The 112,219-nt window shown below is 37.0% G+C and overlaps 5 protein-coding genes across 7 annotated transcripts; 4 read left to right on the top strand and 1 right to left on the bottom strand.

Annotated features, from left to right (window-relative positions):
• The first annotated feature begins 16,873 nt into the window (after nucleotides 1–16,873).
• On the top strand, nucleotides 16,874–77,131 carry zgc:110158 (uncharacterized protein LOC553590 homolog). Of its 2 annotated transcripts, XM_052548436.1 has the most exons (18): nucleotides 16,874–17,098; nucleotides 25,288–25,360; nucleotides 27,469–27,530; nucleotides 31,928–32,012; nucleotides 59,020–59,109; nucleotides 65,114–65,197; nucleotides 66,847–66,906; nucleotides 67,776–67,842; nucleotides 67,928–67,995; nucleotides 69,248–69,312; nucleotides 69,439–69,484; nucleotides 69,693–69,728; nucleotides 70,429–70,483; nucleotides 70,999–71,069; nucleotides 71,882–71,960; nucleotides 72,062–72,090; nucleotides 72,466–72,567; nucleotides 73,443–77,131. In XM_052548436.1, the coding sequence occupies exons 1-18, from the start codon at nucleotides 17,043–17,045 to the stop codon at nucleotides 73,470–73,472; spliced, it is 1,158 nt and encodes a 385-aa protein (XP_052404396.1). In that variant the 5' UTR covers nucleotides 16,874–17,042; the 3' UTR covers nucleotides 73,473–77,131. The 2 variants fall into 2 exon arrangements, with proteins under 2 accessions (XP_052404396.1, XP_052404397.1); XM_052548437.1 differs by lacking the exon at nucleotides 65,114–65,197.
• Nucleotides 77,132–79,660: 2,529 nt separating this feature from the next.
• Nucleotides 79,661–84,172, top strand: znf622 (zinc finger protein 622). 2 transcript variants are annotated; one of them, XM_052547943.1, is made up of 7 exons: nucleotides 79,661–79,772; nucleotides 81,132–81,692; nucleotides 82,365–82,613; nucleotides 82,702–82,864; nucleotides 83,114–83,229; nucleotides 83,481–83,624; nucleotides 83,717–84,172. In XM_052547943.1, the coding sequence occupies exons 2-7, from the start codon at nucleotides 81,134–81,136 to the stop codon at nucleotides 83,848–83,850; spliced, it is 1,365 nt and encodes a 454-aa protein (XP_052403903.1). In that variant the 5' UTR covers nucleotides 79,661–79,772; nucleotides 81,132–81,133; the 3' UTR covers nucleotides 83,851–84,172. The 2 variants fall into 2 exon arrangements, with proteins under 2 accessions (XP_052403903.1, XP_052403902.1); XM_052547942.1 differs by having other exon boundaries at nucleotides 79,701–79,720.
• A 347-nt stretch (nucleotides 84,173–84,519) lies between these two features.
• On the top strand, nucleotides 84,520–90,407 carry d2hgdh (D-2-hydroxyglutarate dehydrogenase). Its single transcript, XM_052547940.1, has 10 exons — nucleotides 84,520–84,678; nucleotides 85,295–85,618; nucleotides 87,018–87,075; nucleotides 87,154–87,293; nucleotides 87,446–87,639; nucleotides 87,891–88,059; nucleotides 88,439–88,582; nucleotides 89,009–89,151; nucleotides 89,233–89,398; nucleotides 89,770–90,407. The coding sequence occupies exons 2-10, from the start codon at nucleotides 85,297–85,299 to the stop codon at nucleotides 90,030–90,032; spliced, it is 1,599 nt and encodes a 532-aa protein (XP_052403900.1). The 5' UTR covers nucleotides 84,520–84,678; nucleotides 85,295–85,296; the 3' UTR covers nucleotides 90,033–90,407.
• A 139-nt stretch (nucleotides 90,408–90,546) lies between these two features.
• LOC127950726 (activin receptor type-1) lies at nucleotides 90,547–100,736 on the bottom strand. The gene is made up of 11 exons (XM_052547941.1): nucleotides 100,588–100,736; nucleotides 98,912–98,987; nucleotides 98,290–98,369; nucleotides 97,126–97,377; nucleotides 96,624–96,832; nucleotides 95,222–95,321; nucleotides 94,926–95,072; nucleotides 94,533–94,808; nucleotides 94,231–94,428; nucleotides 93,975–94,105; nucleotides 90,547–93,039 (listed from the first exon to the last, which is right to left on the bottom strand). The coding sequence occupies exons 3-11, from the start codon at nucleotides 98,354–98,356 to the stop codon at nucleotides 92,905–92,907; spliced, it is 1,515 nt and encodes a 504-aa protein (XP_052403901.1). The 5' UTR covers nucleotides 98,357–98,369; nucleotides 98,912–98,987; nucleotides 100,588–100,736; the 3' UTR covers nucleotides 90,547–92,904.
• Nucleotides 100,737–100,909: 173 nt separating this feature from the next.
• On the top strand, nucleotides 100,910–109,176 carry LOC127951479 (otolith matrix protein 1). Its single transcript, XM_052549359.1, has 9 exons — nucleotides 100,910–102,875; nucleotides 103,569–103,705; nucleotides 103,943–104,045; nucleotides 104,149–104,334; nucleotides 104,542–104,716; nucleotides 105,353–105,420; nucleotides 105,863–106,047; nucleotides 107,365–107,536; nucleotides 108,675–109,176. Exons 1-9 carry the CDS (start codon nucleotides 102,572–102,574, stop codon nucleotides 108,683–108,685), a joined length of 1,341 nt encoding a protein of 446 aa, XP_052405319.1. The 5' UTR covers nucleotides 100,910–102,571; the 3' UTR covers nucleotides 108,686–109,176.
• Nucleotides 109,177–112,219: the final 3,043 nt, after the last annotated feature.

Here is a 112,219-nt window from a genome sequence, read left to right as displayed (position 1 = left end):
TGCCTCTTTCTCTGCATGAGAACAGCTGCAGATGCCCACTCTGCTTAAGTGGATAAAAACTATAATGCAATCCCTAGAGACATTAGGACATTGGTCAATTGGAGTTAGTTTAGATAAAGATTTAACCTGGATAATCGCTGCTTATAATCACGTCTTTTCTCCTGCACACCTTCTCTTTGCTGTTTACTTAATAAACAGAGTTATATCAGAAAAGAGAAAGCATGTTGGTTTTAAACCAGGTTGTGGTGTGACATCATCTAACATATATAACATGTTTCCAACATGTAGAAAAACTGCTAAAGATAAATTGTTTTTAATAGATCTTAACCTCATCTTCTTTAATCTTTCATTCTTAAAAAAATGTAAAAATATAGTAGAGTCAATTATAACAATAATGTCACAGAGCAATGTTATCGTTGAAATAAACCCGTGTTGAGCGTATTTCAGTGCACAAGTCAGAAAACCAAGATGGATGCATCAATTGTTAGCAATGTCAGTCGATAAAAACAGAAAATACTGCCAAAATAATAATGCTGAAGTATCCCTGAAGTAGATAGAAGTTGGATACTGCACTGCAGAGTTTATGCTAATAAACAATATATTTCTACTTTTTCCCTACTATTTATATGGTGAGCTGCCATTTTGGATTCTAAAGTCAGGGTTGTTGTGGGTTTTACTTGAGGTGTCGTTCCCGTTAAAAGCTCCTACTGGGAACTCAAAATTTGAATTGAATGCATATGGAATGGTTCACAAAACCCTCTGCAAAACACACTTAATTCTTCAGATGCTGGTCATCAACAATACTGATTGAATTTGACATATAAATCAAAGCACATTAGAGATGACCTTGACTAATTTATACCCACCTTGGTCATTTCCAAGATAGATATGTGTGCGTCTAAACACTGCCGCCAGAGCGGTACCTGTTAACACTTACATTGCCCTCAGTCTGTGCAAACCTGCTCTGTTAGACAGTGAGGGGCGCGGGGTCCCGCAAGGCCCTAATAGGGATCATATGTAGTCAGCATGTAGACAGAATCCAAGACCTCTGGCTGTGCAGAAAAACCCTGTCAGCAGCGGATCCTGGCCAGCCGAATGGCTAAAAGGCTGAGATTTGATTTGATGACTTTGCACCTCTACCTCCTCTTTGCACTTAATCTTTTTTTCTCCTCTGTTGTCTAACCTGTGGTGCCGAGGTGGTCGAAGATGAGCTGTCTGCTGCAGGGTCCTAATCTAATATAATTATGGCTTCTCACCAAATCATCCCAGTGGAATCATCCACAGTCTTTGGTTTCTCTGTGTAACGGCCAGTGAGGTACGGTAATGGTGAGTGCTCGGACGAGGAGGCTACTAAGAAGAGACAGAAATGGTTTTGAATGTCCACATTAAGTATCCAAGCTCTTTGCAGTAGAGACAACACACTAAAGGTGTGTGTGACAAAAAGTCCGGCCTCAGATATTGTTTTAAACCTGCTTTACTAACTTGATACCTTTCCTGCTTTTGATTGGCTGCTCTTTTCTAAAGTATCATGACAGCATTATGTGTTGTTATCTAGTAGACGTTTCAAAGGCTATTTTTGAGATTCATAATACATAAATCAATACATACAGACATGCTGTGTTCACGTACAGCATCGTTGTTGTGTTTTGCTCTGCACAGCCTGTTTCTCACATATGTGACCCTGGACAACAAAACCAGTCATAATGGTCAATTTTTTCGAAATTTAGATTTCTACATCATCTGAAAGCTGAATAAATACGCAAAATGTTGAGAATATCACCTTTAAATGTGTCCAAATGTAGCACATAGCAATGCATATTACAAATAAAAGTGTTAAAATGTTTACAGTAGGAAATATACAAAATATCTGTAATATGTTCCATGCTACAAACTCCTTTTTTTGAGAAACTCGCCGCTTGAATCCAAAATGTTGTTTATGTGATTCAATGAGGCGTAGCTGGACTCTAAAACATTAGATGTTTAGAAAACTTCAGTTGTAAACAAGTAGAGATTAGGTATTTATTGCAAATGTTAATGTAGGCTATATATAAAAATATATTTTATGCATACATGCATGCATTTATATATATGTGTGTTTGTGTGCACCTCTGACTGAGTACACCTTTAATTAGACCTGTTGTTCATCAAATCTTCTCAAACGCATGCCATTGAGATGATGGGTGCCTCTACCAGGGTAGAACGTTTACAGAAAGGATAAACAGTTGCTGAGGCTATAATCTAGTGTCGAAAGAGTAGGACATGTGTGGATTACTGTCTCTCTATCCCTCTCTGTATCTCTCCTCTGCTCTCTCGGCACCTCATGACATTTCTAATTGAGTTAAATCTCATTATTCACGGCAGGCTTTGGGTCTGACACCGCATGCATCCATATGTCTCAAAACAGATCACCCTTACTTGCCACTGTGGTTAGCGCTCTGCTTGTCGGCTGAAAGAAGAGAGGGATTGGTTACTCCGCTGAGAGTGCTTCCTTTACTTTTCCCAGACTTCTCTCCCCTCAGCATTCCATTGAGAATATGTCCTCAAGTGAGTTTTAAGACACACTAGAAACACTATGAATATGTGAATTTCTTCCAGAGAAATCTATGAATGAAATGCACCCCCCCACCCACCCAATTCAGATTCAAAATTCCATAATGAAAAAAAAAACGTTTACTACAGAGGGTGCTTTGTAAAAATTATCTTTTAAATATAATTTAAATGAACCCTTAGAAGAAGAAAACAGATGAGAATGACATCTGGTACAAATAAAATTATTGTGCATCTTGAACAAATAAATTCAGAGAATTGTTTCATCAAAAGTTCATATTAAAATCTGGTACTTTTTTGATTCTTGACTTTACGTCTTGTAATTGTCTCAAGTTTGTGACTTTTTATTCCTCATAATTAGGATCTTATATTTTGTAATTGCGACTTTATATCAAATAAAAAAAATAACTATAGCTTTTTATCTTACAATGATGAGAAAACAATTAAAATGGCGAGATATTAATCTGTTTTCTGAGTTTACATCTTGTTTTTTGTTTCTGCCATAGAATAAAAAATAAAAAGGGCAATTGCAACTTTTTCTCACAATAGATTTGAAGTTTATTTTATTTTATTTTTAAGTCAATTAAAAGACAGAATTGTGAGAAAAAAGATAGAATTAATTAGTAAATCTTGTGTTGGAGATGGGCTTGCATAACATTTGCATCTTTGTATCGCACAAGTGGAACTTTCTTTTTCGTAATTGGACTCACACTAACTTTCTCCCAACTGCAATGTCATTTCTCATAACTCCGACTAAATATCCAATAATGACTTTTTTTCTAATTTAATGTTCATACAAATTCTTTCTTTATTATTTACTCTGAGGCTGAAACAGGCTTCCGTAGAGATTTCTTATTCTGAGATTTGAGAAGGGAGAGATTTATGCAGACTCCTTTTAATCTCATTGCTGTTTTAGGGAAGCAATTGAGAAATTAAAGAGATCTCCTTTGTATTCTTCATTCCTATGAGATTCTTGTGTGTTTGTGAGTTTAAACCACTCAGGCAAACAGACACTATTTCTCTCATTAGGGTTATGAGGCTGTTTGTTTTAAAATACGTCTTTATTTGTGAACGATGAAGACTCCTGTTTGTGAGGAAAGAGTGTATTGTAGGGTTTTTGTGAAGTGCTGTCAGGAGTACTCCAGTGTTAACGGCTGAAGAGACGAGACCTGGCCCTTTGTACCTCTCGCTGTCTGTAGTTTGTACACATGCTGTGTGTGTAAGGGAATGGGGGCGGGGGACCACGGAGGCCCTGAAAAGGGTGGATAAGAAACTCTACAGCACTGGCTCAGGGCAAGACTGTCAACAATGTGTATTTCACCCCATTGAGACAAAACAGACAGGCCTACTGCAGGGAACTTCATTCAAATCACTTCAGAGACATCTGCTTGTAATGTTTGTCAGTGTGTGAACATGTCACACCAAGAACTGGTGGAAAATAGTTTAATGTTTCCTTAACCGCTAGAACGTCAAAAGTTCCCTAGCGCAGCTTTAAGATAGCATGAAAGTTCGTTTGAATTTATTTTACTATTGTGTTTCTGACAATAAGGTATTTTGTTTTGCAGTTAATATTTTATGTTCATGTAAAAGGTATTCAACTGAAAATAATGAGTGATTTAAATGTACGGTATATATTTGGTTTTAAATGTAAGTCATCACTTTTTCATGCAGGAAAAAAAGTATGATAATATCACAATATAGTACAGTAAAATGTCTTGATTTATTCAACCCAGGGTTGTTATTGTTAACTAAAACTAAAACCATAAAGACACTTTTTATGCAATAAACTGTAAAAGCCACGACAACATTTCTCATTATCATTTAGTTTAAGCTGATGTACTGAAATAATTAAAATGGAAATAAAATTTAAAGAAACAACATATATTAGACAAGAATGGTGGCAAAAACACAACAAAATAACTAATATTAATAACTAATATTAAAATAAAAATAGAAAATAAAACATAATTAAAAAAAAGAAAACGTCCTGCAGAGTTTTGCTCCAACCTTGATAAAAACTCACCTTCCTCTAGCTTTCTAAGCCTTAGACCTTGATTAGATTGTTCAAGTGTTTGATTAGAGCTGGAGCTGAAGCCTGCACGACAGTGGCTCTCCTGGACCACCATTGGCTGCCCCTGGTGTAGGCAGCATCCAGCACATTGCACCACAGCATCATGGGCCACTTCCATATTTTAGGGTCAAGATCCATATCCATACTTCAAACGTAATAAACACTTACATATTCACGCAACACTGACATACTACGACATTCCGTGTGTGACCGATAACAGAAGTGAGAAAAAAAGTATTTATTACAATTGAAATAGGGATATTTTTCTTACAAAAACGCATGCATTCAATGCAGAAGGCCATAATTTACCCCCTGGAGACGTGTGAGACATGTTTTATTATGAATTATGCATGCGCTTTATTTGACGACTTTTAGACTGCAACACCCACTGACCGCAATGATAGAGCTTGGAATAGCCAGGACAATTTTTAATGTAACTCCGACTGGATTCGTCTGAAAGAAGAAAGTCATATACACATAGGATGACTCGAGAGTGAGTAAAACACACAATCTGATTTTCATTTTTGGGTGAACTAACCTTTTAATTGAGGAATTCCAGGAATTCTGAATGATGAAATTAATTTCTCACATATTTGTGCATTTTGCAGAGCTGAAATGTAGGTTTATAAAATGACTACTGTCATCTCCTTTGAAAAGCAGTGACTCTCTTAAATCTGTCATTTCTAGGTCTGTGTGGAGAGAAGGCTGTAGTCAGAAATAGGCCAGGTTAGGTCAGGCTTTGTTTTATAATCTCAAACTGACCTCTTTACTCTGTACTCTCTCTCTCTCTCTCTCTCTCTCTCTCTCTCTCTCTCTCTCAATCTTTCCTTCCAAGCCCCAACTCTCTCTTTCCCTCTAATTCTCTTTTCCTCTTCCACCATCTCCCCCTCTCTGTTCACTCCACCACTTCTAAAGGCTGTTTGTTTCAATCATAGTTTGCATGAAACTGTTTTTATCTCAGCCACCTCATGTCCCTCCACCGACGACTCCTGGTACTGATAGCTAAAGATGCAAGGCATTTTCTGGCCAGCTAGTCGCCATACAAATTCACTGGTATCATGGAGAGGTAGTATAGTAGATGCATGAAATTGTGAGTTGGATTGTCCATTGTTACACAGCCCATAACCTCTGAGAAAAAAAGTTATATTTGCTTTTTTATAGGTCTAGTCCGACAAGGGCCATTTTATTGATGTCAGCATCCAAATTTTGTCTGTTGAAGGCTTACAGTTTTTATGAGGTCCTCAGAATTGGCAAGCTTGGAGGACAAGACGAGCCAACAGGAAAGACCGGCAGTGCAAACATGTTCATGTGGTATAGAGGAAAGGAGAAAAATATCTGTAAACATAAAAACAACACACACTCACGCACTAGTTTGTTTTTGTATTTTTGTAGGGACTTTCCATTTACTGTTTTATTCTGCTGTTCTTTTTACTCTAGCCAATTATTTTCATATATATATATATATATGACAGTATGCCAGCAGTGTGCAGATTGTTATATTATGTGGGGTAAGTTGAGAGCCATGGAAGCAACTGTAGCAATGGAAGTCATGCTAATTAAATAGCCCTTTTTAGCTATTTCAGCTAAGTTTGAGCATTAAATAGACAAATAAATAAATCTTTTAAGTATCTATAATCATAGCTAAAATATAAGAAATTATTTATCTTTTTAATATATGCATATTATTATAAAGGATTGTGTAAGTTCTTTCACTAGCCCTGTTCTGAAGGTCAGCAGCAATGCACTGATTCTCTGTGTAACTGTGATAGCATCCTCTGGAAATTCATTCATGCAAATACACAGAACTCACAAATAAACTGATTGACATGCAAATAAGTCTATTCAATTAGCATTAAATCTGAATAAAAGCACTTTGAAAGTGCAGTATTGGGGCTGTAATTGAGCATGACCTATGAGGAAGTGCTGAAGAGGGTCTTGCCCTAATGCTGCTGGATGGCTTATTTCTTTTTTTCTCTCACTCTCCTTGTATCTGGGCAGGAGCAATTACAGCTTTTCCATTTAAATAAATCAGTATAAAGATAGCAACAGATCAACCTCCATTTAATGCCTAATTACCTAAGCTCCTCCTCCAAAATACAGGCACCAGTTAACTATGCAAATGAACCGGCTAAAAATGCCAACCTAAAAATGGTAACATCAAAACCTCAAAACTGGTTCTATCCAAGTCAAAAATAATGATATATATATATATATATATATACTGATCTATCACTGAACTAACCTATTTGCATTAAATTATAATAACAAAACAAACTGTTATTGGTTAAATCTGGTAGAAATAGCTCTTTAAGTAGCGATTTCTTATCATTCAGAGTTATGCAGACCATGCAATTTATATTTATTATATTTTTGGACTCTTATTTTTTATTAACACTATATTCAATGTGTATACTATAGTTAACTGTGTGTATTTTATTATTATTATTTTTTTTTATAAAAATGACATTTAAAAATCATGTCCAATTTAATGTATATATATATATATATATATATATATATATATATTAATTAAAATTATTTTTTCTTTTTGTACATAAAATGTTATTTGTGTTATATATTAAATGTATAGCTACAAACAAAAAACTACATTACGAATATATTTGAATTATATATTTGTTATTATAGTTTCCATTTCTTTATAATGATAATCTGTATTGCATACTCTGATAAAAATGTGACTAACTCAGTCCATCCTCATTACTGTTGCATCTCTGTCACTTAAGCATTAGAATGTTGCTTTTCTATTGCTTTTCCTTTTTCTCCCCATTTTTGAGCGTTAATTTCAATATTTCCATGGCTGATGATACATGGCCAGTATGATTGTCTGTTTATCTCACAGGCCATAAGTAGAAACTGCTGGATGTGTAAGGGTCATAAACTCTCCCTGATCTCTGTCATTGCTGCTGTTACACCCAGCCTCCACCAGCCCCTGCCCCCACCGGTAATTGGATGCAAACAGTGCTTTCGCTCGGAAAGGGTGTTATTATTCTACTAGGTGCCTGGGACCACATTCAATTAAAATGAGCCTGAGAGATGGGGGTGATTGCAGCTTCTGTCTGCTGTGTTGAGTTCAACCTAACAGAAGTTTCAGAGTGTTTTATATATATATATATATATGCATATATGAGTGCACTGGTGATGGTGTGTGTGTGTTGCATGAAGGTCTGAATATCTGAAGTTAAAAGTCATAGACTCCTTGATGAATAGATCCGTCCCTTGAAATAATAATAATAAAAAAATCAAACATAGCTGATTGTGTTGCAATCGATTCCATCAAGTTACACATCCTCATAAAGCATCAGCGTGTATTCGCATGTAATCATGACTGGATGACGTTCTGATTACAAAGCTATGAATTTCACATATATTTAGGAATATACTACTGATTTTCAAGGGCAGTTCACTAGTTGTTTTTGTTTGGTGAAAACTGTGGTAAAGTACATGACTTTACTTAGTTTCTAAATATACAGCATATTATGGTCTCATAAAATCCATTAGAATTGGTTTATTGTTTGTTTTATCTTTTTTTTATGTCCGTGCCATTATTTATTATTCCAGTTATAACTTTTTTCAGTGTCTTTCAGTGGTAATGGATACACAACTTGATCAGTTGTCATATAGGCCTATACAGAAGTGTGGATCAATTTACATAAATTTGCAGAATGATTCTCCTGCAAATAATTTGTTTAATGTAATTATATCAAATATAGCTGCATCAGGGAAATACTAAATGAAAAATGCCTTTTTAAAATTCAGCACCACACTGATTCAACTACTGGCCATATTTACATATATTTTAAACAAATGATTTTTTAATGAATCGTTCTTTTCAATGAATTGGTTGATCAGTTCATAAAAACAGTTTCAATGATTCATTCACAAAATGAACTAATCAATTTCTCAAAATCGCCGAATCAGAGTTTCAACCGCTATATTAATTTGTTTTGTGGGATGTATTTAAATATCTGTTTTGACAGGACAGTTCTTAGACAGAAACACAATTTTATCTTTTCTCTTTCTTTTCTTTTCTTTTCTATTTTTTTTTTTTTTTTTTAAGAAAGCTAAATACGTAGACTCTGCAGAGTGGGTTATGAGAATGTGTTGGTTGTCTGTGTGCTTTAGATGTTTCCTGCAAAGCAGTGTATTATTGTGGCGTGTATGTGTGTGCACAGGTAAAAACGGGAGAGAGATAAAATGTTTGTGTGTCCTCCTTGAGCCAGCACAGCAGGTTATTTCTGCATGCACGGTGCATCCACTTATTCTATGAAGAACATCTATCATTTTATCCTGTGATTAATGGCTGTCCTGAGCCCGGCTGCTACTAACGCAAATGCACTGAGAGGGAAATGACGGAGAGAAATACCACCAGCTGCATAACACACACACACACACACACACACACACATTCACTCAAACCGTTCTCTTTGAGACCACATTCTGGGAACTCACTTTTCTGTAGACTTCAGTACAGTAATAATTCATCAGAACCATGAAATTCTGCATATTTTAATCAGGTTTTCCAGACAGCGAAAACTCTGCCATGGAATAAAAAGCAGAGAGATGTAGTTAAGGCATCATTATATATCCTTCGAGATGCTTAACAATTGGCTTCTGTAACGTTAAGCTAGTTTCCCGGGTTCTGTTACCTGCTCATAGCACCATCAGTGAGAAAAAACCACACGAGCGGCCCCTCTGCTCTTGGCCCCTGAGAGCGGCACAAGAGGCCCACCCATCTCAGTTTAATTAAATATTTCCCTCCCGAGTCGGCGAGGTGATGCCGTGAGCATTATAAATCAAGAAAAGGGCATCTGCTGATAGGCAAATGAAAACAGACTCGCTGAATAGGCAGCAAGGGATGAGTGCAGCAGATTAAAATAAACAAAGAGGGTGACGTAAATAGCTCTCCATCCTCTCCCCGTCTCAAGTCACTGCCGCTTATTTGTCGTATACACATATGTGTGAGTTATGTTAATGAGATACTGGGAGTGTGTGTCTGTGTGTTTGTGTAAGGGGTATGTAGGTCACGTTTCCCTGTTATACCCCCCACCTCTCCTCAACCTCAGCTGGGGTTGTTGTGATCTGGATTGCCCTCACCAGACATACACGAACGATACTTATTGGACCGCTAGTACACTCGTTAAAATGCAGAAGTATGTACACATGCAAATAAGCACACATTTGCATGCATACATGCACACACGTAAACTATCTGGTGTCATTTATCAAAATCTTTATATAGCACATATATACACGCATGCTGCAATATGGTATTCCCAGATCACAATATGTAAGCGTCCTTGTGTAGTTCTTTTCAGGTTTATTATAGTTAACTAAACTAAACAAACAAACAAACAAAAATTAAATACATTTATAAAAAATTCAGCTAGCTGCCAAGGCAACATTTCTCTCTTTTTTTAATGTTGAAAACTAATAAAAACTATAAGCATATAAAAATAAAAAAACATAAATAAATACATAACAAAATCACAATAAAATTAAAAGTTTGACTAAAATGAAAATAGAAAATCTAAAAATAATAATTCAAATCTAAAAAAAATAATACATATTACTTATACTCATTAGTCATCTTCCTACTGAAGCAGCATTTTAAAGGGATTGTTCATATTAAAAATAAAAAAATGTAATAAAATGTTATGATCATTTACTCACCCTTATGTTGTTCCAAACTAGTCTGACTATCGTTATTTTTTTAATCACAGTTATTTTGAAGGGTGTTTGTAGCAAAGACAGTGGGCTCCAAAACAAAAGTAACAGCAGCAAAAATTTGAATCCTAAAAATATTGTTAGTGATCCATAAAATAAATTAATTCATATCTGTTTGGAATGGAATGAATGTGAGTAACTGATACACGCAGGTTATCAGTTTTTTTAGTTAAACAGTGTATTTAATTGTGCTGCTGCCTACTATGATATCTTATTTTGGCCACTCTTATTTAATATCCACATTGAGCACATAAAAAAAAAAAAAAAAGTAGATGTGGTGAGAAATATGAGAATGGTCTCATGAAAAAATAGCATGATTAGCATGATTTTCGGTTTTCACTGTGCATATAATATGCAATGTCTTGGCGTGCATATGAAATACAGTTTTGGTGTACAAATATGCACCTACCCCACATCCCTAATCCAAACCATTGTGTATCCTATGCATGCCAAAGTCAAGTTCTGCATATAAATAGTATGCCAAATAAAAATAGAAACTCATGGTATATGCACTTTCATAATATCAGCTTGGAAATATTGGCTAAATACAGAATAACATAGCCTACTAGCATACTACTCCTTTTAAACATCTTTTTAAAGTTTAAATAGTTCACCCTAAAGTGCAGGGTCAGAAAGCTCTCTGATTTCATAAAAAATACCTTCATTTGCGTTCTGAAGATGAACATAGGTCTTATGGGTTTGGAACGACGTGAAGGTGAGTGATGAATGACAGAACTTGTATGTCAGAAATAGTAACGTGCTATTTCAAATTCAGTTCTTGTTTACTTCATTCAGTACTGAAAAGTAATGTTTCAAATACTCTAACAAAAAATGCATTACTGGTGCAATGTATTTTTATACTTATTGTATTGCATTCATAACTTGGCAACATGCTAGCATCCAACCCTGTTGTCAAGTGTGTCCATGTGTTGTTTTGAATTGCATTTTATATGTAGTGCTCCAAATAATTCACTTATGAGGCTCTAAGATGGTTAGTAGCTATGCTGCATTAGAAGCTGCCTAAGTAGGCAGTACACAGTGTGGCAGTTCACTAAAGTTTTTGAATCTGAGCTACTGTCTCTAGTATCATCTATCACAACACTGTATGCTACAGTACTGCATCCCTAGTTCACAATGTGTTAGCTTTCTTGTCTAGCTCTGTTAAACTCTCTTTCTCCCCTTTTCTCTTTTTCAAGCGCACACACGGACACACACGCACACACTCACACACAAATATTCAATTCATCCCCCTCCTACTCCTCCAACACCCACAACACGCAACAGAGAGCAAGGAAGATTTCTCACTGGCACTAATAATGAGATCCTTTTCTCGAAGGCTACCCCTACCAAACCAATTCAATATGGAAACCACAAACACATTATGCACAACTGTCGTGACGGGAATCTGGCTACAGTGCCCACACTGCGGATGTCAGAAATGAGGCACATTTCACAGAGCACTGAAACCACTTTGTGCAGCTTAGCATTATATCTTCAGGGTACATTTAGTTTTAATTCTTAATTTTCTTCATTACAGTGCTTTCAAGGCAAAGAATTGATAATTCTCCAACTTTCTGGTCTGGGGTTATTCTAAATCTTTAACCTTAAGTGAACTTGAATGAATACCTCTTCCTGGACTCCATAATATTACACACTCATAATTGTAGTGATAGTTCATATTTTTTATTTTCCACAGAAGAAAGAAAGTTATGTATAAGTTTGGAAGGTGAGTAAATGATGACAGGATTTTTTATTTTATTTTATTTTATTTATTGGCTTAGTTTTTTATTTTTGCAATAGACATTTGTTTTCAGAACAGCTTTACAGAAAATCATGGTGTTATTGTTTATTAAATCCTAAAATCATGCCTGGCACAAAATAAAATAAAATAAATACATTAAAAAACATAGTTTTTAGTTTAGTTTTTAGTTTTCATTGGAGTATGTTTTTTAATGAAAAATACTATTTTAGTATTTCTTCTTCAAAATTTCATGTTTAATTTAATGTGAGACATGCTGGCTCTTTGTAAATGTTTGTGAAATTTACTAGCAATTTGGGCCTTTTTTTATTGTGCTTACAGTCAAATTTTGAAGATTAGAGCTGCTAGCTATTTACATAATCAAATTTGTTGGTTATTTTCAACTACTTGAATATGTCTTTAAGTTTCATTCACACTGCCAGTGACTATTTGTTACTAGCATGGGTCCATATGCACATATTATTAATGCTCATACATGCAACACATTATCTCACATACATTTTCCATATTACATAGTTCGACTTGTAACACTATGTACTTCAAGCAATACCATTCTAGTTTAATCGTTTTTGTACATTGTAGAGATTTTAGAAGGACTGTTTATAATAATAATTGGGATGGAAACTGTAGCATTTATGTAACAGTCATCACTTATTAAACACATCAGGAAGACAGTTAGACTGACCAAAATAATATTTACATACATAAACCACTCTGAGCTCATCCAGATCTCTGGAGATGTAGCATTTAACTCAGTGAACACTTACAGGATTCAGTTGTTGATTACATTGTGAAGTATATGTGGCCTGCCCACCTCACTTCCATGTGACTTGTGGAAGGGATGTTTACACGGGAAAGGGGGAAATCATGTTCCTGCTTATTGACTGCAAAAGTGCATTACAGCAGACTCATAAGCAAATGACGTATTCCCAAAAATGGTGTTAACATTGATCATTAGATTCATATTGAGTAATTTTTCACTTTAATAGAGAGACAATATGTCTGTGCTGGAGGGAGGATTGTGTGGATTGGGTGATGAGACAGAAATCAGGTCTGTGTATTTGTGTGGGATTATCTTCTTTACTTATGAGTATGAACAAATCCCTATGAAGGCTGCAGAAAGCCATTAGCATTCATATTAATCTCAGTGGCAGTTGCTCACTTGTGCATCACAATCTTTGCTGGGCATTTAGTTATGGACTCATTACAACGTCATCTGAACCATAAATGCCATGTGACTAATTACTCTGGAGCTTTTGATTGGCGGAAGGTGTCAAAAGAATGCACAGTCCCCCAATCGTTTCATTTGTAACTATCATGACCGGTGATGATATCGTTTAAAAGTTTGGGGTCAGTATTTTTTTTTAAAGAATTAATAACATAGGGGTTAATTTAATCAAAAGTGACAGTAAAGACATTCATAATGTTACAAAGATTTCATTCAAATAAATGCTGTTAAATTAACTTTCTGTTAATTAAAGTATCATGAGTCTATTTAAATATTAATCCACACAACTGTTTTAACACTGATAATAAGAGTTGTTACTTGAGCAGCAAATCTGCATATTAGAATGATTTCTGAACAATCATGTGACACTGAACATGGGAATTTTCTATTGTAATAATGTTTCCATTTTTAATGTGTTTTTAATCAAATAAATTCAGCCTTGGTGAGCATAAGTGACTTCTTTCAAAAACCTTTTTGGCGCTAGTGTGTTCCTTAAATAACATACAAATACATATATTTGTGACGAACAAAACATTTAGTTAGAATAGGCTCCATCAGTGGATAAATACACATTTTCCTAGCAGAACGGTGTAGTTTTAGCATCTACCAGCAGGCTTACTTGCCCATGCTAACCAGTTAGACACAATCCACTTGGTACATACATAAAAAGCAAGAGTACTATCAAGCATTTTTAACTCTAATTCCCAGTGACTTTGCCCACGGTTTAGCATACTGCAATCCTGAGCTTCTGAGGTTTGGTGTATTTCCATGCAGTGATGCCATTCACCACACTTGTTCACAGTGCAGCGTTTTTCCACAGTCACTTCTGCACGATCTGCCTTTACTCCCCAGGCAATTCATAAACAGAGGCACTTTCTCAGTGGTCAACAGTGAATGTTGCATCAAAAATGCAATTGCACACTGATTGCCATTTAACTGGGTGTGTCTTTTTATTGCATACCATGATTAGGAATAGAACTCCATTTTGCATGCTATTTCTGGCTAGATGAAGATAACATTTAGTTGAATGTTTAAATGTTGGATGTTTTGGGTCTGGTTGTTGTGGCAGTGCTGCAGAGGTGGAGAACGCAGGTATTTGCTATTCTCAGAGTGTCTCACCAAGTCCCTCTCACTATTTCCCTCGCCCTCCATCTTTTGCGTTCTCTCTATCTTCACCTTACCCTCCATCTCTCTCTCTTTATATCTTTTCTTTTCTCTTTCTTTCACCCTCCATCTCTCTCCCTTGCCCTCTTTCTCTCTCTCACTCTCTCTCGTCGGGAGACGCCTGTGGAATATAGTCATCAACATGATTTTTTCCCCTGCTCTCTGGAAGAGGCAAACCCTAACAAACATGTAGTCAGCTGTGCAGTGGCTCTGCCTTTCCCACAATAAAAAATAGCATGAAAACATCACCTCGGCTTCGGCATCCCGCTCTTAACTCTTAAAGAGACACTTAACAATCAGTTGCGACTCTACTTAGATTCAGATGAAGCGAGTGACTCATTTGTAACAGGTAAGGTGTACATTATCCAACATGTTGCCTGACTTACATGTATTGGTATTTACAAGATGTTGCCGGAGCTATTGCCATAAACATGACTCAGCCATGCCTCGTGAACCACAGGAGGAGGCCGGAGAGTGTGGAGGAACATTCTGGGTAAACACCACTTGTGTAATGGAGGCGATGTGGTCAGGCCTCCACTGGTGTCCTTGTTGACCTAGTATCATAATGTGCCTTATACATGCTGTAAATCAGAGCCTGACAAATGCATTTCAAAACGAACATCACTTTTTCAACATTGATTTGTTCTGAATAAAGGTACAGCACTTGGAATAAATGTATGAATAAAAATAAGTGTGAAATTTTGCCAGTATGAATATGAAGCCTATACTTCATTAGTTTAAGTTATTTGTTTGTACATTTTTATCCTGATATTAAATCAGCATGACCTACTTTTACTTGAATGGACAAAATTAGAGAAAATAAAATGGATTAAAAATCTTTATGAATCAAATGGTTGTGTAAAGCCTGGAAATGAGCTCTGTCGAGTAATGTTTAACAATCTAAATACAGCACATTTTTCCTGTGCTAATGTATTTCCTATTGAAACAGGAAGTTTGGGCCTTTAAAATGACACACAGCAGTCAATTGTAAATGAGGGATTCAAGCTAAATGATTGGAGAAGTTTGGCATTTGTCACCAGATAGAAGTGTCTTTTCACCAGATCAAATTATAATATGACAATATGAGGTAAAAAAAAATAAAAAATAAACACAGTAAGACCTATAAAATGCATTTACAAACTAGATATTTATTTTTATGCAGACTTTAAGGGCTTGTGTTCTCTTTTTTTAAAGAGCCGATAGACTTTACATTTACATTTACATTTAATCATTTAGCAGACGCTTTTATCCAAAGCGACTTACAAATGAGAACAATAGAAGCAATCAGACCAACAAAAGAACAACAACAGTATCCAAGTGCCATGCCAAGTCTCAGTTAGTCTAGTACAGAACATGTAGCTATGTTTTTTTTCTCCAAGAATAGGATAGACAAGAAAAGGTAAGTGCTAGTATAAGTTGGTCATGTGTTAGTGAAAAAGATGAGTCTTTAGATTTTTTTTAAAACTTAGTAAAGAATCGGCTGTTCGAATTGAGATTGGGAGGTCGTTTCACCAGCTGGGCACAGTCCAGGAAAAGGTCCGTGAGAGTGATTTTCAACTTCTTTGGGATGGCACCACAAGGCGTCGTTCACTTGCAGAGTGCAAACTTCTGGAGGGCACATAAGTTTGAACTAGTGAGTTTAGGTATATTGGTGCCGTGCCAGTGGTCATCTTGTAGGCAAGCATCAGTACCTTGAATTTGATAATCACGCAACGCTGAGGTCCTACATCATCTACGGAACGGCTTCCATCTATCACAGATATCACAGCCAAGAACTAGGATTTGCTACTTTCAAGACAGCTGCAGAGAGTTTTGGGGTGCGGGAAATGTTGATTTTAGAAACCATTTAATTAGACATAAATCTGCAGTAAAATAATTAAAAATAAAACTTTAAATGTGGATGTGTTAAATGTTTAAAATTTAATTACAATAACAAGCAAAAAAAAAAAAATTAAAAAATAAAGGAAACATGGTCATAACCTTGCTTCTTCAAACATTACAAATAAATATTGAAAAACAAATCATATGCACATCAGTTTCAAGCCAAACATGAGAAAGCGGGTACTCTAGTCTGTAACCTTGGTCTGCCCTCTTCTTTTGATAAACAAATAAATTTTTTTGCTGAAACAATTTCACAATTATATATTTTTTATTTTACTGAGAGTCTAAAAATTAATATTCAGCAACTAATTTTAAGTTAAGTTTGTTACTTGATTTACACAGGTCTAGACACAAGTACAACACTCCAACGATTAGAGCGTGTCTTGCCCTTTAAGGAGCCCCCCCCTTCTCTCCACAGCAGGGGGAGGCTGAGCATAATCCTGGAACAGCGATTGAAAAAAAAAAAATCCACCAGTAGACTGTTTCAAGTTCCCCTAGCAGAAACTGTGCCTGATTTGTGACCAATGCTGGAGATGTACGAAAAGGGAGGAAAACACTAAGCGGGTAGCTATGGAGATAGATCGTCTTCCTGGCCGCTTCCTTTGACAGGTGTTGAGTAGGTTAAAAGTCTTCAAACAGAGTCCACCATGTACGCCAAAGGGAAAGGAGCTGTCGTTCCATCCGATAATCAAGCCAGAGAGAAGTAAGTGAATTTGTGCATTGTCACATATAGAGCAAAAACCATGCATGTTCTCTGATGCACGAGACGGCTATCGGCGACTCGAACACTCTACTAAGTAGTTTCTTTGCAGATTCTGTGCGGTGCAGCGTTCATCTTATTCTGTTGCACAGCTGTTTTAATGTGTTTTTCCTAATGCATGCTACTTGTGCTTGCTTTGGAGCAACTCTCTCATGCATTCGGCTAGTAGATGTTACATGAAGGATTGTACGGTGCAGATGCAGAGAGTTTGTGGAAGGCTTGGATCAATGCATCATGTAGATGCTCAGATGCTTCTTGTACATGAAACATAACGTTCCAGGAGTCTCGAGATCTCATTTTTGATGCACATAATCATGTTAGAGCAGCTGTACAAACTAATGTAATCAAATAGTTTGGTTTGATGGATGAGTTTGTGACTTAGAAGATAGTATTTGGTTTAAAGCGCCCAGACTTGCTCATTGCTGTTGGTATAAATTCTCAATTTCTTACCTTTTGTTTTAGTGACTTTTTTTATCTTTTAGGTTTGTTGTTATAAATACATATGCAGGTTTGTATTTTGTGTATAAACCGGAGGGTTGCAAGACATGCAAGTTTAGATGCTTTAGCATAGTATGTGGGCAGTGTAGTTTAAACAATGGAGATGTTCAAGCCACCAGACTTTATGGAGTAAAACATTTGTATACTAATAAGTTAAATTGTTTGCATAATTAATTCCAAAGCTTGTTGCCTGTTAATGCAAATTTATTACTGAAATATCTATGATATATATTTTAAAAGCCTTACTTGGTGATTATGAATGGCTGGAAAGGTAATTGAAAAGTCAAAAAATACAGAAACCATTTAAATAAAATGTATATCTAATCTGGTTGTTGTGCAGATAGTGACCACTCAACATGATGAGGATCAGAGTTAGACAACAATGTTTAAGGGGCTTAAATGGAATGTAAGAGATGCTTAGTTTAAGATAATGAACTGAAACCTCATCCACAGTTTTATGCTGCTCATTCATATTTGTATTTTACTGAATGTTCAAGACCTTTTTTATGCTCAGAAATGGCTGGAATGAATGAACGTAGTTCTAGCTGAGCTCACATTTACGTTCAGTTTGTGTTCTCAGTAGTTAGGAGTTTCTACACCTGATAGAAACTTTCAATTACAACTTGTGGCAGAGCATTTAAGCACTTTAAAATCCAGTTTATGAAAAACGGATCCATTGGAAGCACGCTGTCTCTGGCCAAAGGAGCAGATGGAGTCTCTGTTTGGCAGTGTTGATGCGAGGATGCAGCGCTTTCGGTTTTTATCAGAGAACTTTTTAGGAACTTGTCATTTTCACCCTTTTCCCTTGTCTTGTGCGTCTGTGCTGGGTGAATAATTGATAGGAGAGTTGAAAACATGATTTTCTAACGGTGCCTTTGTAGGACGGTTATGTGTGATTCCTTCATGTTTAAAGATGGTTTTATCAGAGAGCCTCGGGCGAGATGTCAGGTGTGCTCAAGGCATACATTTGGCAGATTTCTTTGATGTGAGGACTCCATGTGGGTTCTGTTGTGATGAGAGCGGAATGGGAGACCCGTTTATCTCTGGTGATACTTTTTAGAGATTTTCTTTTGGAGCTGTCATAAACTGTCATCTGATTTGTTCTCACCTTGGTTCATGTGTAATGAAAAATGTCACATCCCTGAGCGAACTCTTCTAAAGGGAGGATTCATCCAAAATGTACTTATTTACCCTTATGTCATTTTAAGCCATTATGCTGTTAATATTTGCAAGGAACACACAGTGGGACATTTGGAATAATTTCCAATCCCTGTTTTCCATAGAGAGTGGCATAGTGGCATAGTGATTAGTATGTCAGGCTTAGAAAAGGTTCTAAATGCACCATAAAAGTAGTGCATATGTCTCATCCAGGATTATTATTATTTTTTATATTATTAAATTTGTATTATAATATTTTTTTTAAGTCTTCAAGATGAACAATTGGTTAAACTAATTTTATTTTTATATTTAGTTAATGGAAAGTTTTCATTTAGTTTTTATTTGCAATTCTAACAGTGTTTCCGAAGACATACGATAACCTTTTGTGAGTTCATTTTTCAAATCAAATAATGCATGAAATTATGCATCTCAAATATGCCACAGTTCTCACTCCCATCCTGATGTCAGATGACAAGACATGAAACCACTGCCACTTGATGTTTTTGACATCCAGCCTGTGGCATATTTTATTTGAGATAAACATTACATTTTTGGGTGAACTATTCTTTTAATGGCCCTTTTCCTTTTCTGAGAGTAAGGGGGGAAATAGCTATGACAACAGTGTTTCGCAATTCGCACCTGGCATTATATTGTAGGCCAAGCAATCTGACCTGTGTTTAATGTTCCCTGTGCGCATGAGACTTCCCACAGTGCTACAAGGAGTCATGGTGAAGCTATTTTGCAGTAAGACCTTATGTTCCATCAGTACCGTAACATCAGCTCTTTTTACCCAACTCACCTCAAAACAAACCCACCTATACTGAAGTACTGGAACATCACTAGACTCTGGACTAGCTCTTCTGAATGGCTCCGATTGGCAGGGCTTTCTCCCAAAGGGACATTGTAGCTGTGAAAACAACTGAGGGGGAAGGGGCTGAGAGACTCGGGGGTCGTCCCCCTGGGCATTCCCTCCAGCAGACCTCTTTTTGGGGCTTTTGAAGAGGGAGGCTGAGATTTAAGACGGCATGCCGCAGGCTCCTGAGGCCCAAGCCAGTGACACGGTCTCCACCACCCCCTCTCCATCTCCATAATATAGCTCTTTATATGTCCTGTGCTCCTCTGAGAGAGCGCACCGTTTAGATTTAGCTGATCAGGTTTGCATACATTAACGCCTGCCCTCAGTCATTTGAATATGAGAGAGACTGGCATATAAAGACAGATGGATTTGAATGGTGTGCTTAAAAAAAAAAAAAGAAAAAGAAAAAATAGAATGTATTGGTTTTTTTTTTATAGCAGTACCTGATTGGACAGGTATCACTATTACTATTGCTTGTATGTTTTCCATTCAGCTTGTAGCCAAATTTCTCACACTGTTTGTGCTACAAACATGACCAGTATGTCAAATTATGTGGCTAAATGAACAAAGGTAGGCTTTGTTTATCTAACTGACCTAATGTTTATAATTAATATTTTCACCTGGTTGATCATGTGACATAACGGCAACAGTGAAACTTCTATCTTCGTTTATTGATCCCCAAATCTGTATGACATTCTTCCCTGGAACCAAAAGAAGATATTTTAAAAAGATCTGTTCTTTTTCGTTCCATACAATGAAAGTCAATAGGGTCTATTAAAGGGATGGTTCACCTAAGAATGAAAATTCTATCTTCAAATACTCACCCTCATGTCATTCCAAACCCGTAAGATCTTTGTAGATTTTCGGAACATAAATAAAGATATTTTTGATGAAATCCAGGTGCTTTCTTATCCTGCATAGACAGCATCGCAACTACCACGTTTAAGACCCAGAAAGGAGATATTAAAAATGGTCTATAGCCCCACTGCGATTCCGGCAGATACACAGGTAATGTGTCCCGGCAATTGTTCCCAGGTCGCTAGATTTTGCCCCTTTCACGCTGCCAGTGATTACCTGGAATATGTGAATGCGTTCACACACAATCCGTAAAGGTCCCGTAAAGACATGTGACATCACAATGTTACGTGTAATGTACGAGTCAAAAACGCTATGCATGTTAACTCTCTCTTAAGCTGGAGAACAATCTCAGCATCAGCGTGGAAAGTGAGGAACTTACCGGTCTCTGCTTCATTACATTTTGCACGTATTTTTTTTCCGTTGCGAACGTTGATCTGCCTTCAAAACACCTGGTAAAAGAATCATGCGATAATGTGCGTCATCACGACACACCCTTCCCAGAATTAGTTCTGACTTTTGTTCACACAGTGCTCATTCCGGGACTGAACCCGGCAATGTTACTAGGTCCGCGACCCAGGATCAATCCCGGAACCATTCCTGTGTTTGCGTTCACACACAGGGCGACTCAGCAATGTTCCGGCAATTCTCCAGGTCCAACGTGCAGTGTGAAAGGGGCTTATGTGACATCAGCAGTTGAAGCTTAATGTTATGAAACTATGAGAATGCTTTTTGTGTAAAGAAAACAAAAATAACGACTTTATTCAACAATTTCTTCTCTTCCGTGTCAGTCTTCAGCGCATGATCTCAAGAGTACTTCGTTTATTTTCTCTGTCTGCTTTCTTACACTTTAATGTGTTCGTTGCATTGCAGTCTATGCAGGGCCAGAAAGCTCTTGGAGTTCATCAAAAATATCTTAATTTGTGTTCTGGAGATGAACAAAGGTCTTACGGGTCATGAGGGTGAGTAATTAATGACAGAATTGTAATTTTTAGGTGCATTATCCTTTTAAGGGTCTATTAAAAATCTATTATAATGTTCTAATACTTTGGTCTCAGTTCTCGCGATATTTACATGCTTATGTATTGAGGTTGATGTTAGTTCTGTACTTGTTGTTATCCAGCTGAAATAGCTGTGATTAACTTGTCTAATGAACTTGATCTAATTCATTTTGGCCGTGTTCCAGCATTGCTTGTAGTGTCTGCTCTCGTAGCCAGGCCAGACGTTTCTTCTTGCCCGCACCTCACCTCACCTTTTCCATCAGCTGTCGTTCCCTGTTCCCGTTCCTCTGTGATGTCTTTAAGTGTTTGGGCTTCCAAACGGGACCTTCAGAATCCAGAGGTCCTGTTCTTGGCTCTCCCACTCAATGTTCCTGACAACTCTACACAAGGTGCTCCTTGAAGGCAGAATTGAATGAACAGTGTTCAATAATGCATCAGGACAAGGCGCACAGTACCCCCCTCCACCCAGATCACATGGGCCTCCCTGCCATGACATTTTTATCAGCCCACTCCTGGGAATCCACAGTTTGATCCAGATTGTCTCGTGGCTACCTCATATTTAAGCAGATGGCAGCTGCTAGATGTTTTCTTCAAGCCAGAGGTCGAGCTCCATTGGTGTTCCAAAACCTTGTTTATGGTGAGACAGGTAGTGAGATAAGTGACTAGCAAATTGCAAAGTGGTGCAGTTGTCTTTACTAAAAAGTCGGTCAGAGACTTGCAACTCCGGTTTTTACTTCTTTGGAACACAAAATAATTTCAGTGTTTTGTCCCAAATGACAGGTCTCTAGTAGTTTTATTTTGTGTGCTTCTACAGACAAAATGCCATGGTAGAATGTATCTGATATGTTCTTGTTTATGCTTTCAGAGAGTATAGGAGCTATGGACTTTAGAGTTTTTCATATGAATTAATGTGTTAAAAAATGGCTGTGAGGGACAGATGTACTGTATGTTGAGTTACTCATGCTGTTGTGTACTTTTTCAGAAAATTTATAGGGGAAAAAAGATGTGATTATTGAATGGACAGTACATCTGAACTAGGACTAGGCCTCATTTTCATTCATGTACAATTAAATATGGCATTTTTCCTGACTAAGCTTCTTAACAGAGCTTGTATGAGTGTCATGGGTACTGTTCAAATGCAAGGCTTTGAAATGTATAGTGATATTCACTGAAATGGCTTTTGCTAAATAAATAATTATGCTGCAATTTCGAAAACTAACACATTAGGGCCAGTTATTCTTTAAAGCAGTTGAATACTATCTCCCTCTAGTTTCTGTAACTAAACCTAGACTTTCTGACCTGTTATTATGGATGTTCATGTTCTGCCAATCTTTTTTTTTTTTTTTACTGTTTATTTTTTAAGGGAATTTGGTTAGTCTTAAAGGAATAGTTCATTCAAAAATTAAAATTCTGTCATTGTTAACTCATTTTCATGTGGTTACAAAACCATTAATCCTCAAAACACTAATTTAGATATTTTTTATGAAACCTGCAAGGTTTCTTGCCCTCCAACTAAAGTCCAGGTAACCAAAACATGGAGGAGCCAAAAAGGTTATAAATGTGTCATAAAGTGAATCAGTTTAATGCAAGTCTTGTGAAGAGATGTGGTTATTTACATCTAAACATTGAAAGGTTGACAGGAGGGTGAGTAAACAATGAGAGAAAGGCAATCCAAAAAGGAACAATCCCTTTAATAACCAAAAGAAAAAAAAAATTGTGATAAGATCCCGATTCTGCCTTTTTTTGCCATATCACCAACTTTTGCTTCTGTTTGTCATGGTGTCAACAGGTGAACTGAAATGCTGCTTAAGTTTAAAACCTTACAAGTAGATATTGCTGACTAGCTTAAGTTCCGTAGATCCTTTGTGGTAATAGTATCTTTTGATGGACTTTGTTTGAACCTCTCATCCACGGTTTATGGTCGTCGTTGACTTCCTTTCCTTCACTGTGTCTCGGTGGGAGGCATTGTCATTCTGGTCACTCTCCCGCGCCAGCGCGTCAGTGTTTGTGCAGTGATGGAGTGCTGGATCTCCTCCCTGTCTTTCATATCCAACTTTATCACAGTCATTGACTGGCTGATCAGAGGGAGCTCTCCTCTGCTATTTATGAGCCTGCCACCCTGGGCGCCTCCTTCCACTGACTCATTTACCTCCTCGCTGATGCCTGGGAAAGCTTCCTGCTCCCACACAAATAGACGATTCTGCCCACTTGTATGTGCGTTGGACTGAAGGTTCCATCAAAACAGTGTTATCTTAGTTTTATTGATGTACTGTAACAGTGTAGTTTTTATGAATATTTTGAATTTGCTTTTATTTTTGTATTTTCAGTTTTCATTTTTAGATATTTTAATATGTGCTTTTGTCCTTTTTTTAATTACTACTTAGTTTTTTTTTTTTAACCAGTATGACTTGTGTAAAATAGAAAATTGATATCAAAATAACAAGGGCTCTGACAAAAACTTTCCTTAAATGCTTATAAATTATTTTATTGGCAAATCAGTTATGAAAATGACCAATACGATAACAATAAAAATGCTTTAGCCTAAATCAACACCAATAATTGCCCAGGCCGATAATCTGTCAACCTCTTACCTTTAAGTCTTTTTTTGGAATGTAAAAGAAGATATTTTGAAGAATGTTGTCTTTATTCGCTGAAATTACTCTGAAATACATTACACACTGAAAGTTTCTGAAATATAATTGGAAGATAAGGATGAGTAAATTGGTTAGGAACTATCACTTTAAGTCATCTTTGTTGTGTTATGGGTGTTTAGTTTTACATAAAATGATCTCTTTGTTGAGACATTGTTTTGGATGTCAACTCATGTCATAATGGAAGAGCCACTCTTGTGAATGCCATTATTGCCTTTCCCATGGTGGAAATAAATGTTCTTGCCCCAAATACACTACAGCCATGTTTCTACCAAATTGTGCCTGTCTCTGACTGTAATTTTGCCAGGAGAGCTTTGTGGAGCTATTTTCTTTCATGGCTGATGGAAGAGAAAAGAAAAGGACAGGAGTAGAGGGATGGTGCAGTTTCAGCCCCGTGGTACACTGGGAGCTGGGTAATCGCTAGCCCAAGTGGCTAAACAACAGACATAATGGATACAGTAAATGACAAAAACACAAGAACCTCAATGATGCCGTCAGATTCCCTTGACAACCCCAGCTATGCATGCTTTGGCTGATCTTTCTGTTCTTTTCACGGAGCAAAAGGGCTGTGGAGATCGGACATGCGGTCGCTGCTGTTGATGGGTGTTTTGTGTGTTCATGTGTACTTGTGTAATCAACAATCTGTAGTGAGTTGTCTCTAGCCACTGATTTTTTTTCGGAAACTTTTGAACAACATCCAAACTAGAGTGACGGCACACAACTGGGAATAAAAGTCTATATCTCTGTTCTGAAGCCTCACTAGCTGTCTCCATAAGCAGTTACCTTCTTAGACAGCATTATAAACTTATAAGTGACTGATTTTGACACTCTACATAGGCAGCAACATACATAGCGATCTGCAGACGGATCTTGACTTGCAGTTGATTTTCATGAAGTTTGATGTTGGTGTGTTTCAAGGATAATGATGCAATAATAAAAAAAAAAAAACATAGCACACAGCATAAACTCGTTTTTTTATTATTGAATGAAAATGTTTATAGTTTATATTAAAATGTCTTCTTGTCATCTTGGAGTTATTATTTTTGCTTACTTGCAGAGGTTTCCTTTTCATGACCTGAATCTAATGCCTGTTCCTCTCTTGTTCTCTTCTAGATTAGCTTTATACGTGTACGAGTACTTGTTGCATGTTGGGGCCCAGAAATCAGCACAGACCTTCCTTTCCGAGGTAAGTCTCTGCTTACACACACACACACACACACACACACACACACACACACACACACACACACACACACACACACACACACACACACACACACACACACACACACACACTTTAGTCTCTTTAATATGACTTTAGCACATATTTTTGTTAGAAAGCACATCTAAATCATCATCCACCAAGTTGCATTTTTATAAACATAATACTGTCTATAATGAACATTTTACATAATATATTAAGTAATACACTATAATATATTTTGTGCAGTGTGCCAAGCATTGAAATAAAAAAAAATTTTCTAATGTGGTGATATGGCATCACTTACCAAAGCAAGTTTCCTATCAAGCTTGTTCTTGTTCTCGATTTTTCTTGTGCCACATTTAAATGAGAACAATATAATCCATTTGATTTGGCTGTTTGGGTCAGGAAATATCTTAAAACACACCAGATATTCACATCGACACTTCTGCATTAGTTTAGTGATCTGTTGTTCATTTGAACTATACTGAATTGTTTGTTTTCCCCCATATTTAAACAGTTTCAGAATCTGTGGGCCAGTATGTGTGCACCAACCATGTGCAAAAATATTAATTACCCATCATTAATTTCAATTAATAGCTGTTTATGATACACTGACTGGCAGGACTTTTATTTGCCGTTTGTTTGTGAGTGGTCATTTCCATCAATCGCTCTGTTACCCCAGGGTGTTTTTTCTCCCTGTTGGCTTGGCGGCATCTCTGCTGCGTTGCTGACTTTCTGCAGCACTTCTCAAAAGCACCGCAAGTTGGTCAGATCTTTATCATACCGTTTGGCAGGCCGACGAGGTGAAATTGACTGATAATGTGTTCTTAACCTTCAGACCTGCTTCAATGATCCACTTTTCAGCTGCAGTGAACAAACCTTTCCTCTTAGATTTTCTTTTTTTCTCACTACATTTTCCTGTTTAATCATCCATATATAATTGTTATAATAGGCTAATTCTTTGCCCGCACTTTCCACCAGCAGTTCAGGTCCTTCTACTCGCCTGTTACAAAGGAGAACATTTCTTAAATACACTGAGATTATGGCCTTAATGAGAGTCGCCCTGGTCATTTCCACACAAGCAGGAGGGATGGAGGGTGAAAGTGAGCCCCGAGGCCTGAATGAAGTGTAGGAAAAACAGAAGCCATGATTCATTTTGAGGGTCATGGCTCTGGATCACCAAAGCCTGCTGTAGGTCTCCACACTAGTGGATTGACCAGGCTGAGAAGTTAAGTAATGACTGCCAAGAATATGCACCACCTTCAGGTTTTGTTGCAGTAGTCCTATTTACCAACGGTGTAACTAACAATTGCACTGTGGATGTTGACTTTTGCAAAACACAAAAAAGAAAGGCTATTTTGAAGATCGTTTCAACCGTTTTTATCCATATAATGTAAGTCATTGGGGCCAATTAACTTAATTAGCTATACGGACAAATTTTTACTTTAATGCACTTCACAGCCAAATTATGACTTCCGTATTCATGCGTAGGGGCTTCCCAGAAGGACTCGCTCCTCTTTGCCTATGACATTTTAAGCTCCAGTGTCATAGAAGGATTTGACGAAAACAAGTCGTTTGTTGTGGTGGAGAAAGCAGGATGATATATGGGATCTGGATTGGGTCAGAGAGCAGACTGCGCAATGTCTGACAGAAGAATGTTACATTATAGGGATGCACGATAATATCGGCACAACATCGGTATCGGCCGATAAAAGCTTAAAATGACCATTATCGGTATCGGCCGATATGAATATTTCTGCCGATGAGCCAAACCGATATTCTCCAAGTGAAATAATTGACCTGTTTTTCAGATGTGAATGTCTGTCTACATTTGTAAAATAATAAATTTATGGTATAATCAGTACAGAAGACATACATGGATTTCTCTTCAGTAAAATTAAAGTTTAAATATATCAGTATATATTTGTATATATATCGATATCGGTATCGGCATCGGCCAAAATTATTTAGAAAATATCGGCATATCGATATCGGCCAAAATCCAATATCGTGCATCCCTATTACATTATGTACAGTCTCACAACCTCTGTTTCTTTTTCTCGTTTCTTCCTGCTCACTGCCTGTTGTAGATCCGATGGGAGAAGAACATTACGCTAGGAGAGCCTCCTGGATTCCTCCATTCATGGTGGTGGTAGGTCTCATGTGTTTTCTTTATATTTTATACATGCTGTCTTTCTGTCTGTGTGTAAGCTAGTACTAATAAGTGTGTAATTCAAAGTGGACAAATAATGTAGTTTTATTATTGATGCTCTGACATCTTGTCCAATCCGGGCACATTGCCAGTGATATCTCAGTTCAAATGTTGCGTGAAGTTACAAAATGTACAGCTCATCTGCACATACTTAAAAGTGCTTACTAAGACAAGCATCTCTATTACTGTTTTCCAGAGTTAGTTTGAGCAAACCTCAAATGTCTCATCATCATGCGGTGCTCGTTATGGCTGGTTTAAGCAAAAGCTCAGAGTTAGGATTAGGGCTGTGCGATTAATCGAAATCAAAATAAAATCGCGATTTCTAAAACGCTTTATAGCACGATTTTCCATGGCCCCGGCCTCCCGCAGTATGTTAACTGAACCAATCAGGATGCAGCGTGCTTAAGTGGAGCGCGAGAACAGAGCAGACTGGGCATATGCCTAACTCCAGGTTCACACACTGTCTGTGATGTGTAGCATTTTTTTTTTCTCTAGCCTATGTTAACGGATCAGAACGTTCACACTGCACGCAGTAAAAAGATGAGAACAGAAAAGGTTCTAAATAGAAAGGTGCGAAAAGATTTAATATGATCTGAGCATGCGCATCTGGTTTTGTTAACAGAGCAAAGAAAATATGCGTGCAAGCGGATAGATTCGCATTCGCGCATGGTTTTAATGTGCTTTCGTGTTACAATAATGCGCTCTTGTTGTTTCTTCTGAACCGCGTACACATAACTTACTGTATACGCACTGCAGATGGAGTACGTGTGAACCTTGGGCAATAAATATATTGGGCAAAACATATAACACCTAAGGCACCGCTACAATGAGCTCTATGACCAATGCATGGCAAAAAATAAATAAATAAATTCCTGAACACGGGTTTTATTTTATTTTTTGATTATTATTTTTTGCCATATGTCTAGACATTTTGTTTGACATCTTTACTTGATGATTATTTTGACTTATGTCTGTTCTAGAGACATGTTACAACTTTTTGATAAAGCTCTCATTTGAGTTTTCTTTTGTAAATATGTTTCAAATTTATACTGAATGCATTTATGACTGTAAAGCAAAATTGCTTTTATATGCATAAAAAAATAATTATAATAATAAATTCTAGCTTTAAAAATAATTGTAAAAATATGTATTTTTTTTTTTAAAGTTAATTAAACATTTTAAAGTTGTTTTTTTGTTTTTTGTGTGTGTGTTAATATGTTGTGTTACTGTGTTGTGTGAACAACTGTATGTCCAAACTGAGCAAGCAGAAAAAAAACAATTGGTGTTGAACCCTGACCTGGTTAACCAACGGTGTGAATGATAACGTTAAACTGAAAATATCCTCACCGTTAACTTAAAAGTGACTCCACCACAAAGAGAGAGTTTATCTATTACAGCCTACAAGATTGTTTGTATTAACTTTCACTGTATTGATTTATACAAATCCAGACTTAAGTTTGGCTGTGACACCAGCCGTCAAACTGTATGTTTAACCTGCTGCGGTTTGACCCGTGGCAGTGGGTGTATTATTGGGTCAGGCAGCCTTTACAGAGGGCACGTCTGCCCGGGCCTGGTCCTCCCACCCCACTCCTTCAGACAAAAGGCCCAGATGGTGGGGCAAAGACATGGCCCATCCCTTTTCTAAACCTCTTCCATCAACCTTTGTCTCTGCTGCTGTCCTTTGTTCCTGTTAAAGACCCCAAACACAGATTAACTCTTTGCATACCGTTCCCCCTTTGTGGCAAGTGTCTGAATCCCCCGCAGGCCCAATTCGGTTATATTCTCCTCCATTGGGGGTGGCCCAATGACAAACTGAGGGCCAGCGGGAGGCCAGGGGGTCAAGACAGCTCACCACTTGGTAGGAGTCATATAGGTTAAAGGGGGATGAGTGCAGACTTGAGGAAAGAACTTCGTTAAGAGTCATTAAACCTCACCTCCTGTGTGTTAGCGCCTTGTGACACTTTGTGGCGGCATGAATCCTCTCAAATGCATTGGGTTTTGACTCCCCAATAATATATTATTATTATAGTAATATATTTATTCAGCAAGGATTTTCTATTAGTCATTATTCTGTTATTAGCCATAAACTGTGCCAGTGTTCCAGTACCTGAGGTCAGCGGCAGCCTGAGGGTCAGGATTATCTCGTTTCAAATGCAAATGACAATCCACTGTATTCCTAATAATACACATGAAAAAGAGGTCCTCACTGTAAAGTCTATATACGTATGGATTTGGCTGTATTACCCCTGCTTTTGTCTCGTAGTGTCTTCACATTTAGGATTTGCTTAATTGCCCCCAGAGAAGAGTTTAGTGTTTAAGAGAATCTATTAACATAAGAATATAGTTAACTCCAATTAGCATCAGAGGCGCGCGTAAAACCTGACTCAAAGTAATTGCATTGTTTGTTTCGCAAGGAAGTGCCATGACGTAATTCGGGAAAACCCGCAGGTGGTGTTTTGAGGTTAGGCCATGTGTACGAGTCAACCGTAAATCTTTGCTCCACCGTTTATTTGGTTTTAGAAGGGCCATCCCTTTTCCCTATAGAACATTACAGTACTGTAAATCAATAAAACTGCAAGGATGCATTAAAACTATCAAAACAAGTGATAGTAAAGACATTTATAATAGTAGAAAAAATTCATTAAAGAATTCTGAAAAATTGTCATGGTTTGCACAGAATTATTAGGCAGTACATTTATTTCGAATACTGATAATAATTAGAAATGTTTCTTGTATTAGAATAGTTTGTGACATTGAAGATTGAAGTAATGGCGGCTGAAAATTCAGCTTTGCCATCACAGGAATACATTATTTTTTCAAACCGCACCACCCAAGTTGTCTAAAGCATGGGCGCATTTAATATGAAATACTTCAAAGACGATCATAAGCGTATTGTTTCATGTGGCCAGTTTGCTGTTTAAAATGTGCAGAATGCTTTAGCTTTTAAAAGCGGCAAAGATATCCCAAATGAATGCTAAAACAAATTTACCTGTAAATGATATAAATACAGAGTCAAATAAACATTAAACTTTGTTTTGCAGAAATGTCTTTTAAGAGAAAGTGAGCCACCCTCAAATAATTCAGAAAGTGGACGTGCACATATGCATGTTTAATAATTCAGCTTTTTTTATTTTTTTATAGCTTTAGCATAATATGTAGCATACATTAACATTTATTTGTGCATTATTGTTCAAATCAAAGTAAATTACTTTGTAATCTCCTGTAGACAATATAAAAGGCTTTCAGAATTTGTGATATAAACCGTGGTAATACAATCCATGGTAAGATGAAATTATCCTGTACAGTAGTTACAATAACTTAGAACTATGGTGTTTTAGGGGTATTTAGTGTTTATAGTTTAACATTAAAGCATCTGTGCATTTAGAAGTTTGCCATTTTTTTTCAATTTTATAATGTAAAAATACATAAAAATGTAAGTCTGTGGTTTTTTTTATCTAGCCATTTATCTGAACTTTTAGTTGTTTCTCCCTCACTTCCTATCCCCCTCTTTCTCTCCCTCCATTTTCCCCCTCTCTCTTTCCATGTCTGTTTCTAGTTTCCTCTTCCCATTAATGTTCCCTTCCCCCTCATATTTATCCTCTCTTTCTCTCCTTTTCCTGTGTAACTCTTTCACTTACTGAACAAGTGTTCAGGAATGTTCTTTATCCTGGTAAATATTTGCAGGGAAAAAAGGAGAGTTTCCCTTGCATTGCCACAAAGTCTTATCAACAAGTTTTTTTTAACGCAGGACTATAATATCACCAAATAGTTTTGTCTGATATAAATATATCTTGATAACCAAGGTTTATTTTCCACTTCTTGGTGAGAGGAACAGCAGGCGCGTGTCGTGTGCCGGTGGTTAGTCTTTAGCCTTTCCCCCGCCGGCCCTTTTTTTCAGGAGATTTTATAGGTTATCCATTAAATCGATATCTGAAGACCTGGAGCGATCTAATTTGGGCCATTTAAACAGGTACTTAGTTTCAGTGCAGTAATTAAAATACCATTTGGACACAAACCTTGTTCCCCCTCCAAACATCCCTGCAGGATCCAAAGACTCTTAATTGAGGAAATCCCTGACTTAATTGATCTGTAACCTGCTGTTTGTGCCAAGCGGGTAGGAGTGTGTGCAAGTCTCAAGTTTGACTGGACTTCATTTTTTACAGTGCTGGCTTTGCTTGTTGTAACTTTTCTAAAGAGTAATCAAACAAAGATGAAGTAAAATCAAATTATTGACTGCTTTTTTTGTGGTTGGATACTTATAGTATGTGTATTTCAAAAGGTTTGACTTCATATATGTTGTATTGAAAGGTCCCATTCTCTCCTGTTTCCTGTTGCAGTGTATTCTGGGATTTGTACTGTGCCGCTCCAGACCGCCGGGAGACCTGCGAGCACTCCAGCGAGGCCAAGGCCTTCCACGACTATGTGAGTTCATACAGACTTGACAGTCTTTTAGCTGATCTTCAACTTCTCGTCCAATGACGATGTGTGTTGGGGGCGGGGCTTACCCTCTATCTTTTGTCCAGGTTTATTGATGTGAGTGTTTAGTGAACGACACGAGGCAGATTTGCTTACCAAAGTGTAACAGGATACATTAAGTGAGCTGAATAGAGGTTTTTCGCGTGAATTAGTGTCTGTTAGATGCGTTATGTGTGTACATGAGTGTTTTGTTCTATATCATGTTTCTTCCTGGTTGTCATTTTTAAAAATTCTAACGGTATGTTATTGTGTGCATTAGGAAGACAAGTATGGGATGTTTATTTCCGTTTAATTTTCCGGCAGTGGCTTTCATAAAGCAGCTTCACGGTGTCTCGTGAACACAGATTTGCGCAGATTCTTTAATTTGCACAGACAGACATGTAATCTTATTAACATACTGAATGCTGTGCATTCACAGATGTAATATTTCAGTAACAGTGAAAGGCATAATGAAATGTCAGTTGTTGTTGCCGGGATGCCCGCAGGGTTGAGTCAGAGTGGGAAGGATAGACGGATGGCTAAAAACAGGTTGATTTTAAACGTCTGGTTATGCGTATGTTTGTTAAAATGAAGGTCATATAAGGGTTGTTGACTTTTGTGTTACATTTTAAATATAAGTATTTATTTTCTTAGTCTTAAAAAATTACAAACTAAGCTAAAGGAATTTATCTAGTTAAAATGTATGAATTATAGATAATATGGATAGTACACATGAATGCAATTTAATGATGCAAGTTAACACTTAGGCCTATTTTACACAGTATATGCTCAAAATGCATGAAAAATAATATAATAATAAAAAAAAAAATTATTGTTCACCAATGGATCCTCTGCAATGAATGGATGCCGTCTGAATGAGAGTCCAAACAGCTGATAAAAACATCACAATAATCCACAAGTAATCCAGAAAACTTCAGTCCATCTATTAACAGCTTGTGAAGCAAACAGCAGCATATTTGTAACAAACAAATTCATCAACTGTTGTTTCAGCTTTATTGGCCAATATTTGTCAGTATCACTAAAATGATACAGTTACTTGTAAATAACTAGTGATATTCTTTTCATTTGTTATGTGTGCTTGTAGAGGTCTGTTCTACAAACTATGTTCTATCTGGTGAAGATGCTTCAGAAATCTAATGGAAACAAGCAAAAACAGAATTTGAGGGATAAAAGAAAATGTAATTTAGTGGATAATGGGATCAGGATTAGTTCAGAGGGCCCGACCTCTAGTCTGTCTGCTGAACTTGACTGGTGACATTTATGGAGACGACAACCCAGAATGGGTCTGCTTCGTGTCAGGAGTTAAGTCAACATCTGGAAGCAAACAGAACCAGTTTCATTCCACTGACTTGTATAAAAAACAAATATTTGACTAAAATATTTCCAGAGGAAATGTACACCCCCCCCAACACCCCCAGGATGTGATTTGCAGTATTTTACTAATAGGCAGTCACACACACCTCATGCATATCGTCGCACATTGATCTTAAATGTATTACTTGTTTAAATGACTTGGTTAAATATGATTAAATATGCACAGCCTTTTCATGCAAATATGTAGTGCAAATATTCAATTTTCCCAAACCGCGGCGCCAGATAATGTTCTGATCAGAATGTATTTTTTTTTTCATTCTGCATTTCCAAAACTTTTCCTTAATCTTCTTAAAAGAGCAGTTCACCCAAAAATGTAAATCCTTATATTCTCCCATCCCCATATACTGTTGTTTTCAGTAGAACCCTGTTATTTATACACTATTATTTATTCATATTTTGAAAAAGCTTTTATTTTTACATTTAACATTTTTTATTTAAAAGTTTTAAGTCTTAGTCATTTTGTTATATGCTCTTTAATTTTTTTTAGGTTTTTTTATTAATTCTTTTTTTTTTTTTTTTACTTATTTTTCAGTTTTTAGTATTTTTCGTAAAACTTCAGTTAGTTGCCAAGCCAACATTGCTTATTGTCAAAAAAGCAACAACAACAACAAAAACACTGTAATGCAACATTGTATAATTTATATACTTGTCACATTTATTCACATATAACTAAATATTATGATATAGATAAAAATAAATATCTAAAAATGATTACATCAAACCTGCTCCATAGGCTTCATATTCATTCTGAAAGCTTTATGTACAAGTTATTGATTTCAGAAAATATAGCATACGAGTCGAGAACTATTTTTGGAATTTGATGTTGCTATAAACTATAGGTTTTCAAGTATTCCTTTGTAAAAAGTATTTTGTTGGAATGAATGTGTGTGTGTGTGTGTATGTGTGTATGTGTGTGTGTGTGTGTGTGTGTGTGTGTGTGAATGTGCCCATGTGTGTTGTGGAGCTGCAGTATCATGTGTGCGTGTCTTGGCAAGGTCTTTGCTGCTACTAGGGTGTCCTTGAGTTCAGTGATTTATCATGTTCTTATTCTGATCCTTTTGCTCCCTTGTTGGGTCACAGCTCTGCAGAGGCCCATGCTCTCTCTCTCTGTGTGTGTGTGTGTGTATGTTTGTCTTCAGGCCTGCATTGCCCACACCTTCCTGGCTGCTTCTGCGCTGAAATCAAGACAGTCAGGAATCCTCTCGGTGTAAGATAATGGAATATAACGGTCTAATCCTCTAATCCTAGGAATGGTTGAGGGCTAATCCAGGGATTTTGTGGGATTGGCGTCTTGGCAATAGGGATGGAATTTTGGGACGCAACACCTCTAAATGCCAGAGTCGGGCTTGAGTCGTAAAGCTTCGTAATGAGCATTGATTAAAAACACCGCAGACATCTCGGAACAAGCTTACACCTCGGATCTGGTTGACGATCCAAGTATACGACATGTTAGCCCTGCTTGTTAAATATTTTACATAATATAATGTAGTATTATTATTAAATACAATAAAAGTTATAGTAGTAGAATAATAGTAGAAAAAAAACCCAATTTTTGATTTACTTGATTTGAAGGCAAAAATGTTTAAAATCATCTTGCTAATTATTTTAGAAAGTGACTGCCATATGAAATCACATGACCATCTGTGTCTTGAAATTCAGTTGCGTCGTTAAACAAACTTCAGACAAATTTACATCAGAAGTATTTTTCAGAAAACGGCAACCACAAATGCGATAACAGACAGTTATCATCTGGACAGTTTCTCTCTATATTTCTTCATATTTCCTTTTCCATTTTATAATACTTGGTTTACGACATGTTGCTAGTCCTTGTTATCTTTCATATTTAAAATGTTCTCTTTAATATTGGCAGCAACTTGGATTTTTTTTCTTCTCAGATTAATGCTTCTTAAAGGGATAGTTCACCTTCACTTTGTCCCCATTGACTTGCATAGTGTTTTTTTCCAATACTATGGAAATCTGTTGGGACCAGCAACTGAAAGTGAACTTTCCTGGTAACATTGAGGTTCAAGTCCTGCTTGCAACATATCCTGATCATAATCGCGCGCTTTCTCCCCACTGTAGATATATATATTTATTTAGTCATAGTGGTAGAGTATTAGGATTCCAATAAATCATTCTTAGGTTTGGCGGCTGCTATGATTTCATCAGGAAGTTTACTGTAGTAAAATATGGAAACTGCATGCTGTATGTAGATATTGTGTATGTGCGTCTGTGTTTCTCCTTCCCCTCCCCCTCATTCCCTTTCGTTCTCTCTGGGGAAGATTGATTGGGTAATCTTGCTGTTTCCCCCATGATGCCGTTCGCTTGCTAGCTTGGGGGAAGGAGAGGCAGTGCGGGCAGTATGACGACACACAGGAATAATGATGAAAAAGGAACGCGCGCACACATGCACGGTTACACTGGAGGAGAAGCGAGGCTGTTTGTTAAGAGAATCCGTAGTTAAAAACATACGCATGTCCTCCAAGTTATTTTCTCTCTTATAAACTCTTTTATTTTTGTATGGATATTGGAGGCAAAACAGAAGAGAGCTTTCTTCGTTATAGGAGAATTTTGTCAGCAAACATGAAACGCAAACACAGGTTTTTTTATTGTTTGCTTGAACATGACGCGCTGCTGTGAGTAAAAAGTTAAAGCCACTGGCTGTTTATGATTGCTATCCAGTGAGGCGCACAGGGCTCCAGTGAGCATGCTCAGTAGTTAATATTTGATCCAGATTCACTGGAGGAGAACTGGAGTGGAGTATCAAGAAGGTAAGAGAGGGTGACGAGGAGTATTTGTAAGGGTACGTATTCTTATAAGTGAAGAGATTTTTCCTGTTCATAATCCAAATCCATGTCTTTTAACTATTCACAATCCAGTTCACCCCTTCAGTTTTTCTAAACCAGAACACGTTTATTATAGCGCTTTAATTAGCTGGTCCAATCAGCATTGACTGTGGGCGGAGCTAGGTGGTTTAAATGACCTTTTTTGGCACAGTTGCAGCAGGGACATAAGCACAAATTAACATGGCAGAGATGTTATGCTTGATGCTTTGTGTCAAGATTTTTTTTATTATTTTTGCCTGTGGTGAACAGGCCCAACAGGTCAGCAGTTATTGGACGAGACAGCACATCCGCAGATTTCTTCCCCGCACACACTTATGAGCAGCACTGCGTCAGCTTATTACTGCTGTGTGTGTCATGTCCAAACAATGATGAGAATGACCCTCACACAGTTTACAAGTTCTGCCTCACTGTGTTGATCGCATCCTTATGGTTGAGCCTTAAAGGTGAATTGTCTATTTTTTTTGATGATGAAATACATTTACATTTAGTCATTTAGCAGACAAAAAGCAATCAGCAATCAGACTAGCATAAGAGCAAACATATGTAAGTGCTGTGACAAGTCCTGATTAGCCTAATGAAGTAATCATATATAATTTTTTTATATATAATAAATAATAATACAAAAGTATATAAAATAGAAAAAAATAGAGTATGCTAGTGTTAGAAGGTCCATTTTTTTATACATAAAAAGAATGGGGTTGATCCTCAAATAAAAAAAAAAAAAAAAAAAAAAAAAAAAAATATATATATATATATATATATATATATATATATATATATATATATATATATATATATATATATATATATATATATATATATATATATATATATAAATAAAACAAATTAACTACATTACACTTTCCCAGTGCATTTTATTTTATTTAACTTTTTTGTCATTGATTTATTTTATTTTAGTTTTTTTTTTCTAGTTATGGAATTTATATTTTTTATTTCTTTTAATAATGCTTTCAGTTAATTTTGTCTAGAATGCATTCGATTTGAAAAAATCTGTGCAGTGCGAGTCATCAACCTTTTTGCTCTGCTTTCATGGAATAAATGTTTAAAGACTTTAAAAAATTTGTACATCTGCTTTACTTTAGTCAACTTTTCTTAGTACTTGGGATGTTGCTAGACAGCAAAATTGTCACAGCTGACAAAGGTTCAAACCTACAACCTTTCACTTACCAGCCCAGATCTGCCACGCCAGACTTCTTTTTCCGGTCTCTCTCTCCTGGTCTTCCTCAATCACTCTGAATCCCATTGCTCCTCTACGCTCCTTCCCGTTAGGCTCTCTCGTTCTTCACACGAATGTTCTCTCTCTCTGGTAGGGTTGGCAGGCGGTGCTGGCAGGATGCTCTTGGCGCGGCGTGTGTCTGGTGCTGTTGTAGTGTGTTGGCTGGTAGCAGCTTGTGAGGGTGGCGCCAGTACACCATACTCAAGTACCAGCTGGGCATCCAAACCCATCCCTGAACCAAAAGAGGCTTCCTTGGATTGCTTTTCTTTTCTTTGTGTGTTTGTGTTGGTACGAGCGCCTGTACATGTACACACTCAGACATGTTTGCATATGCTGCATGTTTATGTGTGTTTGGACACACGGCCTACGGCAGGCTGTTTTCTCAAGAGGGGCGCAATACTCTACATCTGTGTACAATGCAATCTATGCTTATTCAGACGGCACACATGTGTTTTACGTACCTCCTTTCATCTGAGAACCTCTGCTCCGCCTCGACTAATGGCAACAAACGAGAGTATCAACACAACAGATTACTCGCTTTCCAGTTACGCTGTTACATTATAGCTGTTGACACAAGTTGTGTTCGTTAGCTCTCAACGAGGCACTAATTAATGGGACACACAGTGAGAGGAAATGATCATGATTGAGAGTGAGAAGCTCAGCTGGTATGACTAGTTTCTGTTTTTTTTTATTTTTTATTCCAGCCACATGATTGCAATCAAACCACCAGGGTTCAAATGAATGGTCACCCGATACGTGTCGGTTGCTAATGATGTTAGCAGAATGACCAGTGGGCAGTATAATGCTGATATTTTAATAATTACATTTTTTGAAGATATTCATATTCATATTGCTTTAATAATAATAATAATAATAATACATTTTAAATAGTAAAATGTAATTTTCTTAAGTTAAGCAATATTGTTGTTAGATATTATTATTATTATTATACAAATATCTACCTTAAACACTTTTTATTATTTTGTTATTATAAAATTATTAACAATAACAATAACAACAGCAACAATATAATGTATAATGTTCTTATTTTAATTTAAGCAGTTTTTTGCCATATTGTTATTATGTAAATATCAATTACTTAAGCATTTTTTCTGAAATTATTAATTTTATTATAGTAATTACATAATTATAGTAATTAATAATTGTATAATTATAGTAGTTATATGATTAATAATAGTAATAATGATTCATTTTACGAATAGTAAAAAAATATATAAATTAATTGAAGCAATTTTGCGGAGCCTGCAGAGCTTCCTCCCCTCGGGACTTACATTTCTCGTTTATCGATAAAAAAAATCCAGACTCTAAAGGCACTATTACACCTTAAAATATTTCAAAACACTCCAAGCTCAATTTGCAGTAATGCTCCCGTGCCGCTTGTTGATATAGGGTTGGAATAGGGCTGAAGCATGGTGGTGGTTTGTCACAGCTGCGGTAGTTAGACCTCAGGCAGAGGCCTGCAGCAAGTCTCCCTACACACCTCATTTACATTCTATACCACACTGAAACCCCAGCACACCGCTCGCTCTTTCCCTGACCTGCTGTCCTTCTTGCAGTGTGAGAAAAGCGAAGAGAGTGAGAGAAATGGAAAAAGAAATAAGAGAGAAAGGGAAGGAAAGAAATAAGGAAAAACAAAGATCTCCGATTTTTAGCATCATTACTCTAGTCTTCGGTGTCACATGATCCTTCAGAAATTATTCTAATATGCTGATTTGGTGCTTAACAAATGCTTCTTATTTTAATTTCATTTAAATGTTATTATTATTGTTTTAATTTTTTTTATCCTACAATATTATTCATTTATATTTCACTAACTTATTTTATGTTCATAGTTGTTTACTTGGAGAATGTTTACACAGCTTGGTTTGTCACATTGCCGATCTGCTTACACTTTTATGCAGATTGTGCTTCCTCTGAGTCCAGTCCATTGGAGCTCTCTGCCAATTTTAAATCGATAAAGTGAATTTGCCGTAATGTAGAGCAGTACGCCACGGACAATTAGATGCATGTGATGCTGCGAGCTGCTCTGGTTCTGAACGCTGTGTGACGGTTGCACACACACTCACGGTGTTGACCCACTAATTAGTTAGATCACATGTCTAAATTCTTATGGATTTTGCATTAGCACAAATGAAGTGTTTGACTGTAATTTCATTCGTTTAGTTGTTAATAAAGACGCTGGAAAGTTGCAGTGATCAGACGAGTGACCTGACAGGATCAGTCACTCACTGAAGGCTCATGTCTCTGCCTGTTTGTGCACGCCAAAATATTTTACAGTCAGTCAGTGCTGCGTTCATGATTTGGATATTTACGTTGGATATTGAGTTGAGTTGAACCAGCTTTTCCTTTGTTTTTGTTTTTCTTCCCTTTTGCCCTCATCTTTTTTTATTTTCTTGCTTTTATTTTTATCTTTTTTTTACTTTTTCTCCATTTCTGTTTTAAAGTTGAGATGTGGTACTCATGTGTTTCTTTCCTATCTTTCTTTCTTTCTTTTTTTTTTCTTTCTTAATTTTCTCCTTTGATTAGTTTCAGTGTCGTGTTGCTCATTTATTTCTTTTAATTTCCTTTTTGTTTGTTTTTTCTTTTCTTATTTTCTTGTGTTTTCCTTTACTCAGTTTTTTCTATGCATTTTGCTTTCTATTTTCATTTAATTCTTTCTTCCTTAATTTTCTCCTTTATTAATTTCAGTTTGAAGTGTGGCGTGTTTCTTTGAATTCTTTTAAGAATTTTTTTTCTTCTTTTTTTGTGTTTTCCTTTACTCTCTTTTCCATTTTGCCTTCTGTTTTCCTTCTATTCTTTCTTTCTGTCAGGTTAAGTTTTGTGGTGGTCACATATTTCTTATTATTTATTTTTTTTTTTACCTTTTTTTCTTACCTTTTCTTTTCATCTCCTTTATACCCCCCACCCCACTTTTCCCATATTTTGTCTTTCTTTTAAAAATTCTTTTTTACGTTTACTGCTTTTTTTCCACTTTAGATTGAGCTATGATGCTCATGTGGCTGTTACAAGTTTGAGTGCAGCTTGCAACAGTTCGAGAATCTTTTCTTCTTTTCTCTCTCACTTTTCACTGTCTGTGAATGTTTAAAATCACCAAAGAAAAGAAAACATAGAAGGCTTTTAAATCTGTTCTGTATCTAGTTCCTCATGACTTCATCAGCATTGAAACTTGCTGTAATGACTTGAGTATTTTAATGTTTGTAAAAGCTGCAAGATTAGCATTTTATTCAACAAATAGATTTATTTCCTTTTTTTTAAATCCAAGTCATTCTCGTTACGGAGGAATGCATTTCTGCTCTGCTCACTGATGTCTGTGAGCTTCTCCCCCATGAATTAATGAGGGTCTTCTTGATGGAGACGGAGAGGAAGGAATCTGCTCTTTTAGATGCATTCTCAGCCATTCTTCAACCTCTGGAGTTGTTTTTAATGTGGTCTTTGGTAGAAACCGATCTAGTGCACACAGACAGACTCAAATTGGCCGTGTCCGCATGTACAGCATGCACACGTTTGGCATGGTGTCCATGGCAACATTAATGTGCAACATATTGCTGTTCTTAGTGCTCTAGACCATCCTTGGCTCTTTGTCGTCCTCTGTCATCTGAATACATTGTCATGTCACAACGTTTGAACATCTTCTTCCATATTTCATTCTCTATTTTTGTTACCATTGTAATTCAAGGGATGGTCATGGTGGACAACTGGCTGACTAATTAAAAAACACCAATTGTAGTCTTCTGGTTTACTATAAGAATCCCTTTTTGCACAACTCATGGGATTGTAATGCTGATTAGTGGAGTTAATTAAGAAGCGACCTAAAGAGGACTGAGTTGACTGACCAGTCTAACCATTGCTCTTCATTGTAGGGTTAATGACTCAAGGTTCACAGGATCACCGCAGGGCCAGTGTGAATGTCATGACTAACATGATGAACAGGCATTTAACCTGACACAAACATGCTTAAACACTGCTCCCAGTCAAAGCTAGTTTCATTCATAAAGTTACAAATTGACAAAGTTACAAAATATATACATATTTTCCCAATAATATATAAATATTTTGAGGTCTTGGTTTTAGTGTGTTTTGGTAAGCTAGGGTATTCTATATCCTATAAGCTAGGGTATTCTATAAACATATAGATATGTTTTCAATATCATATTATTGTAATTATATGCTATACTTGTTGAACTATGTTTGCAAACAGTAATTGTTTAACAATGTTGCTGTTGTAGTTTATTAAATCGAAAGTGTTCTCAGACACTGTTGGTATAAATGTTTGCGCACATTCATCATATTGTCATAAGTATTAGTTTTTGCAAACAGAGATTGTTTAATCAACTTTTTTTTTTTTGCCTGCCACTGTTGTAGAAGTTTTCCCAGACAGCTTCTCTATTTGTGGCTTACATTTTTCAGTCACCATATGGGACTTTTTCCATGATGGTCAACTTATTGACTTTTCCAAAAACCCACCAGTCGTTCAGTGAGGTCAGCTTATAAAGAACAATTACATTTTTCTCTTATTTTTTCTTTCTGACTTCATTTTCGAATTCTTAATTTCTTTCGTTCTTTCCTCTCATTGTTATGGTAGTTTCTTTTTGAATTGCTTCTTTTTTTTTCAATTTCTTACTAAATATAATTTTTCCAAACTTCAAAAAAAAAAAATGACATTCATCCGTTTTCATTCACTTAACAGCCACACACACGCAGACAGATCTCTTCGGGAATTGCGTTGTCTGTCTAGTTTAAAATAGACCACAAAATGTTTCTCAAGAACTCTGTGTTCTCTCAGTTTGACAAACTTTAACTAACTCTAATAGTTGTTTGGACTATACTGTGCCACGAAAGTAGACCCACATGAAATACAGACACGCTGGTGATACTAGTAACAAACGGTTTGATGCTTCATTCTTGTCCTCTCCAAATCAGAGAGCGCAGATTAATACAAATCCATCATGGACCAGTAGTGACACACACACACGTGTTACAGTCGTACGTTTGCATGTTTGGTCTTCCTCACCAGCGAGTGTGGTTTAGTGAGGGCTGATCATATACACACACTCTTCCTCCCACTAGCTGTGTGTTGTGACGTGTTCTTCTCTCTTTATCTGGCAGCAGTGTGAAGCAGTCACCCCCTGGCATCTTCCGTTCGGTCCTTCTGTCATCAACACCATCAAACTAACAGCGAGAGAGCGTGTGTGCAAACAGCGTTATCCCGCCTCGTTCCTGTTACGATAGGAGCCCACACACTCGCACTGTTTTTTTCACTGCTTCCCTTGCTCCCTACCCAGCTTTCTCGCTCTCTCTCGCTCTCTCTCTCTCTCACACACACACATACACACACACAATCTCTTGCACCTCCTTTTTTATCTTTTCCTCATTTATATTTATGTTGGAGTGTCTGGAACACGTGCGGTTTGTTTATAACGGAAATCTCACTCCCCCCTTTCCCCCACTGACTTATGCTGTGTGTTTTTCCCTATCTTCTCCATGCGCGCACATACACATACGGATCTGAGGACGAGGGGGTGAAAACCAAGCGGATTACAAAACCAGTTTAATCTGGCTAAGGCACAGAGGGAATTTTCCCTCCCTTTTGCTCCCCCCCACTCTCCATCGCTCTCTTTCTCCTCTGATGGTGACAGAGAAGGTGACTGAGGAGCAGAGGCTCTGATTGGTTAAATTATGGCACAGATGAGCCGGCCAGACGCAGGCAAAAGTCATCAGTTATCTCGCACAAGACCTCCCAGCTCCTGCATTATCAGCCCTTAATGTGCTCACTTCATATTCACGCAGGAGTTATTGCTTCAGACTCGCAGAAGGGAGATGGAGTGTCTTCGCCGAGCTGTTTTTACCTCAGCACTGAACACCTGAGGGGCTCAAATGACTGTTTGAGGTATCACGGTTTATGTAATGGAAGTCTAAATGATAGTCTGAAGTCAGCGGACAAAGACATCTGTTATTTTTCCTCAGGCCAGACCGCCTCCTCTTTGTGTGTTTCAGAGTTTAAAGTGACATCTCTCATGTCCTGTTATGACATATCGCCCCCTTAAGCCAGAGCAGGAAACCCCCTTTTGTTCTCGCAACTGACTTCTATTAGCTACTGGAAACAGTCGCATTGAACTTCTGGAGTGAGAGCCAACAAGTTTGCAGAGTTCAAGCCAATCAAGCTATGCCCTTTTTGACAGCGTTTGATATGTGATCTGGCTGGATTGGATTTTCTTACTAATGGTTGATGCTAATTGACCAGCCGAAGTAGCTGTGCAACTCTGTTGTATCTCTACACAGTCTTTTTATTGTTGCATAATAAAAGCTCAAGTTAATATTTAATATCCATCTACTTATTTATTTGATAAGTTAGCAGGATAATGTTAAGTCAGCAGATCATTATCTTAAAATAAACATCATAATGGTAATAATGATCATCCTGTTGAGTTTATTGCATTTAGAAATGTATCAAAGCAAACTATATATATTTATATATACACACTCACCTAAAGGATTATTAGGAACACCATACTAATACTGTGTTTGACCCCCTTTCGCCTTCGGAACTTCCTTAATTCTATGTGGCATTGATTCAACAAGGTGCTGAAAGCATTCTTTAGAAATGTTGGCCCATATTGATAGGATAGCATCTTGCAGTTGATGGAGATTTGTGGGATGCACATCCAGGGCACGAAGCTCCCGTTCCACCACATCCCAAATATGCTCTATTGGGTTGAGATCTGGTGACTGTGGGGGCCATTTTAGTACAGAGAACTCATTGTCATGTTCAAGAAACCAATTTGAATTGATTCAAGCTTTGAGACATGGTGCATTATCCTGCTGGAAGTAGCCATCAGAGGATAGGTACATGGTGGTCATAAAGGGATGGACATGGTCAGAAACAATACTCCGGTAGGCCCTGGCATTTAAACGATGCCACCACCAGCAGCCTGCACAGTGGTAACAAGGCATGATGGATCCATGTTCTCATTCTGTTTACGCCAAATTCTAACTCTACCATCTGAATGTCTCAACAGAAATCGAGATTCATCCGTATTTTCCGGACTATAAGTCGCACTTTTTTTCATAGTTTGGCTGGTCCTGCGACTTACAGTCAGGTGCGACTTTTTTATCAAAATTAATTTGACATAAACCAAGAGAAATTAACCAAGAGAAAACATTACCATCTCCAGCCACAAGAGGGCGCTCTATACTGTTCAGTGCTCCTGTAGCCTACACTGAGCAGCATAGATCGCTCTCTTGCGGCTGTAGACGGTAATGTTTTCTCTTGGTGCTTGGTTCTAAATAAATGCGACTTATAGTCCAGTGCGACTTATATGTTTTTTTCCTCGTCATGACGTATTTTTGGACTGATGCGACTTATACTTAGGAGCGACTTATATTCCGAAAAATACGGTATATATATATATATATATATATATATATATATATATATATATATATATATATATATATATATATATATATATATATATAATTTACTCAGTATTTACTCTAGTTTTCTAAAATATTAGAAGAAAAGGTGCATTATGCATTGACAAAGTCAGGAATAGCACTTGTTTTAATCTGTAAACCCAAATTAGCCAAATATTGGCCATACCTATAGAATTATTTTCTCAGCTGAGTTCTCTCTCTTGCACAGTTTCTTCTTTGCTTCTTACTTTCTGTTTTTCACACACTCGTTCTGTCTTTTCTCCCTCTTTTATCTCTTTCTTTCCCCCCACTGTCTTCTTGATCTGGGATGCCTGGGGGATGGAGTGCAGACAGGACCCGTCTCCATGGCAACAGCTTCGGCAAGCTGCTGACACCCATCCCCTGTTGGTAAAGGGTGGGTGGGGGGTGTTCGACAGGGGGGAGGGAGGAAGAGGCAAGCGACACTATTCTCTCTCTTGAGACTCGGCGGCCTGTGCATTCACTCACAGATTTAGCATAGAGCAGGAAGGGGGACGGGTGTGTGTGTGTGTGTGTGTGTGTGCGTGTGTGTGTGTGTGTGTAAGAGAGTGTGTTGGGGGTACGACTCTCTCCAGGGTCTTAAAGTCTCTGGTTCTAGGTCAGTCTGTTGCCTGGAGGTTTGCACTGTCATTGTTTGTATTATATTGTGTTATTGTGTTATTTTTATCTTTTTAAGAATATAACATGGTAACCATTATTTTTGACGTTATTTATTTTTGATGTTATTTTTAGAGTTATTATAAAGTCATTTTAGGAGAGATAGACTGTTATTATTCCTTATTGACAAATATATGACACCGTTCAAGGTTTTGGGTTGGTAAGTTTTTTTTTAATGTTTAAAGGAAGTCTCTTATGTTCACCAGGGATGCATTTATTTGATCAAAATTTGCAGTAAAAAACAGTAATTTTGTGAAAATATTATTACAGTTTAAACGCAATCCTTGAAATAAAATGAAATCATTTAAATATGCTGAATGGTGCTAAATATGTTATTGTTTTATGCAAAATATTCATAACGCATGTCAAAAAGTAGAAAACAACTTTATTTCATGAGATCTCAAAATCTTAAGTGTATAAATATTAAGCCATCAAGAACCACTGAATAGTCACCACTGAAATATAATATAATAAAAAACAGATCTCCAAAAAATTCATGAAGCTTCTTGTACTGAGATTCCATACACATTTATCATGGTTACCCGAGTGAAATTAATGTAATATTGGTGTTGTGGCTGTAACCATGGTTTTTATGGTAAAAATGAGTAAAGGCAAAGTTTCCTGGTATACTTTGATGCTTACTGGTTTTCCATGATGATTCTTAAGAACATGCTTTTATAATGACATTAGATGTTTCGCATAATTGAAAATACGCTGCTAAAGGATTTGTAGCTTTGTGCATCTAGCAACCGTACCCTGTAATGACAGTATGTCAGCGTAGACATGATTACAAATGACATGGAAGTTTCTTTAAATATTCACAGTGTGCGTGCATGAGATATACCTCAAATCAGATCCAGAAGTTGGATGGAAAAGGAGCGTCGACGGTAGGGGAGGGGTTAAACATCTAAAGGAAAACAGAGATCACTGTAAATGTATAGTTAATGCCTAACACACCCTACAACACACTCAAACACGCACACTCTTTTGCCTCTTGTTGCGTAACGCTGTCTCACATGCACCAACATAGCGGAGGAGAGCGAGAGAGAGAGAGGGATGAAATTCCATGACATTGAGGGATTGATAAAGCTGTATGTGCTGTGGTGTGTGGCATGTCCTGCAGGGATATTTTGAGGTGTGTTGTTATTTATTCATTGAGACGCTGGTGCTGGTTGCCCCAATGACATGCAAGTGCCTGTTTGCAAGCTGCCAGCTGCCGAGAGGAAGCCCTGACAACTTTATTCGACTCCACGCTCTTTATCTGCAGCATCTGATCAGGGCCAAAGCAGATTTAAACACCACACGGTTGTTCTCAAATTATTTTTGTTCAGAAATGATGGGATTTCTCACTCAAAAATATAAGTTCTGTCTTCATTTACTAAACCTCATGTCATTCTTACTTCTATAGAAAACAAAAGGATATACTGTATTTTTCGGACTATAAGTCGCACCTGAGTATAAGTCGCATCAGTCCAAAAATATGTCATGACGAGGAAAAAATGTTTGTATCTTTTAAAAAAAAAATTTATTTATGTGTGTATGTATATATACAGTGTTTCACAAAAAAATAACATAAGGGTTAGGGATGGGAGAAAAAAATCTATTCTCCGATGCATCACGATTTTCTCTTCAATGATTCTGTATTGATTCTTAACATTTGAGAATCGATTCTGAGCTTTGTTTATCTTTCCCGAATATCCCGAATATTAGATATGAAATCTAATCTAATTTTTTTTTACAAACAAAAATTAGGTGAGCACACTTACATTCTCATTTTAAATGATTTAAACATCGACACCATGACGTGTGTGCGCTAAAGACGCGGATGTTTTAAATGCATAGAATTTGCGCTGTGAGACACGTGCGCATTGCTTGACAATCTGTGCTTCCACCCGCCGTGTTTTATTTTAGATATGCTCTCATTTATGCCATTAGGAATGCAGTACTATTAAATGCACGAGACTCGCGCACTGACAGTCTTTCACGTGTGCTTTGTGTTTGTTGTCCTGAAGCTCAATTGAGGCTGTGGTTAAATGCACTTTAATTTTTTTTATACTTTTATATGAAATTGACAGTTATGTTTTCAGAGCAGGACAAAACATCTGATATCGAAATAGATCTGTGCGTGAATGCAGCCTGTTAAAGCTGCCACTTTCTATGATCTCATTAGTAATAATCAAACGGCAATAATGCTGAGGAAAAAAAGAAAAATCCTCAACTATTGTCTGTACACTTTCGGACACTTGAACACTTATTTTAAATAAGTTATTGTAAAAAAATAGCCTGCTGTGCTTGCATAATAATAATTATAATAATAATAAAGTTAATTTTGCACAAAATAAATTTGATATAAAATGCATATGAAAATGTAGCCCTGTGCAGTAATATTGAAAACTGAGAATGTGAAGCAAAGTGATATTGAGTTAATAATGATAATCGTAATTGAACTGAATTGTGAAACCAGTAAAGATTCAGACCCTTTATTTTTAAGATGGCAGTACTGACATACAGAGATTCCAACTAGAAAAAAAGCATATAACTGCAGTTTTGTTTAAGATGTAAAGTTGTAAAGATTTATTTGCAGAGCAGAAGAATTAATTGGGTCAAAAATGTAGATCAAGAATAGTTTTGGAATTGGATCGTGACTACCAGAATCGGATCGGATCATGAAGTGCCTGGAGATTCCCACCCCTAATAGATGTACAGGTGGTATGACAACATTGTGTTGCATCATTAATCGTTATCGAATCGAATCGTGAGATACCCATAGATTCCCAACCCTAATGAGGGTGAGTAAATGATGACAGAAGTTTGATTTTTGGATGAACTGTCTCTTTAAATGAATCTTGTTGATTAATTCTTTTATTTAGCAATATAATTCCATTATGTCAAGTAATGAGGTCATTTAATTTATTTACAGGCAGGTCATACTACATGAAGTTAAAAGGCAGGGAAGTGCTATATAACAGGCAGGCAGTTTCATAGACCACCAGTAGCTTCTGTAAATCTTGAGATGTTTGTGTCTGGTGTCCTGTCACCCCATCCTCTGAGCTCTTGCCCTCTTTATGGGTTGAGATCAGGCTTTACACTGGATTAAGAGATGTTGTGGCCAGTTGTTTATCTGACCTGTGTGTGTGCGCCCTGGTGAGGACATTAGTGGAAAGCTTTCTCAGAGCACGCAGGAGGTTCTGCACCAAAGCTGGGCACTCGAAACGTGTGCCCATCCAAATTATTTTGGGCATGGAGAGCTCATCGAAGTTCAAGCAAGGCTGAAGTGAGGAAGTGTATAGGAAATCTCTAGTTGACCACCTGTGTCAGCCAACTGTGCCAATAGTGAGTGAATGTGTGAAGAATATCTCATTGCAAAAAAAGTGATTTATTTTTGTTTGTTTATTGTCTTTGCAATATTGTGAACCTATTAAAGACGCCTTCCTCTTCTACAACTTGTTTTGCCTACCTGCTTAGTTTCTTGAAATGCCATATTGTTTTGTATAATTTTAGTTAACTGTGTGTTATGTATGTTATTGGTCATAACTTTGCCACTAACAAAATTGTTTCATTAAGAAGCAAAGTAGTGAGAAGACAGAATTTTAAATCTGCTCCCATATATAATCTCATCCCAAAGGCCCACAGTGTTCATCCATACTCTTTGTGTCACTTTAAAAGTGTGAGAAGGACTTGTTACACGTTTGAGCCCAGGTCAGTGTGCCAGCCAAAGTCTTATGGGTGACAAAATTGATTAAATTGGCTCATCCTAACATGTTTCAGTTTTATGAGCTTCACGTTTCTTACTTTTCTCTACCTCTTAGTGACACAGTCAAACCTTGGTTCAGTATGGCATAGAGTATCACTATACCAACATTTTTATAGTAAATTGACATACTTCATAAATGAAACAATACTGCGATAATGATGCAATTGTTGAACATGCTCATTTATTTCATTATGAAAGTTAAATGTTGAACACAAAAGAAGATATGTATTTTGTCCCTACAGTGAAAGTCAATGGGGTCAAAAAGAAAATGTGACATGTCCCACTATAGTAACAAATGTATTTTAAGTTTAAATTAAAAACAGGTATTTTTTTATTATTTCATTTCATATTATTATCAGATTTAAAATGCATCTTTGGTGTACAAAGAAAAAAAAATAGTCTAACCTTAAACCTTGCAATGAAACCTTTGAAGTGTATATTTATTATTAAATTATTAAAAAATATATTAATATAATAACTTTTATTACAATTATTTAAAAAATTTGAAACTGTATTATATTTGAGTCTTAACTCCATTCATATCGATGTGTCAGTTGGTGGTGTTCACATTACAACCACAGTTCATCAAATTCATCATCTGTTGCCTGTGGATTAAGGGAGCAAGTTCCAGTGTTACTGTACATAATATCCTTTCTTTCAGTCCTGCCTTGTTTCTTTTAGCCGGCGCATTGCCTGTAACTCTCCCCGAAGCTACGAGTTTAAAAGTGCACTGCCTCATTTTGCATTGCGAATTTTCTGTGGGCCAAAAGGTGCGCTCCAAGGTGTCGTTGACCCCCTCTTACCCGGGTCACAGAGGAATCGGACACTGTGAACGCACACCAGAAACTCCTCGGTGCTCTCCCTGTACTGTTCTCCATCCCTCTCCTGTTTCTCTTCTGCATAACTGCTTCTCTCCCCAGCCCTCCCTTCCTCTCAGTGCCTAATTAATGGCATTAATTATCTCCAATTAGCAGTGTGGTCTTGGCAGCCGTTTCTGTCCCCTCATTTCTTTTGTTTCACAGAGGTCTGTGACACAGTATTCTCCCTGTGGGGCTGTCACCGGCCTAATGAAAGGCTACAAGGCCTGGCTTTCACCTCTCTCTCTCTTTCTCTCGTTCTGTTAGAGTACTTCAGCACGTTAGCCTCATTAGCAGTAATTCACACAGCGTCGGAGTTAAGTTTGCCGAGGCAGATCTGCTGTGTGTTTTCCCACACAGGTGTTTATCTCTGTCACTCTGTGTCTTATCTGTGGGGTGGGTCAGCGCTCACCGGTATGTGTGGCTCATGTGACCGGACATGCTGAAATATTTAAAGAGTTTTTGTTTATATTCTGATGGTTATGATTTACTGCAAAATGAAATCAGCATCTCCATGAAGCTTGTCATCAGATGGAAGCATAAAGTGCTCCAAAATCTCCTGGTAGATGGCTGCGTTGATTTTAGAGTTGATAAAACACAATGGACCAACACCAGCATATGTCACAGCACCCAAATCATCTTTGACTTCAGTAACTTCACACTGGACTTTGGATTTTGTGCCCCTCCAGTCATCCTCCAGACTCCAGACCTTGGTTTCCAAATGAAATACCCAATTTATTTTAATCTGTAAATAGGACTGGGGACCACCACTGAGCAACAGTCCAGTTCTTTTTATTCTTACCCCAGGTGAAATGTTTCTGATGTTTTTTTTTTTCTGGTTCAGGAGTGTCTTGGTTCTAGGAATGTGACAGCTGTAGCCCTTTTCCTAAAGTTGTCTGAGTGTGGTGACTCTTGATGCACTGAGTCCACTCCTTGTGAAGCTCTCACAAGTTCTTGAATCAGCTTTTCCTGACAATCTTCCCAAGGATGTGATCATCCCTGTTGCTTGTACGTCTTTTCCTACCACACTTTTTCCTTACAGTTAACTTTCTATGAATATATTTTGATACAGCACTCTGTGAACAGCCACCCCTTTTAGCAATGACCTTCTGTGGCTTACCCTCCTTGTGGAGGGTGTTGATGGTCAGTAATCAAACTAAACAAGCTCAAAATGGAATATTCACATTTTTGAGATACTGAATTTTTAGTTTTCCTAAGCTATAAGTTGGTAACCATCAGAATTAAAACAAAAAAACTCAAATATTTAAGTTTTTGTGCAATTAATCTAGAATATAAGAAAGTTTTTTTCTTTTCCATTATATTTTTTGAGATGCACCTGTAATAACACAGAAACATTTATAAATACTGTAACACATGTATTGCTTATTGTTATTTAATCTTAGTTTAGTCCCCCCCCCCCCACCCAGTGTTGCCAAGTCTGCAGTTTTCCCATGGAATTGTTATTCGATTTCATTGTGATTATGATTACTCTTTCCCTAAGAATGAGACTGGGTTAGTTTTGGCAATGATTGCAATTGGGGTGGTTTTACCACCCTCCTCATTCTACCACAAATTTGTCTGTAGTGCACTATTGTTCTTATTGCTGTAGTGCTATAAAGTGTGACTTCTATCCATAAACAAACATTTTAAACGAACTAAAGATGGAACATTACACAGATACATTTTTAGCACAGACTACCTGTACAAAATGGTTTTAGGCCCACATAGTTCACATACATAGGAAGGATTTAAGTTCTGGTTGATCTGTGCTTGAATAAGCTTTAGTTAGTGGACTATCTTCACCTCACGACTGACTTTCACTTAACTTTCCTTCACACCTTCTTACACACGCACATCTCCCATTCAGTTAACGACACATCTGTCTGCAGCTTGATTATGCATGCAGGTCTCTCCAGCTAATCTTTATAGACTCAACTACAGCTACAAAGGAGAGTACGAGAGAGATGGGAACAGAATGAAAGGCAAGAGAGATGCACGGGACTGAGAAAAGCAGGGATATGAATGACATCAGGAGTGATTTGGAGAGGAGGAGATGTGGAAAGGTTAAGGACACTGGACCGAGTTGAAGGGTCCAATCCTTGCCTCCCGCTTTGCACTCTGCCCGCTGAATCATTTTTAATAACCTGCACAGCCGCTTAGAGGTCTGTCCTCAAAGAAGAGTGTATTTACAGGAGCGAGTCATTCAGGGATGCCACAGGTCCTGCTACTCGGCCCAATAACATTTAGATATGTGAAGTTTTAATTGACTGAACTTCATCTTGAAATGTAAATGAATGAGAGAGGCAGCCTTGGTGGTGTTTTTATCAAGCTTAGTTTCTTAAGAGCTGTTTGTTTGTTTGTGAGTGGGAGTGTGGTGTGTAGGAACTGGTTTGCAAAGAAACCGGAGGACACAAAAAAAAAAGCCATAATGTGTCATGATATTAAAAAAACAGACCGTTCCTTGATGTTTTTGGACATGATGCCATAGCAACATTTTTGGATGCTACTATGATGTCAACACCATGATAATCTTTGGAAGCAAATAATTTGTTATTATAATTTAATATAATTTTTATTAAAGTTTTTCCCTCTTTTAAATTTAGTATTTACAGGAAACTTCAAAATATTGCTGTATTTTACCTCAAAATACTGGATTGAACTTCTTGGGCCCTATAATACACCCGGCGAAATGTGACGCAAGGTGTAGCGCAAGTGCATTTCCTAGTTTCAGTCTGGCTCTGTTCGCATTTTCCCGTCCAGCGCCATGTCGTCTAATTAATAAATGCATTTGTGCCCATTTGTGTGTCCACGAGAATGCTGGTCCAAAAAAGAGGTGTGTTCAGGCACATTGCTGGCGTAATGCTATTTTAAGAAGCTGAAAATAGACAGCGCCATAGACCAACTCAAACCTGGACTAAAGTCTGCCGTATATATATAAATGCCTACATGTCATAATCAGAATTAGGCTATCTATTTGCTCGCACACAAGCAGCTCCGTTTTATCTCGGAGACGCGTTCTGTCTTTGCGCTTTCCATATTCCGCCATGTAAATAGCAAATCCATCATGGCACGAGCGCAACTGACTCTTAAAGAGCATGGAAGATGAGACTCTGACTGGTTTATTGCATGTTACGCCCAAAAAACACCCATTACTCATTAAGAGAATAGGGACAACCCGTTTAGACCATGCCGCGGACATGCCAACTGTTTTTCAGTCATTAAAATAGCAAAAGTGGATTTGGACATGCCCTGAGTGCAACTGCGCCGTACGCTTTACACTTTGTGTTTAGATCGTTAAAATAGGGCCCCTTAAGTCAAAAAAACAAAAACATTTTATATATATATATATATATATATATATATATATATATATATATATATATATATATATATATATATATATATATATATATATATATAATATACAGTACACACATGTAAACAACTTTTTTTATTTTGGATACGATTAATCGTTGACGGCACTATATATATATTTGTATTTATATCAATATATATATATATATCTTTATTTAATCTATTTAATATATATTTTGTAGTTATTTTACTATACCATGCTATTTCCATATGATACTCTTACCATGGTAATTTTTTTTTTTTTTTATCGGAGACCTGTGTCTCTTTTGTCAAGTACTGGTTGGCGAATATTAGTTTTGCAACTGGTGTTGAGATGTAAACCCCAAGCGTTTCTGCAAACATGCTGGAGTGTTTGTTTACTTGTGCAGTGGGTATTGAGTACCGTGCTGAAGCGTAATACCCGAGAGAGCTTGTTGTGTGTGTATGTTTATGTTTACATGAGTACTGTTATTTAGTGGCTGGTGTAGAGGTGTGTATACTGAAATGAGCTGCTGTTTAATGGCTTGATGAGATGATGGCAGTAATCAGTGAGAAACGAGACGAGCGCTGAAAAGCTTAGTCCCTCCCTTCTCACATGCATGCACACACACACACACACACACACACACACACACACACATGCACATGCTCTCCCTACTGGCAGATGATTGACGGCCTGAGGGTTTTAATGGCACTGTAGAGGGAGTGCTGAGGTCGGAGTTGTCATGGCAACAAGGCGAAGGAGGCCTCTTTCTCCCCCTCTTCCTCACTCTCTCTTTATGCACCTGAACAGAGCCGCATCTTACTCGCAGGACTGGGTTTACTCACACACACACACACACACATACACACACAAACACGTGCACACATACTGCAGTTCTGGTGTCGCTCCCCTCTGTCCGCAGTATACACAGCTCTTTGTGTGTTTAAGCATGTGTGTGTTTGAAGCCATATCTAGCCACCGCAGTCTCTCTCTTTCTCTCCTCGTAAAAAAAGAGCTGGAGCCTGAGCACTAATACTCTCTGGTCGCCCCGGGTTACGGTTCACCACACGCCCCCTGTGCTCCTGTGTTAGCTGGGATTGGTTGGGCTGCCGAGGGGGGACCAAGTGTGTGTGTGTGTGTGTGTGTGTGTGTGTGGCACAGAGGGTGATGCTGTATAACAGCTCTATAAGAGCCACAGATCTCATGGTGAAACAGGGAACCAGACCCTGTTCACAGACGCTCACCTCCCCTGAGTACTGAATCAGTACCAGCCGCCAATATCACAATGTGTGTCTTCAAGTGCAAACTCTACCTTAGTCTTCCTTCGTGTCTGCCGTTTAAGTGTGTTTTTGTGTATAACAGCCAGACAAAATAAGCTGAGAAGATTATATCTTCATGTTTTTCAACCTTTTGTCAATGTTTTTTTTTTTGAGTTCTTTATGATTGCTATATATTTTCAGAAATGTGTACTTTATAGGTAAAATACAGCTAAAAAAAGTCAACTCTCCTTACTCACAATAATTTTTTTTTTATTTAAAATGTGTAATTTTATTTAATTGTATGTATGCTTGTGTATAATAATATATATATATATTATGTTTTATTTATTTTTTTTAATAACATTTTATTATACGGAAAGTGTAATAAAATGTTGACATTTGAGTGATGATGCAAACAAATCATAGTTTAGAATTAAAAAGAACAGTTTGAACAGATTTACAGATACAATTTTAAATTGTCAAATCTAATTTTGCTTTTTGCAATTGAATTTAAAAGTCAGAATTTGATGAAAGTAGCAACTGGTGTTTTTTTTTTCTTTTTTCTTTTTTTGTGATGTACATCCAGTTATATAGAGTTATTAGTGGGCCTTGGTTTAGTTCATTGGTTATTCTTGGATGGAGGGAGACCTGAATGTGAGCTTGTAGTCGTTTGTAAGAAAGGAATGGAGTTTAAGTGAACTAAATAATAGGAGATGTCTGACATAATTTACCAAAGAAAAGTCTGTCATTTCACCAGAAGCTGGAGTGAATTTTCATTTCATTCAACTTAACGTTAATTGAAACGTTATTGAAAGATGCAAACAAATCATAGTGAATCATAGTGTTTAATTAATTTAAAATGCCAGGTTGAAGTAATTCACAGAAATGAATTTAACTTGCCAAATATAATAAGCTAGCATTTTTTTTTCAATTTCAATTGAATTACTGTCTTAGCACTGTCATGTTTTTGAGAAACAAGGCAAAGAGTAATTGTGAAACTAGTCTAACAGCACATTAAAATCATTACAATGGAAGTAAAATCGTTTTCAATATTTAATGTATTGCAGGGACTTCTGTTAACATCTGAGTCGTGATGCAATTTAATCACTGAATCATAGTTTTGAATCAATTCAGTTTGATCCATTAAAATGGCCAGTTTAATTAGAATTATTTGAACTGCTTCATAGAAATGAATCAAACTTATCAACTTTCAAAGCTGTTTTGCCACTTAAAGTTATTATCTGACAACATCATATTTGCGTGATGCACAACAAATGAGGGATTGTAAAAGTGTGGTAGGAAACGTAATTGCCAGATAAAAAGCATGTTAAAATGTTGCTTCCTTTAATATCAGCATCAAAATCTTTGAGTATTCCATATATAAGCCTTCCCCAGTGTTTGTGTTTCAGGAGTGAATGGGAGGAGTAGTTCTCTATAGGCTCCGCCCACTGACCCCAAGGGTCATGCGTGTGTGAGAGAGACTTTGTGAGTTTGTGTATGTATGTTTGTGTTTGAGGTCAGAGGTAGCTGTTTGTACAGTGGCTGTAGAGAGGTTTGAGTTTCAGCAGGGGGAGGGAGTGTGTGAGCCGACTGCCAGCTCTTGCTCTTTAATCTTCCCTCTCTTTCTCTTAGTTTTTCTTTATCTTCCCCCCATTCCCTCCTTGTTAGGTCTCTTTTTCTCTCATTTTCACTCACACATACACCGACGCGCACAATGCACCTCGTCTCCTTCCATCTTCTCTCTCTCTGGTAGAACAGGGCAGACTGGCAAGCGCACACAAGCCCCCAGCAGCAGCAGACTGTTAAAGAGGTTTGAAAGAGGGAACGGGGCCAACGGAGGAAAGGGGCCCCAGTCTCTAAGTGTTCCACTAGCTCAGGAGATTCCACTTGAGGCTCCTCTCGCTCTGTTTGCTTGTTGTATGCCCCTTTTACCAGGGCAAGTATGTACACAGATACACAAGAGCCGAGCTGTAGTGCAGGCGTTTTTCTGATGCAAATAAACGTCTCGTGTTAACACTCTTTGAGCTGAATGTGCGGGTTTACCGAGAGTGATTTCACTTGTGTAAATGCACACTGATACTTGGTATTCTGCTCTGTTTTAGAGCCGTGTAGCGAAGTTGTACAGCTTAAAAGCTTTGTTTGCTGTGATTACACAAACTGCAATAGCAAATTCTGCTGTTCTCTTTCTTTATAGTTTGAGTTGTATTGTGTCTGCTCGACTGTTGTTAAAGCATGTATCTCTTGAGACCGTTGATTTATTTCTTCTCCTGCCATATTCGGTTGTTTTATTAGTGTCATGGGTCAATAACATTGTCCTAAAAGCATTTACTTGATTGACAAATCCAGTAAATATTATTACAATTTGAAACAACGTTTCTGTTTTCTGTTCTGTAAGCTTTTAATAAATATATTTTAAAATCGCATGTATTGCTATGATGGGAAAACAGAATTTTAAGCTTTGTGCAAATTTTCTTTGATAGGATTTTTTGATGAATTGACAATTTAAATAGCTGAATATATTTGAAATATAACTTTTCTATATTCCATAAAACATGTATATATTCCATATAAAATCTATAAAGTAATCTATATGTATTAGTGCGTTCATATTTTTCGTAACTATATACATTAATGTATATATAGATATACATATTCATTATCAGTGTTTGGAATAACCCCGTTTAAAAGAACGGCGTTATGTAACGACGTTATTTTTTCAGTAACGGGGTAATCTAATCAATTACTTTTCCTGTCGTTATAACGCCGTTAACATTACTGGGCGTTAAATGCGGTGCGTTCCTATGCATTAATTGAATAAACTGTACAATCCGAACGCACCCCCGGCTCAAAGGAGGTGGGTTAATAACGAGATAAGCGATTATGATTGGCTAAGGCAGAGTCATGTGTTTCATGGTAGCCAATCAGAGCCAGTGTTTTTACGCACATGCCAGCACACGCACCAGCGGCGCCTCACACACGCAACGGCTAAACAGATTCGCAGCAGCAGCAGAGATGGCGAGTTAGGAGCAATCTGATGAAAAGTTGGCATTTTCAAGGTGGAGATATAAGCACTACTTCAAATTCATTGTGGTCAAAGGCAAGAACGTGCATGTAATGTGTATATTATGTCCATGAGCGAAGACTTTGTCGACATCCGTTGTAAGCAACTCTAATTTAATGAAGCATCTCACAACGACACATGCATCTACAAAGCTAGTGGCCAAAAAACACTTATCTTACAAAGATAATACTTGAAGTGCAGGATAAAACTCTTGCTGTCTGTTGACGTGCAATAAATATTGAAAGTTATGTACGAACACCTGTCTTTTCTACTCATTTCAACTGACTTGTGAAACTTGCAAAAAAAAAATACAAATTCTTTGACATATAGCAACTTTTTTTTTTAAACAGTAACGCAAATAGTTACTTTCCCTGGTAACGAGTTACTTCTATTATGGAGTAATTCAGTTACTAACTCAGTTACTTTTTGGAACAAGTAGTGAGTAACTATAACCAATTACTTTTTTTAAAGTAACGTTCCCAACAGTGTTCATAATAAATATACACCGTTAACACACATTATCTAAACAAAACCCTTTTTTTGGATGTGATTAATCAAGATTAATTGTTTGACAGCAATACTGTATATTAGTATTGAGAATAATTCATTTTTAATGAATTAAACTACAAGTATTATTATATCAAATCAAAATCGCTTTAATTTCATTTACAAATTAAAACAAAATTCTCGTTCCATGTTTTTGTTTAAAAAATTTGGAACAGAAAATAAAAAATAAAATAATATAAATGGCAGTTTTTAATGTTGTATGGAATATAAAAATATGTAAAAAAATTGAGATTTTTTTTTATAAAAAATTAACTAATATGATTTTTATCATTACAAATTTGGCTTTTAAAATTTTTCAACAATATATGAGGACATGATGGAGACAAGTAAATGTACTGCATAACACTCATGATAACCCAAAAATCAGCATCAGGTTTTGAAAAACCTGTGTTTTGATGCCATATTGCTATTGAACCAAACAATGCACTTTAACTATAAATCATGTCACATCGAAATCAAAGTAGCATTGGTGTAATATTAGTATTGTATCAGGGTTGTCTAATATCTGTACTTGTTCTGTCTGTTTCCCAGAGTGCAGCAGCAGCCCCCAGCCCCGTGATGGGCAACATGCCCCCCAACGATGGCATGCCAGGTGGACCCATGCCCCCTGGTTTCTTTCAGGTAAGCACAGCTGGTTTCATTCTTTTCCTTACCTTCTTTTCCATTCATCACCATGTCACACCTGCTCCACATTCGTTCATTCATTCATTCATTCACTCTCTCTCTTGTTCTGTGTGCGCGTGGGCTGCTGGTGGGTCTGTCTGTGGCTGTGGGCAGCTTGACAGCAGCCTGGAGCTCTGCTGTCGGTGTAAGATCATTCTGAACTTCTGTCTTTTCCAAACAGTATTATTCCTCACCAGTAAGATGGAGGCTCAGAGCATTGAGTGATAGTGGAAAGTAGCTGTATCACACTTCCCATCTCAAGTTATTGAGATCCCAATAGTTACCAAACAGCTAATATCTGGAGTTTTGATGTTTGGGTTATTCGGCTCCCATAATGAATCAATGGAAACAGTTGCTGCTGATTACCAATTAACTGTTACAAAACATTTAACTGTTGCTCTAAGAGAGAGAAAAAAATGAATGAATGGGATTTTCACTCTTCATGTGCTTCTGAATGACTTTGTGCCTCTTTAAAATCTATTGTTGTATTTCTTTCTTCCTTGCTAAGCTTTCTCCTCTTTCTTTCTCATACCTCTATCCATCTGCTTGCAGCTTTCTTCATTCCATAATGCAGGCCGTGTTGTGTTCATGAAGGTGTTTATACTTGTGAAATGCGATGTGGACATTTACAATTTTCTCTCTCTGATCAGTTTCTTTAGCCATTTTAAGTGGAAACGGATCGGTCTTCTTTATCAGGAATGTCTATACAGCAACGTTGAAGTTAAACTACATTTCATTTGTTCAGATGAAAATGAGAGTGATGCTCTCCTGTGGAAATATTGCTGCCGTTAAGCTATGGCGTTGCTTTGCAGTTGCTAAGGAGTTCTGAGTGTTTTTATTGGTTGCTAGGTGGTTACTTGTTGGCACATGTCAAAATAAGCCAAGTCTTTATGATATTCTGTTACATATGGTCCCTCCCTTCATTCTCATTTATCTGCTCGTTTCATTGTCCGCCAGATTAAATATACTTCTCAAGCCACTTGAGTTTTCTTTTTTTTCTTTTTATATATATATATATATATTATTTAATGGGTTGGGCTGATTTTGACTCATACATCAATGGTGAATGGTGATTTATCTTATTGTTATGTTAAGTTTTCCTTTGCTGTCATCTTCTAACCTAAAGTTTATCTTTAAAAACATTAATAATAATCTTTAGCAAATCTCAAAATGAAAATGAATTTTCACACTGTACATTACAATGTTTTGTTGCTTAAAAAGAACAAACATTAGCATTTATTTATGCTTTTATTAAGACATGTTTTTATTTATAGCTTATTTGACAAAATATTGTATATATTTGTATAGAATTTTTGTAGAATTTTAATATTAGCCATTCATATGCTATCGGCCTTAAGATGAAAATAATGAACAACTTATTGGTGACAGCCAGTGTTTGAATATTGGTGCATGGCTAATTATTAGTGGCTCTCTAATCTTCATTATGAGCACTGGTAATGGTGATATTAATTATAAAGTGCCCAGACATCAGTTTTTCATCAAAATTTCCTCTACTTGTCAAGAGCTTTTTTTATTTCCAGTTCTGTGTGTTTACATGAAACCTCACCACCGCTTGCATACATGCACAGACACACGTAGCCTCATAATTAAACATGCTTGTACACATCCACAGCCCTTCCCATGATGCAGCGGTGGTGGAGTGTTTTCTCAGTGATGGACAGGTCTGGCATTTGGCAGTGTTAGTGATAAGGCAGAGCCGAGGGAGGAGACGCTGTCTGGAATCTCCGCTGTATGGGAAGGGATTGGTTGGGAGAGAAATAATGGGGTAAAGGTTTGAGGAGAAGGAGGGAGAGATGCGGAGGAGATCTTTTGGAGAAGCAGAGGAGTGCTATTTATATCAGCTCGGCGCTGAGGGAGAGAGAGAGAAGAGGTGTGAGGTGTTCTGGCGTGTTTGAGTGTGTGTGTGTGTGTGTGTGTGTGATTGCTGCACCTGAGATTAGTTTCTACCACATCATTGAGAGACCAAGACTGTGTGGGTTTTGGTTCATTCATCTGTTTAAGAGAGATGAACAATGTAGAAATGTTAGTTCATACTGCTGATAAATTTTTAACCATATTTTTTAGTTATTTACCATTTTTAAAGTAAAATGGTGTGTACAATGTAAATTTGAAGTCTATAAGTATTAAAAATGCTTTCAAGCTTTTTTGATTTATTGAACATTCAGTCAAAATCTTTGTTTTCAAAGAACTGTATACTTTTACTTAGCAGGAATTAAATTCAGCTGAAGACATTTTATAATGTTAGAAACTATTTTTTCAAATAAATGCTTTCAACTGGAAAAAAAGCAGCTGTTTTTAACATTGATAAAAATAAATGTTTCTTGAGCACCTAATCCGCATATTAGCATGATTTCTGAAGGATCATGTGATACTGAAATCTTTAGTAATTGTGGCTGAAAATTCAGCTTTGAAATTGCTTTTTTTTTCTGTTTCAAAAACATTAAACTCTTTCTTTTTTTCAAGAACAACTTGTGGTATCGTCTGCTTCCAATATCTTTCTAATCACACCAGTCAGGATAATAGAAAAATTTTGATATTTGCCAATATGGTCAACAAACCCCTGCTTTTACTGTATATGAAGTCAGATGTAGTGGAAGTGAATGGGTGTTAGTGAAGGACCAAGATTATTTAGCAGAGAAAGGCAGACGGCAAGCAGCAGAGTGAGCGCTACCAATGCTGTGTGTGATGAGGTGTAATGAACAGTCATGACCTCGCTGCTACTGTGAGTTAAAGAGGCCTTGAGCATCCCTAGACCCTCTAATCCTTCCCTCGACCCACTCTGAGCCAGGGAAAACACACACTCTCTCTCTTTCTCATACACACACACACACATGCTCAGGTATTCCTGTTGTTTCAGAGCATGGTTTCTGGGACAGTCAGTGAAGCAGCTCTGATGCCAGACCCCGCAGTGATCCTCTCTCACAGGGAGGTCAGAGACAGGTCATGGCTGAATCTGAAAGAAAAATCTCCCAAAAACCAGCTCATAAAGTCTTTACCTAATCTGTAAGTGTTTATCGGTGCACATAATTCATGCATGTGTTTATAAACAGGCTGCTAGTATCACTAAATATTGTCCCATGCATTTAAATCGACCTAGCAATGCTTAAGGGGTTAGTCCACCCCAAAATTAAAAAAATAATAATAAATATTTACTCACCCGAATGTCATTCCAAACCTGTACGACTTACTTTTCTTCTGAGGAACAGAAGTTTTCATTCATGTTGACTTCCGTAAAAGATATTTTGAAGAATGTTGCAAACCAAACAGTTTGAAGTTTCATTGACATCTACAAGAAGATATTTTGAAGAATGTTGGTAACCAACCTTTTCAGTTTCTATTAACTTCTATAAGTAGAGATTTTGAAGAATGTTGGTAACCAAACAGTTTCAAGTCCTATTGACTTCTATAAGAAGATATTTTGAAAAATGTTGATAACCAACATTGACTTTGTTAGGAAGATATTTGAAAGAATGTTGCTAGCCAAACATTTTCAGGTCCCATTGACATCTATAAAAAGATATTCTGAAGAATGTTGATGACTTTTATACAGAGATTTTTTAAGATTAGATATTTTAAAGAACGTTGGTAACCAAACAATTTTGGTTCCCATTGACTTCTATAAGAAGATAAATTGAGGAATGTTAGTAATTAACACTTTCTCTTCCCATTAACTTCTATAAGTAGATATTGTAAATAATTTTGGTAACCAAATGGTTTTGGTACACATTGACCTTAAGAAGATACTTTGAAGATAAGAATACATTTTGAAGAATGTTGGTAACCAAATAGTTTCAGGTTCCCAGTGACCTCCATTGTGTGGACAAAAATGAGAAAGGAAGTCAATGGGGCCCGAAGAAGTTTAGTTACCAACATTCCTCAAAATATCTTCTTTTGTATTCTGCAAAAGAAGGTAAGTCGTAAAGATTTGTATCGACATGAAGATAAGTAAATGATGACAGAATTTTCAATTTTGAAAGCATTATTCCTTTTAATTATTTAGCATATTGTGTGCCCTTTGGCCACTTTTATTCATACAGACAGTAGAGAAAAAATACATCTTTACTGAAAAAAGTGGCCAGCTGCATTTGTGTATCAGAGGATCTTTACTAACTGCTGTAGGCCACTTGTCAGACTCTGACTGTGCTGTATCTCTTTCAGTTGTGTTATTTTTGTTGGCGTGGGTGGGTCAGTGTTGCACCCTGGGCAGATGTGTTGTTCTGCAGCTGCGGTCTGTGTGGCAGTTCTCATCATCAGCGAGGAGATTTCCGGTCGTGCTGGATGGATGGTTTCCTCAGCTGCTCTGGAACCAGCGGGAGAGCTTGTCTGGGGTCTGAGCTCTGGCCAAAGGTCAAGAGGCGTTAATAAGTGCGGGTCACGGCCACATACACCGACTCGACGGGGGCGCTGAAAAAACTACTGGAACAGCCTCTTCTGCTGCCTCCCTCACAAGATTTTCTTCTTCTTTTGTTTAGTCACTGAACTTCAGAGACGATCAATATGTTTAGCATGGAAATGTATGCATGTGTTTACTATATAGTCAAACAGTGAAGACGTTCACAATTAAATATTGTTGCACTTCTGTTGCTTTGTTACCACTGCCTCCGAGTGGTCGAGAAGAACTATTGCAGCTGTCTTGCGGCGGTCATTCAGTGTGTATGAATACTGTCAAACTAACTGCCCCTTTAGGATCTGAGAATGGAGATTGAAGGGCTCTCTATTGATAGCCATGCCAGTAAGTGGCAGGTTATTATCTTCTCAAAGGTGTTGGAAGTGATTTTTATATATCGCTGTTTTGAGATCTTTCCCCAATGAGGCAGAAACTGCAGTGTGACCGTGATTGGATGAACACTTCTGTAGGGACACTAATATAGATGCACAGGATCCATAATCCTGTATGTTTCGCATTCAAGCTTGTTGTGCAGGGAGGGAGAGGAGCAAAGATCCTTTGTTTGTTAGTTATTAGTCATATAGTCTCATGTTCCTTACAGAACCATTTAGGACTCAAGCTCAATGGCCTGTTGATCATTAATGAACACTAATGGAAGCTCTGTGCAGAAGTTATATGGAGTAAAGGGTTTAATGGGTTTAATGTGACACATTTCGTGGAAATATTTCTGCAGCACGTAATGTACACGATCAGCGATGCCTTCTAAACTAATTTGACTTGTTTTGAAGAAAATGTGTGTGGCGTTTGCTCACGCAAAATTTGTCATCATAGTACAAGGGCGTTTGCTAAAAAGATATGAGTGGGTGCATTTTTTGTTTTTCTTTATAAAAACTTCTGTACATTTTTTTTTGTAAACCTAATGCAGTCTTTTATTTGATTTAGTAGTATTGTTCAATATTGAATTTTGCATTCTCATTCTCCTTAATTTTATATTTTACACATTTTTATCTAATAAATAAACACCTTAAATGTAACCTCTAGCAAGTCTCAAAATGAATATACATTTTTCAAAATATTTTTTTACCATCTATATTAAAACATTTAGAGTAAAATATATCAGAAAATAATGATCTAGTTATCAGTGTTTAGAAATTAGTACATCCATATTTGTAGTGGTTCGGATTTTCGGTTATGATTGTTCAATGTCCCTCGGTGCTGTTGAGCTTGTATGGTCGGTATTATAACTTTTTTAGCCTAAAATATGAATTTGCAAACTCACTTTTTAATCTTAAACACTGAAGTTAATCTGTGGAATTTTGCCATGGTTTGTGGAGAACTTTCTGCTTGCATTAACAGTTATTTGATTCTCATAAAACTATTCGATTATTCATTGAACTCCACACACTAGCTTTGGATTTCCTCAGCAGTATTTAGTACCTAGCGAATGAGAGTGAGTGAGTTTTTGTCGTGTGTGTTTGTGCAAGGGCTTCGGCAGCAGCAGGCCTCACTGGAAGGCCGTCTGTGCTTCTCTCATCTCCCTCTTCTCTCTTAAAGGGGCCTCCCGGCTCGCAGCCGTCACCACACGCACAGCCACCCCCACACAATACCAGCAACCCCATGATGGGACCACACGGCCAGGTAAGACACACAGCAACCCTCACACACACATACACACCGTGTCCTTGCTCGCACACTCCGTACACATACAGTCACACTTGCACACATGAAAACTGTTTGTGACACTGGCTGCAACTCATTTGAACAAGAAGAACGATGTGAAGAATGACATGGTTATTTATAATTCCTCTTTCTTTACACAGACATAGAAACAGATCCCTAGAACTAGTTGCAGAGTTTTACCTGACCATCCTATGGACTTTAATCATGGATGATTCCATATTTAGAGGGATATTTCAGTCCAAAATTAAAGTTTTGTAACATTATTGCCTTTACTGTTATTATTAATTATTAATATGCATTCATGTCTTTACTCTCGCCCTTTTTTGAGCTTGAAAGCTTGGTTCCCCATTCATTAAAATTGTATGGAAAGGAGCAGCCAGCACAGTATTAAGAATATCTCCTTTTGTGAAGCACAGAAAAAGAAAGTCATAGAGGTTTGTAATGTTAATGATGATGAAAGAAAAATTATTTATATATATAATTTATAATTCAATAGGTTGTACTCTTGTGTCTCTCATTTAGCCAAATCTGGAAAACATATGGTAGTGAAAATTACATTAAGACTGATGGCCTTGTGTTCTTTGGGCGTACGCCCTAAGGTCCATCCCTCCTTTGTCTTCTCTTTCTTTTTTCTTTCTTCCTCCCTCTGTTTTCTCTATCCTGGGAGTGTGAAGTATCCTGTATACGTCGACTCCCTGCGAATAGGATAAATAATTCAGTCTCCTCCTTGTTCTTGGAGATGGCCCTCACCCCACCCCCCATCAATAGCACATTAATATTGTAGAGCCTCCCGCCACACAGCGCCCTCACAAACACACACTGACTGTGCAGAAACCAAAACGATGTGCGTTCACAAAACACAGCGAAGCCTACACATATCAACTCGCAAAGGCACTTCCGCTTCCTTTCCCCAGGAAAAAGCACACATGCTGCATATTAGAGTGCTATGGTTGTACAACATCTTCCTACAATGGTAAAAACACTACAATTAGCTGTAAAAACACATGCACACACACACACACACACACACACACCCATATGGTCTATCCCTCATCCGTTCATTGCCAACATGTTGCAACAGAGCCCTAAAAGTTGGCGAGAGTCTCTCGGGGAGCTTCCCACAGGCCTTGACCACAGAAGTGGCATCGGGTTTCGTCTCTAGACACGCAGCCACACGGCTCTAATGGTTTGTATGTCAGGACGCAGGCACGGTACTGCCCTCGTTTGGGATGTTGTGGTCACTTTCCTTCCTGACCAGACTTTCACTTGAGAAGCGTCTAAGTGCAGCCGCTCGAGGTCTGACTTTCCTGATGCTCTCCTGTGTGTTCGTCGAAACACCACAAGAGTAGTGTATGTGTGTGCATTTTTAAAAGGCGGAATGGGAGCAGTCTGTGTTGACGGACAGATAGGAGAGATGTCAAATGTATATATTTGATCTCGTTTTGCTTTGGCTTCTGCTCTCCGTGCATCTGTCTGTCCATTCCATCTGCTATAGCCTGGCCTGCTGCACTCATTCATTCTGGTCTTTACAATGCTCTCGCTTTCTTCTTAAATTGGGCAACATGTTGCTAATGAAGTCTTTTTTTCTCTTCTTCTTCTTATTTTAGCCTTTTATGTCTCCACGGTACCCTGGTGGACCCCGGCCATCTCTTCGCATGCCAAATCAGGTAGAGGGAACATCATACTGTCATGTTGAAATTGCATACAAATAGTTCTTCCATTTTTACACACTCTTAAAGGGATAGTACACCCCAAAATTTACATTTTGTCACCATTTGCTCACATTATGTTGTTTCAAACTTGTATGAGTTTCTTTCTTATATTGAATGTAAAAGAAGATATTTAGCATTCCCCATTGACTTCTATAGTATTACTTCCTATTTCATTCTGCTATGGATGTTTTGTTCTTCAAAATTCTTTAAAATATCTTCTGTTTTCAACATTAGAAAGAAACGTACACAGGTTTGGAACGAATTTTAATAAAGTTCAAAGAATTTCATTTCTGATAAATTTTTTGTTGTTGTTGTTGTTATGCATGGCTCTAAAATATTTTATTTGCTAGAAACTGAGATTTGAGTGACGTTCATACATGCCTATGATGCCTCAAAATGCTAATCTAAAATAATTTTATTTGCAAATCATGTGTTGTATGTGTGTAAACAGATTTTCTTTTGCATTCTATTTACATTTATTGTATTCATTATAAATGTAAATCATTTCTGACTGTTACATCAAAGCCAGCTTGTGATATTTCTTGTCTCTGGTGTTCTAATATAATTGCGTTGTTATCACCAAAGTAATAAAGCAATACTTGATATTATTTGTAAAGATTTTCAAGGCATGTTGTGTAAAAGGTTATGGAATTAATATTTTCATACCAATGGACTTCCACTGAAAATAAAGGACAAAAGGAATTTGTTCCATTGCTCCGTTTGTTTCCATTTGTTCCTCATCTCCATTGTAAACATGATGCGCATTTTCAATAAAACACATCCCATGTATTTCTCTGACCTTCTTTCATTTATGTCTTCCTCAGCCTCCTGTAGGAGTTCCAGGATCACAACCGCTCCTGCCAAACAGTTTGGACCCAACCAGACCACAAGGTAACATCTCGGTCCAAAACTTCATAACAAATGATGAATGACGCAGTATCGGCTGTGTAATAACTCTTATCTAATATTTTTATAGGACATCCTAATATGGGCGGTCCGATGAGAATGAATCCTCCCAGGGGGATGGGAGGCATGGGCCCTCAGGTAGACACATATTCTTGCCCGTTTTCTACTTGTTTATCCTCTGGTGGTCACCCCAAGTCACGTGTCACAGGACTGGAACCCTGTTACTCCTCTTAAGTCACCTGTGCTGAAAGCAGAGTTCTCCCTGCTTCTCTATCTCTCTCTCTGTCCTTCTCGTTCTTGGCAAGCGAGGTGCAGCACAAATCGGCAGCTGGTGCAGCATCTGTTCGACAAATTGGGTAGATCGCAGAACAAAAGCTCGGGTTAGAAAGAAGCAGCCTCAGGCCTGAAAGCCTCTGTCACACTTTGCCCTCCACCCACAGGCAGCCAGACAGGTGGCCCGCCGTCTGCCTGAGCAGAACTTCGTTAGCATAGTGTCAACCGCATCCCAACCTGTTTGGTTGGATCCCCACCGCTGCGGACAACAGTGGATGAAGGGCAGGGATTCCTGCAGTGTGTAGTTGCTGCATTTTCAGCCCCACAGCAGAACAAAAAAAACTTGAAGGAATAATTCACCCCAAAATTAAATATATTTTGAAGAAAAAAAAACAAGAAAAAAAAACAGTTGTTGGTCCCCATCGACTTACTATGGAAATATTGTGGAAGTCAATGGGAACCACCAACTGTTTGATTACCACCATTTTTCTAAATATCTTCTTTTATGTTCAACATAAGAAAGCAACTCATAAAGGTTTGGAATGACATGAGGGTGAGTAAATGATAACAGAATTTCCATTTTTGGGTGCACTATCCCTAGCACAAAATAATGCCAAGACGACACATCTTTTCAATTCAATGTGCAATTATTTATTTGTTTATTTTAATACATTTATTATTATTATATATTTGTAAAAAATTTTTACGTTTATATATTTAATACATATATATATATATATATATATATATATATATATATATATATATATATATATATATATATATATATATATATATATATATATAATAGTTTGCATATATATCTGTGTGTGTGTGTTTTAATAATTGTAATAAATTGATTTGTATATAATTATTACATATACCATTATAATATTTTGAAAAGGTTAGGTTCATTTTAATTTAAAAAAAATTGTTGTAATCCATATATTAGTAAATAATAGAATTATTATATATGCAATTGTAATTAGAATTTTATCAAATTAAGTAATTGATTTATTTATAAGCACAGTGATAAAGGTTTATACTGGATTCCAGATTTGAATGGTCCCATTAAAAACAATTGTTGAAATGTTTGTGTTTTCTTTGTCTGTTGTAGAACTATGGTGGTATGAGGCCTCCTCCCAACTCTCTAGGTGGTCCAGGCATGCCCGGAATGAACATGTGAGTCCTTCAACATGAAAACACTCCCTTTCCCCATGTGTTTAATCCTGTTAAATCATGTTTGGTAACTTCCTTCTGTCTCTTTTCTGTATTTCTATCTTTTCTGGCTCTCCCTTCACCTTACAGGGGTCCTGGAGGACGTGGCCCGTGGCCAAACCCAAATGCTAACTCGGTACGTTCATACACACACTGTTTTCTGCATGTAGCTTTGTGGCTGCAGACAAAATTGGTAGACCATACAAACTTATGATACAGTTGCACCATGATACAGAAATAGTTTCAGATTATATATGAAAGATTATCATATTCATAGTATTATTAAGTGGTGTAGTTTCACTGTCATCCAAGTAAACGTATTATTCTTTTGTTTGGGTCGACAGATAGCATACTCCTCCTCGTCTCCAGGCAACTACGTGGTGAGTACCAAACTTTAGTTTGCTTTCTGCAGTATATATTAATTGTCTTAATGCATGAAAAACAGAAACAATTTCAAAACTATCTGCATAATATTTCATCAACTTGCCCTAAAACCACTTTCATTTTTGATGATGGGTCATGCAGTGTATTGGTTAATGTTAACAAATAGCTATTTCAGCATTATTTTAAGCTACTCTTAAAGGAAATAAAGTCCTTTCCAAAATATTGACTGTAGTTTAACGCTGTAATGTTATTTCATTCATGGATCAGAGGTTATGGTAACATGCTCTCAAGGGTGGACTTGACTTTCAGCATCAGTGTCCCAATCAAAAACCTCCTCAAAAGTGTGTGCCAGGCATGTTTTTTTTTAGCTTTTTGCCTCGTCGTCTTTAGCTCAGAGTAAAACTGCAAAATTTAGTCTTTCCTTTTAGAAACTAAAAGCATAACTAAGCAGATATTAAAGTTTCTAAATGTATTGATTTTACTTGAGCAATTACTATCCTGCTTAGTTTTGCCGCTAGCATTGCCTCTCTTAAAAGTAAAATATCTGCACATTAGTCAAAGCAGCTTAATGGCTCCCCTGAGCCTGGTGTGTCTTTGTTTAAAAACTGCTCCTCTGGTAGTTCTCTGATAGTACGGCAGGTACTCTTACACACTGAGAAGCTAAGCACGGGTTTGTGTGCGTGTTTCCTCCCTCAGGGTCCTCCAGGAGGAGGCGGTCCACCAGGAACTCCCATAATGCCAAGCCCAGGAGGTATGGTAGATCTGTTCTGTCACTTCCCCTTTTGCATAGCATTCACACACTCGCTCTCACCTCGCCTCTATAATCGGCACAGCCGGAAACAGTTCGTGTCTCTCCAGGAAAGAAAGATGCTCAGCACTTCACAAACACCCTATTTAACACCCTCCTCCCTCCTTCCCTACCCAGCAGCCAATATCACTGCAAGGTTACCTGCATTTCCTCTGGCAGGAAAACAAAACATGTGATCAGCTCCACCCCTCCCACTTTGTTAATGTAATTCCAGTCGGCATGCATGTGTTTGTGATTATAGGTGTGAGAGGTGTCTCCCTCTCTCTCGCTCTCACGCTCACACAAGCCATAAATCATTAAAGAAACACATTCATTATGGTGATTAATCTCGTCCAGCCGTGTTCTGTATTGATCCAGTGTGCTGCTAAAGCATTGGTCATCCATATATGCCTGGTCTCTTATTTTTGGTGAAGTTGTACTGGTCTTAGAAGCAAACTTTCTGCTCTCTTGTCATCTAGACTCTACAAACTCCAGTGAAAATATCTACACGATGATGAACCCTATTGGACCAGGAGGAAACAGACCCAATGTATGTATTACCCCCATCTAGATATACATTTACTAGAGCAGTTATACTACCATTCAAAAGTTTAGGGACGGTAAGAATTTTTTTTTTTTTTTTTTTACTGTTGCTAATTTGGTGCTCAAGAAACATTTCTTGTTAATCTCAATGGTTGGTTGTTAGTTGTGGTGGTTCATTTTTTTTTTTCTGTGGAAACATCATTCATTGATTAATACAAAATAACAGCATTTTGTGTAAAATGTAAACCTTATGTAACATTACATTTGCTTTTACCTTCCATACTTGATTCTTATTCTCATTTAGCAGCTAAATATTTGTGCATCATGATTCCTAAACCGTAGAATTGATCGTTGTTTGATTGCCTTCATACTGTAGCTATGCTAGTTTCTTGTGTGCTAGTGCTCACATCACTCAATGGTTACTTTCTTCTTACATAATACTACAGTTTGAACTCAAATCAATATTTAATGTCCATTTATTTATTTATTTGCTTGAGTAGTAATGTAATAAGCTTTATAATGTACAGTCATTCAGTCATTATCGCAAAATAAACCCCTTCAGTGTGATTAAAGACCTGTCTGGATTTATTTGTAATAATAATCGCCTTCCTGTTCATTGCGCTTTATTTATAATAATCCTAAATGTCATATTATGATCATTGTTTTCATAAAAATGCAGACATGCTTTTAGTGAAAACAAAGGGGACATGCTCATCCTATTCAAATGAATGTTTATATCTTAGAAGAAACCTTATGTTACTCAGGGCACTGGATGTGGGATGGTTGGTTGAATTGGGCTTGTTTCTCTGTGTTTCTCAGTTCCCCATGGGTCCCGGTCCAGATGGGCCAATGGGCGGCATGGGTGGCATGGAACCCCATCATATGAACGGATCGTTAGGTAAGCTTGAAGACTGCACTGTTATTCAAAATAATACAGATATCTCAAAAGGTGTTTATTTAATAATATTAATCTATACCTTATTTATGTATTTATTTCAGGCTCGGGTGACATGGATGGGCTGCCAAAGGTAAAGAAGGTTTTTAGGGCCGTGTTGCATTAGTGCAGTCATATCTGACTATAATGTCATATAGTCTATAACACGCTCACGTCCATTATTTGAACATTTTGGTAGGAGTAAAATTTACAAAATGCATTTACACGTGTCCAGTTTCGTCTGTAATGCAGCCCAGACCAACTCCTGAAGTGGTTTGAGTGAATGGATTTATAGCTGTCTCCAATGCATTTGGAGGGTTTTTACACCTGGTCTTTTCACGATCGAATAGCTATCCGATCAGACAAAATGCATGAGGTGACCAGGTGTAAACAGCCCCTTAGATTGCGAATTGTGTTTTTTTTCCTATGCTGTTTTCACATCTCAACCTGAACTGTTCTTTTGCTTCAGAACTCCCCCAACAACATGGCAGGGATGAACAACCAACCGGGCACACCGCGGGATGATGGAGAAATGGGAGGGAACTTCCTTAACCCATTCCAAAGTGAAAGTGTGAGTAGATTCTGACCCAAACCCAGAGACCTGCCACTTTCCTCACCTGCCAGTCATATACAGTACGGTCCAAAAGTTTGGAGTCGGTCAAGATTTAAAAAAATTATTAAAAAAAGTTAAATTAGTACTTTTATTCAGCAAATATATTTCTCAAAAGTAACAGTAAAAACATAGTTAGAATTTTTTTTCTCCACAGCATCACAACAGTTTTTAACATTTAGAATGTCCACCAAATCTGCATATTAGAATGGTTTCTAAAGGATCACATGACACTACTCATGAAGACTGGAGTAATTGCTGTTTTAAAGTCAGATATGCCATTACAGGAATTAATTACATTTTAAAATACATCAAATATAGAAGTTATTTTAAATTGCTACAAAACTAAATAATATTTATATTTGTATTGTTTTATTGTAAGATCAAATAAACAGCCTTAGTGAGCAGGAAAAAGAACAAGAAACATAGAATCAAAGACATTTTAAAATCTTACCGACCCCAAACTTTTGACCATTAGTGTAGCTCCGCCCAGCAGGCACTCAGAAGGCCACACCCACTGACCATGTTACTTACAGAACAGAAATTCAAATAAAAAAAAATAAAAATAATAATAATAATTAAAATGATTTGATTTGTAAGTGTTATTGATTCAGTCCAGGAGTGAGTGCTGGTAATGGCTTTTGTTATAAAAGACCAGCAGTTTCCTGGACAGACACTTTCCAAGTTTTCTGTCCTTTGGTTACTGCTTTGTCGACAAAATCATGCATTTTCTTGCTGTATTTTGGGACGGTGATGACATTTTGTATTTGCTCTGTGTAGAGTTCTCATGATCTCACCGCCGCTATATATCCCCCCTCTCCTTTGTCTCTTTCCAGTATTCACCCAACATGACGATGAGTGTGTGATTTCTTCTCGTTTTGTTTTATTTGGGCTTTTATTTTTGGTTTTGTTTTCAAACCCCCTATGACCGTCCCCATTCCTTTTTTAAAACCCCGTCCCCTCTTCACGTCGATCAACCCCTGGCACCCTCTGCCCACGGAACTCTGGCTTTTTCTGCACAGCCTTCTGGGATGCCCCATGAGAACAGGACTCACATGAAAGTGGCCCATCCCAGCTTGTGCAAAATGGCCACCGGCAACAGGAAACAGTCCCAGAGCCACAGGAAGAGCTTGTTGACTGACTCTCCCTGCCTCCCGGACTTCCTCTCTGGTTCTGGACACTAACGGGGTTGAACACACACAGGAAGGCAGGTGTGTGTTTGAGAAGACACACACTTCACCAGGCTACTTTATGAACACACTCCACTTTTTTGATTCATTTTTTTTTTTTTTCTCGAATGGATGCAGTCATTTTTACAGTAGAAAATATCTGCACCTTTTTCCTCCATTTCATTGTGTGACTGCAAGAGGAAACTCTTCACGATGGATTCGGCAGTGAACGTTTTCATTATTCTGTGTATGTATTGTATTATTCTCAATTGTTGATTTTATTTTTATTAATATTGTAATGATGGTTACTGCTTAGGTTTGAATCTTTTTTTGAAAGGGGCACATTATATTTAAACCACAAATTTCGACAGAAAAAAGCACACCTCCATTATGCACAATAACGGTGTCGTGACTTTTGCAGGAAGTCTACACTACGTTTTGTGTTTGCTGTGAAAACTTACCTCCCGCAGATTAAAAGGGTAGCCGTACCTTTTCTTCTAGTACACATCTATATACAGGAAATGTAGTATAGTTGTCCCTGTTGAGTGAACATCTGAGGCCATGAGGCTCGAGGCCCAAACCAGCAGCGACTTTAACCTCCTCAGACCAGCCTGTGCATCCAACAACACTTTTTGGAGTCTCAATCCATCTGTAGAGAGGATGTGATGTCATACCAGAGCCGGAAACATCCGGTTATACAACTTAACTTGACTCAAACACATGACAGATGTCTGCTCACCTTGATTCACAACTTATTTATTTGTTGTTTTCGTTCATGAATTGGTTTATCGTGCACACGTTTCGCATGCGACCCGTCAGGACTTATGTACACATGTAAATATTCCAGTCTAAGATACCTCCTGAAGATTCGTATCATTCTGTCCCTCACCAGAGACCCTCATGCTTTCCTTCTGCATGAATCTGAACAGGGTGTCTCTAGTCACGTGACATTACAGATGAGGATCCTGTTGGCTCGGTGCTCATCATGCTGGAGATTTTTTGGGGTGCAGGAATAGAGCCCTCCTCCTCAAACAACTTTTGTTAAGTATGTGTTCTGTATAATGTCTCATCATCTTCAAAACCGTGAGATGTCAGCCACATCCAAGGCTTATTTTTCTGAGCTTATGAGATGAGGGGATAGTAATAGGACTTCCAGGGACTACTGAATGAGGGATACATGAACTAAATGTGCTCACCGCCTGTCTGTTTCATAATATTAACATGCATTTTCTCATTTCGAATTTTCTCTCTGTCTTTTAAAGGGATAGTCCATCCAAAAAAATGCATTTACTTGCATTTTTCTCATTCCAAAACTGTGGCTTTCTAACTAAAGAGTTTTGATTTGCCATTGACTTGCATTGTCATTTTTGTTTATATAATGAAAGCCAATGGGACATTTTTGGTTACCAACATTTTTCAAAATATTTTTTTTAAGAAGGTGCTTTAATATATCTTGTTAGAGAAGAATTTTGAAGAATGTTAGTAAATAAATTGGTTTGGGTGTCATTGATTTCAATTATAATTTTTGGCCATACTGTCTAAGTGAATGAAAACTGTTTAGGTACAAGTTCTTCAAAATATTCTTATTTTTTTTGATGTTTTAATCTATCTTGTTACAGAAGGTAGTTTGAAGAATGTTGGTAACAAAACTGTTTCAGTTCCTATAATTTTTGTTCATTCACTCAATGGAAAGTGAAACTTTTTTTTTTTTTGGAAGAACAATGTTGAGAACTACACTTTTTCATTCTACATTGACTTCAATTTTATAAAATTCACACAATGGAAGTGAATAGGAACTAAAATTTTCAAAACATCTTTTTGAAGTTAATTTCAATCCGTCTTTTTAAAGATTTTTTGAAGAATGTTGATAACTAAAAAGTTTTGGCCTCCATTAACTCATTTTTGACCATGCAATGGAAGTCAATGGGACTATTTGGTTATCCTAAAGTATCTTCTTTTATTTTCCGCTGAAAGTCACACAGGTTTGGAATGACGTGAGTGATTTTTGGGTGGCCCTATCCCTTGAAACAAAATGTGTTTTTGGAAGTAGGTCTCTCAGTGAAATAGATATTAGGGATCAGAAGGAACCAGTAAATATCAGATGCTAAAATCCTCCTGCTGATTACATCCACACACATTAATCACACAGCACCTGTTTTTAAGTTCTCCACAGCTTGATGACACGATGTACACAGAGAAACACACATTTATACAGCGTCTATCTTATATTATTACTTTGTTTGTTTGTAAATACTGTAAAATGCATTTTGATATCATTGACATCTTTTGATATTTCCGTCACTACCAATGAACACTGAGATCTTGGGGGTAAAAAAAAAAAAATTGTAAAGGAAGAACCCATGTTTGTAGTTAAAGAGTCGCCATCCTCTGTCTTTGACTCTGTACAGATGTACTAAATCATGCAAATGTAAAGTTTTGTCAGCCTCTACTTAGTAAACAACATCTGAGCGCTCATGTTTTAGGAGAAGAGGAAGGTAAGAGGTGTCTGAAGCGGTACCGTTCGCTCCTTGTAGACTAGACACTCACAGGAGGGAGGTATGTGGAGGGTGAAAGCCTCACGATCTGTTCTCTCTCGGGCTTGTCCTCACTTTGCACTTTCCATTCAGCAGCCCACCTTTTAACACATTGTGTGGACATACATGAACACAGGACTTGTCTCTTTATGTGCAAAAGGGACCACAAACATCGCTAACTTTACTATGAAGGATTTTTATCTGTTTAAATTAAAAAAAACAGAAAAAAAAAAAACTTGTTCGGAGTAGGGATTAAAAAAAAAAAGGTTATCAAATGAAGGGAAGTGTCCTTTGAGATAGTGTTTTATAGGCTGCGCTCTCTTCCTCTCAGCCAGTCCTCTGTATGTAAACCACTCACGTCGTTGGCCATCTCTGTAATTCTATTGTGACGCTGTACGATACTGCAACATTAGCGAGGAGACGAGTTGCTGAGGGGCTTCAGATGTGGAAAAGAAAAAAAAAAAATCCTCCACCGTTGTTCTTTCTGATAATTGAGAAGCAGTATTGTGTATAAAGCAGTCTGTCTCCGGGGTTTGCTTTGTATTTTTATGTTTAGGGTAGTTCGGATCCTTGTCTTAGGGACTCTTTCTGTCTTGTGTAGTACCTAAATTAAGATGTTCTTTGTATGTTTCTTTATATTGTAAAGTTTCTTTTAGATTTAAAAGTTGCTTATTAAAAAAGGATGGAAAAAGTGTTTCAATAATGTATTTTTTTCTCTCTGGTTTCTTTTTTTCATGGAGTTGTTGCTTATTTTTTTGCTTGTCCCTTCGTTGTAGATACAAATTTAAGACTAATAAAATAACATAACCCCTTTTACCAAGACTTTCTGCTCTCCCAGCTCTTAATTTATTATTAAAACAGTTTATTTTGAAATGTGTGTGTTTTTTTATGTGTCCTGTTCACTTCACCTGCTTTTGTAAACTACCATTTATTAGTTTATTAAAGTCTCTTATGCTCACGTTTCACTGCATTTAGTTGATCATTAAAACATTTATATTGAGAAGTATTATTAAAATGGCTAACAGCTATATAATCTAATGTATTTTAAAAAGTCATTTATCCTAATGATGGCAAAGTTGTCAGCAACATTTCTGCAGTATTCAGTGTCACATGATCCTTTAGAAATCATTTCAATAGGCTTATTTATTTATTTATTGCTCAAGTTCATATTGTTATCAATGTTGAAAACTGGTGCTGCTTAATATTTTTGTGGAAATATAGATTTTTGTCATGATCATTTGAAGAATAGTAATTTCAAAAGAATGTTTGTTTGATAAAATAAATACTTTAAATGTCTTTGCCGTCAGTTTTTATCAATTTAATGCATCTTTTTTGGAAAAAAAATAAATAAAAATACCCCTTTCGAACAGTTCTGTACATCTGCAGTTAATGGGACTTTTTTTTTTTTTGTTCTCAGTCAACTTACAGGTATGTACATGCTCAACTTACACGGATTATAACCATTTTAAACTAAAATGTTTTTTTTTTTTTTTTTCTCGGTTCCAGTTAGCATTTTATTACTGAAAATATCTGTGAATTAATTCATTCAGACTTTAACATTGTTACAAATGTAAACATTGTTAAAAACTTAATTCAAATAAATTGACCTTTCGCTCATGGTTTCTTCAAAAATAATTACACCGCAAAGCCATTTTTCAACATAATAAAAATAAATTATTCTTGAGCAGCAAATCAGCTTTGTATCACATGAATACATTTTCAAATAAATTTCAAAAAGCTATTTTAAATTATACAAAAAAAAAAAATCTTTATTACATTTTGATCAAATAAATGCAGTAAAGGAGTAAAAGAAGCTTGTTTTTAGAAATCATGATTCAATCATAAATCATATTCAAAGATTTTGACCAGGATCCTTGTGCGTTTATGGCAAACAGTGTGATGGTGTGCATGTTCTGAGGATATTTAACCGGCTGTGCTGGTGAGGTCTCCTCTGTCAGAGGTTTCTAGTTTCATCCTCTCTCTTGTCCCTTGAGAACTCAGTGTACGGCACCAACATCAATCTCTCTGGCAGGAAGTGCCCCTCTCGTGTTGCTGGAGAGCAGAGTACGGCTGTTATAAATCGCCACTGCTGTTCTCCTAGGAAAGAGTGTGAATATTAATTAATGCGGTGAAACAGTGACCCTTGGGCTGCAATTAATTTCAATTGAGGGGTTCCAGCAAGAACTCATACAAACAGCATTAATGCTATCAATTCTCCAAGGTTGTGATGTCCCTGAGGTATAGAAATATTCCAACTGCCAGATTATACATGATCCTCGTGATGAAAAAGAAAGTGCTGATTGAAATGTTCCCTTCATGAAGATTTGCCAGTGTCAGGTGTATACTGTAAAACACACTGCAGTGGCTCACAATTAATTATTAAAAAGCGCTTTGAATTCATCCCTCAGATGTCCATGAGCATCATGTTTAAAGTGGACTACACAAGGGCACAATATTTGTTCACAGCCATTTTACAGGAATGTTCATTATCTCCTAAATGACCTTTTGTAATTTAGGGGAGAATAAAAGCTTCAGCCTTCAGGAAGCAGACATGCGGTTTGAAAGAGGCTGTGACACTTCGCACTGTTAACTAAAAAGACATTATTTCAAACAGTTTGTTTGTTTAGATTTTTTATTCATATGGCTCACCCACATTAATTAATAGGCCTACAGGATATTGATATTATGGACCATGTCTTTAATCTTTTTATTGCATATCTTTTGGTGGCATTGGCTCATTCACAGGCAACAGTGACATTAGTGAATGAAATTTTCAAGGTTTTTATATTTTATTTTTTCTCAAATGTAATTATATCTGGTTAAGGCTGAAGTCTAATTTATTACCATGGGGGCTTTACCAATTTTAAAGGACACAATTTTAAATATTCCCTCTGATATTCAGAATAGTGGTCAACAAATACAGGGTTTTTCTTTGGTCAATATTAAATTAGCCTACTACATCCAATCTTAAACCTGCACTTATGGTTTACTGTCACAGAAGGTAAGGATTTTGTATATCTGTACATTAATTGGTAAGTAAGTATTTGTGAAGCGTTTCCGAGTTGCATTGTAAAACACACAATATAATTTAAATAAATAGATAAATAAATAAAAAAAACAAAGAAATTAAGCATCTCATTAAAAACGTAGCCTCCATAGTGAAAACATAGCAAACTGTTTTTTTTTTTTTTTAATGAAGTACAAATTAATGTCAGTTTCGAGTGGTTTATTTTAAGTAACTTAACTTTTTCCCTGATATCTCAATTTTTACCGAAGCAGAAAACCATCTAACTTCTAATCAAAGAGTTTTGACATTTACACGAAAGATGATGTCACCCAGAAGACGTGGTTTATCCTCCGTACCGCGGGGAGGCGCAGTGTGCAAGAGCGTACTTCTGTTCGGGGTCAAAGGTTAGTTCACCATCCTCGTGTTGTCAGTGCTGTGAGGCTGTGAATAAACCAAGTAAGATTATACTTTCTCATATAATAACATTAATTTTAGTGAATTAATTCTCGACAGATTTACCACATATTACTCTTGTTGTGGGTATACGCAAATGTTAACGTCATTTAATGGTGTTGTTGGTAACATGCGGTGTAACAGACATCAGTAACATAGTTACAGTAAATACAGATTTTTCAGTTAAACGGTACAATTATACAAATCTTTGTTTTCGGTGTAAGAGGTTTGCTATAGTTTTGACAAGTGTGTATGCATTTTATCCTTTATTTTTGCTGTAGATTTTAGTTAAACAACTATAAAGCTTTTCTGTGCTGTTATTTCACTGTTTATTAATTACATAATTTTGGACAAACAGTATTTCGATGTATTTTTTTTCATGACGTTTCCATGTACGTTACCAAAATAAATTCACATCAGACATGGATAATCCCATTCAAACACACAATAGTGCAGACAAACATATGAACTAGTGTGAATGGTACAGAGCAATTTTTTTTTTTTGCTAAATAATATAAAATTACACAGACAAACCCTAAACTTTCACAACAGTATGTTAAATGTCTTAATAATTATCCAATGCAGAAATAAGTAATTACAAATAACGTTTTTTATTCTCACAACCTTGTATGTGGGTTTATACAGCCATCTGTTGTCTATACAACATAGGTCATATGTGACCCTGGATCACAAAACCAGTCGTAAGAGTACATTTTTGGAATCTGAATTATAAAATAAGCTTTCCATTGATGTATGGTTTGTTAGGATAGGACAGTATTTGTCTGAGATACACCTATTTGAAAATCAAATCTGGAATCTGGAATATAAAAAATTAAATATTGAGAAAATCGCCTTTAAAGCTGCCCAAATGAAGTTCTTAGCAGTGTGTATTACTAATCAAAAATCCCTTTTTTATATATTTACAGTAGGAAATTTACAAAGTATCTTCATGGAACATGATCTTTACTTAATTTCCTAATATTTTTGGCATAAAAGATTAATCAATAATTTTGACCCATACAGTGTATTGTTGGCTATTGCTACAAATATACCCTTGTGACACAAGAATGGTTTTGTGGTTCAGGGTCATATAGGATTTGCCCCCAATTATTTGATATAAAATTTGTTTTCTCTAATATTTGCATTATTTTTTAATAGAAATGGCCAGTGCTAAATTGAATCATGAAATAAACAAATAGAAAATATGAAATTAAAAATATTATTAAACTAACACATAATAAATTAAATTCACTCAAATTTGGTCTTTGTGCAGCTTAGACTGTCAGAATCACACATGTAACCCAAATGAAAAAAATACCCTGAAAATAATTTGATCGATAATCACTGTATATTTTTCTGCAGTCATGTCGTACACGTGCATCAGCTGCCGTGTGCAGTTCTCTGATGGGGAGGTCCAACGGGCACATTATAGAACAGACTGGCACCGCTATAATCTGAAGAGAAAGGTTGCAGACATGCCTCCGGTCACTGCAGAAAACTTCGAGGAGCGAGTGCTGGCACAGCGGGCAGCGGCCGAGCAGCAGAGTCAGAGCGGCGGACACGGCTCGGCCTACTGCGCCACCTGCAACAAAAAGTTCTCCACTGACAATGCTTACAACAATCACATCCAATCCAGTAAGCACCTGGCCGCTGAGAGGAAAGCCTTGGCTGCCGCCCAGGAGACTGTCCAGAGAATGAACGAGAAGAATTTGGAGAAAGGGGCGGGGCTAGATAAAGACGCACAGAACGAAGCGCTCCAGAAAGCACTCAGGGAGCAGCAGAGACACACCCCCTCTAAAGCCACACCCTCAGAAAAACGGGTCAGAGCGCGGCCGGACAAACCGCCTCGACTGCAGTGGTTCGAGCAGCAGGCCAAGAAGATCACAGCAGAGGAGGGTGAAGAAGAAGAAGAAGAGGAGGAGGGTAAGAATGATCTACAATAAAATACAGTTTTCATTTCATTTCTTGAATTTAAAGTGACGGTTTTGGCATGATTGTGTTTACATTCAATATTGCCAATGCAACATTACAGTAAAAGTAAGAAATAACAGTAACAAAAATAGTATTAAAGTAAGTTGCTAGGTAATTAGTAAAATTAAGAATAAAAATAAAAGTACAATATAAATCATAACCAAAGATCTTTTTCTTAAAATAAATACAATAAAATACAAAGAATAAAATAGAATAAATCACTGTTGCCTTGCAGCTGCCGCTTGTGGCTTGCTCCATTTAAAAGACAGTTAATATGTATTTAGTAAAATATATTGATTTAAATAAAAACAAAATTTGAACTGAATTGAGCTGGATAATTACAATTGTCTTTTGTAGTCCTAAATGAACGTATCATCTTTGACAGGTATTGAATCAGCATTGACCTGAATTGAACTATTATCTTCTGTCGAGCTGCTTTACAGCTGAAAGTCAATTAGTTTCATAATTGATGAATTTTACAACATGTACACTGTAGTTGTCATGTTTAATAACAGGAAGTTGCTGTGAAACAGTCTGTGTTGTAAACCAATCCCATGTAAATAATTCTGAATTGAATGATTTGCTCAGAAACCGCTAATTAAGAATCTTGTTTTTTCTTTGAAGAGTGGGAGGATGTTGATGAGGATATGGATGATGATGATGATGAAGATGAGGAGGAGGAGGAGATGGAGGAGGACTCCACATCTGGGGCAGCTGCGGCCCCCGGGGTCATCCCAGTGACAGACTGTCTGTTTTGTGGACATCATTCACGCTCACTCGCCCGAAACATGACGCACATGACCAAAACACACAGCTTCTTCCTCCCTGATATTGAGTATCTGGTGGACCTGAGAGGATTTATATCATACCTAGGTAAGCCAGAGAGAGAACTGAAGTTGTCTTTCAAAGTATTAGTTATGAATTAGCTTCAATCAGTGTTTCTCTGTCTATGTCTCTGTAGGAGAGAAGGTTGGGGTTGGTAAGGTGTGCTTATGGTGTAATGAAAAAGGGAAGTCATTCTACACTACAGAAGCAGTTCAGGCACACATGACCGACAAGAGTCACTGCAAACTGTTCACAGACGGAGACGCCGCTCTGGAGTTCGCAGACTTCTATGACTTCAGGTACACAGACATTTGCTGAACCTGGTGTTTTTTTGTTGTTGTTTTTTTTAGATCACATGATTTGTAATTAAATAATGACTGCGAGCAATGCTCACAAAGATCTAATAACATTAGGTAATCATTTGAACAAACTTAAAAAAGGTAAAAATAAATCAACATTTACCTACATTATTAAATTAAAAGGTTCTGGTCTTATAATTCTTATTTTAAATATGCACAATAATAACCATTGTCCTTCTAAACATACAGGAGCAGTTATCCTGATGCTAAAGATGGAGATGATGTGGAGATGAAGGATGGTGAACTGCCTGATGAAAAGACTGTAGCGTTTGATGATGAGACGCTGGAGCTCACTTTGCCCTCAGGTACTGATGAACAGCTGTATTTACAACACATTTCTGTACAAGCATTATGTTATGTTATGATGACATTTAATTATGACATTGGCTTGATGTTTAGATTAAATATTAAGCATGCCAGGAAATATTTCCTTTTGAAGAATAATTACACTTAACTGATTCCAGCTAGGCTTTTACTCTTTACTCTCTGATTTGAGCATTTAATTCAAAATTAAAATGAATGTAAAACTAAACTTTGTTTTTGCTTTTTATTACAGGTGCAAAGATTGGCCATCGCTCCCTGATGAGGTACTATAAGCAGAGGTTTGGTGTTCAGAGGGCATTGGTTCCAGCTTATAACCAGAAGGCTGTTGGTCGAGTCCTTAAACAGTACAAAGCACTTGGATGGGCAGGAGACTTTGGTAAGTTAGATTTGTCAACCGTTATCTTTGTCTAGTGACAGTTAACTGTATTTCAGCACCATTGACTGTTTAACCCATGTCTTCTCTTGCAGGTAAAGGCTTTGTGAGCCAGCAGCAGAAGGACATGCAGTATGTGCGAAGGATGAAGTCCAAGTGGATGCTAAAGATGGGCATGAGCAATAACACCACCAAACAGACCCATTTCAGAGCACAAGTCATGTTCTAAACTAACTTGTAGCATCAGTAGATATTCAACTTTTGAGTTATTAACAGTCATCTAAAAATAATGATAGTCTTTATGTTGATTCAGCTGATTTTAGAACTGCTGTTAATGTCATGAAAAAAAGGTGGAAATTCATACATGAATGTAAAAGGAAACATTTTGCTTTAGATATCCAAATGATGTGCTTTTGCAGCTTCAAAATGAGATTGCTACATAAGGGTTTCGAAAATTGTTCATAATGACCTTGTAAGACAAAACGTATTATAATTACCTACTTCAGATTTGTAATACTTTATAAATTATCAATAAAATAAGCAATGCCTGACTCTGTTTTTCTTTCTTTCAGAAAGTAAAGATTAAAACATGTAACCCTCTCTGTGAAATCCAGAATAAAGTCTCAAAATCTTAGATAACAAACATCAAAGTTTGATTTCAACCATTAATGTTCTTTACCTTATGAAGGATGATTGTATATAGAAAACTAAATGACTTTAGCTGAGTTTTCACTGCCAGGACCACATATTGTCTGTTAAAACGTACAAACGTACACGATGCTATTGTTTTTATAATATGTGTGGTAGAAATACTAAAAAACATACAATAATAATACAGGAACCAAACGCCTACCCTCTGGATAAATGAGCGCCATTATACTCCTCGCCAGTAGACGGCGCTGTCAGTTTGTAATCCTGTTGAAAAAACTCAAAAGATCATGAGGAAGTTAATCGTAACATTTAAACACAGTCCTGTGTTGTAAGAAAAATGGTAGAAGATTAAGTGCCTTTGTTATATAATGTGAAACCAGCTGAAACTCTCTACACCTCTGATAAAGTAGGTATCGTACCTGATATGTTTTGAAGCAGGATTTTGAATAAATGTATCGAATGTTAATGAACTTCGGGTCAAAGCACCAACATGTTTATGTCAGGTGTATTAAAGCTGTTAACCCTTTAATGTAACAAATACAGACGAACGGGAAATGTTTTTATTTAAATGGCATTTTGTAGTTTCTTGGGTCAATAGTATTTGTCATTATAAGCCTAGTTTACCAAACTGTTCACTGACAGCCAGTGTTACGTTAAATAAACATAACAATTTATATAATACAATAATAATATGTCACAATATAATATATAATATCATGTTTATATTCTGATATACATTATTTAATAGGTTTATATTCTGATACACCATTATGGAATACACTGCAACATGTAACGTTAAACGGATTACCATAACCAGATTCAAGATAATATATTTTGTTCTAGAAATATAATTTCTGTGTACTGTGGTGACTGTAATAGATTTGCTGGCGCACTGTATCAGCCATTTATTCCTAAGCGATAAGACTGAAGTTAATGTACATATAATTATATGAGTGGTAAACTTGAGTACTGTTTTGCAATTGGAAATGAAAGTAATCAGTGTCATCTTCTCTCCACTATAGAAATGGGGATCTTTCAGAGGTTTGCAAGGCTTCCTCTGAAGTCCAGATATATTTGGTGTCTGAGCTCGCAGTACAGCACTGATCTCACTGCAGTCGACAGAGCTCTAATAGTGCGCTCCAGCCAGCTGATTCAGCATCGCTGTGTGCACAGCAGAGGGTTGGGAGCCAGTCCAGGCAACCCAGGTGCTGCCCCACCACGTTTACCCTTCTCCAGGGTCACACACGAAGACCTTGCCTTCTTTAGAACACTGCTGCCTGGAAGAACCATCACTGATCCAGACCTGCTGAAGTCCAGCAATGTAGACTGGCTTAAGACAGTGGAAGGTGGACTCAATTTGCATTTTCTAAAATAGTAGTTTTCAAGTTTTATGTATGCTTTATCTATATAGCCCCTTTCACACTGCCATTCCGGCAAATACAGGGGTAAAGTTTTCCTGCAATTGGTCCCTGGTCGCTAGATTTGGCACTTTCACACTGCCAGTGATGACCCGGGATATGTGCATGCTTTCACACACAACCCTTGAAGATCCCGTAACGACACGTGACATCAGCGCGTGACGTGTAATGTACGAGTCGACAACGCTAGGCACGTTATACTTTCACTGAAGCAAGCAAACGATCTCTGAGTCAGCGCGGAAAGTGAGGAACTAACTGATCTCTGCTTCATTACAGTTTGCACATATGTTTTCATCGCGAATGTTGATCTTCCTTCAAAACAGCCGGTAAAAGAGTTGCGCGGTAACCCGCGTCATCACTTCGACACGGCATTAGATCTGGCTTTTGTTCACACAGCGCTCGTCCCGGGTCGAACCCCGCAATGTTACTAGGTCCCCGACCCGGGTTCAATTCGGTAATCAATTCCGGGACGTGGTTGCTTTCACACAGAAGGCGACCCGGCAATGTTCCGGAAATATTGCGGGTCTGATGTGCAGTGTGAAAGTGGCTTAAGTGAGCCTTTGTCACATTTTCAGTTTAAAAGTTTGGGGTCAGGAATATTTTAACCTGTTAACTGTCACCCTCCACTCGGTGGGCCTCCTACGTTTACTTCACTATATTACAATTAAATCCTAATCTAATCATGACAAACTATATATTTTTGGAAAGGTCTATGACTCCTAAATAGATATTGTACCAATCTTTTTTGTTAAAAATGATGTAGAAAAGTAATAGATTAATTTATGACAAGAGTGCACCTCAAAAAACTACATCAAAACAGGAGTTCTGAATTTTGTCAAAAAAAAAGAAAAACTTTAGAAATCATCAGAAATTATATATCACTTGAAAATTTATAATCTCAAAATTTTTCCTTTAAAACCGCACTTTCACACTTTCACACATAATATTGAAAACAGTTGTCCTGATTTGTTTCTCGTGGTTCTTTGATAAATAGGTTCATAAAAAAAGTTCAAAAGAACAATATTTGTAAAAAAAAAAAAAAAAAAAAGTATTTTGTAAAATTCTAAATGTCTGTACTGTCGCTTTTGATCAATTAAATTTGTCCTTGCAGAATAAAATCATTCTTTCTTTCAGACAACAACACAAAAAAATTTTGAAATGGTTATTTGTTTATATGTGGCATAATGTGATGCAAACAAATAAGATGAAAACAATTTAAAGATTCAGCAGATTCTAAATGCAATCTAAATATTTGATTTAGGTGTTTAGGAATTTATAGCAATATTTATAGCAATATTTGAATTAATGGGTGTTTTTTTTCTCGAAGGTAACAGTGAAGTACTTCTGAGGCCCAAAACAACAGAAGAGGTCTCTCAGATTCTTAGGTCAGTTTTCCACGATCACATTGAGTTTTACAGCTGGTAACAGAAAATGTGCTATAATATTTTCCATGTTTTTCACAGGTACTGTAATGAGCGGAATCTGGCAGTGTGTCCGCAGGGAGGAAACACCGGTCTGGTGGGAGGAAGTGTCCCTGTTTTTGATGAGATCATCCTTTCCACTTCTTTAATGAACCAAGTCATCACATTCGACAACATCTCGGGTGTGTTTGCCATGTTTTTATGAAGCATCGGTCATCAGTGATAAATTTAAATATGAAATAAAAACAGTCAAAATCATTATACCTTTATACCATTATACCTTTATACCATTATACCTTACCTTATCTTAAAAGGATACTGGTTTGGCTTCCAGGTATCCTCACTTGTCAGGCAGGCTGTGTGTTGGAGAACCTGTCGAATTATCTAGAGGAAAAGGACTTCATCATGCCGCTGGATCTAGGGGCGAAGGGAAGCTGTCATATCGGAGGGAATGTGTCCACTAATGCAGGTGGTCTCAGACTGCTGCGCTACGGGTCGCTTCGAGGGACAGTTCTGGGCCTGGAAGTGGTGAGGTTTTCCTCTTTAGCAGAAGTGAACACCCCAGACATTCTGATAGATGATGTTCCATTAAAAAAAAAAAACACATAGAACTGACTCGGCATAGACAATGAAGGTGTCAAATGAGTATTTATTTCTTGCTCATTTGATTATTCCAGATACAGTTTGATAATAATACATTCAGAAATCTGCCTCTTTTTGTATGATGAAAAAGATCTAGATGGCTTTAAGTTGTATTCTTGTATGTCTCACATGTGTAGGTTTTGGCAGATGGGCGGATTTTGAACTGCTTGGCCACACTTCGCAAGGACAACACTGGTTATGACCTCAAACAGCTTTTCATTGGCTCAGAAGGGACATTAGGAGTCATTACAGCAGTTTCCATCCTGTGCCCCCGCAAGCCTAAAGCTGTCAATGTAGCTTTTTTAGGTAAAATGACACAACAGATATAAAGCACATTTTAAACTTGATAAATATAACTATAAAGTTTTAATAATCATTCTTAATTCTATGAGAATAGGGAACTCTAGACCATAGTTGTAGTGATAACAACACAAAAGAATTTTGTTGTTTCAGAATGGTTCTTTTTGAATGATTAAAATATTGACAACTTCTCAGAATCCACAAGACTTTAAAGAGCTTGATTGGACAACATAACTGCAGTGTGTACTTATATGTAATAAACAGAAGGTTATTATCTTTTGGTGTGGATGCTAATATAGTAATCGTTTCAGTGAACTCTCAGGTCTCTTTTTATGTAAAATGAGTGGTTACATCCACTTATTGCAGCTCCTCGTGTGTCCTGCAGGGTGCTCCAGCTTCCAGCAACTGCTGGAAACATTTCAGTGTTGTAGAGGGATGCTGGGAGAAATCCTGTCTGCTTTTGAGTTTTTAGATGCCTCCTGTATGAGCCTTCTGGAGAAGCATCTGAAACTCACCAACCCCATCACAGGTAAACACTTCACTGTTTCAAAGACAACCTTGGGTTTCTGTGTTCTTCAAGTGGAGATGGAAGTAGTAACAGATTTTTTTCTTTGTGACATACATCCAAGTGAGGTGGACTATCGGAAAGTAGAATTGGGGACATGGTTCTGTTCTGCGGTTATTCATTAGATAGAAGCAGATTTGAATGTGAGCTTTAAGGTCAAGTGTAAGAAAGTTGCAAGGTTTATGATTGCAGAAGTACAGCATATATCACCAGAGAGAAGTTTATCAATTGACCAGAAGACTGAAGTCAAGATCAGTAATAATGCATTAAGAAAATATATATGGTGTGAATTTTCATTTCATGCCAACTTTGGGTAGGTAGATGTTTTAAAAACGTTGGATAACATTCATTTGTTTTTTTGTTTTTTTATTGGACTGATATGTGTTGCAGAAAGTCCCTTTTACATTGTTATTGAGACCGCTGGATCCAATGCAGCCCACGATGAAGAAAAACTACACAAATTCCTTGAGGAAGTCATGACATCATCTCTAGTAACTGATGGGACAGTTGCAACAGAGGCCACAAAAATAAAGGCACTTAATAAAAAAAAAAAAAAAAATTTTTGAATGTGACATTTGCTCTGTCTTGTACTGAAAGTTTTGTGTCATTCACAGGCATTGTGGTCTTTGAGGGAGAGAGTCACAGAAGCTTTGACACATGAAGGCTACACCTACAAATATGACATTTCCCTCCCAGTGGAAAAGATCTATGATTTAGTCCAAGACATGAGGGGGCACCTTGGAGACAGGGCCAAGAATGTTGTGGGCTATGGACATGTTGGTATGGCTACCCTTTTTGTCTTACAATAATCGCTGGACTGTTTTCAGTCGGAAGCTGGAATACACCACACAACTTTTGCCCCGATTTGAAGTCTGGATGAGTTGATGTTAGTTACTGAAAGTTAAAGCCAGTCTGCAGATTTTGGGCAGTCAAGAGTTGACAGGTGTCTCAGAAATGTAATGAATGTAATTCTGCAACGATTCAGATTTTTTTGCTTCAGTCCATCCAGTCACTGTTTTAAGACAACTTTCAAAATCATACATTTTTTTTACCAACACTTAACTTCTGAACAGCAGTGTACTTGTGTGCACAAACCCTTACACAGTAAGACCCTCTCAAACCTTGCCCAAAATGTTTTTGATTTGTTTCAGGTGATGGAAATCTTCATCTGAACATCACTTCTCCCTCTAAAGACCCCGCTCTACTGGCTGCCATTGAGCCGTATGTGTACGAGTGGACATCCAAATGGAAAGGCAGCATCAGTGCAGAGCATGGCCTCGGTCTGAAGAAGAGAAACTACATTTACTACAGTAAACCCTCAGAGGCTGTCGCCCTCATGGGCAGCATTAAAGCCATGCTGGATCCTAAGGGCATCCTCAACCCTTACAAAACACTGCCAGACAATATACACTAATAGTTTCTTGGTGTTCGTGATTTCTATGAAAAATAAGGCTGCTTATATATTGCCAAAGTGTTATTGTAAAACTGTCATTGTATTGAGTTAGACTGTAGTAGATCAAACTCTTCAGTATTTAATTTGTTCAGTTTTAGAAGTCATGCTTTAAACTAAGCTATACTATGTATTTTTATTAAAGCATAAAACTGCAAGTAACTTGCATAGGAACACTGTTTTGGTAAATTAAATTACCCATATTATACAGACACTTAATATTTAGTGGTATTCCTTTATTTATGGATATAACAAACACACATTATTATTATAGGCTTACCACCATAGTGATTTAGGTTTTAAATGTGTGAATTTTGAATAAAACCACAATGAATTGCAGCCTCTTTGAGCACTCATAAATTAGCCAATGGTGTCTGGGAAAGAATTACCTGTTTAAAGGTATTGACGCTATTGAGCCACATCAAACAAAGAGCATCTAAAAAATGTTGGTTGAGACAAGAATGACATCAGCACTGAATTCTTCAAATAAAAGCCCAGCATGAGATTTATTTTATTTTTCAGCATGTAAATACACCAGATTTTGCCTAATGTTCCTCACTAACAAAAGTTGTTAAATCCATTGAGACAATAAAGTAACAGTTTGGTTAACAACGGCTGAAGCCTTTTTAATGGCATAAAAACCGATTTTCTCCCCCATTACATACAAATGAATTCATAAAGGATCTTTCCATCATGCTAAATGGAAAACAAATGTCGTTCCTTTCTATAGGAAAACTTCATCTGGAAGAAAGCAGTGGAACTACACCTAAGCTTATTTCAGAGCTAATTTTTAAAGAGTTATTAAAGCGGTCTACAACTGATCTTGCGTCTGCAGATCGGTTGGCATTCACGTTCTCCTTAGCTTCAGCTGGTGTACTACCAGCTATGAAAGCACTGGTTATCAGAGAGAGGCTGGAGACCTCCTGTAAACATCACCACAGATAAGGTCATTTCCCAGCAGACTCGGACAATGGGGAACCTTTTCATAAGGCTTCATTTAACTCATCTCTGTACAGGAAAACGCAAGACAGATGCATGATAATCCACAACAAGATTCTTGAAATTTACGGCTAAAAAGAAAGCATGATCACAGCATAAGCAACCTTTTGTTAAGCACAAGGACGTGACGGAAAACCATTCCACTGTTGTAACAAATAAAGCAAATTTTTTTTTAATTCATAAATGTGTCTTGCATTTAAATTCCAGTAACATCATACATATGGTTTCTTCATTATAACATATTCACAGTTCATAATGCAACAATTCCTGTAGTCTAATCCCTATCATAATTCCCCTGTAGAACACAAATATGTAAACGTTCGTCCGTTTTTGGGAGAGCAAAAGTGACCAGTGTTGAGCGGCACGGAGCCACCTCATATAGTGTCATGAAAGCATCAACAGATTCTTAATAAAACGCCACACAACTCAACCCCAAACCAAAGGCAACATACACAAACCATTTCGACTTGGGACATAACAATAGTGTTTTCCTTTATAAACCTCATAAATCCTATATTAGAGTGACGTCGCACTTTTAAATAGTCAAAAACGTTTCAAATTTAAAAATCATCAGCATTCTCATGGTTTATGGCGTATGTGATACAAAAGTGTCAAAAAGAGTAAGGTTAAACATATGCAAATTAAAATAAAAAACAGAGTGTTTATGACTAGCTCTGTCACCTTGAACACTCATAAGTAGGGTTTTGTACCCTATGCGACTTATGCGATTTTGTACATTGCATTAATAGCAAATAATTCAGGCCCTACTGGACAGCGGCTGATTGTCAGTGAAGAAACATCAAGTATGCATGCCATTGAGGGCAAAGAGAAAGACAAACAGCTACAAAAAAGCACTACGATGTGCTACAATGGCTTTTGTCAGGCAGGCATAGAGGCAACAGGTCAGAAAGGCCTTGTGTCAAAGGAAGCTCTCTTGGGCTGCTAGGAGCTGGACTAGACTAGGACCAAGAAAGAACGTTCCCACACAAAAAATGAATTCTGTCATTTGTCATCACTCATGTCATTCCATAACCCATTTTAAAATGTTTCCTATGTTTCGAAACACTAAATGCACTCATTGTATGGAAAAAGAGCAGCTTGAACATTCTTTAAAACATCTTTTTTTATGTTCCACAGTGATTAAGTTTCGGAATGACATGAGTGATGACAGGTTTTTCATTTTTGGGTGAACTATCTTTTTAACCACTGTATTCTGATCACTAAACAGGCCTAATTAAAGACACTAGTCTGTAGTTCTCTACTGTACACAGTGGCATTTTGTAACCAAAGAGCTTTATAAGTCCACTATAGCAAATTCAGAAACGGTGACTTACATTTGATCTATTCATCTACAAGAATCTTTGAAAAGCTCAAAAACATCTGATTTCTAAAAGCATGTGACATTACAGCTATAAAGTTTTTCTGGTTGTATTAAGAATCATGCGCACACATACACACACATTGGGTACTGATTGCATTTTGGCGTGTGTATCTGTCCTCTTCGTTTTTCCGAAAGGTACAAGTCTTAAAAGTTCGCCAATGGTTAAATAGACAATGTGATGGTGCTAAAAAAAAATTCCATGATGGAGGGTCAGTCAGGCCATGTCCGTATTTTTCTCCTTTACACTGTTTCTGGAGTGGAAATGGGAGTCCCACCGGGTTCAGTGGGAAAAACGATCCATAAAAGAGAGCGTAATTCTCTATAAAAAGTTTTCAGGCCGATGGACAGGAAGAACAAAAGGAATAAACAGCATGTTAGAGTTGGGACAGATGGCAGATGTGTGGTTACACAGTGTCTGTATAATGAGCGGTCAAGCAGTTCTGCGGCTCTCTCTCCTCAGCAGTCGGTTTTGCCCTTCTCCAGTGAGCTGTGGATTTTATCCAAAGTCTTTTTGATGCGCAGGGCAGTGAGTCTAGCCGAGGGGTTCTGGTACCAGCACTCTTTCATCAGCTTCACCAGAGCAGACAGGGTCTGTGACCACACAAAAACACACAGACATTTGTTTTCAGATCACCGTGAGGATCTGTCAACTACAATTGTTAACATTTATACATTGAAAATAAGAGATTTAGTTCAATTTTTTAGTCTAAAGACCATCTGCTATAGAGTGCTGCAGGTATAATGCATTTTTATAGGCCAATCTGGAAATCTGCATCACCCTGGTTCCCTTAACAATAACCCAATAGGATTTTTCCATTAGCTTTAGTGTCACTGTAGAAAATAAACTCTGTGACCAAGAAAAATGTATTGTTTTGACACGTTTTGTTCACAGATTAATAGCTTTTATGGATTCTGAAGCCTAAATACGAATTGCCTGAAGTAAAAAGCTAAAGTTAGGCTAGAAACATACTACATCCCCCTCACATCACTTCGACATCCCCACCAGCCCTCAACAACTCTATTAGTATTTACTTAAATTCTAACAGTTGTAAGGTTTTAGTTAGCACGGTTTGCAAGATTGTGACTGGAAACACAATAAGGCTGTGAAAGCTGACTAGTGAGTAGACAAGTTGTTTTTATTTATTTGGTTTGGTGACGTTTAATGTCCCTGATGACCTCTGTGGTTTAGCCACTTATTATTAGCAACTTTTTAAAGATTAGATTGTCTAAAAGCTTAGCAAACTGGGTGGGGTAACACTGATGTACTTTAAGGCGTAAGAATAAACCATGAAAACACCTTCAGCTTGTGTTCAACATAAAACCTAATTTCAAGCATTTAACCAAAGACACATAAAAAAAAAAAAAAAAACTTTAATTTTCGGATCAACAGAACTGGAATGGAAAAAATGCATTCCATTTCACGCATTACTCATTCATACAGCAATCTATATGAGGGGACTATTAACTTAGCCACTCCAGGGTAAACATGTTTACAGGGATACAGAGTGTGTCTCATCAGTACTTACGGGATCTGAAAACCAGCGGTTGGGAATAAACGGCCTTTGTTGCTCCACACAAACCACTTTCCTCATGTCGTCAAAGCTGGGGTCATTAGGCACCAGGTCGTAGAAAGGTGGCTTGTATTCTTCTACAATTCCTATAGGATAACAGTGGATGAAAACAGTAAGCCACTGAATGTTCATTTGGAGAACAGTCTGATCTATATTGTCCTTAAATGCAGCGAACAATTAAATCTTTCTGAACAGAGTCCAGTAAGCTGACCGTTGCTGATGGTTCTGCGAGCGATCTCCCACAGCACCAGCCCAAAGGCCCAGATGTCCACCCTCTTATAGGCATCAAAACAGTCCGTCTGAATTGTCTCATCTAGAACCTCTGGAGCCATGTAGCGCTTAGTTCCCACTTTTGGATTATTTCCTACATCCAGCTGATTGTCAGACTGTGTGTGTGTTACTGCCAGACCTAGAGAGAGACACAAACAGATGAAGAGAAGTGTAAAATCAGAATTGTCATAGTCAGAATTGTGAGATGTAACCCTGCAATTAGTAGAAAGACGGTCAGATTACCCAGGTCAGCGATGCAGCACTGCAGATCTTTCTTCACCAGGATGTTCTTGCTCTTCAGGTCTCTGTGAGCGATGGCCGGTTTGCCCTCAGTGCCAAAGATCTCTGTGTGCAGGTGCACCAGCCCGCTGGCTACCGATGCCGCCATGTGCAGTCCATCTGCCATCTCCACAGCAACACGCTGCAGGTAATCGTAGAGTGAGCCGTTCTCATGGTAGTGTGTGATGAGCCACAGCTGAGTGCTAGAGTTTCGGGAGGTCATATCAGAAGCCATAAATCCTGCAAAGAAAAGTTTAAAATAACATTACACAATGCACCAAGCTAGTTTTTTGCTCCAGCATTTATTTAACTTAAAGAAAAGATGCTTTTGTTTGAGATAACAGATGTCTGCCTCACCTAATATATTTTCATGACGTAGTAGAACAGTGTTGTATATTTCCGTCTCTCTAAACCATGACTTCTCATCTCTGGAAGAGAAGATCTTCACTGCTACATTCTCTCCTTGCCACTGACCTCTCCACACTTCCCCATACCGTCCCTTACCTGAGAACAAAGAGCACACAAAAATCTGATCACATACATCATTCTCCGCACTAGACAGAGATTACATAATTGTGTAATATGTTACATAAAAATATATATAGTAGTGTTACAGATTCAGTAGTCTTTTATGCACCTGTGATTTGACTTACCGACACACTCTACCAGGCTGATCTGCCGAGCAACCGTCCTCTGCACCAGGAAGGGCAGTCCTGAACCACTTCCTGATGTGCAGGAGTGATCCATTAAATCCTAGAACACAACACAAGACTTTTGAGTCCTTATCTAACTGTTAAAAACTGAATACAGAATAACAATTTAACTAGTGGTCGACCAATACGTTTTTTGACAGCCGATGCCGATATATTGGGAAACGGGGGGGAATAGCCAATATAAAGCTGATATAATTTTTTTATTATTATTATTAGTAATATTAAAAAATCTGAACTAATTTGACAATGGATTTAAAAAATAAATGTGTAAACGAAACGTACTTATGTTTAAGATGACAAAGTATTTTTCACAAATAAATAAATGATTAATAAAAATTTAGTTTAAAAGGAAGTAAACACTGTAATCAACAATGCACTCTGGGAAGTTTGTGTGCATTGGGAATCATATTTCTCAAATAAAGCCAGGTTAACCCTCATTTTACATATAGCACACAGAGAAAGTTAGATGAATATTACAGTGGGCAAATGCATAAAGCAGCATAATTTAAAATCATGAGTTTAACGTTTAAAGCATTCAATTCATGTGGACCGACCATCACAGAGAACACGTGATCATGCTGGATAAAAATGCACACTTCACAAGACCTCCCAGCTGGATTCAACTAAGTGTGCAAAGTTTGTGAAATTAAATGCTCATTAGTCATTCAAAGATTTGTTTAAATAATATAAATGCATATTTGCTTAATGCAGATGACAAACGAGAAAGTATTATGTTTGCCTTTATATTACTAATAGGCCTAATATAAAAGCAATCGTTAGAATACTTACTGTATATAATCATTCCTGATCTGATTATTAGACAGACTTCTATCTGTATTAGACAGAACTGTTAAAGATGACTGTGAACAAGAGAGAGTGTGAGCACTGTGTGCTCAGGTGCTGCTGCTCTCAGCGGCGTCAAAATAAAAGACCGGCGCGCCCGTCAAAATAAAACTCCCGTCTCGAACACATCGGCCATGCAGAAAAACGTATTAGCCGGTGCCGATATTCAAAAAAGCCAAATATCGGCTGATATATCGGCCATGGCAATATATTGGTTGACCACTAAATTTATTTTGCCATGAAAGGAATAAATTACATGTTAAAATATATTAAAATAGAAAACACTTCTTGCAATTGTAATAATATTTCACAATATTACCGTTTTAAAGGAGCAGCCCTGATGAGCATCAGAGACATTTCAAAAACACAGGTCTTTTAAAGTGGAAGTTTATGAATAAGTGAACTTTCCCATTACAATTATTCACTTTGCCCAAATAAAGAGCTGTAACATCTTCTATGCAAGATCTGATATTTGCAAAATATTATAGAAATGAAATACCGCGAGTGTGCTGTCTCCGACATTAGATGCGATAAGCCCGTCAATGGCCCCCTGCTCAGTGTCAAACTCATGCAGTCTTTCCAGTCGCCCGTGATGGAGTCTACGGCACACCAGCAAAGCCAGCACAGACAGCAAACCCAGAACCACAAACGGCCCCAACACAAAGAGAACCAGAATCTCCACACGGTAATGCACAGCCGCTTCTCCTTCTGGACATTTTCAGAGCAAACAAACACAGTGAAATATATTCACCTGAATCTGGCCCAATGACATAATATAATGAAAAAAATATATATATTAAAAAAAAAAAAAAAGCGTTTTTTGCTAGAATTAATTCAATATATAATAACTGGGCTCAAAGATTGCCCAATGACTTATGGATAACAGTTTAATTATATATATATTCTTTTATATAATAAAGAAATTAAGTACATTTAAACAGGTTCCTAAAATGTATTTCATTGTATAATGTCTTGAATTTATAAAGAATTAATTGACTTACTTGTCAGCAGTAGTCGAAGTAGGGTATCTTTGGAGACGTTGGCGTTGCACATGTGTTGAGAGCAGCATTCTACGACATGACTAGCCGAGGGTGTTGCGGAGCAGGTCATGCGCTTGCTCTCTGGCCCGATAAGGCAGCCACGTTTGAACGTTGTCACATCGTTGCTAATGATAACGGAGGTGTAACACTGGTCTCCGGTGCACTGCTGCTCATTACAGTCACTGCCGACACACATGCAGTCAATGGAGACATCTGGAGAGAGACAGAAAACAGAAAGCCGGGGAGTTCAATCATAAATGAAGGAAAAAGGGAGCCAGTCTGTAGTCATTTGTCAGTTGTCACCAGCTGCAAAAACTCAGGGAACAATGAAATTAATTAAGGAAGAGCAGCATGATGCCAGACCTCACAGAGAAGCCTCTCTCTGCCTGATAACTGAGACTGTTTTCTTCCCTTCTCTCTGCCTTAATTTCCTGTGACACTGAACTCTGTCGACTTTACAAATTGACTACACAGAATAAAGGCCAGAGAGCATCAGTGACACAGATCAATTAACCTAGCATTCATGTTTTATGCCCCTCTGTGAGACTCGCTAACAGAGCGTGAGGAGAGAGCACACTGACACCTGATAAAAGCACAACTACGACTAGGCACACCAAACCAACTGCCTTATGGCTCGACATTTTGACTGTGCCTTATTAGTTAATGCCACTATAGTAATAGTAATTTATATTTAATACTATAGTAATTTTGTATTTTTATTATTTATTGTAAAAAAAAAAAAAAAAGTAATTTATTCCTGTTATGCAGAGCTGAATGATCAGCAGCCATAACTGGTTTTCAGTGTCACATGGTCCTTCAGAAATCATTCTAATATGCTGATTTGAAAAAAAAAAATATATATATTATATTAAAAAAAAAGGATTGAAAATGACTCTCTAATTAATGTAAAGTTCAAAATGTTGTTCATTATTACTTGTGATCAATTTAATTTACGCTTGTTGAAGTAATAATTTCTTTAAAAAAAAATACCCACATCACAAAATAAATAATAATTACTATTATCATTTATAATAATAATAATTAAACTATACAAGAGAACATGAAATTTAATTAAGTAAAATTTAAAATAAATAAAATAAAATAAAAAAGTAGCCAATTCTTTACCTTTAGCTGATGTCTGTAAGAACTGAAGCAGGAACAGGAAGATGATGCGAGTACTGCAATGCCCCATTTGGTTCACTGCACTGAAAGGAAAGGTGTTACAAATACACATTTAAACCAAGAAACACCACAAATCAACTGCTTATTTTCAAAGTTCTACAGAACAGTGGGCCAGAATCAATTACCAATAAGAGAGAAAAAAAAAACGCAAAGATGAAGACTTAATTAAATTTTTTAGAGAGTGCAGCTGTGCTCTGCCTCTCTCTCTCTCCTGCAACAAATATTTCCACAACCACAGTGTGTGTGTGTGTGTGTGTGTGTATGTGTGTTTCAGACAGGGGGCCGTCTCCTTGGCAACCGAGGAGAGAGAGATGCACATTATGGAGTGACATCAAAGACAGTGGAGGAGCACTTTAGTAGAGGCAGAAAGGAACAAGCATTTTAAGGGTGTAGGACTCACCATTACTGAGTAATGTTCAAGGGCACTGTTCACAACGACATCATGACTAATTATAGACTACGAGTCCTTGAAGAATTACTTTCAAATGGTGTAGTGAAATTTTATTTAATGCCTCTTCAATCCTGACAAATAAAAAAAAAATCTCCAAGATGAGGAGAGTCTTACTTGCACAACTCCTCAGGTGACTCTCAGCACAGCCTTTCAGTATGCACACAGTCAGACTCTGTCTTCCCATTGGATCCTAAAAAAGAATATTGAAACCAAAGCAGCATGTTAAACTTTTTCCACAGCAGTGCCTTTCTCATGGTCATTTCTTCAGGAAGGAAGGAGTGAGTGACAGGATAAGAGAGGTGCCTGGGAGTCTCTGCACATTGAAAGTCAGAGAACTGGAACCGATGCACGGCTTGTTTCCCTTCTGAATCCCCATATTAACAGATATTTAAAAAAAAAAAAAGTGTTTTTTTTTTTATTCAAAATGATAGCATAATTAGCATTTCAATTTGAGTAAATATTCAGAAATGTAATTTTATTATTATACAATAGGGGTGCTCCGATCACGATCGGCCGATCGTTAATGCGCATCTCGTCAGTAAAGCCGGTTTTCTAATCAGCGGTTAATTCCATCAGGTGCGTGATTTCACATAGAGCAGCTGTTACTACACAGAGCCGTTGTTAACTGAGAAGATGGGCCAATAAACGCTGAAAATTAACGTGATTTGCGCATCTTCTCTATTAACAACGGCTCTGTGTAGTAACAGCTGCTCTATGTGAAATCACGCACCTGATGGAATTAACCGCTGATTAGAGAACCGGCTTTACTGACGAGATGCGCATAACGATCGGCCGATCGTGATCGGAGCACCTCTATTATACAGTTAATTAAATTGAATTAAAATAATTAAATTACAGATAGTTATGAAGTATCTTCTTTTGTGCTACATCCGAACCCATTGCACTGTATTTTATGAATAATATTTTTTTCTTAACTGTTTTAATTCATTTTAAATCCATTTTTTTTATTGTTGTGTTTATTTTTTATGATAATAATTTTAATTTCATTCGAAAAGTGCTATATAAATAAACTTGCTCTTTATAGACAGCAGAAAATTGTGCTTCAATGGATATGAAAGAACTTTAAAAAATAGTGATGATTCTTACATGTCCACTTTAAATAGTAACATTTGCATTTTCTTTTTTTTTTCAAATGCTTTCCCATTGCCTCAACATAGTTCTTAGATTTTGCAATCTGGATCATGTAGCATACAGTGTTTAATTAGATGTATACAATCAAGTTACAATTTTCTAGCCAGCAAAATAGTATAGAATAGCAAAATAATAATAATAATAATAATAATAATTCACACACATTTTTCACACTGACGTTTTGGTGCCCAACTGCCCATGAGAACCTTTTCAGGAAATATCAGAGAGAGCCTGTTACGTTCTAAGAGTCTTACAGGCAACAAAATCAAGTGACTGACATGCAATGAAATACACACTGAACTTTTAATCAATGGAAACGTTTATCCAGCAGATTATTTATGCAAGATGGGTGAAAATAACACTAAGTTACAGATGATCTACTTTAACGGATACAAGTCCCTAAAATTTAATCAGATATCCAAGCAGAGTCAACACAAAACAACAACAAAAATATAAATTAACACGCAAAAACTGAAGCTGTCGACATGGCATAATAAATTCTGCATAATAACTGTATGTAACGTTTTTTAAAAATCGGCCCGTTTGCAGCAGCTGTGCTAATTGTGCTAACAACGACCATTATTTACTCGCCGCATTTATTTCCAACAGATCAAAGTGACATTAAAGATCGCTTTTACCTTTAGCTGCGATGGAGATTCATGTTTGTGTTATTGTTCCGTGATTTTACTGTTTTCTTCGAAGTCGTGTTTTAGACGCTGACAGACTGTCTGCCGCCACCCAGAGAGACTGAAAAGACGGCGCCGTGACGTCACCATAAACAAGGGACGCGCGAGAGCATTGTGGGATACCGCAGTCCGCCGAATGTGAGTACCTGAATAAAATAACTTTATTTTGTAACGACACGTTTCTGACTTACAAGTTTAGTAGCTTATGCGTGCTAGTGGTGATTTCAATTTTTTTTTTTTTTACAGTTATACAAACATGTAATGGTATTATAGGAATTTACCCCAAAATTAAAATTGGCTGAACATTTACCAGCCCACAGGATTTCAAGACATATATGAATTTGTTTCTTAATTGGAAGGGCGTTATTATGTATCATGGACTTTATTTTGAATAGAAGCAATTGTTTAAAGTTAAAACGACTTGATGGATTTATTATTATTATTTATTATTATAATTTTCTTTTACAAACACAGTTTTTATGACAAGAGGTTAATTGATGGAAGGAAATTTGTGAACTACTTTTGAGGATCCATTGGTGAGCAAATGACGTGATGCATTTCTCCAAATGTGTAATGAGGAAACAAACACATTTACATGTTGGATGGCATGATGGTGGATAAATTAAAAATATATTTTTCATTTTCTGGTGAACTGTTCCTTTAAGGCAAATCTCAAAGATCCTTACTATAGCAAAATAAATTAAAGGTGCTGATCAATACACATCTACTACACCCAACGCTAAAACTAACCCGACAGCATTGACATCTTTAGAAATCTTATATAAAATCTGGTGTTACAACACCTCCAAGTTTACAACTGTAGGTTAGGCTCATCAGTTCTGTACTGTATCAATTTACCTGAAAGTGAATTATCATTTATATTATTAGTTACAAACTATTAGAGAGAGCTGCTTAAAGAAAGCAAAATGTCCTTGCATGATAGCAGTCAAGGAGCCAGTGGCCTGACAGTTTTTTGTTCTAAAATAGCTTTGTTGATTAATGGCCATGTCATTTTCTATATGGGGAAAAAAAGGATAGGGAGTCAGGGGCACCGAAGGGCAGGGAGATAAGACGTCTGACGGCCCTCAAGTGACTAGACACAATTCCGTTCCACTCAATATCATAGATTTTTCATGTATAATCAATGCAGTGTAATTTTGGGGGCATTTATGGCACTGAGGTCAATGTCGTGTGGAACACAATTGCACCTCTGGGGATAAAACGCTCTTGCTTTTTTCCTTTGCTTGCAACAACACTAAAAACAGAGGAATATATCTAGTTACTGCATATAGCATTCGGGCTAAATTAGAGTCAGATTTTATGTTCAAATATTGAACCAGCTGTCATGTTAAAGCCATTGACATCAATCTTTTTACCGCTTTTAAAAAACAACATTGTGTGGGATTTTTTAAAATTACATTTTATTTCTTGCATTTATTAACATTTATTTATTATATATTTAATTTAAAAAGAATATATATTATTGTTTTGGCCAAATGTAGACATCAATGCATGTGTACCTTTATAGGTTTGTTTTTGGCTCTGAAACGCTGTCTCCTATCTCATAGTTGACTTGTGTCTCCTTTAATAAAGCATTGATTATAGGGAAAGTGACATGAGAATTAAGATGCAGAGTAGGTATCGAGTGACTTATATGCTTTCTCAACTGCATAGTGGCACAAAAGAATCTCCTGTTGCCCCTTCATCCATATCTCCAATCAAACTTGGCTTGTTTCAGACTTTTGGTTTAATCTTGAGGGGCTTTAGTGGCTGTCAACAAAAAGCTATTGTGTCTTAATTATAACCTCAGAAATGATCTGACCTGTCCGGTGCCAGGTGCAGTGAGGTGTGCAAAAGCTTGCATGCCATGACGTCCCATTGGATAAGGAAGAGAAACACTAGATGCCCATCGTGATCGGATAAGTGGAAAATAACAATGTTAGATCTGAAAAAAAAAAGGCAGGGAAACTTTGGTAAAGACCTAATGGAAAGTTTTTCCCTCCCCTCTTGGTTTTTGAGACTTCTGGGTACCCTAAAAAGGGAGCAATATGAGCCCCAAGCCTTTTTTTTCGGACTTTTTACTTTTTCTCGTTTTTACTTTACTTCCCACACCACCCCTGTGAGTCTGAGCCCATTTGGAAGGTTACTGTTCAAAGTCAGCATGGATCATCCAGGAGGACACCTTGCTGTGGTTCTGCTCTTACTTGTTCTGGTTTCTATGTCCACCGAAAACAACATTAGTAAGTACTATATTTATGTGTTTTAGCTTTTTGGGCTTACTATGACATTGTCTGATTATAAAACGAAATGTTCTTTTTTTTTTTGGATTGGCTGTTTACACTTGATTCATTTGAGATCAGAATGAACTAGGAGAACTTTATATAGCATTCAGTTTATGGAAAATGTTTGGACAAACTTCACTGAATTTATGTTTCTCAAATTTTAATCTAAAAGTTGCTTGGCAGTATTTTTGCAGGCAAATATAAATTGTGCCATTCGGTATTATTTTATGGTATTCTTTTAAATAATTTATTACTGTTATTCTAATCAGTTTATTTTGTTTCATTTAGAGATTATTTTAATTATTTATTTATTTATTCATGGAAAAGAAGATCCAGGAACTTATTCAATACTGTTTGGCTGTACAATTGGATAGAAGTTTACGTTGCATAGAAGTGATTTATTTGAAGAATCTGAAATACCAAATGTTCTAATTTGTATCAAAAGTTTTGGTCATCACTTTATCTCTTTTGGGTTTACTTTACTATTATTCTAAAATGTGCAAAAAATAAAATAGAAATCAATGAAATGTAAGTAAACGTTCTGACCAGTATCCAGGTGCAGTTAAGAAATACTTATCCTGAAATGTATTTGATGATTGTTACTCCTTGGGAAAGTATAGATCTTGAATTGAAATGGAATTTTCTTTGCAGTCAGATGGTGCACAGTATCTGATGCCGAAGAGCAAAAGTGTTTGGATCTAGCTGGGAATGCCACAGCCAGGAACATCCGCGGACAACTCCTGTGTGTGAGGGGACAAAGTCCCACTGACTGCATGAAGCAAATAAAGGTTGTAGACAATTGCTTCCCAAGATGCAAATAAAATCAGATACTGTGCATGAAAATTACTTCACATTGAGTCATACAATTGCCCTAATTTTTGCTCCTCCTTTGTTTTTCTTGCACTCACTCAACTTATCAACTGTTTATTCAGTCTTACAAAATGCTTGATATGTTTCGCTTTTCCGTTATATGATGGAATTTTCTCAGTATATGGTGTAATATAATTTGTCTGTTATGTAAACAGAATGGCACTGCAGATGCCTCTACTATGTATGCCGACGAGATCTATACAGCTGGGTTTTGCTATGGCTTAGATGTGGCTGTTGGAGAGTCTTATAACGGTGTGGGTGAGTATGTTTAAACTATTAAAACAATAAAAACACCAGAGATTAGAGATCTGACGTCAGTGTGTGTTCACGTGTCTTTACCAATGTTTTGTGTCGGACACAGATGGCATTAATTATTATGTGGTTGCAATGGCACGGACATCGTCCAGCGATCTGTCACTGCTGGAGATGCATGAACGCAGTTCTTGTCACCCAGGGATGCGGACTACAGTGGGCTGGACCGTCCCCATCGGCTTCTTGGTCAATACATCACAGATCAGCGTGGATGAGCAGTGCAACTTTCCCCATGGTGAGATCACTGCATTATGTGGCTCATGTCAAATAGTTACGGATGCTATCTGTTATAGATTATAAAGCTTTGACATCTGGTTTAACTAAGTAATGCTTTCATTTTTTAAGGTAAGTGGTTAAAAATAGTTCAGATGCAAATTGAGAATGTAATTGCATCTTTTGGCAGCCATTTAAAAAGCTATATCCGCCTCCCTATCGTTTCCAGCGGTAGGAGATTTCTTTGGCTACAGCTGTGTCCCAGGAGTGAAGGATCCAGAACATGATCCCAAAGGAAACAACCCAAGGAACCTGTGTGAGGCCTGCATTGGGGACGAGAACGACCGCCACATCTGCGCCAACAACCCTCGGGAACGGCACTTCGGGGAGGCTGGAGCTCTTAGGTGCTGTATGATCAGAGATGTGAGGGAATGCAGTGGAATCATTTTCTCAAAATATGAATGTGCTTTGTGTAGTGAGAATACTGGATTACTTAATGGGTTTGGGACAAAAAAAAAAAAAAAAACGAATCCATGTATATATGTACAATAATACATTACCATTTAAAAGTTTGAGTTTTTGAAAGAACATTTACCAAGACTCCGTTAATTTAATCAAAAACAGTAGTATTGTGAAATATTATTATACAGTCAAAAAAATAACTGTTTTCTGTTTCAATATGTTTTTTTTTCTGTAAGAGCAAGGCTTCTTTTTCAGCAGTCTTCTACCCCAGTCTTCTGTGTTACAAGACAACCTAATATATTGATTAGGGTTTAAGAAACTTATTATTATTAGTTGAAAATGGTTGGGCTAGTGAAGAATTTTGGTTTTTCAGTATTTTTTATGAACAGAATGTTTGAAAAGGAAATCTTTTGTAACTTTCTAAATGTCTTTATTGTCACTTGATTCATTTAATGCATCCTTACGCAATACAATTATACATTTATTAAAAAAAAAATACTACTAATCCCAAACCTTTCAATGGTAGTGTATATATTTTATGTGCATTATTATATATTATTATTATTTGAAACACACAGGTGTGTGGCCGAGAATCTTGGGGATGTTGCGTTTGTTAAGCACACTACAGTCTTCGACAACATGCAGGGTGAGTAGTGCAAGGTGTAAGAAGAGCTAGTTAAACAGGAGAGCAAAAAAATGTCCAGATGCAGTAAGAATTTCAAGTTGGTTTCTTATTAAATGGAATTTTTTTAAGGGACTGAAGGAAGACAATTGTAGCCTTCACTTCATGATCTGTATCATGTTTCACTGGCTGACAGACACAGGGGGGCAGCATTTCCCAACAATGCATCTCTTTGTGTGCCTGCTGGGATCTGTGAAACCCTTGTTTAGTCTCAGTACACCATGTTCGCCAAGTTCAGGGATCACAGATGCTAGTTTAATAGAATTTTTTTTGTTGTTGTTAAAAACCTTGCAAGCTTTAGTTAGATTTTTTAACGCTTCATCAGACAAATGTTGCATCACGCCTTCTGTTTTAGAAATTGTCGCTGTCTGTAAAAAACCTTTGTCTGGCTTATTATTCATGTAAGGCAAGAACCAGGAGTCCTGGGCGCTGGACCTGGAGCTGGAAGACTTGAAACTTTTGTGTCCTGATGGGAGAGAAGCTGACCTGTTCCAACATGAGAGCTGCCACCTGGCCGTGGTGCCAACCAATGCTGTGGTAGTGCGTTTGGAGGACAAATGCCGCGTTTACAAGTTCTTGGAACGTGTGCAGGTCAGGAGAAATGGCCACACAGTCACACACTGGAGCCCAGAATCTGAGAACAGTTAGAAAATACAGGATTTCTTGCACTTAAACCTAGTGGGAAAAGTAAATGAAAGGTATTATGTGAAATAGGGGTGCAACAATACACTGTGTCACAATATATCATGATACAAAGGTGCCACAATATGTATTGTGGAAGGTGATAATATGTATTGTAACAATTGATAATAATGATAATAATTAACATTATTTAATGAAATACAATATTTAAAACCTTTAAAATATATGGTCAAGAACAGAGTGCAAACATATATAACAATTCTGACTTTTCAGCTAAGCAGAATTATAAGTATTTCTATACTGGTTAATGAACAGTGCTTTTTGCTAACTCTTTATGCCTTGGAAGTAAAATAATAATAAAAGAGAGCACTGTATAATAATATTTTATTGTGAGATTGGTATTGTGTATCGAACCAAATGAGACATGAGTGTATTGGTACACCCCTAATGTGAAACGAAGAAGTATGTATAATTCTGCACTATTTTTAGGCCCAATTATTATTTTAATATAACTGTTGACTAAAATTTAATTCTTATTGTTTTAATGAAGAAAATGTTTGTATAACTAGTAGTCTCAGGCTTTTGGACCACATTGTACTGCACACACACACACACACACACACACACAAATGCCACAGATTATATATTGACATCATACTGCCAGACGGTTACATTGTCTGTGGATATCAGGTTTGATTCACATTTTTATTACATTATCTGTGAAATAATATACAAACAGTAAAATGAAAAAACTGAAATCCCTTTTGTTTAATACAGAGCATGAAATTCTCATTGGAAGTGTTGTTCCTGCACATTAGCGGTCAACGGTATGATTAAACGAACCCTGCCAAAACCTATATTAACAGTGGTATCTCTGAACGTCTCGAGTATTACACAGATTTCATCAGGCTGACTTATGCGTTCAATACATCCAGCCTGAGCCCTGTGGTGATCATTGATTTCCTCAAGACACCGTCTAACATTACACTGTGTCATTAGGGGAGGATGACACTATAGTGAGCTCCGTTATGAAAGCAGGACTAGCACACACACACACACACACACACACTGAGCAAAGCAAGGTGCAAGATATGAGCAAAGATTGTCGACAAGATTCCAGTATTTGCAAATGAAACAAAATATGCATATGCATATTCCAAACTGACACCCACCCTCAGCCCTTTTCTTTGTTTGAGGATTCCAGAAATTCTGTTTGATTGCATTTTCTCTTTTTCTTATTTTGTTTTACTCGTTTGTGTCTTCTAGAATGCATTTGCTAATGCCACTGAAGGATTCTCTCTGTTCAGCTCTGTGAATTATGGGCAACCTGATGTTATGTTCAGCGATTCCACCAAAAAGCTGCTGCGTGTTATGGGAACCTACACTTCCTGGTTGGGGCCCAGTTACACAACCATACTGAAGGCTTTTGAGTGTGAAGGTACAGTGGAGCAGAGCTGTCATGCAGATATTGTATTATACAAACATCAATAAGGTTAATGTTTATTTAGGGGCTTATATTGTTCATATCAGAATTTCTATAATTTATTTTTTTTGTTAAGTGCCTGCTTATTAGTTAATATGCATCATTAAGGCCATTAAGGGCACAATCCCAAATAATGTACAATGACCATTTTATTTTGTTACTGCTCCTTTAAGACTAAAGTAAATGTCTTATAAAGGTTTAAATGATCATTTTCAGACTGAGGTTTTGAGTTCTGAAAGCATAATTACAAGGCATGTTATGTGCCAGTGCATCGTGATTTATTTTCTTACAATACATTTTTTTATGTATTTATACAAATCAATAACTTAAACTTTTAATTATTATGTCTGTTTTAGATTATTGAAAACAGTATACAAGAAAAGAAAAATTACAGATACAGAAACACTTCAAATTCATTTATTTTTGAAACAAGTACTTTTATTCAGAAAGGATGTATTCAGTTGATTGAAAGTGACAGTAAAAATCTTTTATTGTTACAGTACATTTCTACATGAAATATATATTTTTTTATTCATCAAAGAATCACTGTAAAAAAGTAGTTGCAAACAATCTATTTTAGCTAAAATAAAATGATTGCAACCACTTACCTTATTATTATTATTTTTTTTGTAAATTCAATTAATCATTTTTTTCAGTGATCCTTGGAAAATGTATCTCAATTTCCACAAAAACTATTAAGCTGCACAACTGTTTTAAACATTGATAATTGTCTAAATCAATATTGAGTTCCAAATCAGCATATTAGAATAATTTCTAAAGGATCATATTACACTCAAGACTGCAACAATGACTTCTGACAATTTAGCTTTGCATCACAGGAATAAATAGTTACTGTAAATTGTAATAATATTTCACAATTTCGACTTATTTTGAAAAAATCCAACAAATCCAAACTTTTGAACAGTAGCAGTTCTTCAATATGGTGAACAAATACAGTGTTTGCATGTTACTTTAGCTTATTCTTTTAAAATGTTCATTATGTAATTAAGCTGTCTGTATTGCAGATACTGTGATAAAACCTTCTGCACTGCACACATGAATTAACTTCTTTCCTCTCTCTCTTACACTACAGGTTTGTGTTGATCTGATGAGGAAAGAGGAAACTATAGATCTCCCCTCCATCCTTCTCACACTAACTCTAAAGCACTCTGTGTAAAGTGTGTTTCTCTCGTATATGGGCTGAACGCCAGCTCTTGCCTGTGCTTTGTAGTACTGCTATTACTGATCTATTCTCACAGTGTTTGTATGGCTTCATATATCACATTTACTTGATATTACACTTCTTTGGGTCTTTGTTCCTGCCATGTGAAAAATACAAAAATAAACGTCTATGCAGAAAAGTACTGCAGAGGAACACACCACAAATCATGTAGGAATTCTGCCCTAGTAAATCCAAGTAATCTCATGACAAACCAACCGAGGGATGCAAAATACACATTCTGCGTTCAGGGCCAAAGCATACTTTGTGCAAGTACATGAACGCAAGTGCTTTTAGTTAAACAGCTAAAAAATTATTTGCATGGAGTAGCAACACATATTTTGTATTTTACATCAAATGTTTTTCTCTCAGATCAACTGATACATACAGTATTGTTCAAAATAATAGCAGTACAATGTGACTAACCAGAATAATCAAGGTTTTTTGTATATTGTTTATTGCTACGTGGCAAACAAGTTACCAGTAGGTTCAGTAGATTGTCAGAAAACAAACAAGACCCAGCATTCATGATATGCACGCTCTTAAGGCTGTGCAATTGGGCAATTAGTTGAAAGGGGTGTGTTCAAAAAAATAGCAGTGTCTACCTTTGACTGTACAAACTCAAAACTATTTTGTACAAACATTTTTTTTTTTTCTGGGATTTAGCAATCCTGTGAATCACTAAACTAATATTTAGTTGTATGACCACAGTTTTTTAAAACTGCTTGACATCTGTGTGGCATGGAGTCAACCAACTTGTGGCACCTCTCAGCTGTTATTCCACTCCATGATTCTTTAACAACATTCCACAATTCATTCACATTTCTTGGTTTTGCTTCAGAAACAGCATTTTTGATATCACCCCACAAGTTCTCAATTGGATTAAGGTCTGGAGATTGGGCTGGCCACTCCATAACATTAATTTTGTTGGTTTGGAACCAAGACTTTGCCCGTTTACTAGTGTGTTTTGGGTCATGGTCTTGTTGAAACAACAATTTCAAGGGCATGTCCTCTTCAGCATAGGGCAACATGACCTCTTCAAGTATTTTAACATATGCAAACTGATCCATGATCCCTGGTATGCGATAAATAGGCCCAACACCATAGTAGGAGAAACATGCCCATATCATGATGCTTGCACCTCCATGCTTCACTGTCTTCACTGTGTACTGTGGCTTGAATTCAGAGTTTGGGGGTCGTCTCACAAACTGCCTGTGGCCCTTGGACCCAAAAAGAACAATTTTACTCTCATCAGTCCACAAAATGTTCCTCCATTTCTCTTTAGGCCAGTTGATGTGTTCTTTGGCAAATTGTAACCTCTTCTGCACATGCCTTTTTTTTAACAGAGGGACTTTGCGGGGGATTCTTGAAAATAGATTAGCTTCACACAGACGTCTTCTAACTGTCACAGTACTTACAGGTAACTCCAGACTGTCTTTGATCATCCTGGAGGTGATCATTGGCTGAGCCTTTGCCATTCTGGTTATTCTTCTATCCATTTTGATGGTTGTCTTCCGTTTTCTTCCACGTCTCTCTGGTTTTGCTCTCCATTTTAAGGCATTGGAGATCATTTTAGCTGAACAGCCTATCATTTTTTGCACCTCTTTATAGGTTTTCCCCTCTCTAATCAACTTTTTAATCAAAGTACGCTGTTCTTCTGAACAATGTCTTGAACGACCCATTTTCCTCAGCTTTCAAATGCATGTTCAACAAGTGTTGGCTTCATCCTTAAATAGGGGCCACCTGATTCACACCTGTTTCTTCACAAAATTGATGACCTCAGTGATTGAATGCCACACTGCTATTTTTTTGAACACACCCCTTTCAACTAATTCAACTAATTGCCCAATTGCACAGCCTTAAGAGCGTGCATATCATGAATGCTGGGTCTCATTTGTTTTCTGAGAATCTACTGAACCTACTGGTAACTTGTTTGCCACGTAGCAATAAAAAAATATACGAAAAACCTTGATTATTCTGGTTAGTCACATTGTACTGCTATTATTTTGAACAATACTGTACCTGAATAATATTACATTCGATTTAATGGCAAAGACACTGAAACTTAACAATAGTCCCCTTGGAGACTGAGAATTATTACAGCCACGATGCAAGAAAACACATTTAGATACACTACAAAAAAATACATTTCTTAGTAGTTTTGTCCTTTTTCCATAAATATATATATAAAATTCCCAAATCAAGGTACATTTACTTAAGAAGGAACTTACTTAAGATATTAAGTCTTGTTTTCTGGAACAATTTTCAAAAGTAGGTGTCTTTAATCTTAAAACAAGAAAAATATGGGTACGAAAAACTTGCTGTCATTTCAAAGAGAAACCAAGTTAGTATCTTTTGTCATTTAATGTATCTTGATTTAGGAAAGTTTTAATAATTGTACTAGAAAACAAGACAAAAATGTTTTTTTTTTTTTTTTTTTTTTTTTTTTGCAGTGTACATATTCATTTGCATCTGAGTTTGCATACTTGCACATAGTATGTGTCTGAATTAAGTTTGATCGAAGCTTTTAGCTTCAAAATGTTATATTCTTTGTGTATCTGAACTAGTGGTGTGCAGATATCAAGGGATTAAAAATGAGAAGATACAAATAAATTCAAAATATATAAAGATAAACAAAGCAAGACAATAGGACATAAAAGGGTTAAAGGCGGACAGACTTATGGTTGGTTGTTACGTAACAGGTGCTTTAAAGGTGCTGTTTCCTGACCCTCCAGGATAACACATTACCAACTTGAACTTCAGTGTAAATAGTCATGTCACTCTTAGAATTACAGAAACTTCTCTTATTAATAAAAATCTTTGTTGACAAACATTTGCAATCCTCATTTCTACATTTAGGCCAACATCAACATCAATGACTGAAATGAACTTCTTTGTAGTCTACATAAATGCTGAGGCGTATACACTAGTGTGTGAATGCTAATGTATTATTAATGACAATCTCTTCTCGCATGAATTCATAATGAGTTGTCTATGACACTGCCAATGAACATGAGATTGCAGGTTAATTGAGGATTTTGTGCCAATGTCCTTGAAAATGTTTGTCTGAATTTTGTACGCTCACATTTCTAATTATTGACTATCTCTGTGTTTTCAGTGAATGTTTCATAATTTATTTATGTTGAATACAAGTTTAATTATCTAGGCTCTCTCAGGCTCTGCGGCAGTACATTCTGCTGCTTAAGAAGCCTCCGATTAAGCCATCAGTACATCAGTAAAAATGTCCAGGTGGACATTTCAGTTGTCCACACTGCCTGTCAAACAGAGAAAACATTTATTCACCGATGAAACTGTAGAGACAGGAAAAGTATTTTTATGTTTCAAGAAGAAAGTTTTAATGGTACCAGATGGTCCTACAGCTCGCACATTGAGTGTGTCTGTTTATGAACACAGGCTTC

Source organism: Carassius gibelio, chromosome B2 (assembly GCF_023724105.1).
Source record: "Carassius gibelio isolate Cgi1373 ecotype wild population from Czech Republic chromosome B2, carGib1.2-hapl.c, whole genome shotgun sequence".
Classification (NCBI taxonomy): Eukaryota; Metazoa; Chordata; class Actinopteri; order Cypriniformes; family Cyprinidae; genus Carassius; species Carassius gibelio.
The sequence above is the reverse complement of the archived record's forward strand: the minus strand, read 5'-3'. Positions and strand labels throughout refer to the sequence as shown.

Coding starts and splice junctions, on each gene's coding strand:
- zgc:110158 (XM_052548436.1), top strand. CDS start 17,043: ATGTACGCCAAAGGGAAAGGAGCTGTCGTTCCATCCGATAATCAAGCC. Junction 27,531..31,927: donor TTCCTCCATTCATGGTGGTG/GTAGGTCTCATG, acceptor TTCCTGTTGCAG/TGTATTCTGGGATTTGTACT. Junction 72,568..73,442: donor ACCCATTCCAAAGTGAAAGT/GTGAGTAGATTC, acceptor GTCTCTTTCCAG/TATTCACCCAACATGACGAT.
- LOC127950726 (XM_052547941.1), bottom strand. CDS start 98,356: ATGGGGCATTGCAGTACTCGCATCATCTTCCTGTTCCTGCTTCAGTTC. Junction 97,378..98,289: donor CTTACAGACATCAGCTAAAG/GTAAAGAATTGG, acceptor GTCTCTCTCCAG/ATGTCTCCATTGACTGCATG. Junction 94,809..94,925: donor ACGTCATGAAAATATATTAG/GTGAGGCAGACA, acceptor TTTTCTTTGCAG/GATTTATGGCTTCTGATATG.
- LOC127951479 (XM_052549359.1), top strand. CDS start 102,572: ATGTTAGATCTGAAAAAAAAAAGGCAGGGAAACTTTGGTAAAGACCTA. Junction 103,706..103,942: donor ACTGCATGAAGCAAATAAAG/GTTGTAGACAAT, acceptor TTATGTAAACAG/AATGGCACTGCAGATGCCTC. Junction 104,335..104,541: donor GCAGTGCAACTTTCCCCATG/GTGAGATCACTG, acceptor TATCGTTTCCAG/CGGTAGGAGATTTCTTTGGC.
- d2hgdh (XM_052547940.1), top strand. CDS start 85,297: ATGGGGATCTTTCAGAGGTTTGCAAGGCTTCCTCTGAAGTCCAGATAT. Junction 89,152..89,232: donor CAGAGGCCACAAAAATAAAG/GCACTTAATAAA, acceptor TGTCATTCACAG/GCATTGTGGTCTTTGAGGGA. Junction 89,399..89,769: donor TGTGGGCTATGGACATGTTG/GTATGGCTACCC, acceptor GATTTGTTTCAG/GTGATGGAAATCTTCATCTG.
- znf622 (XM_052547943.1), top strand. CDS start 81,134: ATGTCGTACACGTGCATCAGCTGCCGTGTGCAGTTCTCTGATGGGGAG. Junction 82,614..82,701: donor AGGATTTATATCATACCTAG/GTAAGCCAGAGA, acceptor ATGTCTCTGTAG/GAGAGAAGGTTGGGGTTGGT. Junction 82,865..83,113: donor GCAGACTTCTATGACTTCAG/GTACACAGACAT, acceptor CTAAACATACAG/GAGCAGTTATCCTGATGCTA.